This window comes from Neopsephotus bourkii, unplaced genomic scaffold (assembly GCF_033783945.1).
Source record: "Neopsephotus bourkii isolate Nb327-2 ecotype Australia unplaced genomic scaffold, CSIRO-AGI_Nbou_v1 NB_561, whole genome shotgun sequence".
Taxonomy (NCBI): Eukaryota; Metazoa; Chordata; class Aves; order Psittaciformes; family Psittacidae; genus Neopsephotus; species Neopsephotus bourkii.
This window is the reverse complement of record NW_026901062.1, coordinates 16,708-160,886: the sequence shown is the minus strand read 5'-3', so window position 1 is coordinate 160,886 and position 144,179 is coordinate 16,708. Positions and strand designations below refer to the sequence as shown.

At 39.9% G+C, this 144,179-nt stretch overlaps 2 protein-coding genes across 5 annotated transcripts in view; both read left to right on the top strand.

Moving 5' to 3' along the window:
* LINGO2 (leucine rich repeat and Ig domain containing 2) overlaps positions 1-5,485 on the top strand; it is an 8,625-nt gene extending 3,140 nt beyond the window's left edge. The window contains exon 1 of the mRNA XM_061351161.1: positions 1-5,485. This exon is cut by the window's left edge and continues 3,140 nt beyond it. Coding sequence (XP_061207145.1) covers positions 1-1,282 — 1,282 coding nt within the window. The 3' untranslated portion in view covers positions 1,283-5,485.
* A 24,975-nt stretch (positions 5,486-30,460) lies between these two features.
* C9orf72 (C9orf72-SMCR8 complex subunit) lies at positions 30,461-141,680 on the top strand. 4 transcript variants are annotated; one of them, XM_061351157.1, is made up of 12 exons: positions 30,461-30,470; positions 125,864-125,876; positions 127,075-127,560; positions 130,548-130,607; positions 131,491-131,586; positions 132,531-132,595; positions 134,690-134,762; positions 138,275-138,391; positions 139,103-139,338; positions 139,789-139,846; positions 140,373-140,482; positions 140,565-141,680. In XM_061351157.1, exons 3-12 carry the CDS (start codon positions 127,117-127,119, stop codon positions 140,749-140,751), a joined length of 1,446 nt encoding a protein of 481 aa, XP_061207141.1. In that variant the 5' UTR covers positions 30,461-30,470; positions 125,864-125,876; positions 127,075-127,116; the 3' UTR covers positions 140,752-141,680. The 4 variants fall into 4 exon arrangements, with proteins under 4 accessions (XP_061207141.1, XP_061207142.1, XP_061207143.1 ...); XM_061351158.1 differs by lacking the exon at positions 130,548-130,607; XM_061351159.1 differs by lacking the exon at positions 139,103-139,338 and having other exon boundaries at positions 140,565-140,679.
* Positions 141,681-144,179: the final 2,499 nt, after the last annotated feature.

Below are 144,179 nucleotides of genomic sequence, written 5' to 3'. Positions count from 1 at the left end.
GCAGCTCACCCTGGAAAGATGCAACCTCACAGCTGTACCAACAGAAGCTCTTTCTCACCTCCACAATCTCATCAGTCTGCATCTGAAACAGCTCAACATTAACGCTTTGCCGGCATATGCCTTTAAAAGACTTTTTCGCCTGAAAAACCTAGAGATAGAGGCCTGGCCCCTCCTGGACATGCTACCTGCCAACAGTCTGTATGGTCTCAACCTTACTTCTCTTTCTATCACCAACACCAACCTGTCTGCAGTACCTTACTCTGCTTTTAAACATCTGGTTTACCTGACGCATCTAAACCTCTCTTACAATCCTATCAGCACCATTGAAGCAGGCATGCTTTCAGATTTAGTGCGCCTGCAGGAACTCCACATGGTGGGGGCCCAGCTACGTACCATTGAATCACACGCTTTCCAAGGGCTCCGATTCTTACGCGTGCTTAATGTGTCCCAAAACCTGCTAGAAACCCTAGAAGAGAATGTATTCCATTCTCCTAAAAGCCTTGAGGTCCTCTGCATTAACAACAACCCTCTAGCCTGTGACTGCCGTCTCCTTTGGATTTTACAAAGGCAACCCACTTTGCAGTTTGGCAGCCAGCCACCAATGTGTGCTGGCCCAGACAGTGTCAAAGAGAGGTCATTCAAAGACTTTCACAGCACAGCTCTTTCCTTTTACTTCACCTGTAAGAAGCCCAAGATACAAGACAAGAAATTGCAGTACCTGGTAGTGGAAGAAGGGCAGACAGTGCAATTGATGTGCAACGCTGATGGGGATCCACAACCTACCATATCCTGGGTTACCCCACGTCGGAGGCTGATCACAGCTAAATCTAACGGAAGAGCCACTGTGCTAGGAGATGGCACCCTGGAGATTCGATTTGCTCAAGACCAGGACACTGGGATCTATGTTTGTATTGCAAGTAATGCAGCTGGGAACGACACCTATTCTGCTTCCCTTATGGTAAAGGGGTTTACCTCAGACCGTTTCCTTTACGCCAACAGGACCCCCATGTATATGACAGACTCCAATGACACAAGTTCCAATGGAACTAATGCAAACACCTTCTCTCTGGACCTTAAGACAATATTGGTGTCAACAGCTATGGGCTGTTTCACATTCCTTGGAGTGGTTTTATTTTGTTTCCTCCTTCTTTTTGTGTGGAGCCGAGGGAAAGGCAAACACAAAACCAGCATTGACCTTGAGTATGTCCCTCGCAAAAACAATGGTGCTGTGGTTGAAGGGGAGGTTACTGGACCACGGAGGTTCAATATGAAAATGATTTGATGGTATTTTGCTAGCAGTGCTTTTTCTGTGGCATTAAAACCAATTAAACCAGCCTGGCATGTGGAATTGCTAGGCAGATGCAGCTTAATGCAGCTGTCACTGTATCAAAAGGTTACATGAAAATGAAAAGACTATTTGTGGTTATACAGCAGAGCCTCCAGACCTTGAGGCAGATATGTCAGGGCCTTTCATAGAACTGGGAAATTGTACTAACTGTTTGCATTGCAAATATTGGCATTCTGGGGATATCAGCAATGAACCACTGGCTCATGCTCATGGACAATTGTTCAACATTTTCTACCACTACAAAAATAAAAGAAAAAAAAACAACAACAAAAAAAAAAAGCCTACAGTGTAGGATTTACATACTTAAGGAAAAAGACACATTTGTCTAAAACATACTCTACAGTGAAATTTGTATCTATAGATCTCATTTGGTAAAACCTTTCATCACCCCTTCTAGTTGGTTCAACACCACAAAAAATTGGTAGGCTTTTTGGGTTTTTTTTTGTGTTTGTTTTTTTTAATCTACATCTATACTGTGTACTTTTTAAAGCAATACAAATGAGAGGTTATGCTTTTAGGTGTCCACCAATACTGACCCAAGTGTGATGTCACCCTCCTTTTAAATACCATCTAATCCAAATTAGACACTTGCAGTTACCAATTAGAAATAACGTATTTTTTCTCCTCATGTAGAAGGCCAGAGATGAATAGTTAAGAGCAAAGATGTTCAGCTCTGTTGATCTTCTCTTCATATAAATATAAGGCATGTGCCTAGTTTTGATACAGAATGGAATATTTTTTATATCTGTGATATCACACTGGACCAGTTTACTGTAACAGAGCCCTGGATCTCACCCAGGGAAGGCAACCCACTAGACATTTCTGGCATAGAGGAGCTGAGTTCTACCTTGAAGAGAGAGAGCTGTTTTTGTTAGTCCTGATTTTAATGTCAAAGCCACTGCTAAAATGTTAACGTATACTGGGCAAAAAGAAAGAAAGCATTTTACATAATCCTTGGGAAATATGGTTGTATTACTATTTATAAAAGTAAACTAAAACATACAAATCCTCTGCTACTAGGAACGAACTCTTCTCCAATGCCAAGTAAACGACGGTTGTCCATGTATAATACGGGGATCGTAAAGCTAAAATAATGTTTTAAAACATGATAGCCTCAAAAAGGCTAGCATACTGCCAGATAAATGAACCTCTAGCCACAGTCATTCTCATCTTGTATATTTGTAGATAACAGATAAACACAAAGCTAATTTCCAAGAACAGATTACTTACTTAGCTCTTCTTGATGCCATTTTAATAACTATGTGGTTATGTTTCTTTCAGGGGCAGTATCTTAGAGGAAGAGGGGCAAGTTTTTCCAGGTTTTAGGAAGCTTTTTAATGGAGGGAAGACAGAAGTGGAATGTTAGTTCAGTAGAAGTAACCTTTTTTTGTTTTTTTTATGTCTCAAAACAAATCCTCAAAAGGCTCAGAACTGAAACTTTATTCTTTATCGTTGATACTACTGATCTTACTTTCAAATTCTCAGTAACAGGAAGATACAGAGTTATTCAGCCACCTCTCAATTTTCCAGCAATTATGAGCCATAGGTTTGTTGCTAAGTGACTGATAATAAATACAATTTATAGATGTTTGACATAACTTGGAACAAGGATAATAATGACTATGTACGTTTAACCAAAATTAATATGAAAATATTATAGACAGAATATTCAGATTAATGTGATTTCAGAACCTGTGTCCAATCTTAAAATTAAATTTCAGCACTTTAAAACCAAAGTGAGGCTGACCTGTAATGGGATGTAGACTTTTATAAAATCAGTATCCACAATCTTTGGCAGAGATTTTCTAAGCAGGATAAAAATCTCCCACTCCTATAAAGGGCAACGTGCCAAAAGTAAAATCCAGCTGCACTTCCCTGATGTACCCCTGACATAGCTGTAGGACCCAAGGCTAGGCAGTTTTGAGAATCTCTTTTCTTAGTGATTGATCCGTGGTTGCATCATTGCTCCATTTTAGGTCGCCAGACTAAGAAGGATGCAAGGGTTGTTAGAGTTGTTAGAATTTTCTTCACTTTAGCTGGTTTTAAATTTAGAAGTGAGTTTTCTTGCTGCTTTTTTTTTTTTTTTATTTAATGCTCTGAACTACTTAGTTGGAGATTTATGGAGATGCTTGAGACTAATCCTCTTTGTTCTGTGACAATTTGTAGAACATTAATAAAAAGGAATAACCCCTGACTAAATTCTAACACCAGGGAAATTATTTTTACTGATATAGTAACCACCGCACTGAAGTCCAAAATTCTAGTGTACCTTAATATGGGCAGTTAAAGAAACAAATGGGGATAAAACAAAATGTTTCTGAACTGCCCATTGAAGACATTTGCATGTGCCTTTCCCTTGTAATTGTCATTTTTTTTCTATCAGTAATTTATTGCCCCCACAGTCACTTCATGTTAAATGTTGAAATCAATGTTAGAAGCAAAAATTCTCCTAAATTCTAGACAGTTGCAGCTGACTGATTCATATTAAATGACACAATTAAACAGAATAAATCTCAAAAGAAATATCAAAAAATGTGCTTTTAGGATTAATTATGAATTGCTGAATTCCCCTGTTCCCTGAGAATGACTCTAAAAAGTGATTGCATCGTTAGTGCACTGCAAGGTTTTCTGAGCAGCTCTGTGCTTAGTTACTTCTGTGAAATGTGTGCTGGTGATGAAAATCAGTGCTTGCTCTTGCTGAGCACCACCTTGCAGAGCTGTCAGCATTGTGTGTATCGCCTTGAGTTCAGTCAGTATTCGGTTTTTAAGAATCAGTGTTTGCTTCCTGCCTCTAGCAATGTTCTACTTTTTGTAGCCTATTTATTTCACCATGGACTTGGCAAGGCATATGGCATCTCTTAACAGAAGGGAGAACAGCAAGACTCAGAGACAAGCTTTTATCTTGCTCCACATAGTCTTCGTTGCGTGTGTTTGCGGGACACATGCTTACTGTGGCTGTTTTGGATGAATAAGGAGTACAGCATCAGGGTCAGACCTATATAAGCACCTTTGTGACAGTTCTTTTAAGACCAGGATGGCTGAATGCCTACTCTGCCTCTTGAAGGAGTCATTTCTTTTCTGCTAGAGATCAAGGAGACACCACAGTTTATCTTACTGCAGAAGAAAAAAAGGGCTGGGCTGTGAAGAGGCATCTGACCCACATGGATGCCCTATCACACAATGAGACAGGTGGACAGTGCATATCTGCCACTAAAAAGGGAATGAAGTGTATTCCCTTACCTCTGACTTGCATATTGTCTGCCCCTCATGCTGTTACAAGACCGAGCCTGAACTCTCTGGGGAGTCAGTACAGTGAGAGTCTAAGGCACAGAAATAGTTCTGCAGAAAATGAAAAAAATGAAAATGTCAAAACCACCAGAGTGACTTGAGAAAGCAGGTACCATGGTAAACTAGTCAATAATTTCTGTAAAAGCAGTGCTGAGCCTCCCCCAAATACGTTTTGATGGTCACTTCCACAGGCTGGTACTCCTCTTTCATAATGAATGGATGTGCACATGCTCAGATTCCCCATCACTGAGCTGAAGAGGACCCTGCAACAACGTATTAAGAAAAGAGTTTGCAATAGTGTAAAATGGATTACGACTAAGCAGTGCCTAACCTCAGCCTTATTTTTAGGTTTTGAGCTGGTTCTCTTCCCCCCTCCCCGCCCTTCTTCCTTTGTTATTAATTGGCAGCATTCTTTTCAGAAATGCTTAGTCCACAACATCACCTCAGTTGGATTCAGACTAGGAGACTGTGTTTACCCTCTATTTCCCCTTCCCTTACCATTCATGAACCCTCTGTACCCTCCTGGTGCCAACAGGGTCAACAGGTACAACTGAGATCAGGCGGGAGACTTTGAGCCCCCTAGAGAATTGTGGATACAAGCTGATGCCACTAGATATTTCTTTAAACAATTTTTTTTTAAATTAAGTTCATGTTATTGTCAAGCATTCAAGGTTTCCTTTATTACTGTAGATAACTGTAGATATCTTTTTTTCCTTATTTCTTGCATCATGGTATTGCACCAAATATGATGGCAACAATTATATTATCAAAAAGAAAATTAAGAAAGAAAACCACATTACGTCCTCAACACCACAAATTGTAGTTGAAGCGTAAGGAGATAGTAAGAACTCAGCATGAATATTTAATGGAAAATCTTTTAAACCTTTGATAGGGGGGAAAAAAATGGTGTGGAGAAACTTTGGAATGTACGCCATGTTGTGACTGAATCACACCAAAGTTATGTTGAAATAGACTTTCCTACACCCTGCCTAGATGTCTGTCCTAGATACTGGACTTTTCCCAAAAAACATTCAGGATGTGTGAATGGCTGAAGCACACATTTAACCCATGAAAAGGCAAATTATTGTTCAAATCCTGTAGCAAAAGCAGCTTCTGGATGCCCAAGGACAACAGCAGCTTCTATCAAAGACAGCCAAGAAACTGCTGTCATACAGTTATTTTGCCTCATCTGCTACTGCATCCTGTGAAAAAAGGGTCCTTAGCCAGTAATAAAATGGAAAATCTTTATACATTTTTCTTTGAAGGGGGCAACATTGGTGCAATATGCTACAGTTTCACCTCCATCCCCAGCAATGAAACATCTAGGAAGAAGTGAGGAAGAGGAAACCTATTCTGGACAGTTTGCTAATTACCTTTTTCCCATGAATGATTGACGACTGCTGTCTATTCCTGTCCTTTCAGCTCCCAGTGTGGCTTGACATAGAGTAGCAGGGAAAGAAGCACATAGTCAGGCTGTCCCTCCTCCATGAACTGTAACTCTGGTCTTCTCAAATAAAATAACCAGTGCATCAGCAGTGTCTTACAAATGGCAGACTGCTGCAGCTCATTTGTAGTTTTGCCGTAAGACAACATGTGGGACACATTCTTTCTAACCCCATTTCAGTATCCTAGGTGACTGTGCTAAAATGAAGTAAGAAAACTTCCATCCAGTAATTTAAAAGTTAATTGTGCCCAAAGGAGTTTAAGGAGCACATTTGGAAAAGGTAAAGTGCCTGATTGCTGGAGAATCCCTGAAACAGTAAGATTTCTCAAGTTAGCTAAGCAATTTGGATGCCCTGTTTCTATCACCTGTAATAAGAATTACAAACTCAATTTCCCTTGGCAGCTTGGAAGAATCACAGCCAGTTGGTTCAGTGATACATTTTCCCTTTTTCTTTCTGCTAGCTCTGCCCTCTTCCCTTCTCAGTTTCAAATGACTGTGATGCTAAATGAAGATTTCTGGGTTCGGTTTAGTTTCACTGCATATTCACATGGCTTTTGGAATCTAGACCTCAAAGCAGGATCTTAAATCCTCTTCAAGCCAAAAACAGAAATAAAAAAAGAGACAAAGCTTGGGTAAACCTCCTCCTGCAAATGAAATAAACCAACTTCTGTGAGGTTGCTGCTACTGAGATAGCTACGTGCCAAAAGCAATCTGCAGGTTGAATGAGTCTTAGTCTTTTTTTCTTTTTTAACTAGAAGCAGGTGGTTGGATATAAGGCCAGCTGGAAACAAATATCTGTATTTATAGCCTCAGTGGAATAAGGAAAGAGCTGGAATAGTCAAGAAAAAGTTCCACATGATTTCAACTTAAAATTAAGAATATCCATATTCAAGTAGATCATAGAAGGGTACAAAAGAGTACAAAATGGAGCCATAATTACCATGAAGCAGAAGTCTTGAAGCTAGAGACTGAGAACAGTGGTCAGGCAATATACATTAGGAGAAATCCTCTTGACACCATTCTCTTACTCCCTGGTTACACTATAAATTTGATAAACAAATCTAGTTCTTTTGCTTTCTACTAAGTAAGGCTATAATGGAAAACAAGCAGAACTTACATTTTAATTATTTCTCACCTTGTGTCATACTTCCTACTCTAGATTGCTTTAATATTTACCGCTGCTTACTGAACTGGAGAATGTGAAAATGTAGATTCTGGGAAGAAGCAAAAAAGAAAAAAAAAAAGGGCAAAAAAAAAAATGTGTAACCTTAAAGAAGTCTGCCTAATTTTATGTGTGTCATTTGCAAGGCAACAACATCATCTCCTCACACATAAGCCAAGAAAAGTGGCTTGAAATTTCAAGGCAGATGTGAAGATGGTTGTCAACTTGTACACATGTTAATAATATCGATCTTTCAGAAAATAAAATATGATTATTTCATGAATAATTCATTTTGATACATAAAATTGAATGACACTTTGGCTTCATTACAGTGGGCACTGCGTAAGAAGAAAGTAAATGACAACCCTAATCTGGTGAGCTTACAGCCATACAGTAGGAAGCTGGCTTTTGGGCAAGTACATATGATAGCAAGTCTCTCATTGTTTAGGGAGGGAATGCCATAGTGCATATATATCAAAATATCATCACACTTACTGAAATCTATTTGCAAGCACATGTAGTTCATATGTATATGTTTGTGTGTGGAAAAAAATATATATTTGTTTTGTTCTTTTCTTATTTCGAGTATTAAGTGTATATTGTTTTTAAAAAGTGACAAGGTTAACCAGAAAAAATTGTGTTGTAATTTATTTTAATATATATGATCATAAGTATGGATGGGAAATGAAACAGTCTTGCTGTTATGATCCATGAAGCACATGACAAGTTGGGTTTGTCCATAAGTTTGCTTCATGTTTGAGTAAAATATGCTAATATAATGGGGGGAGGGGGAAGAAAAAAGAAAAAGAAAAAAAAAAAAAAAGCTTTGTTTGTCAAGACAGTTGTCCTGAATGTCATTTTAAAAGTTACTTTAGGGTTTATGTGTATCATACTTATCCAAAATGAAACATGAATAAATAATTCCATGGAGTGGCAAAATTTACTGCTAAAAGTGAAGAAAATGTACATTGTTTCACCTATTGTAGATGATTGCTCTTCTTCCAACGGGTAGTGGAAGAAGCTAAGATGACAAAAATACAGTTTTCTTAGCACCAGACCCAAGGTCTTTAGCACCAAGTCTTCAAAGCAGGAATCCGCTCAGACTCACAACTCTTGAGAAGGTTCCAGCAGGTATTTTTGATCTGTTCACTTTCATCCCCTTTCATTGCATGGAGCCAACAGACAGAGTAAAACTTAGGTCCCATTCAGATGTGGTTTGGGATTTATTCTCCATGCAAAGTATCAGTCAGCCTGGTCCCTCTCTTTCACTTGCACAGTGTATACAGGTAACTGATGGGGATAAGTTAATGCTGGAAGAAAAAAACCTGCCACTTGCTAGCACCATGGAGAGCACAGGAGAAAGTTAGATTTCACCAGCTGTGTGTCACTTGGAAAGCAACCAGTACTGAGAATCTATATCTGAAACATGATTCCTAAGGAAATCACCAGTATTCAAACTCTACTGTAACTGCACCAGAAAAATTAAGTAGTGGAAATTAGATTCTGTTGACCTTGAAAAGCTATTCCAAACCCCTGAGGCTTGCCACAACCCACTAAATCTATGGCAGAGATCAGTCTTGAAGGACATAGGCCATAAACTAAACTATTGCTACTCCCATTGTCCCCCAGCTAGGTACTTCCATCAGCAGAGGATTTTATGTTCTGGGATCGTCTGAAATAAGATTTATCAGCCATGAGCCCATTATCCTCTAAATCATGGTCCTGTTCACTAGAAGGGTAAAACAAAGTTGTTATTGCTACCTCAGGAAAGGAAGAAGCTGGATTCCCAGCTGGATTGCTGGGAGCAGTGGCAGACAGGGGCTGAATCCGAGCTCTTTTGTGCATGCCTCTGTCTGTCTGTCTTTTATGCTTCTGCATTTGCATCTGGCACCTCCAAAAGGTTTTGGCTAATATGCACCACTGTACCCTCTTCTGCAGCAGAACGTCAAATGCAATGAATCCATAGGTTAAAATCAACTCTTTATTATGTTAAGAATCCATTTTATTTTTATGTTCTTTTATTTTCCTTTTAATTTTGTAATTTGATTGTTGTATTCTACAGTACTGCCTTCAGTATGGCATGAAAAAGGAGCCATTGCTCCCACAACTGCATTGGGAGCATCAAGTTTGCACTGAGTTTGTTTTCTCTAAAGATTACTCCACCTTAAGTTTTAGATTTATTTTATGCAATTCTATTTTCTCTTTTGGACTACCTGTCACTCTCTCAAGAGGTGGAACCCGTTCCTAAATCACATCTAATATAGAAGAAACTACTAATCTTCTCTGTGATAACTGGGTGGAGAAAAACACCATCACATTAAGCAATCACTGCCAAATTCATTAAAATAATCCTGAATTTTCTAAAGCACATTCACAAATTTTTGAGAATATTTGTACTTTCACAGATCCATTCTAGATTTGTCTCACAGTCAGTAACCCTATATTGGATAAGACGGTAACCTTTAAATAAACAGATCTTGGCATCCAAAGTTTATTTTAAGAAATGCCTGGGTTAAATATTTTTGTATTTGAAAAAAAAAGTAGTGGGAAATGGGAAATAGCACTATTTACCAATAAATAAACTCAGTTCACAGAGAGTGAGTTATTCTCACATGGGGGAATGCTCACAGCGAATTTTCTGCACCATAAAACCTTCACACATACAGCAGTAGATAACATGCTATAAAAAAGGGCTTTATTAGTCTCCTGCACTATCTGGACTAGGGCAGAAGCTGGTAAATCATGCTGGGAAAGTGTGAATAAATCTGCAGCTACTGGTTTAAGAAACACAGTTATTGAACAGAACTGTACCTTGCTTTCTACAGACTCGTTAGTGGGCTGGGAGAATTGGTCTGAATTCCTTCTTTCCTAGATATAAGAGATCCCCCATGAAAGGCTCTTATTTTGCCTCTGTTCTTTGAAAGATAAGTTTCAACCTTAGTACTCAATGGGAAATGTAACGCAGTAAGAAGTCAGCAAAATAGAGGATTGCATAGTAGCAAAGAAAAGAAATCAAAGCTTGCATTAAAAATTACCTGATACTGGTACTTAGCACCTTGTCTAAGTAACTTTGAAATTATTTGGGTTAGCAGGAGCTGGTTTATTAATTAATAGCTAGGGAATACACTCAGCTAGTTAAAGCTGTAATCACCAGCTGGAAGATACTTACCTCATCAGTCCTTAAGTGGAAGTTATATTTTTCTGAGCTATTTTCCAATAACTTTCCTGTTTATATAACTCAAAAGCACAAGTGATGGAGAGCACACTTATTTTATTATAGGAAGACAATGATAAAAGAATTAATCTATTACTTTTACTATGAGAGCTCTTTGCTGTATTTGCAAAGACTAATAGATTACATCCATTACGTAAAGTATTACTATGACTGAAACCAAACATCTTGTCTTAAAAAACTGAAACCTTTGGTGCACCTGTGTAGTACATCAATTCTAATGCACTACAGATAATACTTTTCTTTCACATGCAAATGGATTAGAGACAAGACAGCCCTCTGACTTGTACAAAAGCTTGCCTTTCAATGGACCTTATGGAATCTCACATTGCCTTTCATGAGTTTGGCAGGCTGATGCATTTTGCTAAAGAATATCAGGTCAACGTTGTGGGGAAGGCACAGCTGTCAGCTAGTCATGCAAGCAGAAGGCTGTATGAGCTTCAGTTAAAACCCTGGGACTCTTAAGTCTCTGGAGAATACAGTAACAGTATTTACCTTTCAAAATGAGGATTCTGCCATTTCCCTGAGGATTATAAAGTCAATGAGCTATGGTTCACACGTACCTGTGTGAGGGAATAGCAATTTCATGTGTAGGTTCGTATGTGGCAAAATATATTGCTATCAAATAAAACCTTTTTTTGAAGAAATGCAATCCCTGCTGCCCAAAGTACTCCAGAAGCTGAAGGCAATGTGGTGACATCAGTGGACTGTCCTGTAGTCAGCAGTTCCAATGGCTGTAGAATAGATGCTCTTGCAGAGCAGCGATAGCGTATGAAAGAAGATTTTCATGAGATGCATACTAACTAGATTGTCACTTTTGCAGTTCAGTGGTATATTGCATGAAAGAACCTCTTCATGTCTCATTTAATTAGTGGCTTACAATGCTTGAAAAACATGATTCATCTCCTAAAGAATCTATGAAGATTTCTCTCTTTGCCTTTTATTATAGATGAGAGATGCCAAAATGAATGCAAGCCACACATCAATTGTCAGGTTGTCAAGTGTCATACCAAGCACTGAGACTACTACTACTACAAAAACATTTCCATTTGCTCCTTCTACAAGACTACCAAAAACAGGTCACATAGTTTCTCTGCTCTCTAATCCATGTTTATTGAAAGCAAGCAAGCATTCCCACAGATTTTCCAACTCTTTAATAGATAAAGTGTCCACTTTTCAAATTTCTTCTGCCAATGTTTATCATAGGGAATTTGTCCTGACACACTTTTAGTCTATTTGCCAGAATGCTGAATTGTGGCCAACTTCATCTTTTAATCAAGATTTGTTTGCTTATACATGAGCCAAACACTTGGAAATTTCCCATTCTCTGCTACTACTTTAGCACTGAGGTCAGATGAATTTGCCGTGTATTTCAGTGAAGCACATTTGATATTTGATTGGCAGTTACTGTCTCATATCCTGCAGTTACTGGGAACTACTTCTGAGGTATGGGCCTGTCTGACACAACTGAAAATAGCAACTGATCCTTGGGAAGAAGATTAGCAAACATATGTCCATTTTGCCATTCAAGACTGACATCAGCTCAAGACACTGGAAGTTGGAGCCAGTGAGAACGGAAAGGAATACTTGCTGAATGCACATGCCATCTTAAAGAACTGTGCATAAAAAGGCATGTGAGAGATCAGTTTGTCCTTTCAGGCTTAATATACTGAAGCAGAAACACAAAGCACTGCAGAAAGGAGGAGGGTATGCATTAACAGAAAGAAAAAAAATAAATGAATGAAACCAAACAAAACAAACAAAAAAAAAACCACCCCAAAAAGGCAACCACAAGTATTTTGCTGTGGTGAGCTTTACATCGTAAGAGTGAAAAGTTGATGGGAAAATTATTTTCTCAGTGTGATAAAATGCCCCCTCCAGATTTATAATACAAAGATTCTCTTCTCCCCCTGTTTGAAAAAAAGAAAGCTACAAATCACCTCATTTCATTACAAATACTTTCTTAAAATGCAGTTTGTTTCAAAAGATGAACCCTTCCTGGGTTTTCAACAGCTATTGTAACTGTTTTTCATAGAACTCAATTTTGATTGTAACACTGTTTTGCTACAGCCCTATTGTCTGTGTCCTTCATTGTCAGTTACTTAAGTGAAGAAATAAAAGCTCAAAAGCACATTGTTGTAATTGATTTCTATGTTTTAATTGTCTTATTTGAAACAAAGTTATGAATTTCATCTGTTGAGGCATAAAAATAAAATTCTTTCCTTAAAGAAAAAAAAAAATAAAGATAGAAATCCATTACTGTTTTGCTTGTGTTTTTTAAGGCAAAAGTTTGAGGCTGTCATTCCAGTCCTCTGTTACAGTTCTGGAAATATGTATAGCATTCCAGTGAGTGCATGAAAAGGAAAAAAAGGGGTTTTTTTTAATAGTCTTTAATGGTCTAATGCTTTTCCTGCATATATAAATCTAGTGTTCCCCTGTTAGGAAAGCACTTGCTATGTCACTGTGATCTCCCATCCTGCTCTCTCCCCACACTTTCTTATCAGTGTTCAGCTGCTAAGTTCAGCATGTGGTGTCCTCATCCAGTCCAAGGACCATCAAGTGTAATGATTTATTTCAGTGCCTTGTACCCAGGCAAGTGTGAGAGATTGGATCTCAGTGATGGGAAGCTGCTGATCCATGGACCTTTAACTGGTCCTCACCATGTTGCCAGCCTTTTTCCCACTGTCCACCCCTTCCTTTGCTGATCATCATTGCCAAAGAAGAGGCACATCTTCCCTCATAGAGGGAAATAACTTTGCTTTGCTTTGAAGACAGCAGATAGTAATCCAGCAAACAATACCCTTCTGCCCGGGTACATCAGTACCTTCTGCTCTGCTTTCTCTTCAATGCCTGGTTTCATCTATGGAAACCAACCTGTGGGGAGCGCTGCAAGGAGAGCACAAACAAGAGGCAGAAGCATCCAAGACAGACTCAGGCCTTGGGAAAACTGTATTTAGCAGTTACAGAGTGATTTTTAACAGCAAAATCCCTTACTGAGAGGAAGAAAATGCCTAAGTGACCTAATGTGGCTCCGGGACAACATGGCCAAGTCCCTGGTGACTAATGTAGAACACCAACACTGAGCAGAAGACAAAAAAGGGAAAGGGCTATTGTAGGAGACCCCAGAGGAGTGTGCAGAGGCATGGGTGTTGGCTCAGCATGACTCTCAGGGTGAGCACCACTGGTATGGCCCATTGCAATGGACCCAGATAATGAACTGTGATGGCACCAGGCTTGATACTTCTCCCCAGGCAATGGCGAAGTCTGGCCCAGCCTGGTTTGTGCCTGGAATCCTGCTGAGCATGTGCACAAGTCAAGTAGGACTTTGGCTGGTGCTAGGTCATGCTTTTGGGGCTGCTGGTGACAGCTCTTATGGCCCTTCCCAGAAGCTGTCATGTGTGTTTTCCACACCCTGCCTGGTTCAGGAAGCCAAAAACCACAGTATTTGCTGGGAGCAGCATGATACGGTGGCCAGTAGCAAACCAGAGTATCCCCTATAGGGGCGCTGTCCAGCTCATCAAGTTCTCAGTCTGACTGGAACATGAGAGTACAACCAAATGCCCACCACAGAGCCACTGCAGGGATGGTGCCCAGAGCTCCAGTAGGTGACTTCCAGCATGACATCTGCACAGCCTTTTTCCAGGGCCTCACTGATATCCTCAAGCTGGTGATGCAGGGGGAGCTCCAGGAGGTTTATGAAGGCAAAGAAGAGTTCAACTTTTGTATCTGGGGCCTGAGTACTTCTTATGGCAGCCATTGAAGGCTAATGCTCTTTCATTACTGAGAATTACTGCCTCAATTATCCCTTGTAGGGATGGTCTTCTGAGAAGTGATACCTTTGGGCCAAAATAAAGGAGTTGTGGCTCTGAATTTCCATGGAGGTAAAAGACAGTGATGTCATTCTCAAAAAAAGTACTACACAGGCCTATGAAATAAATCATTTTATAGCACAGAGGACCAGAACAAGTTGGAACACAAAGGCCAAGCTGGTGTGAGAACAACCAAAGCAAAGAGTATGTGCTCCAGAACAAGGGTTTGACTTATCAGCAATCGTAAAGAACATACTCTGTTGCTGCTATGAGCAGGCTGGAAGTTGCCAAGTAACTGCATCCATCTTTGATCTGTGTGCATCACAAATCTCTTTGAAGCTGGTAGGGGTTTATGCCAGGCAAATGAAAGAATTATTTGACTTCTCCTTTAGAAAAAGCAGAAGCAAAAGAGACATCACAACCCTGCATCCAGCACACAGCTAACACAGTTCAAGCCATTGTAGGCTGCAAATATTCACCTTGCTCTTCTGCTTGAGATAAGGCACACTTTTCTTTCAGAAAAGAAAAGGTATTTTTTAAAAGATCAGCACATAAAAATGAATACATTTTTAATACCAGAAACAGTCTGTGTGCTGCTGCAATACTGCAAGTTTTCTGTTACATCAGTGTATTGGATTTCTTAACTGTCACTTTTACTGACAGCTTGTATCCTTGTGGGGACATCTCAGCCAGGCCTTTCTTATCTGGAACAGAAACATAGTTATGCAGGAGGAACTTTGTTGGAGCTTTGTTATATATTTCACAACTTTTCCTGTATTTGATAGGTTTCATTGTTGTTATGTCTTCCCCGACTGAACTTGACAGACAAATTATGCATCAATACTCCACTTGTTTGTACATTTTTAGGTATAAACATACTTTGCATCAAATAAAGGCACTAACAGCCTTTAACTCTACAGTCCTTCTAAGTTCTTAACAGAATTGTCTTGTCTCCTAAATGTTTGGGGGGGGGGGGTGTTAATAAGGATGCACTCTCTTTTGATGAGAAGATTGTCACATACACCCTAAATGTACCTCCTTAGCTGGTGCATACAAAAAAGAATGTTTCAGCTTTTCTCAGGATGGTGTAACATGTGGCAAGGCAATTTGCAGTGACTGTACGTCACTCTCTTTTGCTATATGATTTAGAAGAGGAGCACCTGTGCACCACTTCTCAGTATTATCTAAGTTTCATCTGCAGTGTTAATCAATGTCATTGCCATGGCTCCCATTGCTGTTCTTCCTCCATCCAAAACACTCCTTCCTAAAGTACTCTTTTGTCCAAGCCAAACTCCAGCTTTCCTTTGCCTGCTGGTACTTTGGCATACTCCCATCATTGAGTGCAAATCACCCTTTGCCAATGCCAGTCTCATTTTCTGTCATGGTGACCCCTTTATGCAATTTTTTGCAGTTTTTATTCTTGGCACTTTTGTGTCTGTACATTGTGCTTCAAAGGAATTATATTTTTATATTTAGAAATTCATTAATATTCAGAGTCTGTGTACTGTACAACCTGCTTATTAAATAATGAGCACATAGCACGCAGAACTCCCACTCACTCTCTTGCATTAGTAAAAGCTGCTTGCTGCAAGCATTAGTAAATTTAATAAAATTGTTATTACATATTCACCACATATGCCTTTGAAGCCTGTGCATGTTGTGCTAAGAATGCATAATTAGCATAGGGAACACAGATCAGAACTCCACAACCTTCTCTTCGGGATTTTATGACACCACTGACTATAAGAAAAAGTTCACTCATTTCCAGTCAGCAAGAAATTCAATTGAATGTCAAATGTAAGTACATACAGCATACAAGGCTTGAGTATAATTGTGACTGTGAGATTTAGTTGCTGCCTTGAATTAATGTTTGTATACAGTGATTTAAATGTTAGCAGAAAATACCAGATTTTGAAATTAAGTTTAACTAATGAAAACTCTGAGTGCTATAAATTGAATCTGGGAACAGTATTAGCATATATGCATCTCACTCATAAAAAGGAGCGGACAGAAATTTCAGCTCCAAAGCTTGCTAAATGTTGACTGTATATATCAGCCAGGTTCCTGGATACTGTAGTCATTTGGAATAAATTCCAGGCAGATATTAGAAAGGACTGGATATGGAGGGAATAGCATCTTCTTTTTCCATGCTTCTGCCAGATAGCAAACAGAGAAAAAGAAAAACCAAAAAACGGGAGGGGGGGGTTGGGGCCCCCCCCCGGGAGGGTTACAGCGCTTACAGTTTCAGTGCTTACAGTTTTCTGGCTGAAAAGCACACACCACTTTCTCAGCTTTCTCCACCAGGCAGTTACCTGTTTCTCATGTATAAAAACTGCTCTGCCTGGCTGGATACATACTGTTTAACCTGTTTTTAAATTAGGATACTTGAAACGAACTGCTTCAGCTACTGAAACATCTATTGCTGTTTGATTGTTTTCCCTGAAAACAAGGAAAATTGGTCACTTTGTTGCAAGCAGGTTGGCTCCTCTGTTTGCTTCTCCAATGTCTCTGGCTTCTTAAGAGGAAGTTGCAGAGCACTTTTAGTTTCCCTGGGCTGTGAACCACTACCTCCAAAGCAAAATTACAGACCTCAAGGACAGCAGGTGTCCATCAATCTCAACATCTGTACCATCCATCAGCCCCCAGGGCTCTGGTATTGCAAGTATGTAAGACACAGCATTCTTCCAAAGACTTCATGTCATCACTACTTTACCAGAAGTCTGTCATGGCCTTGTGGGTATTAAGACCATATATGTGTCTAAATGTCAGATGGATCAGACTGTCATGTAATGTATGAAAATACATTACAAATACATACAAAAAATATATGAAATTACATATCAATGTAATCATACATCTGATTTTTTAGCATAGTGATGGGTTTTTATGGTTTGTTTGGTTTGACTTCTGTAGGTCTTTTTGATGGTAAAAGAAATTAAAAAGATGCTGCTTTTGAGAGCTTCTCCTTCAGAATGAATTTGCAGCAGAGGTTAGGGGACAGTAAGGCAATGTATCAGAAGATTGTTCTGAAGATGATGAAGAATTTACACATTAAGCCATACTACTGAAAATACTAAAATGTCAGCTTGACTGTCACCTTCTCTTTCAGTGTCCTATTTAGGAAGCGAGAAGCTCTATTAACATGTACTTGAGTGGCTACATCCTGGTGTCTTAGCACAAGCTTTTGGGTATAGAAGTAACTAATTGAGATGTTGTTTTTATCTTCTTTGTATGAGGACATTGAGACCTTTTGCTGTTTTTCTTTCCTTTGTGTCCTCTACTTTCCTGTGAATAAGCAAACAGATGACAATTTCTTCTACCACAAGTGATTTTATTTCCATAATGGCTACATTATTCTGACTACCTGGCAATTTACTCTGTCCTTTCCCAGCTAAGGTGATTCATCTTATTTTCAAAAAGCCCTGGTATTAGCCCTGGAAGAACCTACAACCTTGGGTCTGTAATTTCCGTGACTGTGTATTTTCTAATGCACAATCACATCAGTACATTTCACATGAAGTTTAATGTGATGCCATCTCCAAAGAATAAGGTTTGGTTTTGCCAATCTGCTGTAGACATTTTGTTGGTGAAGAATTCACCTAATGAACAACCGATTTTCTTCTTTCACCCAACATTCAATACTTTCGCCATCAGCGCTGTAGGTACCAAACTGTGGGGATTTTGCAAATGCAGCCATTAACAACAGCATCATGATGATATATTGAAGGCGATACCTAATAATGGGGAAGGGAGGTGAATCTTAAAGAAAAGCTTATCTATATCATTGAATAAAACTATTGGTTCTTCTATTAATCCTTCTGAAATTTAGTAACTATAAAAGAAGTAATCTTAATGCTACAGATGTAATTCCTAGAATACGTCTCCTTCAGGCAGTGAAAAATAGGAAAAATATGTGTCTGGGGAAAAAAAAAAAAAAATCTGTTTCTAAGGCAGAGCAGTTATTTCATGCTCCAAAGCTGCTGTAGAACAACCAGAAATATGTTTTGCAGTGTGTCCAACAACTTTTCCTCTGACATCAAACACATTCTAGAGTGCACATACGATTTCTTGCATTTCAGAGACCCCAAGTCTCTGGCAGATTACATCAGTTTTCTTAAACTTCATTCCTAACTTAGTTTCTCACAAGCCGAGTTTGTAATGTCTGTCACGTAACAATTACAGAAGGCTAATATTTTAAAATGTGACCTCTGGTAAAAGTTTTTTTTCCTACTTTCATAGCTCAAAAATGACCAAACCACCCTGATAAAGCCTAAAAAAAAAAAAAAAAGAAAAAAGAAAAAAGATAATCACCTATGACTGAGATGTACAGTGAAGCTGAAAGAGTTGTTTTTTTTTGTCTGAGATTGTCAGATCAGGCACCTGCACCCAAAACTCTAGCTCTTCTGCAAACCCAGGCTGCTAAATATATAGACAAAGGTGCAGTAAGTATATATGTAAATAAAAACCCTTTGAATGTTACCAAGATAATTTCCTTGTTTTAAAAGATGGTACTTGTTCCTATCCAGGTGTCTGATGACACCTTATGTCTATTTATATTGTATTTTTCAGGAATATAAACAAAAACAGAAAGCTTTCTTATTTAAGTAGCTCATGTTAAGTCCCCAGGAAGTAATAGAAGACTTTTCACTCAACAAACAGCCAGCAATTTCAAGCAGATGTCTGGCTGGGACCACAGTCTAGTTCTGTGGGTTTCTCTATAAAACATGCTTCTTCCCCACTCCCAAGTGAATTGTATAGTCATGGTGGAGTGAAAAATTAAATACAGTCTTCTACATCTCTGGAATGTTAAGATCTGCAATTTTTTAAAACCGTAGAGAGAAAAAAAAAAAAAACGAAAATGAAAATGTTAATTCTTTAAGATCCTACCCTTATGATTCTCTCTTAAAAATAATAGGTATTGACACCCTGCCCATTAACCAACATTGGCTTCACTAGGCACGATGCTTCCCACCTTCCCTATAATGTATGATTCTCTCAAATCACACTACCATCAGGGGAGCCAAAGGGTAGCACAATTCTTACCTGCATTCAAGAGATATTTGCATGTTTGGCCGCTGCTGCCAGATGACCTGGATGCTAAGTATCCCTGACAGTCTCCCAGAGCCATAGCACCACTTATGATACTGCGTTTGCTGTTGGTGATTGGGTAAGTTGCTCTATGGGCATGTTGTTACTCATCTTTCCTACTGGCTTATTAAAGATTTGTTTTATAATGTGTTGTCAGACTCCATTAATGTTCAGACAATAGGCATGTAACTGGCTGAGAGTTATGGATCAGTTAGACCAGTGCTCAATGCAGAGCTATTTGCCATTAGATCCATGATTATTGGGATGCACAGAGGTGTGGAATTACATTAGGAACAACCTTCCCAATCTGTGCATACTTCAATGCCTCTTTCTGTAATTTCTCTCCTGAGGCTCCACCACGAACACCACCACCATCCTTAGGGATCTAAGGTGAGCCTTCACCTGAGTCCTGCTCAAAATTAAATTATCTGGAGTCTAAAGAAGTGAGTCAGTTTGTTAATAAATATTAGCCTGAATTGACACTATGAAATCATCTAATTTACTAGAAACAAGATTCAGAGCCAAGGAGCTGAAATATCCAAAGCAAGAGCCAGAGTGAGAAGACAGTGCTTATCACCAACTTTTTCCACAAAATTGCCTAAGAAAGGCCTGATACAAAGTTTTGTTTGAAGCTTCCCTTGCTTCCAGCTTGGGCCAACCCACCACACTTACTACAGCAAGTATTGTGTTCCTTACCACGTACACATACAAGGCATAAAGGCAGATTTCTATGTTTCCATCAAGTTAGGCTCCTGAGTTCCATCCTGGTGTTTTCTATATTACACCTTGAGGCTACATTTAAGATTAACTAAAAATCATTGCTTTCCAAATGAGCTCTGACCTCATAGTCTGTTTAGGCGTTAATGGAGCTCAGGGGAAAACAGAAAACTCAGTTGTATGGGGGGCAGAATAGCCAATCCGAGTGTCCTGGGTTTAGCAGTGGCAGTCGTTTTTCTCCTTCTTGGTAGCTGGTGCAGTGCTGTGTTTTGACTTTCAGCTGGGAACAGAGCTGATAAAAATGATGTTTTGGTTTGGCCAAGGACTTTGTGAGCCTCATGCTCTGCCAGGGAGGAGGGAAGCCGGGAGGAAGCAGAGACAGGACACCTCACCCAAACTGACCAAAGAGGTATTCCATACCACAGCACATCATGCCCAGGATGTAACTGGGAGTTACCCGGAAGGGGAGAGGGGACTGCAGGGTTGGAGGAGGTATCGGTCGGTGCTTGGTTGGACTGGGGGGAGTGAGTGCACAAGCTGTCTGGGTGGGGTTAAACCACAACACCGAGTTTAGGAGAAAAAAAAACACAACAAAACAGGAGTTCCTATGAGCGTCTGCTAGGATGCACAAGAGATTGCCAAATGTAGGGAAGGAAAATGTCCTAGCTGCTTCTCTGTAGAAGAAATGGTCTAGACCCTTAATTAGCAAAGTCTGGAGGACATCCGGTTTTGATATAAGTTCTAGCTCTTAATGCACCACTCATTTTCCCTCTCACCTTCACTTAAAATGGACAATTCAAAATTATCAAGGAATAAGCAGTACGTGCACTGTGACACTGTTATTGTCCTCCAGATTGTCTTCTAGCTAGTAACTTACATTTGAAGTTGGTAAGAGTATATGTTAGTTCCATCCATCCTGAATGACTGTGTTCACCTGTCTAGCCCACATCACAGCCATGACTCACAGCAACGGATAATTTCATCTGCTTTTTCTCATCTGCAGTGACTGGAGTGGCAAGCCGGGAGCATATGGTGACCTCCAGGATGAGGCCACTTGAGAATGCCTTCCAGGGACATGCTGAATTTATGCTTCTAATGCAGCTGAGCAGCTGTTGAAGTGGCACTCAGAAGACCTGATCCAAGGGACAAAGGTTGGAGGCTAATAATGGCAAATCAACATTTTTTAAATCTCAGACATGATTATTTAAACACCAACTAAAGGCTTTGCTGTGGTTGCAAGTAAGGAAGTTTGCTTGGTGAGTCTTCTTCCAGTGTAAGAGAGTAGGCCTGAGAAAGGGTCAAGAGGCATCTTAAAGAAAGTCTGCTCAGAGAAGGGCTAGGACTTAATGGAGCATCTAAGCAGAGACCTCTATAGGGTTCCAGAGTGAAAAAAAAAAAAAAAAAGTGGAATGCTAATTTATCCCCAAATGCAGCCTGACAAAATGGAAGTAAAAAAAAGGGATTTCAGTAAAAGAAAAGGCACAGCCTATTACATGAAGTCCAGTCCACTGTCAGGCTTTCTCACAGCATGTTGTAGAAGAGGTACAGTCTTGTGGCTAATGCAAATCCACAGAACTTCATCAAAATCAGTAGGGTTCCTGTAATTTAAACCAGCTGAGGATCATGTCTCAAATCTCTGTCATAACAGCATGCTGTATACCAAGAGAAAATTAGTAGAGGAAATAACACATAAAATTGGTGCTGTGCTGATTTTCTCTGATAAACAACTTATCATAAATATTTAAAATCCATTATAACTTTTTATTTATTTATTCTTAAATACAGTATGCTAATTTCATAATGCTAAAATTGTTCAGTCCACTTATTTGCATAATTGCTGCACTGCAGTTTGGTGGAAGTTTTGATTCAAGATACTTACAAGTGATAGCACGATTGTGTGTTCAGTCAAATTAAGAAAAAAAAAAATCCACACAAAACCCCAAAATCTTTCAATGCAAAATGCATTATAATGACTAACATAGATAAGACGAAAGAAATATTGCAATTTGGTTGAGGGCAGAGAAAAACAGTCCATAAATTAAAAGTTGTCTGCTTGGGGCTAAGACATCAGAATAGTCTGAGCAAATGTTGAGTGAGATACTCTGAGTAAAATGAATAGTGTTGCAGTGATTAAGATATTAACTGATGGTTAGCTGTAACTGGCAGAAATTCAGCAAAAGTGATTTTTCTTAGAGATGGGCATAATGCTGTCAGCCATTCCAAAAAGAAAAAAAAAAAGTGAAGATGTAATCTGGGGAAAGAAGTGAGTGCTGCAGGTTTTCTGTCCAATTCATCTGTTGAGTGCATTCTCCTACACAGTTACACCTGGCCACAGGTCTGTTGACATAGTCCCTCCAAACTTCTGGGCTCTTAGAGGAAGCAAGCTGCAAACACAAGCACCTGCCAGCCAATTGGGCAGAATCAAATGAAGCGATGGTTCATAGTCTGGTATGTAATAGGCTGCATCAGAGCTTCATCCTTCTGTGCTGTCATACATACAAATGAATTGTAAATCCAAGGGGAAAACTGAGTCCACAAATGAGTCTAACTCAGACCATACAGTCCCTAGCTCCATCTTTCCAAGGGCTGGAGGTAGCTCAGCCCTGGAGAATTGTAGAATCACAGAATCATAGAACAGTTAGGGTTGGAAAGGACATTAAGATCATCTACTTCCAACCCCCCCGTCATGGGCAGGGACGCCTCACACTAAACTATCTCACCCAAGGCTCTGTCCAATCTGGCCTTGAACACCGTCAGCGATGGAGCATTCACAACTTCCTTGGGCAACCTATTCCAGTACCTCACCACCCTAACAGGAAAGAACTTCTTCCTTATATCTAATCTAAACTTCCCCTGTTTAAGTTTTAATCCATTATGCCTTATCCCTACTGTTACTACAGTCCCTAATGAAGAGTCCCTCCCCAGCACCCTATAGGCCCCCTTCAGATACTGGAAGGCTGCTATGAGGTCTCCACGCAGCATTCTCTTCTCCAGGCTGAACAGCCCCAACTTTCTCAGCCTGTCTTCATACAGGAGGTGCTCCAGTCCCCTGATCATCCTTGTAGCCCTTCTCTGGACTTGTTCCAACAGTTCCATGTCCTTTTTATGTTGAGGACACCAGAAATGTACACAGTGCTCTCAGTGGGGTCTCACAGGAGCAGAGTAAAGGGGCAGGATCACCTCCTTCGACCTGCTGGTCACGCTCTTTTTGATGCCGCCTAGCATACAGTTGCCTTTCTGGGCTGCAAGTGCACACTAAAGCCAGCTCATGTTCAGTTTCTCGTTGACCAACACCCCAAGTCCTTCTGGGTAAGGCTGCTCTGAATCTCTTCTTTTTCCAGCCTGTAGCTGTGCCTGAGATTGCTCCGACCCAGGTGTAAGACCTTGCACTTGGCATGGTTTAACTTCATAAGGCTGGCATCAGCCCACCTTACAAGCGTGTCAAGGTCCCTCCAGCATACCTACTGAACCACACAGCTTGGTGTTACCAGCAGACTTGCTGAGGGTGCACGTAATCCCAGTATCCATGTCACAGACGAAGATGTTCAACAAGTACAGAAGTACAGGTACCAGCCCTTCTCTGCAGCCTTTACAGCCCTACCACTGGAAGCATGACATGTCCAAGACTACCAGAAGGCAACATTTCAGGGTGCCCATTTCAGCCCTGCTAAGAACCCTTTACTGTATAGTCCAGTAGCTCAGAATGGCACAGAATACAGTGCCATTCTGTTAGCTGCTGCAGAAGATTATGAGAGGTGAAGAAGGAGAAATGGGAAGTTGAAGCTTTCATGGTGAATGTCTTCCAGGGGGAAGCGTATCTCTTGCTGAACATGAAGGATCAGCAGAACTTGAAATAATTTCAGATTTTCATAAACAGAAATGGCACATCTACTTCCAAAGGTCAGTACCAGGCAATATACGTGTCCCTGGAAACTGCAGTAGTTAATGCACAGGGAGTAGGTTCCATGACCTGTAATGGTTTGAACGTTATGGGGTTGGAGATGTGCAGGTAGCTCTGCTCAGTCTGCAGTCTGGCAGTCAAGCCCAGGTTGGGATCCACCACAGCAGGGCTGGCCATGTAGCACAGAGATAATTGGAGAGCTTTAAGAGATCTCTAGTCTATAGTACAATGTTTAAGATTATGCCTAATTCCAAATACAAATTAAATCCATACCTGTTCACTAGTGCTTTCAAGAGTGTGTCGCTTAGGTTTCAGTTTGAAACATGATCAGAAAAGAAAAAAGGTGCATTTCCTGTGAGGAAAGGCTGAAAGAGTTGGGGTTGTTCTGCATGGAGAAAACTTTGGGGAGACTTTATTGGGGCCTTTTAGTACTTAAAAGAGGCCCGTAGTAAAAGATAGGGAAAGACTTTTTAGCAGTACCTGTTGTGGTAGGATGAGAGGTAATGGCTTTAGACTAAAAGAAGGGAGATGCAGGTTGGATGTGAGGAAGAAATTGTTTACAATGAGGGTGGTAAAATACTGCCACAGGTTGCCCAGGTGGTGGATATGCCATCCCTGGAGACATTCAAGACTAGGCTGGATGTGGTTCTGGGCAACCTGATCTGGTTGAAGATGTCCCTATTGATTGCAGGGGTGTTGGACTAGGTGACCTTTGAAGGGTCCCTTCCAACCCAAACTATTCTATGATTCTAAGGTGGGAAGCATCTCACCATTGAGAGGTAAAAAAATAGTTTCTGTGCTTTCTCACATTTAGCTAGAGTATTGCCTTTGAATTCACTCTTTCTTATATGTTTGTACAGCATCTGCTGCAGATAAACCTTGGACCGTGACAAATCCAGCACAAATAAACAGATATTAGCACAAATCTAATTATAATCTGCAAAAACGGTGTTTACAGAGTATGTAGGGGCAACAAAACAAAACAGTCAGTGATACTGTTGGGTTTAGTGCTACTATTCATTTTACAATTAAGCAAAGAATATTTCAAGGTAATATTTGAACATACTAAAATCACAGCTATGAAGACTGTGATGACAGCTACGTAGTTTGAGCTTCTTCCTCACAAACGCCAGAAACAGCCTTGACCTGCTGCAAGGACGAGAGAAAACACTGCCTTTCAGAAACTTTAATTAGTGTTTGCCTGACCCATTTCTAGTGCTGAAAATATCTTACTTTTAAACTACCACTGCATGGCAGCTGAGATTCTGTACCTGAGGTACTAAAATCACATGCCTAGAATGTCACATACTAAAGCCGTCTTCCCAGTCACATAATCTCTCTCCAATTCTACTGCCTTTCACACAAGGAAAGGAAAGCTTTCACACACAGGTGGAGTACTTGGGTACCCTGTCAACTGATTTCAGTGAAGCAATGACATTTCTAGACTGGTTAGACCCTCTCAGCCCAGCAGCCATCAGTGTTCTATTTGATGATGACAGGATCAAGAAAAAGTTCTATATCTAAGTCAGTCATCTGAGTCCTTTTCATCAGCCCTTACTTACTGCCTCCCCTTTTCCTGAAAGATGCTTTGAAATACAGAGACTTTGCAGAGAAACTGACATAAAAAAAATGGGAGCTAGAAAGCAAGCCAGATGTTCTTGGGCTTTGTTTGTTCTACAAGCATCAGGTTCTTGTGTGCCTGAACTACTAATTCTAATTTCAATATTCTTGTTTTTTTATTATCAGACATTGCTTCTGGCATAAGACTTGCAGTGCTTGCTTGAAGCAGTCTTTATTGGTTGCTGTCTGCTACAGTCACTGGAAGTTGCTGTTGCCTGACTTTGCTCAGTGGCACCTGGCACATGTCTTTATTTCTCAGCGAAAGAAAAATTCCCGACTCTTCACAGTTGTCTTCTTATTGAACTTAATTATCCTCATTTGTTTTGAATATGAACGGCATCATTCCTCCTGGATTTCAGTCTGAATTTATTTTTTGAATGGCTAAATATTGTATGAAACACATCAGTAGGGTCTATAGTCAATTCTTATAAGAAGCAAAAACCAACATATAAAACCAATTTATTACAATTTTGTAAGTATTTTAGTTGAGCAAAGAACCATAATCTGGCACCAAGGAAAATATATTCTAGATCCAAACAAGTGGTGCTCTGTGGGTGCCTCACACAGCAGTTGTCTCAGAGAACTGAGACTATCTCCTGCTTCTGTGGAGAAAAAATGAAGCTTTAAAACAAGTAGCATCCACTGCACTTGCTAATTATGGTTTAACCACCATAACATTACAGTTAGACAGAGGAGAACATAATGCAGCAGATGTAAAAGTCAGCTCAAATCTCAGCCATACAACAATACAGACTTTTATTTATTGCCTGTGAATTGTGTTTGACGGAGGGAGTTGTTAAGAGAACACAGTATTTTTGAATGCTGGAATAAAAGTATTTATCTAACACTGCAAATGAAGGTAGATCAAATTCCTCTACACCTGCCAACCAGGAAAGTGCATTGTTAAAACTTATGGACCACCTACAGAAACACTCTTAGACAAAGGATTAAACAGAGTGAGGAGAGTTTATTTCCTTTTCACTGTCCTAAGAGAAAAGGCTGTAGAAACGGGGGGGGGCGGGGGGGGAGTGGGGGGGAGAGACAGATGGTGGGAACAGGGACTGGTTTTAAAAGGAAAACAGCTAAATAAATGAAGATACATCTGAATTTCAGCAGTAAATAAGGGTACAACATAAAGAATATGGGGTTTGGTCTTGGTTATTTTAGGTTCTTTGTTCTCTTACACTGCTTTCAGACAGAATTGGAGTACCCTGGAGAGGAAATAAATCGGCTGTGGGAAAGAGCCATGAAGCAGCATAAATCAGGGAGAATTGCTGCTGCATATTTCTGAGAGGTTTTGGTGCATGCAGAGAAACAGCTGAGAGCAGGAGGAAGTAGGTAAGTCTCAAAGGGGAAGGAAAAGGCACTTTCTAGGTTGCAGAAAGGCTCAGAAAGAGTCTGTGCCAGCTGGAACAAAGCCTGAAAGCAAGTGATTTCCTCTGAAGGGACATGACAAGTTTAAAAAGAGGTGCATCTGAAACCCTCCTAGTTCTAGTCTATCACAACATATTAGCTACACTTTTATCCACTAAACAGGTTGAGAATCCTAGCTTGCATTCTAATAATACTGCTTCCACATAGTGGTGTTTTCATTTAAAAGCCTTTTGGTCTCTGTAAGGTTACAAATGTTTAGGCAGAAATGACTGACAGTCCTAGCAGATTTGAACAGCTATGACAAAAGGACAAATGGTTGGGCAAAGTTGGGTGTAAACAGAAGGGTCCATTAAGGGCACCTGTCATGTAGAAAATGGGCCACGGCTACGGGAGGAAGAGCTGGACTAGCTCTAGTACATATTTATCTGCAGTCCAGTCCAATTCCATGTTGACTAGCTCCTGGGGAATCAGCCTGGCCTTGGGGTTCGGACATCCACGACTTCTCAGGGCAACCACTTTCAGTATCTCATCGCCCATTTTCCTAATATCCAATCTAAATCTATCCTCTTTCACCTCAAAGCCATTCCCCCTTGTCCTGATACCATATGCCCTTGTAAAAGTCCCATTCCAGGTTTCTTCTGCGCCCTCTCTAGGCACTGGAAGCTGTTCTAAGGTCTTCCTGGAGTCTTCTCCAGGTTGAGCAAACCCAACTGTCTCAGCCTGTTTTTCATAAGAGGTGTTCCAGCCCTCAGATCATCCTCATGGCCCTTCCCCGAACTATGATCTATGATTGTACATCTACTGGATGTGTGTCCGTCAACTGTGGTAACTCCTCCTATGAAAGTCTGCATAGGCTCCTGGTGAACCTAGCACTTAGAGCAAGTTTCCAGTTGCAAGCAATGTGATTATTCGACTATATGAATAAACTCCTAAATTTTTGTCCTTCAAGAATGTGAAAGGCACTTTAAACGATGCTTGGAAAATCGTGTACAGTTTTTGTGTGAATATAAGTCTGTGATCTTGTACTACTTTGAGACCAAGGTCTTTAGAATCTCTGCAGATAAGCAGATAAGATTTTGTGGGGCTTTCACTAAACTTAATCTGTGAAAGCTGTGTGAGTGCAGGAGTTGGGGCTGTTCAGCCTGGAGAATAGAAGGCTCTGAGGAAACCTTATTCAGGCCTTTCAATGCTTAAAGGGGGCTTGCTTTTCAATGCTTAAAGGGGGCTTATAAGAAAGATGACAGACTTTTTAGTGAGGCCTGTAGCAATAGGACAAGGGGTAGATTCAGACTAGACATAAAGAGGAAATTTTATACCATGAAGGTGGTAAAATACCAGATCAGGTTGCCTAGAGAGGTTGTAGATAGCCCATCCCTGGAAACAGTTAAGGTCGGGTTAGAAGGAGCTTTGAGCTACCTGGTCTGGTTGAAGATGTCATGTACAGGGAGGTTGGACAAGATGACCTTTAAAGGTCCTTCCAACTCAAACCAGTTTTTGATTTACGATTAAATTTGCCAGTGCTCAAAGGGTTCAATTGCCCTGCAGAGCTGCTCTTCAAGTGTTGTGGGGCACTCGCCTCTATATCACTCCTATTAACAAGGAACTTCTGTAATGATTTCTTAGTTTGTTAACTTAGAGCCTACATTTGTTCTTCCTAATCTGAGAAACGTCAGCTTATGATAACTTCAAGAATGTGTTTTAATATGTTACGGATCCTTCTGTTCCATCAAAATAAGGTAATTCATCAATATTTGAGTAGTGAAAGACATAACAATGACCATAAAATGATGGGACTATTTTAAACAGATATTCTGTACAGCAGACTGCCCCACAGTTTTCAAGTCTTTTGTTGGTTTTGGATGGGTTTCTTTTTTCTTTTTACCTTTTTTTTTCTTTTTCTGAAAAGAACATCTACTTTCTCCCTATGCTGAACAAGAAATTCCTGCTAATGAAAAAGGAGTGGTTTGTGAAACTTCTAATGCTTTGACTAAGCTTCATGCTTTGATCTGAAGATACATGTTACTTGTGGCACAGGTTGTCCAAATCAGGTCCACTGGATAGATAAAGCTGTTGTTTATTTTCTGTTAATTTCTGTAAGAGTCCTGCGTTCTTAAAGAAGATCTAAAGCAATCTGGCTGTGTGCAGTGAAAAAATCCTCAGCAGCCTTTCCCAGTAGTCACCAACTTTAACATGATTATGCGAGTAGAACCCTTCAACTGATTGCTTTGTAAAAGCGGATAAACATTCGTCCTCTTTAACCACTCTAAAATCAGTAACTGCAACTTTATCTTGTCAAAGGAGATCTACAGAAAATAATTCAGTCTCCTCCTTTGTCATGGTCTCCCTGTGTACCCTGCTGAGCTAAACTAACAAGTAGGCATGTACATTGGCACAACCATGTAATGTGGCAGCCTTAGATGTGTTAGAAAACAAGACCTGGACAGTGAAGATATGAACTCCCCATGGAAAAGTTAAAAGCTTTTTTTTAAAACATTCCTGTTACAGTCTTGTAAAGGGAACTCAGAAGGCTTCAGATGTTTCCTTTACACCCTTAGCAATTCTTTGTGAAACGAGTCTGAAAACCTGTTTACCAAGTAAAGCTATCAGTCCTCCTCAAGTCATAAATACCAATCCACACTCCCATGCAGGACTGTGCTTGTTCATGATGTGTTTCTCAAATTTAGAAGAATCACTGAGTTGAAAAATAACATTCAGGCTTTAAAAATCTAAACCATTTCTGAAAAGCATTCAGACGAACACTTTCTAGGTTGATTTCTTCTCTGTAAGTGCAATGATCATTGACCTTGTAGGCAAAATGCACCACAGATGTTTAACTGCTCATAAATTATAGTAATTTCAAACTTCTGGGTTATATGAATATTTTTTTCTTGAAAAAGGCCATGCATTCTACTTTTGTAGAATGGCATGCCTTAGTCACACTATTCAATACTCCCTTCGTCTCAGATCTTCTACCTTAACAGCTTATTTACATATTAACAACATGTATTATCCCTGTAACCTATATGCTTACAGAGTGATATCATCAGGTGTAAGTTAGCACCATGATTTCTTTACATGGAATCTGATGAACTGATGTGTGGATTTGAAAGCCAGAGGAAGATTCTTTGACAAGTTTCTCTGACCTTATGAGTAACATAAGCTTTTATATTCCAGGAGAATGGAGTACGTCAAGTAACTGGCCCGGTTTCTTATCATTTTCATAAAAAAAAAAAAGAATCAGTAAGATTTTGCTAGATTTAGTGGTTGAAAGAGTCTGGTGTAATAAACACCTGAAGAAAAGTACAAAGGTCAGTGTCTACAGAGCCATTGTATTGTCTATTCTTTTATATGGTCTGAATCATGGGTCATCTACTGTCATCACCTGCGACTCCTGGAACTCTTTCATCAGCGCTGCCTCCGTACAATTCTAAACATCCACTGGACTGACTATGTGTCTAATGTCACTGTCCTCGAAAAGGCAGGGGTCACCAGCATCGAGGCCATATTGCTGAAATTGCAGCTGTGCTGGGCAGGGCACATCTCTAGAATGAAGGATCACCGCCTCCCCAAGATCGTGTTTTATGGTGAACTTGCCAACAGTAGCCGCAAGAGAGGTGCCCCAAAGAAGAGATATAAGGACTCCGTGAAACAATACCTTAGCCTTGGCCATATTGACTACCATCAGTGGTCCACCTTGGCCTCCAATCGGGAGACTTGGAGGCACACCATACGTAATGCCGCTGACTCCTTTGAGTGCTCACGAAGAACTAGTCTCGAGGAGAAAAGACAACGCAGGAAGAATCGTGTCCCACTTGTTCCACCCAAGGAGACCTTCTGCTGTGCTTTTTGTAGCTGGATTTGCCTATCCTACGTTGGCCTTCTTAGTCATCAGTGCGCTTGTAGTAAGCGTGGGTAAAAGCCCTTCCCAAATCTTCGTTCGCGAAGTCAAGCCATGATGATGATGAATACCCTGTGCAGTGCAACACATCCCCTTCTAAGAAAAACAGCTATTTTCTAAACTGTCATGTGTCCAAGCCCATGATAAGGTTGCTGCTTATATACCCAGAAATACCTGAATCCCAAAACTGTTTAGTCATGGTCCAAAATAAATGTCATTTAATCCAGTGTCACTGCATTCCACAAAACATGTTTCACTTTCTTCTTCAGATAATACATTTCTGCCTTCTGACTGGACACAAATCACTTTCAGTCACATGGCAATATGTCATAGAGAAGATAAAACTGAACAGAAATTAAATATTTACCTCCTAGGAACATTCTTCTTAGGTGAAACTCATATATGTCTATTCAAGAGGTAAAAAATTAAAATTTGAAAATGGCCATGATTTTCCTCCAGTGAATTCTGATTTACAGAGAAGTCAATGAGATGATGTTAGTTTAGCAGAGCCATCAGATTTAAGTTTTTGGCTTTTTTTTTTAAATACTGCTTCTATTTCTGACATGAATGCAACTGAGGAAACTACAAAATGGAGTCTGGATATATTGAGTGCAGACTGTTATGCAAGAGTCTCTAAATCACGCAGATGGCAAAGCAATACCAACCTCCAAGAGCGTCTTTCTCAAAATGCAACTTTCTAAACACAACCCAAAGGAATCAAGCCAATTTTCTTTCTCATGCTCCTTTACCTCCCTCCCAGCACCTTTTCTGCATACTGCAGGTTTGTTATAGGTACAAACTGCACATCTGCCTGAGAATAAAAATTCAGCTGTATGCTAAGAGAAAAGATGGATAAAAAATCAGTCCCTCTCAAAATGTACCCTGATACGTATCTTTTAACACACTGCAAAATCATATCTTTGGTATTATACTCTTTATTGGCAATTTAAACTATACACAAAAAGCAATGTTTAAGTATGTCAGTAAATTTAATTCCCAAGTAATCAAAGTTGTATGCTGCTACTGGAGATGAGAATCACTGTGAAGAGAACATAGCACTCAACATGTATCTGCAAGTTAGTCAAATCTCTGTGTGGGAGGAAGGCACAGAAATTTATTCAGGCTCCTGTTTGAATTCAGAGCACCAGTGTGAATTACACCAGAAGGCGAAATACAGTGTGGATAGAGAAACTTGGCAGCTGTCTCGTATAATAATAGGGAGGATATTGAAGCATTTAGAAGACAGGTGTACAGATGTCATTGGAACATTTTGTGTTTTTTTTTTTTTCATTTTAGGCACATCCTTTTATTTTCTTTTTTTTTCCAGCAAAGGTGTGGTTTCCTTGCAATAACCTCTTTCAAGGGTGTGCTGAGACAAATGCTAACATTATGACATATTCTGGCCAAATCCTCAGCTTCTTTGCCTTTTGATCTTCCCCTAGTGACTGGATATTTCAACTATAGTTCCCTTCATCCCAGAGACACTGAACTGCCTTGTTGCAGGAAACCAAGAATATTGAGTTTCAAAGGAATGAAAAAAGAAAGTTTCAGGAAAGAGTGGAACCACTTAAAAATGAGGTAAGGTTACAGAGAAAAGAGGTAAAGAAGTCAAGGTCATAAAGTCGAGGGTCCAGATCAGCCATATTTGCTGCAGAATGTTATTCAAGATGCCACTTTACAGTCCTAACTGCTGATGTTGCAATACCCCTGCATAAAGCCTCATACAATGTGCTCTACTGATTTTTTTTCTCTAGAGTAATGGATCAGTAGTTAAAGCAGCAGTGGGGAGCTCTCCAAATAAACACAGTGTCTTGAACAAATAATTTACAGCTATATCAGTAACAAAACTACAAGCCACTGGAGTAGTTTAAGGCTTGAAGACAGGGGCATGAGGAGGACCACTGAAAAAATATTAAACATGTTATTTCATCTGTAAGTTAGCAGTTTTTTCTTTGACATGTACCTTACACAAATCCTCAAGAGAAAAAAGAAAAAAAGAAAGTACATTTTTCCAGAAGTTCATAAAATAAGCATAATCAATGGACATAATTTGAAAGAGCTGCTCTTGGAAATAATATAGCATTATCAAACATACAAGCCCACTTATTTACTAGCCTAGTTAACCTAGCTATAGAAGTATGTAAGTATGTGGAGAGAAGCATACTTCATTAATTCTGAAGTCCTAGATAGCACACAGTCAAAACCTATGTCAATCCCAAAACTTCGAATGCATGCTTTGTTTGAGAAATTGAATGACCAAATCAATACAAAGCAGTAATACATAAAACTATATTGTTTTATTAAAAATACAAATATATATAAAGTAATACATAAAACTGATATTGACAGTACAGAAGCACAAATAGTTGGCACATCTGTAGTGTCTTTCTAATTATTAGTTTATTTTAAAATTTCACAGTTCTGTAAAACAATTTAACATGTTGTTTCCTTCTTGCAAGACAGAAAAGCACTTCTCTAAAATAAAAATTAGATAGAGTGCTTATAGAGATCTCATAACATGGCAGAGCTTCTATCCTGTACTTCCCCTAAAATTTGGAGTCCAGGTAAGATGATATAACAGAAAGTGGCCATAACACACTAAGAGTAGTCTTATATTGTACTTTAGTTATTGGACTGTTCTTATCTCAACCCATGGGGTTTACATTCTTTTGATTCTCTTTCCCATCTGTCGTGGTTTAACCCCAGCCATACAGCTTGTGCACCCACTCCTCCCCCCTTCTTGCCCTCACCCTACTCGCGGAGCGACGGAGAGGAGAACCGAAAAGAAAACGACTCCCACGGGTTGAGATAAGAACAGTTCAGTAACTAAGGTATAACACAAATCACTACTGCTACCACCAATAATAGTAATGATAAAGGAAATAACAAGGGAAGAGAATACAACACCTCATCACCAGGTGACTGATAACTCGCCCCCCCAGCCTGACCAAGCACCAACCGATACCTCCTCCAACCCTGCAGTCTGCCTAGCCCTTCCGGGTAACTCCCAGTTACCTCCTGGGCATGACGTGCTGTGGTATGGAATACCTCTTTGGTCAGTTTGGGTCAGGTGTCCTGTCTCTTGCTTCCTCCCGGCTTCCCTCCTCCCTGGCAGAGCAGGAGGCTCACAAAGTCCTTGGTCAAACCAAAACATCATTTTTATCAGCTCTGTTCCCAGCCCAAAAGTCAAAACACAGCACTGCACCAGCTACCAAGAAAGAGAAAAATGACTGCTACTGCTAAACCCAGGACATTATCCACCCCTTATTCCATACCATTCACGTCATGCTCAGATCCCACATTTTCAATATACCATCACTCTTATCTAAGTGCACTCTCATCGTAGTGCATGGACCAGTCCCTATAAAGCTGCTGAGTCCATCTGGTCCATGATGTCAGGCTCCATCTCTTGTAACAATCTTTCAGAGCACGAGAGGCTATGTGCAGTGCTCACACACATGAATAACATGGGCAATAGTGTCCATTGCTAAGTCCACCCCTCGATCATGAGTCCATCTCGATGTTGCATCTCTGCTCTGTTGGCCTTAAGGGTCATGGGCCCACCAGGCTCAAAATAATTCACTGTCCCCTCCAGCAGTTTCTGCAGCTTGTTGCTGGGGACTCCATACAGCTGCCTTCCATCTCCAATGTTTCCAAAGCACTGGAGGGGCCCAGTGGACTAGATACTTGCCCATACTGTCCCACATGCCCTGCCACTCATGGCTGTCCAGCCTTGGGGGAAACCTCTTGGTCCTCCCATATTGTTGTCTAACCCCAGACAAGACCCAAACCTGACTCTGCTTAACTTTTGAGATCAGACAAAATGGTGGTGGGTAAAACACACTCTGTGTGTGTGCCAACATGCTGATCCCCATCACAATCAGCAGGCAGGTCCCAAGGGTACCCAAAGGCCATTCAAAACCTTCAGAACTCTCAAGCGATGCTGCTGTACTTGTCACTGGGGCTGGTGTAGCTGCTGTGCTTGCCGGCTCTCCCACCACCAGCTTCTCTTTTCCTGAGCCCAGCTCTTCCTCCTCTGCCTTGCTGGGAAATGCTGCGGGGTCTCCTGCGTCCTCCTGGGGCTCGGTGGGCGGCTTCCGGGGAATGCTCTCGGCCGTCGCGGGGCTGGGCTCGGCGGCGGGGCTCGGCTCCTCCGCCGCCTTCTCCCGCTGCTCGGCAGCCGCCTCCTCCCACTCCTCGACCGCCCCGACCTCCTCCACCGGCAGCCGTCCCCTTGTGGCCTCCGGCACCGCTCCCGCCGCCGCTTGGTCCGCGGGCCCGCTCTTCCGGGCCGCTTCAGCAGACGCCGGCTCCCGGGGCCGCTCCCCCTTGGCTCCCCGCGGCCTCACGCAGACGGAGGCGAGGGCGAGGGCCAGGAGGGAGAGGAGCAGCCGGACGGCCAGGGGCCAGTCTACGGCCACGTCCATCCCGTCCTGCTTCTGGAGGCCGCCCGTATTACAAGTCATTGCCATAAAGTACAGTGAGACAGGAACCTTAGCCCAAGCCCCACACTTGATAAACACTAACACAGAAAATACCCGCTCTAAGTAAGTTGCAACATTCTGAAGCTGTGAGATCAAGAGGAACAACTCTGAGAGCCAATAAATCAGCATTGTGACAAGTGACTATTAATCCGGTCAGATCTGTCGTTATCTCAACCCCTTGTGCCCCATGTTGGGTGCCAAAAAGAACTGTCAGGGTTTAACCCCAGCCAGACAGCTTGTTCACCCACTCCCCCTGCCCCTTCTTGCCCTCACCCTACTCCCGGAGTGACGGGGAGGAGAATCAAAAGAATGCAACTCTCACTGGCTGAGATAAGAACAGTTTAGTAACTAAGGTATAACACAAATCACTACTGCTACCACCAATAATAGCAATGATAAAGTAAATAACAAGGGAGGAGAATACAACACCTCATCACCAGGTGACCAATAACTCGCCCCCCCAGCCCGACCAAGCACCGACCGATACCTCCTCCAACCCTGCAGTCCGCCTAGCCCTTCCGGGTAACTCCCAGTTACATCCTGGGCATGACGTGCTGTGGTATGGAATACCTCTTTGGTCAGTTTGGGTCAGGTGTCCTGTCTCTGCTTCCTCCCAGCTTCCCCTCCTCCCTGGCAGAGCATGAGGCTCACAAAGTCCTTGGTCAAACCAAAGCATCATTGTTATCAGCTTTGTTCCCAGCCCGAAAGTCAAAACACAGCACTGCACCAGCTACCAAGAAAGAGAAAAATGACTGCTACCGCTAAACCCAGGACACCATCCCACCCCGCATGGATGGGGAGTGAATGGTGCTGAGTTACTAGCAGGGCTTGAACCACGACAATTATCAAAGTTTAAGCATTCAGATAATGACATCACATGTTGTTCCCTGGTATAGAAAGAGGCTGATCAGAATGTCATGATCTAGTTTACCTCAGGAAGAGAAGCGATGATCATAGCTTACAAAGGACAAAACAGATGGGAATCAGACTCAAATTGCACTGGCACAAAGGGTGTCTAATGCGTCTATACACAACACACCTCTTTATTGACTTTGCTTTCAAACAAAGGACTCGTATAAATGTAACATTTAACAGAAGAATGAAAAGAGAGCTGGTCTTTAAAAATACAATAATACTTAATAGATATTTGGCAAAGGATCCCCAGATGGTTTCTCCTGTCTTCTTCAGACTTCCCTGATTTATTATGCTGAAGATGTGATCCTCAGCTTCAGTAGTAAAACATCATTTGCTTCTTTTCAGGAAAACAAATAATCCCCATAATGTAGGTTTTGTTACTAGCAAAAATTCATTCAGCAAATTATACAGTATTTGGTGTTCCATTTTTTTGTCCATGAGCTCTATTCAAACCTTGGTAAGATGCACTCATGTCTTCTCTAAAAATAGAATAAACAATTCTGGAATCCTCCTTCACAAAACTGCAGATTAATTTGGTGTGTCCTGAATTATTTCTTTAGATTGCATTGCTGTGTTTCAGTTTACTCTAATTACAGGAATAATTTGTAATCCTCTGTGAGGAGGTTTTCCATGGAAGATAAAATCTTTTATCTAAGCAACTGATATCACTGGTGAAAAAAGACAATCTTTCAAACAAGCAAGCCCTGTAAGTTTCCATGCATATGTTTTTCTAGTAAAAACCAAGGAAGATTCAACTCTAACAGTTCTGCTCTGACAGAATATTCACTTGAGTTGGGAATGCTGCTCACAACTGATACTGATATGTGCATTTCCTAAAGAGTTACAGGTCATGAATTTAGCGTTTTCTGAGGCAGCATAATCAATATCAGTCTTCCAATAAAGACTATAATAACTCATTTAAATTCATCTTGCAAACAGTAACAATTCAGGTATTCAAATTGGGAGGTTTGGGAACTGTTTTATCACATGGCACCTTCTTTTCCTATTCTGCAGTCAGCAGGCCTATTTATTAGAAACTAGAGCCCGGTGGTCAGTGTCATCCAAAAGACGTCTATCCAACACTGTCCCCAAATATAATTCCAGGATTGGTGTAAACTCTTTCTGGTATGTCTTCTTTTTCTTCAAATCCCCTTTCCCCACAGTGTTATTATAACTAGTTTGGCGGTTTTTGTTTTACTCTATACCACAGGGTACATAGCTAATTTTGGTAGAGGTATTGCCAGTGAAGATTATGCTGGCCTGTAGACTGGAGCATTTGGCTCAGTACTATTTGCCTGTGGCGCTTCCCATTATGCTGAGCAGGAACAATGGCTGTAAGACCTCATAGATCCATGATCTGGCTCTGTATCAGAAAAATATAATTAATGTGCTTCTAGATGTGCCCTTCTTACCTATGTTGATTTGCTTTTTTTGGTGCAACTGTATAAAGAACAGTTATGCTAGCACTCTGAAATAAGGATGAATACAAACTAGATAGTCCTAGAGATGTTGCTGGTGCTACAGCGGGAAATAGTTTTTTATAGATCATGGCCAAGTCAAGGATCTCATTGTGTTGAATCAGCATGCAGCACTAATGATAGTTCTAATTATAGGGTATTGTAGACTGAGAATATATGATCTGTCGTAAAACCTGCTGGGACAATGTTACCTTTTCTCTCCCCAAAAAAGCATATTTTTGTAATATATCTGAACTCAAATTAAGCATTTGTTCACATTCAACATTTCAGATTCTGTAGTCAAGCATTTTCACTCTAGTATTAGGCTTCTAATCCCAGATTTATTAGAAGATAGAATGAGGGCCCTGGAAAAGGACTAAAAGGGCAGCAATCTGAGGAGCAATTCATAGTGCTTTTTTGGGCTGGAAGGGAAATGTCTGCACAAATGCATTGTGTAAGGACCACTACATCTGTGTTTAGTAAAACTCTGTTGTTTACACAATTGGAACAAGTCACTGAAAGCAGAGAGTCCAATGGTAGACAAAGGTGATATAATGATACTATTCCATGATTTGAAGTAAAGTAAATGCATCAGTGGGCGTTTATATAAATGGTTCTTTATTTGAGGTTAAATTTAGCTGCTTGGTGCCCTATATTTTGTTTTTCTTTTTTTTCAGATTGAAAAGCTTTTATAATTGGGAGTACAACATCACTCACTTAATTGTTGAAAACCAGAGTGAAGTACTAGCTACCAAAAATTTTGGTAGCATATGCAACAACGCAGGCATGATGGGTGTCTCCAAAGGACACCATATTTTGTCATTTTAGTAAGAGTGCTATGAAATATGATGAAAGCAAAGCAATGAGAAAACCCGACAGGATAAACAAATATGAACCAGAGAAGGGGAATTTAGCATGCAAGCCTAATATTCAGAGGTAGATGTAAGAATTAGACATGTGGGAGTCAATGCAATAAGTGATGGGATTTTTCACTGTTTTAATCATTCTATAATTTCTTAAGTATTTGAGATAATGATCAGGGCTAGTCTATGAGTGATTGCCTGTTAACTGCAAGGTACTTACAACCTGTCCAGAGGTGGCTGCCTGACAGATATGAAAGTCTTCCTTTTGCAGAGTTGGGTTGATTAATAATATTCTGAGTCTGTGCGGGCATAGATTATCTGAGATCAAATGCTGATAACATTCTCTCTCCTGTTTATAACATTTACAATCAGATTAGCTGCTTCCCATTTTCTGTGAGGTATATTCCTTTGGAATAATATAGCTACGTATCTATATCTCTCCCCCAGACACTGATGTTTTCTTCTGATATGATGAAGGACGAAAACCTGTAACTCATGAAACAAACTCAGATTCTGGATTTGCCTTTTGGGGTCTACAGAATGCTTTTACAAGGAAGTTCAAACAGGGATTGATATCTTGAATTTTTGTTCTTTAGAAATGCAATGGTGAGGATAACAAACTATTTGCACAATGCAACAAGTATTACACTTGTGAGTCTGTGTTTGGGCAAGTTTACTTGAGTTCTGGGGATGTAATGATGAGAAGCAGTATGCAGGGGATTACAGAAGACAACGTATGCATCTTTGCATGTGTTCTGGGTTGGGGTGCTCTGATTCAGTTCCTGCTAACTGGGAAAAACATGCTTTCCATCTAGATAGAGGAGTGAAAATTGCAGGAAGGAAGCCAGAGGTATATTTGCCATAAAAGTGGCTTGGTCTTTGTTTACACTACAAAATGAGGAGTTCATCTGCTGAATTTATGTGAAATTCATGAAGCATGAATTGTGTGCCTAGGCGAAACACTGACTGAAATAACTGCCCGTAACTTTGAAAGAATTTTTATGTGCAAAAGAGAAGAAAGCTTGAAATGCAGTAAGAACAGTGAATAAGGAAGACCTTTTCCTTTTAAGGGATCCGAAATCTTTTGAGAAGGATAATTAAAATAGTAGTATTATTTTTTATTTTCTTGGATATGAGGAATGTGTTTCTTTCTGGGGTTTCTGGGGAATATATATTAAGAGCTTCTTTTTGCACCCCTACAGAAGAGGAACAGCAAAGATTCTCAATGATAGTAAAAGTAATGAATACTTAACCTGGGTTACCCCACTCTGGGCGAAGAGTATATCAAAGCTCCCATACATTCACTAATGTAATAAAACTGAATATTCTGAGCATTAAATGAAGTAAAAAGTCCTCAGGAATTTTCTGAAAAATAAAGGAGTCATAGTATGTCCTTTATCAACAACATAAAGACAGGGGGTTTTCTACCCTGAGTTATCTTTTAAAACTATCTAGAAAAGAGCATCAGACTACTAAAGTCTATTTTATGCCACCTGCCCTGATTCTCAGCTGGTTAGCTAGGAGTGCCCAAGCCTTGCTGACGTAAATTTTGTTGACTCCTTCATCAGGGATCCTTATGGGGATGTGCTATTTTCTTCCCTTCTTCCACAGTCTTCTTAAACAAGATAGCCTTTGCTACTCATGACAGTGGTGGGTTCTTCTCTTCAGTGTGCAACCCCCCCCAGTGCAGCTAAATCAACCCGTGAGTTACATGTATGGTTTCTGTTGTCACTAAGAGCCACATGTGCACTCAGAGAAAGTGCAAAACTGAATCTGATTTGGGGAAATTAAATCAAATGGTAGCTATACAGTACGATCTCTAGGGTAAAGGGCAGCAAGTGCATACACTGAAGTCCACATTACCTATGAGACACAGAGCAGATCATAATATTCGTAAGTTCAGCATCTACTTTGTCAGGAAATAAAACACAGAAACACCAGAGGAGAATTGTGCTGGAAGGAGAATTGCATGATAATGCATTGTCTCCACACAGTCATCAGAATAGGGTGATCCTTGAGCTGGCATCAGAGTGTCCCATTAACACAGAATCATCTGAGATTTATAATGAAGCCCATCTGATCCTTATTGCTAACATATCCTGCCCAGCTCACCCTTTAGGCACGGCTGGGCAAACCTTCCTGTTTAGCTCATGTAGTTTTGGATCTGCTTCAGCCAGCAAGGCTGTGAGTCGACCCATTGAAAACAAGTGGGAGCTCTGCATTGCAGCCTGAGGAATCAAGTATGCTCTCATTAAGGCAAGCTGATGTCCTTTACAAGGCTTTGATTATCCCTACATCTTTTTGGTTGCAAGTTCAGGCACAGATATGTAGAAAGAACTTCTTGTTCACACTTTGGTTATTGACCACTGATTCAAGTCCTGTTAAAAATAACTAAGGGAAGAAAAGAATCCTTAAAAGAGCTGGCTTCTTTCTACTCTGGATTATTCCCACACAGAGTACAGTGGGGGACTGAGGGAAGGTGATGGATCTAAGGGAAATAAGGGCAGCTGGTGAAATTTTAAGCAGTCATTCTTAGATTTTCACTGGATGCAGAAATAACAGTAATTGCATGCTGCTTCTGTATTGTTAGCAGCTGCTTTGTGGTAGTTCTACTCTGTAATCTTTTTTCACAAAACACTGTGACCAGCAAAAATAATGACTGATACATGGGCACTAGTTCTGAACAGTGAAACCCAGCTTGCAAATTAAGGTTGCTTTGAGTTTAGCAGTTCCAGCCTTTCTATTCTTTCCTATTATTTTTTCAGTCTTGAGCACTGAGTAAACACTAGAGTCAGAATTTAGAGTGATTCTCATCCGTGATCCTCAAGGGAATTCAAATTCTGTCTGTGTAGCAGTAAGCAGGGCAAACCAAGTGTATTTAAAACTCTAGTCTGTTCATTTATTTTAGTGTGGGTCTCGTGATTGCAAGCAGCTGAAAAAAAGAAAGTTCAATTCTTGTATCATTAATATTTTATCCTACAAATGCCTATCATCCATGCTGGTTTGGTATGTTAACTTTTTTTCCCTTTCACAAATGGATTCTGTCTGTCTAAATACAATGGATATTGTTTGTCTGTTCTGAAAAAAATTACAGCAGGATTTCTCAACAGCGGGTGGAAAAAAAGTGAGTGCTGACATAAAATCGAGTGATATGCAAAAGAAAATGCTTTTTCAGAAGCATTCTTATAGCAATATTAATTAAGATATATTAATTGATAAACGGATCTCTTTAAATGTTGTTTTCCCACAACATTTTTCTCAACCTGTATTTTCTGTTGAAGAAATAGCTGTAAATACCAATTTTTTCCCAAAGAGGAGAACATTAAACAAATACGGTGCTATTCTGCTTCCTTATAAGATTTTTGGAAGTGTAGTCTCTGCTCTGGATTTGTGTAAACATTGAAATGGAAAGTAAGACCAATGTGATTACGCAACTACCTGGAACAGAACAGCTTCCTCCTATACAGATGGACTCAAAACATTGGGACTGTGTCAAGGCTTTTAGGTCTCTGTGCATCTTTCCCTTATCTAAAAATGAGATAGAAACTTTTTCTCACCTTGCATACAACAGGTACATTCTAAGCTACCAAATCCTCTTCAGATACTTTTAGATTTGCAATTTTGGTGGCACTTGATGTATTGTGTTGAGATTACTATTGACACTGTCTTTGCCTAATTTAAGCAGAGGCTGGTTTGCTTTATGTACATAGCATAATGTTTGCCTTAATGTAACCAAGGCTATACCAGTGATGGCTTTTCTGTCAAGAAAAAGATCACTATGTTATAAAGCATATAGACTTTTTAATCTTTTCCTGCAATTTCTTTCTCAGCCTTTAAGCAGTAATGAAAGAAGGGTGGGTAATTCCAGAAGACGGAGTGCAATATTCAAGCCATTATACCAAATCACACCCAGAATATGATATCCAATTCATGTTATCTGCATTCAGAAAAGACCTGTTAAAATCAAGAAAGTTGTGGAAAGTGATGATTAGGCTAATCATAGGTCTTACCAGAAAAATGCAGATAGTTATAGAAACAATATAACAGATACTTTGAAGTCACTAGTATTGGGATCCCCCAAAATTTCTTCTGGCTCAATTCTGATAATTTCTGATCATTTAATTCTTACTTTCATGTTCCATCCTACTTTTCTATAAAGACAAAGCTGATATGATTAGACTGGTCTGCCAGTTGCCTAAAACCTTACAGTTGTACAGATTTCAATTGCCCAAGACAGAAAAAGATATCAGAGAAAGAGCTCCAACAGATCTTGAGAAAATGAGTGGCCATGTAGAGAAGAAAAATTCATGTGCATTATCTACAAATGTTGCAGGGTAAGGTCAGCACACTGATCATCCAGCATGTGTGCAGCTTGAAACTAGCACCGATATATTCTGCATGCTTCACAGCTGGCAGGTAAAGCATAGTACTTAGCTGAGGATATTGCTTAACAGTGAAGAACAGCAGAGCAAGAGTGGGACTTGAAGGCACTGGAGTGTCTGGCTGGATGACAGGAAATATGAGAAGGAGATTGGGGGGAATGAAAAGTGCATAGCGACAGTGGACCCAAATTCATGGGAAAAGAGGACACATGCATTTTGCTGTACTGAAAAAAAAAAAAATAAACTGTCTTTTGGGGAAGAAGACTGTATATCAACCAGTCTTTCAAATTCCCACTTTCCAAATGTTCAGGTATGTGGTAGAGAAACTGTACTTCAACCGTAATTTGCCTATTTGCCTTTAGGATTTCTCTTTTTTTTTTTTTTTTGTATTCAACTTTACACAATTCTCCCAGGGAATCCCCCCATAAATCTTTTATTCTCTATCTGACACCTTGCTTTTACATCTCTCTAGGAATGTAAAAAAAATCGGAAATAAATTTAAGATTCTATGACTGCATTACTGCTTCTCTGCACACAGATGGCTTGTACAGGAAGATTAAAATGCTATATAACTCATATTCCAAAGAAGCCTTATTTTCAGCCTGTGACAGAGAAAGGAAGTTAACTTCAACCTGTTATAAAGAAATTCTGTCTCCACTGGTAAAATTTTTGAAGATGTCAGAATATGACAAAATCTCTACCAGATGCCCATTTAAGCACCTTTATCCTGGTCTTTTTTGGGTAACATAAGTGAATGATTGAAGAGGAGGGAGTATTATATGGAGTCTATAGTACATGAGATTTGTCACAATAGACCAAACATAAAGTTTTAGATTTTTTTAATTTTGGTATGCTCTGATCTTCAGTAACTTTTTGGACAGTGTCTTCCATGATCTGATGACATAGTAAACACTTGGACAACATAGAACTCTTTTGATATTATTTTCCTTCAAGTTTAGGAGGCTGTGACACAAACATTAACATTAAGGTGTTAGCAAAGGTAAAAGAGGCTCTGAACTTTATGGAAAGAGCAGGAAATATTTATAACAATAGAGATGGGGAATGACTTTCAGAAAGAATATAAAACCAAAGTTACAAGGTAGAATTGTGCTGCTAGGGTATGTATCTTCAGTTCTCCTACACAGGAGCATGTCATGGCTTTCTGTATCATTCTCTGAGGTAAGCCCTTGCGAGAGTCCCACTGAACCTATCTCTTTACAGCAATTGTCTATGACTTGCAGCTGGAGTGTCAGATTTGCACCTGAGTACACTCCTAGTGAAAGCAACCAACTTAGCAATACTATCACACAGAAGGCTCTCCTTTCATATGCTTTCAAACTGCCAAGTAAGGAAATATTTCCTGAAATGTCAAAAAGTGAAAGGAGCTATATATAGGCTATCCTAAACTGTAAGTTATAGGCAGAATGAAATGAGATGGCATTTTCACATCTGCTTCCTTCTTGCGCTCCTTTGTTGAGATTTGTGGAAGCAAAAGTGTCCAGAGCAGAACTCTGTTTCAAATTCTGAAAATAAGTGGGAAAAATACACATGGAAAGCAAAAGTACAGATCAAGCAAACCAGTCTGCAAGCTGACATCATCTTCCAGGCTCACAGGGAGCTCTGCACCAACCAGATTTTGCTGAAATTTTTGCTCTGTGTATGCATTATTACCTCATGTTCTCTGTGATTTTTTCTCAGTTCTCCATGCAGAAACCTTGACATACATCATATTGCTGATTTCATTGCAAAATGGAGACATCTTGAGGTTATAAAAAGGATGTGAAATGTGAGACAGAACATTTTAAATAATCTGTATTAAAAATTCACATAGTTTCTCATACACTGAATCATTTAAGACTTTGTTCTTTGTTCAGCAGTATCAAACTAAGGTTATTGAAGAGCTGGGACTATAATTCTGCTGCCTGGCCATTCTGCCACTAACTTTTGTCTTATTTTGCATTCATAGCTCCAGTTACGGCTTTAGTATTTATAGAAGTGTTTCTTCAAGGAATTCCTGTTAAGAAAGCTTCATTTCTCGTTCAATAACATCCTGTTGAAGATTTGTTCTACTTCCAATTCAGTCTTTGATTTCCCCTAAAACCAAAACATATTGCAAAATGTAATTGGACGGAAAAATCAACATGGTAATAGCAGGTATTCACTGAACACTTACATAACTAATAAATAAGAATGACAGATTTTCAGCATGGTTTGCTATTTTCACTCCTTTAATTGTTTTTAATATTTTTTTAATATTCCTTCAGAAGTAATAGTTCATAATTATTCTATGTTAAGGCAGTGATTAAAGCAAAGAATTTTTGATTTACAGATCAGACATTCCAGGTTTACAGGGTGCTTTGGGCACAATATATAATACATATAACACAGGTCTTTCATTTAACCTCCAAGTTGTTTTACTGCGGATTAGTGCTACACTATCCTACATACCCTTTACTGTAAGACTAGTTGATTTTCTGGTTCTGGAATAGTCAGATGGGCAGCTTTTATACATTTCATTACCATGTGGAAATTCATTAGTCAGTGGCTACTGAAACACCACGCCTTAAATTCAATTGTCATCCACTTTCTTCAGCTGTTAGTTCTTGCTTTTGATTTGTATACTTCCTTGTGGGAAGATATCTGATGTGTGAATAGGCCTTTTCATGGTTTGGTGGGTTGTTTTTTCATTTAGAACTATCATTTGGGACAAAATTTCTCCTGCCAGCTTTCATTTTTACCCCTTTTCACCCTACTGAATTGTTATTATTTTTACTCAAACCCTATTCTTCACTCTTTCCTTGCAATTGACCTTGACCATAGCATTTCAACATTTTGTCATTTATTCACTACTCTGGTTTTTTGTTGGTTTGGTTTGGGGTTTTTTCATCCTAACAAATATATTTTAACAGCCTAGAAGGACAAAGGGAGAGACAACTGAGTACCTCAGGAAGACCAGGATGAGAGCTACTTGGTCTCAGATATCATAGAATCACGGAATGGTTTGGGTTAGAAGGGACCTTAAAGATCATCTAGTTCCACTGCCCCTGCCATAGGAAGGAGCACTTTCCACTAGACCAGGTTGCTCAGAGCCCCATTCATCCTGGCCTTGACCACTTCCAGGGATGGGGCAGCCAAAACTTCTCTATAGTACTTTATCTAGTTCTGCTGCACTTGTTCATAAGGAGCTTTTAGGTGGTGCTGTAAGTAATTCCAGTCAAAGAAGATCTTCCTTATTCAGGAAGACATTTTAAGATAATGTTTAGTAACAGGTCATCCACACAACGCTTTGTAGGACTAAGAGTGCTACTGAGAGGACATGGCCACTTGAAAAACAAACAAAACAAAAACCAGACCAAAAAAGTAAAACCAAAAACAAAACAAAAACCCTCACAAAAAAACCCAGAAAACAAAAATCACACACACAAAAAAACTGTGTGTCACACACACACCCACACAAAAAAAAAAAAAAAAAGGAAAAAGGCACAAAACAAAAATTCCATAAGGTCAGAGTGTTTTGGGGTTTTTTTTTTTTTGCTTTTTTTGGATACAAAGTTGTTCCAGTATGATATTGGATTGTAACTGCCATGGTGAGCTGCCAGAGAGTCCATCAGTGTTCTGGGAAAAGTGCTTTGGGCTCATGCTTTAGCTGTAATGAAGCTTACTCTTGTATTGTATTGCATCACATCTTGCAGATAATCCTACCAGGTAAGTTTCCATGATGTCTCTTTGATCCCACAACTGAGTCTTTTGAATATAGTCATGTTAATTTGGCTTTATTCTCTATAATGAGTTAGAACAAGCACAAAACAAAACAAGACTACAGCTGGTATCCTGTCTACTGTAAATCACTGAAGTAAATTATGTACAAAACCCCCACTGGGATCTATAAACAGTAGATTAAAATGTATTATGTTACATTTAAACCCTAGTACTATAGATGTCACGTATACTGCTGGAGCCCATGCACAATCAAATGTTTTAGTTTTATTTTGCAGCAAATACACTTTTTTCTCTGTGTCACAGAAAAAAATGAATTCTGTGGCAAATGGTACATTCACAGGGAATTTGCAACATCGTTATGAAAATCCCAGAGGGCCATTTGTAAAATGTCCGTTAAGAACCTTCACTCTTGAATTTCTCTTGCTGCTTAAATATTTCCCTGTTTAATTCTACTATGCACGTTTTCCAAATTCAGAAGTTTGGCTATGGCACTTTATATAATCCTCCTAATTGGAACATCAGTCTGTATAATTTTTGTTGCTTGGAGACAGTAAATATTGAAAAGCTAAATAAATATATATATATATATATATATAAGAGGACTACAGGAAAGAAGAGTCTCTTGTTACTTTTCCTTTGGGAATCAATAATCTCATAGCTCCTTTGCCATAATTTCACAGCTCCTTCACCATAATTTCATACCTATTTTTCCATCCTTCACTAGTCTTTTCTGTTTAGTAGCCATCACAGCCATGTATGGGGAAGAGATGTAAGGTGTAGGATTCAAGTTCTCCAAACATAACCCTATGTACTCATTCCCCATGGCCAGTGATGCCAGTGGTTTTGCTGGAGGTACAGCATCAATAGCAACAAATTGCCCAATGCATTAGTGGCACCAGGGTAATTCTCTGGCTCACCTTTTCCAGGTCAATACACACAGGGTCTTCCCTTCACCAAAAAGGCTTTTAAAAGCTTTCCTCAGGACTGCCCTCCCTGTGTTTTCTTTCCGTGCGGCAGTGGAGATGTGCAGTCTTACACTGACCCCTGGGGTGCTGCACATACACTTTTACATTTCTTGAACACCTACAGAAAATTATACCTCTGCCACCATCCAAGACATGCAGCAGCCGATCAGTGACAGTGAAACAGAAACTGCTAAGGGGTCATTCACATCTGATTTTCAGATTTTTTCACAAAGTCCTTTACTTACCGTATGAAAAAGGAATAGAACAACCTAACTGGGAAAAAAAAAAAAGCGAAAAAAAGCAACCACCAGAATATGTAGCTAATAATGCAAGCTGTTTTTCTGTTGGCTTTTTTTCAGGGAAAAATAAGGAAGTTTAGCTCACACTAAGCTTTCTCACTATCACAGTGTAATCTGTTGTGCTGCATAGTATAACACAATGGCAGGTTTCTACTCATCAGAGTTCAGCTCAACTTCTCACTTCCATCAATTCATCCTGAACACTAAAGAGTAGGTAGGTGTCTCATCATCTGAAATAAAACTATTGTGAATTAAAGTTTCATTTATATTTGATTTTAGAGTTTATCAGCAAATTCCTCTCTACAGTAGTGTCCCATGTCTATATCAGTGCCTTTGCTGCAAGAGATTTTTCAGTCAAGCAAACCATATTTATGACCCTGTGTTTGCTCACCATGTATGATGGATTTGTTGGTCCAATTGCCACACAATTGTATACAGCACTCATTCAAAAACTTGAGCCTGTATGCACGGACTATATGCATTTTCACTGTGTAGAATGGCATGGTAACCTTTCAGTTATGGAATAAACTATTGGGGCGTTTATCATCATTGAATGGCTTCTGCCTTTTTTGTCATTAGCACATTCCTACACACAGTGTTATTGGTTGTTGTCTGAAATAAGAGGATTAGTGTATCCAGTCACCATTTCTCACTTGTGCTCACTGTGATGCCTGTGAACATCATCCTTTCCTCAGAGCAGCTCAGGTTTAGTGAGAACTGTCCATACAGTTTCATAAGATACCATATTCCTGTAAGAGGTGTCAGGTAAGATTTTTTGATCTGTTCAGTCACAACTGACTGACTATGTACTTCTCAGTGCCTGTGACAAATAAGAAGGCTTACAAGTAAGTCTAGGATTTCCTAACCTGTTCCGTCCCAAATCACTCCATATGGATCTAATACAGACACACCACAGACCCTTGAAGAGTTTCAGCTTGTGCTCTCCATGCACAAGCTTTGCCACTGAAGCTATCTAGGAGCATGGGAAGTTGTGGAATGTTACATTACAGCTTCCTCTTTCCTCTGTGATATTCAGAAAGGCTTTTCTCTCTTACTGCTCAATCCTGTCTTGCCTGGAGGGGAAACTCCATTTTGGATGAAGCTGGTTTAATCCTCATTGTTACCATTTTAATACAAGCACTTTTCACAGCAGAGCTATAAATCTAAATGTATGGCTAGATTCCAACAAACCTAGCTTCTTAACAGCTTCAAATGAATACCACGTTTTTCTGAGCCTTTTGGCCCATCCTGAACTTCAGCATTTTGACAGCTATCTACTCCCTCCCTCAACCCAAAACATCTGCAGCTTCCATGATGCTATTCCATAGCTGACTAATGAAAAAGAGCATCGATATGAGAAATGGTATTCAAACTTTTGGCATTTAGGTCACCACTGATGCTGCTGTAAAGTGCTATCAGCTATATAGATTTGCTTTCACAGAAGCAGATGCTTGGTTTCTTTCTTCCTTGCATGAGCATGGAGGCCTCTTTATTCTCTTTCTGGTATGATCAAGGGCTCTGAATAGGTATACATAGAGCTACCATAAGCCACTGAGAGAGTTATTAGGCTGATAGCCTAGACTGGCTGGCAAGCACAGAACAAAACCGTGTCCCTCTGTACAGTAGTCAGCTGCCAGTCTTCAAGGGGCTTTCATAGTGTTCTTCCAACTATGTGAAAATTATCTGTTCTGGAAAGTGGACTGTTCTCCTGAAGGATCAGGCAACTTATCATTACCACATAATTTCCTTTAAAAAGAGCTGTCTCATTGTCCCTTTTCATGCCATTAATGAGTTACTTGAGCCAAAAAGCACAGCTTGTAACTATGATTATATTAAAGGCACTTTGTGTAGATTTCTCTGATCTTCTGTAAAGGCAAAATAGACAAACCTTGACCTGGAAGAATGTTTTTGACAGTTGCCTAGTAAGTCTGCCTAATTCAGAGTGACTTTGCCTCAGCCATTCTTAAGACAGATTTCTGTGGCATGATGTTATGTTAGGCATGAGGTGTGCAATCATATCTTCTTGATGTCCATAAACACATAGATACTGACTTGTGCTGAAGGGTGAATTATGCCTATTGGTCATTTCTGAGCCTGTTACCATTTACCTTTCTGAGGCAATAGTATACATATGCATATGTATATGTATACTGTTGCCTCAGAAATATATATAACATATATTATACATGTATCATACATATACATGTATATAATACATGTATTATTTACGTATACATATATGTATGTGTGTATACATATAATACATATATATATTTATATATATGTGAATATATATATGCCTATATAGATTCATAGAATGGTTAGGGTTGGAAGGGACCTTAAAGATCATCTGCTTCCAACACCCGTGCCATGGGGAGGAGCAGATGATCAGGTTGCTTAATGCCTTGTCCAGCCTGGCCTTGAACACTGCCAGGAACGGGACAGCCACAGTTTCCCGGGCAACCCATTCCACTGTCTCACCACTCTAATAGTAAAGAATTTCTTCCTAATGTCTAATCTAATTCTCCCTTCTTTCAGTTTAAAACCATTTCCCCTTGTCCTGTCACTACATGCACTTGTAAAAAGTCCCTCTCCAGATTTCCTGTAGGCTCCTAGAAGACTCTTACAAGAACCTTCTCTTGTCCAGGCTGAACAAGCCCAATTCTTTCAGCCTGTCTTCACATGAGATGTGCTCCAGCCCTCAGATCATCTTTGTGGCCTCCTCTGGTTCATGGCAACAGCTCCACATCCATCCTGCGTTGGGGGCCCTAGAGTTGAACACAGTGCTGCAGGTGGGGTCTCATGAGAGCAGAGTAGAGGGGCAGAATCATCTCCTTTGATCTGCTGGCCATGCTCCTGTTGATGCAGCCCAGGATGTGGTTGGTTTCTGGTCCGCGAGTGCACACTGAAACTGGTTCATTTTGAGCTTCTCATCAACCAACACCCCCAAGACTTTTTCCTCAGGGCTGCCCTAAATCCAGTCTCTGCCCAGCCTCTATTTGTGGTGGAGGTTGCCCTGACCCAGGTGCAGAACTTTGCACTTGACCTTGTTAAACTTTGGGAGGCTTGCACTGAACCACCTCTGAAACATGTTAAGGTCCCTGAAAGAATGTTAAGACATCCCTTCCCTCCAGCATGTTGACTGCACCACACAGCTTGGTGTCACTTGTAAACTTTCTGAGGGTGCACTGTCCATGTCACCAACAAAGATGTTGATTAAGATCAGTCCCAAGACCAACCCCCAGCGAACACCACTTGTCACTGGTCTCCATCTGGGCATCGAGCTGCTGACCACAACTCTGAATGTCACCATCCAGCCAATTCCTTATCCACTCCAATTTAGAGATAATGATATAGAATCATAGAACAGTTAGGGTTGGAAAGAACATTAAGATCATTTAGTTCCACCCGCCGTGCCAAGGGCAGGGACACCTCACTCTAAACCATGTCACCCAAGGCTCTGTCCAACCTGGCCTTGAAGACTGCCAGCAATGGGGCATTCACAACTTCCCTGGGCAACCCATTCCAGTGCTTCACCACCTTCACAGTAAAGAACTTCTTCCTTATCTCCAATCTGAACTTCCCCTGTTTAAGTTTGAACCCATTACCCCTTGTCCTATCACTACAGTCTCTAAGGAAGAATCCCTTCCCAGCATCCTTGTAGGACCCCTTCAGATACTGGAAGGCTGCTGTGAGGTCTCCATGCAGCCTTCTCTTCTCCAGGCTGAACAGCACCAACTTGCTCAGCCTGTCTTCATATGGGAGGTGCTCCAGTCCCCTGATCATCCTCTTGGCCCTCCTCTGGACTTGTTCCAACAGTTCCATGTCCTTTTTATGTTGAGGACACCAGAACTGCACACAATACTCCAAGTGAGGTCTCACAAAAGCAGAGTAAAGGGGCAGGATCACCTCCTTCCGTTTGATGCAGCCCAGGATACGGTTGGCTTTCTGGGCTGCGAACGCACATTGAAGCTGGCTCATATTCATTTTCTCATCAACCACCACCCCCAGTCCTTCTCCACAGGGCTGCTCTGTATCCTTTCTCTGCCCAGCCTGTAGCTGTGCCTGGGATGGCTCCCACCCAGATGTAGGACCTTGCACTTGGCATGGTTAAACTTCATACAGTGTCAAATGCCTTGCACAAGGCCAGGTAGTTGATGTCAGATCCTCTTCCCATACCCAGCAATGCCATGGTCCCACCATAGAAGGCCACTAGATTCATTAGGCATGATTTACCCCTAGGGAGGACATGTTGGCTACAGTAAATCATCCCCTTTTTGCCCATGTGCCTTAATATAATTTCTAGCAGGGATTCTATCAATCCAATGCTATCGATACTGTCCCAGGCAAATACTGACAAAAATAACAGGGCAGAATCTGTTAATATTTGTGAATAACGACCTATTTATATTCTTTTTCAAAGAATACATGTATGTGTAGCAACATTCAGTTGTTATAAAAAGACTTGGACAAAGTTATAAGACTGTAAGTTTGATTTCTCCTAAACTGCAGTGTTTTGTAATCTCCATATTTATTAATGTTGTGTTATCCATCACCATAAAAGCCATACCAAAACTTGTATTATGGAATAAAAACCTGGACGATTGTCTTAGACACTTTCACATTAATACTTCAGAGAAAATTTAAGTATGGAAGAATGAATATAAGAACCTTAAATAAATTTAGAAGCAAACTGCAGCAGTATTTCAACTGCAGAATTACAAAAACAAGGCTTTTGACGACTTCAGGCATCACTTTAAACAGATGAATTTTCTCGATTTTTGATGAAATTTAGTCCTAGTGGGAGCCTAAATTTCAGGCACTGGTGACCTAAACTATGAAGAATCATAAACCGTTGTCAATGTCTTAATCTTAACATCCTAAGGAAAACAACTTTGATGTTCATTACTCCACCTGATTCACATTTATGACCTGTTCCTGAAGCTTTGGTACAGTAGCCACTTTTCCGACTGGCAGACTATTTTAAGCCTTCATCATCTATCTAACCAGAGGTGGAGTGCATAATGATTTTGTTCTTTCCTTCTTCATAAAAGCACAAGAATCCAAAGCAAAAACAGGTGCAGTTTTGCTGGCATCAGGCACTGAGCTATATTTTTTTACTAAGCTTCTGATTTTGCAAGGACAGATCATGAAATATTAGAACAAATGAATCACTTTCCATTGCATGTATGAGAAAATCCTTCCATATTTAGGTACCCTATAATTCTGAGAGATCAAAATAGAGTGGCAGTAACAAGGAGTCATAGAATCAGTTGAATCAAAGCTACATGAGCAAGCATTTGGGAAGTGAGATTCAGCCAAAGAACAACTGAGATCCTTTGCTGTTTAAAACATGAACAAAAGTCTTAAAGTAGTTTTTGTTTAAATACAAATTGATCTACCTGTTACTATTGAAAAGTTCTTTCTAAGCTGTGTAGATGTTTGTTTCTCAAGAATATTCACAGGACAGTGAGTGTTAGTACTATTTTTGCCTTCTTTCTGAATGCATTTCCATGAAAACAATATCATTTTTGTCGCAGACACTCATCTGCTGCTGTCATTTGAACCCATTCTAAGGCCAGAACCTCTGTAACATCACAGGTTCCTTGAGTGGATGAGTATACATCAGATATCAGGAGTTGAGGAATGAAAGGTGTTCACAGCAACAACTTTCAGGCTTGTGCAGCTGTACACAGAAATAATTTCACATTGCTTAGCCATCAAACACTGATCTTGAGCCTGGAAATAAAACGGAGTGGTAGAGGTGATGGTCTCTGTTGCACTCATCCATATTTTAGGTTTAATCATCCAGGTGAGATGGCACTACTTTGACCTTCTTTATATTTAACAGTCCTCCATATTTCCCTCTTCTTTCCCTTTCCTTCCCCTCAAACACCAGATAGGAGTAGAAGCCTGACTCCTCTGAAGAAGATTTAGACAGTGTTAGGTCCCTGATTCTCACCCTCACACATTGGTTCAAGCACATAGAAATCAACACGCTGATTAACATTCAGACAAAATCTGACATTCCTACATTTGGCACAAAGCTGCCTGTGGAGTTTCTAAATTCTTTGATATTGCATTTATATAAGCATTATGGGGGAAAAGAAGAGGTCCAATCAAGTTCCAAGTGGTGCAGCAAAACTTCTATTGCAGCATTCACTGAACTTTCCACAACTCAAAGACAAATTCTCACAACCAGCCCTCCATTATGGACAAAAAGCAGCCACAAAACACACTCTTTGATGCTAAGTATCATAGTCTCACTGCAGGTGCACTGAGAAGTTTACCAGTAATGGCCTATTAATGACCAATTCATATTTAAAAAAGCAACACAGAAAAAAAAAAACACAGTGATTTGGTAAGCATTGGCTATGTCACAAAACGACTTCTTCAGTATTGTCAGCTAAAAGGATTTATGCAGGACTCATGCTCAGACTTTCACAATTCCTTTTGCTTGATTGTTTTCACAGCTCTCTGCTGGACTCAATACTGCAGAAGTTCTGTTCTCTCTCTTATGATTTTCAAGTTCTTTGGTTGTCCTGTCTCAGAAGTAAAACTTGAAAAAAGGCAGAGTTCTATCCTGCAGGCTCAAAATCCTCTCAAGCCAAACAGAAGGGATCCCAGTTGAAGTTTCAGAAGAGTTTCAAATCCGTCAATAATTTACATGAAGCCATGAAATTGAGCTCTGCTCAAGGAAACTGATGTGGTAGTTCATTGTCCACTGAAGCCTCTTGGGTGAGATAAAACCAGACCTCTTTTGAAGACGTTTCAGGAGTCCTTCCTACAATGACAGTAGTTCTTTAGGTTGAACTTTCAGCACTTCCATATGCCCTGCTAATGTCATTGAACTTGATAGAAAACTATCAAACTATTGTTTCAGAGGACCAGAGCTAAAATGATGTAGAAAACATTTGAAAACAGACTCTCAATTCTTCTTCAAAGCCAGAATTTTTGCAAGATGCCAGTGAAATGAAAGTTTCTTGCATACATTTGCACATTATTGATTTAAATGACTGCCTGTTGCATGAATGCTGCTCTTTACACTAGATGTGCATATCTGATATATGTTCTCCTGTGCATTCTTGATTATAATTTACACCTGTACATCAAAGACGTAAAACAAACCATCTGATAAGATATTTTGGGTGGGCTAGGTGAAGCTAAACTCAACAGAAGTGTGACTTACTGGGTTACATCAGTAGCAAAGGTGGATATCAGCTAAATTGAGTGACAAACTGTTGGCCATCCAGGCTGGAGTGAAAAGCAGATTCCTGATTTTCTTGTCAGCAGTTCACAAATCATTCTGTGAGCAAGGGAAATAATGAAGTATGATTCTTGTCACGTTATTCTAAACTCACCAAGTTTGACTGAAATTGCATAATAGATTAAAAGGTTTTGGGCCTGGGAGTTCAGGGTACTTAGCAGTAGACAAACACAATGAGAATATGTAAGTAATTGTCTACTTAGGAACTTTGGCTAAGAACACTTGGTACAACAGTGTTTGCTGTTCAAACACAAAAACACTTTTTTAACTCAAGGCGTTACTGATAGCTTCTCAATGCACTGTTTCACTAAGTATTGAAATATCTGTGTTCAGTAAACCATGAAACAAAATATCGTCCAATCTACTCACACATGAGAGCTTCTGAAAGTAGATCTGTCCTAGTGCAAGTCTGATTTTCTTTTAGCAAATATCTTCTATTATTAGCCACAAGTTAATTTTTCTGTAAGAAAACTTTCTGCCTTTTTTTCTTTTTGTTAGGAATATTGAGATCTGATTTTCTTCTTTTTTCCTTTTCCTTTTCTTTTTCTTTTTCCTTTCCACTTTCCCTGTTCCTTTTCCTTTTCTTCTCCTTTTTCCTTTTTTTCTCTTTTCCTTTTCCTTTTTCTTTCTTATTTTTCCTTTTTTCTTATTTTTCTTGTGAACAAATTCAAAAAAGGTAGGCAATTTCTATGTTTGCATTCCCCTTCAGTAATTTCCTGACATGTTTTTGTAGAGCAGTGCTTATAGGGAATCAGGACTTGTTAAAGTGTGTGAAAATATGAGACACTGTGAAACTTTGCATTCAACTATCACGATTTTACTTTGAATATTTTCATGTCCAGAGATTATATTTTATGCTTACTGGAGAAAGAACTGACAGAAAGAGGAGTGGAATAATGCTTTCAAAAATGTAATTAGTCCAAATATGTACACTTTTTCCTACTATTAGTCAACAGTAGACTAACAAGTACCACTAAAAGAAGTACCTAGATGCAATTGTTAGAATTGCATTTTGTTGTAGAATTAAAAATAGACCTGTTTGAATACTGTTATAATGTTTTTTGTAGTCCTGTCAAAAATTAAGCAATTACTGTCACATAGGAGCTAAGCATACTAACATATTTTGAGAGATGAAATTGACAGAAATGGAGAAACTATTTCATATACTTACAAAATACATTGCATGCCACAGGAGAAAATGTCTTCTAGCTAGATCTGCAAAATGCTGTCCCATGGAGACTCTCTCCAAATTTTCAGCACTTGTTTTTCTCCAGAAAAACTGGAATTACAGACCTGCTATGGGTTTCCATATCCTGCTGTGTGTGCTTCCAGTCCCATTTCTGACTTTCAAAGAGGTAACTGTGCCTCTGCTCTGGGGCAGTCATGTCCCAGCCTAGCCCTGAGCTGGGCACAGGTCTTCAGTTTCAGGCTTTAGCAAGGTTTAACTAGATTGGTCACAGGGAGGTTGCTTAAGTGACTTCTCAACTTTTACCTTTCATTTAGTGCTCTTTCTGTGATCTAAGGGCATGTTTTCAAAGCTACTGAGGTACCTTCACTTGAGTTGCAAGTATCTGCTCACTAAAGTGCCTGTTTCTTAGCTCAGCTGAGATACTTTCCTCAAAATCTTCATTCACTGATTCTGCAAGATGCTATGTTTCCTCTGTATTAGAATAATAGATAAGCACATGAGCAATTGTCTGCTGATGTAGGAGTGCAGTAGGAAAGAAAATGCTGCTATAAATCACTCTAATGAATACACACAAATGTTACACATATAGAAGGCACATTTTCACCAGGAAAACAATGCCTATTAAATGAGGCTATTTGCTTATGTTTACTTTGCAAACGGAATGCCATATAAATCATTTTACCCTGCACTGGTCTTCCTCCATCTTCTTCCTCTGTCCCCATCCTTCTTCCAAAGTAAAATCTATTTTGCTGTCAAATCAGCTTCTTTGATTGTGTCCAGGAAACTTAGTGGCCAGCTGATGAACTGAGGACCCATCCTGCTAACATTTGGGAACTATGGGCATCTCTAACACACCTAAGCATTTAAAGGTATCTACAGATTCCCATGTACCTGCACTTAGACAGCGTGAAAGCAATGGTCACTCAGTGCTGTTTTTTGAATTAAACTCAGCAACTATATATGCAAGATGTAAGCACTGCATAATATAAGCACAAAACACCCAAAGGGCATTCATAATTACATAAACTGGAAAAGTTTTTGTTTGAGAAATATACAGAAAACTGAAATCATACAAAGTCTAATCTACTCTTCCAAATATAATATGGTTTTGTGTCATCTTAAACAATCTCATGGAGTTTACTTTGATTTTAATATAAACTAAGATAACCAATTTATGAGAGAAGTGGCAAAGTTTATCAAGGTAAGACTCAGGTGACTCAGTGAGTGTGTGAGTAACGGCTGGATACAAAAGGCAGTACTTTCCTCTGGCAGATTGGCCTTCACAGCAAGCAAGTTATCAAAGTAAATTTCTACTACATTCAGAAACTGAAAACTATCATTGTATCTTCCATGAGTTTCATGCATTTATATTAATACCGAGTTTACCTCTTTCTTTCTCTTTTTAAAAGAGATGAGTTATTTTTCTATCCAGAAAGTGCAACTGCACAGATGGACAGTTCTCAAGTCATTGAAATGCCTTCATTTCTTTGCAGCTGTATCTCTACATCTGCTCAAAAATTTGAGGTTTGCTGACTTGGATACAGTCCTGCAGCAGAGCAATGAACCTCAAATAAATTCATTAGCCATTATATCATCTTCCTCCTTCCAGCATTTATAAACACATGTCCTGACTTCTTCATTTATTTACCGAGTCTGTGGATTTCAATCAGCGTATCTCTGATGTGTGGAAGAAACAGACAAAGAGATTCTCAGAAAGTAGCTAAGGAAAATCAGCCTGCTGCTGGTCTGCCTGTTCACTATACATGGATGCAAATCCCCACTGGAAGGCTGTAAAAGACTAAAAACTACTAATCTAAGTTCATAAAATTTCATTATTGAAAATAAAGTGGCACTGGTGCTCTTTAAGCATGAGAAATGCTCCACAGAATGAACCATCCCATTCTTTTCTCAGTTGGTTTTTGGTGGGTGCATCTCAGTGAGTTCGTTACAGAAATCCTGATAATAGCTGGAAAAGGCAAACACGGTTAACTGAAGATTGTACTGTGCTGGTCTCACCAGCAAGAGGTCACTGAACTTTGAACAGACAGGATTTTTGAGGAGATGCAATTAAGAAACCAATTACACGCAATGAATGATAGCACAGGAGTAACAACTTAAATGTAAAACGTGGCTTTTTATTACTGGCAAAGCTCCTATCCTCCTTCATTTCAGAAAGATGGACTTGGCTTAGACACAATATGGATGCAAGTATTCATTACAATTTTTGATGCATTTGAAAAGCATCAGCTGAAAGTCCTCCACTCTCACACAGCAATATTAATTGGATTCAACTGAGAGCTTCAGAATAGATAATATTAAACTATTTGAGAAGTGTTCCTTCTAGGGCCCTACTATTGCATTTGTCTTAATTATTAATGCAAAAACCATACAGAAGTAGAATATATCTTTTATTAAGACTAACTATAAGGAAACTGGGAATTCATCAGTAGTTTCATATTAACTTCAGAAAGGAAATAATGAACAGAAAATAATTTTAAAGCAAAATCTACCTTTCCTCATACAATTCCTCCATCACCAGAACTGTTCATGTTTTTTCTCTGTAATGCAAAGAAAGAGGTTTGTATCTGTTATGAAAAGACAGGTGTACATGGGTTGTGGATGACAAAGAAACTGTACACAACCCAGCACTAACAAAAAGCATATTTTTTTCAAGAACAGTTCAATATAGCCCATAAACAGTCAGCTGCATTTTCTTGTTACATATCTGGGGAGAGAAAACAGTTTTAACACAATGAAAAGGACTATGCTTAGGAAATGCAAAATATTTTCCAGTAACACCGTTCACAAGACTCAGTTGTGTTTCCCGTGTTTTTCAGATTTTCATCCTTCAGAGCATCAATGCTACAGAACAGAAGAATTTCACAGTTCCTTTAACCATTATGTGTCCCCAGTGTTTAGACAGGCTCCTCAGTTTCCTACTATGCAAGCAGAAAATTAAATACTTCAGAAATCAGCTGTTAGAAAGAGTGGTTTAAATGGGGCAAGAGAAAAAGCCCGTGCAAAGCAACTGTGAGATGAGAAGAGACAGAACTCACTGTGGCATACTGAAACATTTTAATTTGTGACAGCATTAGCTCCTCAGAAGGGGCTTTGCAAATTCATATGCTGAAATCTTTCATAAGTTGCAGACACAAACGAAACATCAGGAACAGATGAAAGCGATCCAACCCACAGCACAAGTTTAAACTAGGTAAAAAGTGTTAATTTCCATATTTAGAAGAATAGCCCCAAGAATTTTAAATTAAGAAAATAGAATAGTAATAATTGGTTTTCCTTAGAAAATATTTGCTAGCTGCCTTTCGGGCTAGTGTTGATTCCAGGCTTTTAGTGAGATGGGCGTATACCTTTCAAAAAGGGCCTAAGTTGTTTTGTAATTCTACAGAAAAACCTTCTGGCTAGGGCCTTTTTGGATTAGTTGTTTTCTTGGATAAGATTAATCTCTTGCAAAATTGATTCTAATGAATGACTTGCCATATGCCAATTTGTGTATCTATCTGTTACCATAAAAAGAGGTTTTGAGATGCCAGAGAAATAGAGAAAAAAGCAAAGCCAATACAGACTTACTGGATCTTGTAATCATGTACTTTCAGCTTTCCAAGGAGAAACTGCTCATTTTATACCATTGTAGCCTAAGGCAAAAACTTGCAAACCCAGATGTGTTAGGCTAAGCTGCTAAATATGTATTCATTCTCCTGCACAAAAGAAGTTTCATCTTCACCTTCACCTTCCAGCTTTAGAAGGTCATTTATTGTTCTATTTAGCTCATACTTTTTCAGGGTGGATTCACAATTTATGATACTTAGCATACCTTTTTTAATATAAGCGAGGCTATGCTAAATTTCAGTGCTTAAAACAGGTTACTAAATATACATTTAAGGTTAGACTCAACCTATCAAAACATATCTTAGCCTTAAAAAATAGTATTTTCTTTTTCAGGCTTTTTATGCTGGGTTGTTTTTTTTTCAGTGGAATGCATCTTTGGGTCAGGTACAACTTCTCTTTCAGCAAATTTACATTCATCCAAATGAACATCTGGCTAGCTTGTAAAGTCTATATATAAGTGTAATTTATGTTACATTTCTGCCACATATACTGTAGTCGTACTAAAAATATATTTTTCTTTCAAAAAAAAAAAGAAGAAATCTGATAATCTGGTAATGGTAAAACTTGCTGCAACAAAGAAATGAAGCACAGACCTGTTTACAGATTTGGTACAAAGTGACAAAGAAATCTCACAGGGTCATTGAAATTATATTTGCATGAATCAAACAGGAGTTTTTCATAGATAAACACAGATGAATACATCCCCTTAACCTTGTATACTTCCAGAAGTGTTCCCCTTGATTATGCTTCGATAATATTTCCACTATAATTACCACTTGTGGAGTAAAAGTGACCTGTTCTTGATTAGTTTGAAAATCTGGAATTCACAACTGAATTTAATCCATCTTATACAAAATGTAGAGAAATCCAACACAGTGTTAAACATCAAAGGTACTGAATTAACACAGTTTCATCATGCTAAACTCTTCCCCTTTGGTATATACAATATGTGATAACTCCTTCAGCTGTGACTCAAGCTACCTGTAACTACTGGTAGGTTGCACGTGGAAGTTTTCAAAACTAAAGTCACAACTCATAAATGACCCTTTTCTGATATAAATAGATTTCAGGTAACCTCATTTAACATCCTGACCCTTCTGCCACTTAAAGCAGCTTTGAAAGTCTTTGCACACACCAGCAATGTGCAAGGGTGTTTGGCCTGTGCATTGCTCCAAGAATAGCTGTGGTTATGGGATGAGTTACTCATTTCCTAAGGTCTCTGGAAGTGGAAGAGCTTATTTACTCGGATGATGTCTTGATTGCTTCAGAGTCATAAGCGTACCCCAAACTGCCTATTTCTGCCACAGTCCATCTGTTTAGGACTCTAAGGAGTTTATTAAGTACAGAAAAATCTATATGACCCTTTCCTCTAGCTCTGCACACAGCGGATGTGTGAATGATCACTTCTCAGAGAGAGAAGCCATTAGCAGTGCATGCTGTTCCACTGCTTCACACACCAAGGCTGTTTCCATATTTAGGAGAGCTCATGGGGTTGCCAGAAACCCTGCTCCCTTCTGCTGTTATGACCCTACTTGTTTTACCAGTTGAGAGGGACGAGGAGAACTGAGAGAGCAACTCTCATCACAGGCATCTTTACCAGAAGAGAGGGAAATCCATCACTGTCTTGCATGCCCCAGAGATCGAGCATCAGCCTCAGGTGGCAAAATTTACATTTCTTACCAAGCAGGTTTTGCAGTTTTGTAGGGCTGCATTGTCCCAGCTCATGAGAAAAGTGTGACCAATCTGCATTGCCATAAAAATATATCTGAAGTAGCATGCCTGTGTATTTATACTAACTGGAGATTTAGCTAAACCCTATTTAAGCACTTTTTTCCCCTGTTCTTGTAACACCTGAGCTATGTTAAACTGAAGGAGGTACCTGCAGCTACCCCTGTGGGATACAGAGTATCCAAACACCAAGGAACTGAGTACCTCAAACAGCAGGGCTGATACCATTCTTTGTCTTTGGAGAGTAAAGGTTAATCTATTCCTGAAGATCAGGAAAAAATCGGCACTGTGAAATTGTTTCTCCCTCTCTTTTCAGTTAATTGGGAAAACTATTATAGAGTCACACCTAAGACTGCGTGTATTCTAGTATACAAGCAAGTTAATGTGGAGAATACCATTAGTAATTACATTTTCCTCATTTCCAAGTCTTATTAAAGCACAAGCATGTATTAGCCTCTGAATAACAAGAGCTGTGCATTTGCACTAAGAAATGAAATTGTGAACCTTGCATAATGGAGGAAAGCAATGGTATGTGTAAGTAACATAAACAGTGTTCATTTAAATCCTCAATAATTGTAATATTAAACCTGAATGGAATTCTTATTTAAAAACCAAGAACACAACAACAACAGAAAGCACCAGCTCTGTTTCACAACTTTATTAGAGGCAGAAGTCACTCTAAGTTTAGACACACCACAATGGATACTAAGCATGATACTACTGACTTTAACTGGAGAAATTAAAGTTGTTGAATGAGCAGTGTGCCTCAATGGTTCACAGTTTTGGTAGGCAAGAGCAGTGAAGGCACAGTAATGCAACACAGAAGCCTAACAATGCTGCCTCACTGGAGGGTTCACTAACCAGCACCTGTCTCATGTCAGTGTTTCCTGCAATGCCATTGCCACTACAGTCAGCTTACTGGTCAGGTTAATTCTAGCTCTAATATGACCAAATGCTTATGTCATCTTATTTCCAAGATCCAGCCTGTTATGAGCATTTAGTTTAATGGCATAGCGTATTGTCATTTATCTCACAGTTTGAAAGAGTGTGCTTCAGCAGAAACAATGTACCTGATCACCTCCTTGCCTTCAGTCCATGGCAAACCAGAGATTAAAAAGGACAAGTTAAACCCCAAGTGCTCTTTATTATAGAAGATCTTTATTTCTCAGCAGTTTAACAGGTCTGGTAAATGTGAGTGGTTACTCAATGGATGCCTACAGATGTGCAGTGTCTCTGACATTACACAGTTTCCTGTGAATGCAGAAAGCTTTTCCAAGTTTCTATCGTACTGTATTTCAGTTTGCAGTATTGCTTTACAGTAAGTTCCCATTTAGTGCTGGATTGTTTTTTTTTAAGACTAAAAAATGTTACAGGGTGTGAAGTTCTGGTAATCAGCACGCTTGCTGTGGAAAAAAGATGCTGTAATTTTCTGGTCATGGTCAACCATTCAAAAATGAGAGAAACATATTGCATAACACCATAAAGCAGTTTAATAACTTAAATAAACAGGGCTTTTTCCACAGCAAAAAAATCTGTACAGAGTCCCACCTGAATAGAGACTTTTAGGTCATTAATTTAAATGTCACAGGGAGAGTAAGCTTCATAAACCAGTACAGTAACAATCCTTCAGCAAGTAATGCTCCCCACACACAAGTGTGTGAATGTAGCATGTTAAGGGCAGATCCTGTCTTGTTGAATAGAAGCTGGCAACTGACCAGTTACTCTGGAGATGGTTTTGTGGCCCACAGTGGCTTTTCTTTGATTCACACAAATCTTCAGAGCAGTAACAGTGACAGATCTGTAAGAAGAATTGGGATATGCCTCTAGAGTTTTTCTAACTAACACAATACGTTGTAATTCTTTTCAAATAAAGAGGTTTTCACTGGGGATGGCATTTTCCCCTCTCTTTCCTATCAGGACAGGTAGTAATGGCCTTTTGTCATCTGGTGTAATGACAATATGAGGAGAACTGAAACTCAATATTTGCCAATGCTTTTTCCTCCTGCACCACCTCTTCAGCCTTCTTATCTGAAGATGTACAGATCTTTGTTGGTGAATTGATTTGTTCAGTTACACTAAGAGTAGCTTTTTCTTTTTCTTTTTTTTTTTTTTTTGAGATGTTGTCTTAAGCAAGACATTTTGTTACTCAGTTGAACTGTGCAAGACAGAGATCTGACAGCAGCGTTATTAGCCCAGCTTCCAGACTTGAATTTCCTGTACCAAGAATTACCTTGGGCTTCAGCAGGAACAATTTCACACTCCAGTCATAATACAGACACTTCAGTTCTTTCAAAAGACACCAGTGCCAGGAAACAATGTCTCCTTTTCTGTCTTTCCTAAGTGTCCCAATTCAAAAGGAAAACATCGACAATTTATGCATATGCCAGTGCATAAAGGTGATTTATGAGATCCATTTATCGTACCATAAACTACGTAAGTGTACCCTCAGGACTAGGATGCAGGTTGCTTGTATTTGGTGTGTACCCAGCAATGCCTTGAATAGTTGGTGCCTATTCACAGTAAAATGCTTTGACTTATGCTAACAAATCTTGAAAATGTGCATTCTTAACTATAAGAGTGGTCATATGGTAATTTAAGAGAAGGATGTGGCACTAGTCTACTGTGTTGGATAGTTTACAACTGAAACATCCTTCAGATACATATATCCTTAATTGTAAGCAGAAGTCAGTGGAGTGCCTATGTGCATACACGTTTGTGGAAATTCGAATAAGAACTAGAGAAATACAATATTTGTCAAACACCTGTTTTCTGTGGATTGGGAAAGAAGTCATCTGTTTCTTTATTGCCCACTGGTTCAGTGTTGGGCAACCATATGAAATTATCTGCCCCACCAAGGACCTACCCAGACATTCCTAGTGAAAGAAGCTGCAAACATGGTTTTGATGAAGACAGGCTCCTTCAGCAGATCCTGAAACTAGGGATGGGAGACCAGCCCCTGCAACACTTTGGAAGTAGTCCCTCAACATCCAACAGCTGATGAAAGAGCTGGCCTAGAACTATGGCTCAGTTTTGTTACACCAAATAAATTCCAGACAGGAATTGCACTTGTAGGAAAAAACAACAGAGAAAATGTACCAGTCACCTTCTGTGCAAGCAGAGGCAGCTGAGTCCAGATATGTTTCTAAAGTATCACATACACACAGAGAAGCCACCTATCAACACCTTATCAAGGTGGATCAGCACTTCAGTGAAAGCTGACTTACCTTTTACTTGCATGCAAATCAGCAAAACTGTGGCAGATCACAGCAGATGCTAACCCAATTCAAAAAAATGCGCCTTTGCCTGAGGATTTTCTTGGGTTTTGAGCTGTCAGATGTCATACCTCATGCTTGGGACTCCCTGTTACTATGCTGTTACCAGACAAGCAAATAATCCATCTCCAGCGTAGTCCCTGTCTTCTCTCCAGCTCCACAATCCTAGGATAAATTTTTTATTTCCCTCCTAATCTGACAACTAGGGTTGCAAGATCAGGAGGAGGCCAAAGCTTGGGCATGATGGTTTTGGGGGAATTGCATAAGTCCCATATTGTTGACAATTCCACCACTGCAGAACCAGATGAATGGAAATATGGAGGAGGAGTAGCCAACCAAAAGAAGACTGGCAAAAAAGGTCCTATTAAACCTTTTCTGACAATGCTTTCTACCAAGAAGCTTCCTTTTAGTGCATGAAAGGTAAGCCCTGGCCTCAATAAAAGCTGCCTGTGTACTCTGTTAATCCAGTAGCCATATAAGATCATTAAGACAAGGTACTCCAAAGCTTTATGACATTTTAATTTTGAAAGAATTACTGAACTCAAGTTCAGTCCATTAATCTTTTAAAACATTAGTATCTCAGTCATTTTTCTGCAAAATGGGGACTCATGAGTTACATTCAGCTGTTTTTACGGCTTTTATAAAGAAGGACCAAAAAAGCTTCAATAATAACTGAGAGGAGACAATGAAGAATAGTGACCTCTTGGTCTCATGGAATGGTCCTGTAGGGCAGGTTACAGTGATTTTTTATGGTCGTGTGAGCCTCATAAACCCTATAAAGGTAGTTTATAAAAGAAATGCTGGCAACACCTTAACTCTGATGACAGTTACATGGTATAAATTTTCTTTGCCAGTTAATCTCCTGGTACAGTAACCTGAGCTGCCCTAGGAAATTTTAAATCTCTTGGAGAAAAGGAAGTGATGGGGTAGGGTGATGTTTTCTCTCATGCGTATAGAAGGATAGTAAACTGAATTCATATTGGGAGTGATTTCATGAGCTCTTTAGAGTATGTTGAAACAATTGTGCACATGCGCTAAGATATGTGACTTTAGTATGCCTTATTCCATTCTTTAGAATGGTTTGGGTCAACCAGAACCCACTCTCAGGGAAGTCTGATGGCTGTCTGGGGCCTAAGTAAGGGATATTACCAAAAAACTCACTTGTTTGGTACAGGCTAATTATTACTACCCCTTAGTGGTCTTTCAAGGGGGCAATGAGGAAGTACTCTCTACAGAAAGCCTGAGGGGACTCAAGAAGGACTTCAGGGCCTTGGGATGACCGGTTCAGGGCTCAGGAGCCCCAGTAGTTTGCTCATCTCTCCTGACAGTCACAAGCAATGATGATGAAAGCATCAGAAAAATCATGCAGATCAACTGCTGGCTCTGGGACTGGTGTCACAGTCAGAATTCTGGGGGTTTCCCATTCTTCCTTTTTGTACTTTTTGGGCTGCTTTTAACTTTTGCGTATTATGCACTCATTTATTTCATGCTTCCATGCCAACTGTCTCCTGACACACTGCACTCATTTTTCCTCTTCCATGCTTACGAGCTCTCTTCTTGAGAGCTTCAAAGGTGAAATGTAAGCTCAGATCTGCATCTTCCCTCCAGGCTTCTGTATTTTGGTTCCAATGATCTTCACAGTGAGGACATTGATGAAGACATTGCACTGTGCAAGTCCAAAGCTAGAATGGGGAAGAAAAGTTGAGTGTGAGTGCATGAGTACTTTAGGAGTTCAGACTTAGAGACAAGGAGATATGGAGGCAGAGCTGCACTTTGTAAAGTCAAACGACTTTTACAGTCTTAGCCTGTCTTTATAGTTAACTTTGATGTGTGATGCGCTGGTGGGAAGTGGTCTTATTTGTATTCTAGGGAATCACCCATGGGCACAAAAGCATATGGCTGGCTCCTGTGTACACTGCATGGCATGCAAAATTCACTGAACATGTGGAGAGCGTTTCTGCACGCAGAAGTCATTTATTTCTGTAACATAACAGAGGAAAACAGTATAATGGACACATGGTCATCTTCAAAGAGGTCACAAAGCTGAAAGATATACCTGGGCTTCAGCTGGTCTACCAACCGGTGCTTAGTGAGGGACCTTTGAGAAAGCAGCTAAAGCTCATACAGAGGGTCCCTGTTGAATGCTTATGTGCAGGAGGTTTTGTTAAAGCAATATTGGCATTCTGCTTCAGCAGAGAAGTTCAGGGTTTGGGGTTCTTTTTTTTTTTTTTTTGGTTGTTATTTCCTGCATTGTTCCACAAAGTGTAAATCTATTCAGCCTCCTTCTAACTTCATTATGACAAAGCCCCAGGGTTTTTTTAGCAATAGGTTAGTGAGGCTTGGTACAGTTTCTTATGTAAGCAGGAAGAATCTCAAGGCTTGCATATACTTCCCTGAGGTAAATATCTTCACCATGGTTTCAAGTGAGAACTAGTCATGGTTGTTGTTGTGCATTGTGCTCTTTGAACCCAATTTTCTTGATTTTCTTCTCAGCAATGATTCGCTTTAAAAGAAGAGTTGTTCCTTTGCAGAGGGAAAGCTATGCTGTGCTCATGCACAAAGTGACTTGTTCCTCTCAACGTAAACTGCAACCAACCATCTGATGCAAACTGGCAGAATCACATTCAGTCTGATAGAAATTCTCTCTCTCTCCACTGCCCCAGCCAGATTAAAGGGGAAGGGCAGAAGGTTTGCATTCACCTTGAAATTCTTCACCTGCAGTGTGTACAGAGAAGCCAACTCAGAAAAACACTGTACGGTGTACTTCCATTTACCCTAAATAGTATAGGCCAATGCTCTCCCTCAATAGCTGCCTGTATTCTCTTTCCCTAGCCACCATTCCTAAAGTACAGAGCAAGCTAGTCTCCTTTCTCAAATGTATATTTCTGCTTGCTGGCTTCACAAGTGGGAATGATAAATAAGATTTATTTACAGTACTGAAAGTACTACAAACTATTAGGGTTTTTTTCTTACAATTCACGGGTGGGGAGAAGGTGCCTTATTAAGACCTACAAACCCAGCCTGCTTTTCATTAAATGCAGAAGGAGAGGAATGTACATTGTTTTATTAGTGGTTGCAAGGAGCTAAGGAACAGGCTGGTTTGTAGGTAGGAGGACCTAGCATGATTAAAAGGACAAAACAGTCTTACAAGGCACCACTGTAGCAAGCTTTTGTGCCTGGAAATCCCTTCACCACAAACACAGAATCATGTCTGCAGCAGAAGGCAATACAAGGAGTAAGCTGCATTAGCTCATCTCCAGCAGGGGACAGCGGGGGAAGCAGGGAGGACAGCAGAGATGCAAGAAGCTGGTCCATGCTGCTGAGGTTCATGGGAAAGGTGTGTGTTCTGTCTCACCTTTTGGAATAATCACCAAGCACCTCTGAACCAACTGAGATGCAATTCATAAAACTTCAGAAGGCAATTCAAGACAGTATTTTGCTACTTTTGCATGCCAAGGCTCTGGGATTGGTTAACATCATGTAGGCCTAGACTAAAACAGAAGATAGCCCTGAAACCTGCTTGTGTGCGGTGGATGCTGGACCCTGGAGAGGTGAACAAGATGAGGACAGAGGACCTTTCATATAATAGAGACATTTCCTGATTAACTCCCAGTACCAACATATTCATTTGCCCTTCCACTAAGGCTAGATTTGGTGTTATTTCAGTCAGTACACCTCCTGGGCATGTTTTCAGTTCAGGAAAGAAAAAGACAGCCTCTATCATAACATAGTATTTCTATGGTAAATCACAACAATAAAACTATTAGGAATTGGGGTGGAGAGAGCAGAATCCTTCTGGAAGCTCTTTTTCTGCCAGATGCTTAGTTGCGGTGTCAAGGATTCATATGTACAAAATGTCCTATAATATTTTATTGCCTCATGTTTTGTTGGGGGTGTGGCAAAAAGTTATGTGACAGGGAGTATCTGCCAAGGGCATAATGTGGTTTGCAAAGCCCAACCTGACACTGGTGCTCTCAAAACAAAACCTTTTTCTCTGCCACTGACAGAGCAAAATAAACCTAGCCTTGGCATCTGCACTTTCTGCAGTGTTTTGGCTGAGAAATGGAGGATTTTCTTCAGCACAATAAGAGTGCACCAGTTTTCATCTCCTGTGACTTTGCTGTTTATTATTCACTGGGTTATTGGAGTGGGTGAAGGATGAGGGCCTGAATTTTTAATTTCTTCATCTTGCTTTGATCCCTCTTGGACTAGAAAAGGCCTTACTTGGACATCTTTTCCGTTGTTTCCAATAAGCCTATAGTCTTGCAGAGGATGCCTGCCTCCTACTTGGGCTTTCTGAGCCTCCAGGGTGCTGAAGGCCATAGAACATCATTGTGCTATATAATGGGTATGTTCAAAAAAAGTCAGTATTCCCCTGAAATAGCAATTTGTGTCCATACAGGCATACTATTCACAAATATATTCTGCAATATCAGGTAGAAATATCGATGTAAACCGTTTCCTGTAACTGGACTGGAATACGAGGTTCAGCATTGCCACAAACGCTTGGTTGTAATTCAGAAAGAAAACCAAGGACTAAATACCCCAAGGGTGTGGCAAGGGTTGTAAGTGTATGAAACTGGTTAGTGATAGTGGGTGGTACAACAAAGTTGAAATGTGAGGAAGCCAGGAAGTGTAGTATTTCTAGCTTTCTCCATGCAGGCTAGGACAGATTTTGACCTAGGGTGGGTTTTCACTCAAGACATCTGTTTCTAAAACTTCCAGCAACTGAGTTTATCACATAATATAATGTTCCATGTCCTGATTATTGAACTGAGGATATCTATTGTTTCTCGTTTAGGTATGTTGAAATTATTTGAAGAGATTAAATCTCTCACGGTATTGCCAACTTAAACCTTTCTTATCCCATGAACCAAAGGGAGTGTGTAACATTGTAAGTCCGTAGAACCACCCCTTGATCCCACAGCCCTCCAAAAGTGACCTAACAAAGTGAGTCTGCTTTGGGTGCTTGCTGCACTTAGAGCCTGGAGCTTCAGCTCCAGAACAGCTTTCCAGCATTGTCATAATGCAGCAGTCAGGGCTAGTAAAAAGAAATGGCCTGCTATTCCCTCTGTAATTGTCACTCTCTGCTAAAGTGGTGTCTCATGCAGAATTTCAGGTATGAGAAAATAAATCTTGCCAGCTTTACCGAACAAAGGACATAACCTCAGTGAAACTTTCGTTTTTTTCAGGGGGAGAGAGCTGAAAATATTCCTTACTGAATATTGAGACTGTATGGTCAGGCTTACAAAACATTCTGATTAAGGAAAAAATGCTGATTCATTTCCATTATCTGTCAGTGTTATTATTTCCAGGGAGTGGTTTATGACACAGATGGCACCAATACTCACAACCATACACAGCACATCAACACAATGGTTGTATCATTTTGACTGGCCCTTGCTTGAGTTATAGTAATGCCTGCTGGCATTGTCTTGTTACAGGAGCTTGTGTCAGCAGTTCTGCTTCTGCATAAACCCATTTGTTTAGGGGATTATAATAGCTCAGCTGTAAACATTTTTCTGGGTTTGAATTATTATCATTAGCAAAAGTAATAATAATATCTTAAATTTATATCGTGCCTTTCGACCGCAAAGATCCCCAGGCACTCCAGTGGAAACACAGAAAATATCATAACTTTACCAATCCCCCAGCATAGGTACTTTTCAGGATAAAACAAAAGAGTCACAGAGTCACTCTTAACTAAATCCAGGAGTTTTTCAGGGGAAAGAAACATGTTCCACACTTACTTTCTTATGAGCAAGAAGCCAACTGTATTTATCTGTATGCCCATCCTGACTAAATATGCCATGAGACCAAGACTGCATACAATGAATTCCTAATCATGAGCACTTAATTTAACTTTCATATTAATGTTAAAAAAGTTATATTTTATGTGGTGCACTACAATTTATGTGCTTAACAAAATCTGTATTCCCAATATTACTTATTTACGGATAGGTGAAAATCAAACTGCTTGGAAATTAAACAAGAAATACTCATTTGCCTACCCAAACGGATACCCAGGGGAGATTTGTGAAGGGGGCTTAAGCCAATCCGTCTAAGGGAGCAAAAGAATTGAGATTCAAAGAAGCATCTATTCTTCTGCTGTGAACTCTCCTTAAGGAGACAAGTCAGATAGCCCAGATATGTAAAACACTTTCTCTATACATTATCGGACTTGTGCCATTAAGATAAATTAAGTCATTCCTACAAAAGCCCACAGGACTGAAAGTCTCAGATGAAAAACTGGCTGCCTGGAAAAGCTGTGAACCATTTAATGCTATGGAGAATGTTTGGCATCCATAAACACACAACTCTCAGTAAGCTGAGAAGACAAGACTGGCAGTGGAGAAGATTTTGTGAGAGAAGATTGTTGCAGCATATTGTTGCAGGAGTTTTCCCATCTTCTCCAGGCATGACAGCCTGCCTGGGATCTACAGCAGGGCAAAGCTGACTGAATGACTACAGTGGTTCATTCTTCTGCAGTGATCCTGGAGCTGGGGCAGGGATGGGCAGGGATAAGCAAAGTAAGGCTCTTCTTAGAAGCAGAGGTCTAACAAGGAAGGGTCACACTATATATTGGTCTACAAGAACCTACTATCATTCTAGTTTTTGCACATGTAAGCCTATTAAACCTTGTAACACAGAAAGTTTACTTCAGTCTACTAGAGAATAAAATGTGAGAAACTAAGGTCATATATTTCCAGTACAGATGTGTGCAACAATGTCCTTTTAAAGTGCCTAAAGAAAGAAGAATGACTTTGGACACATGCTGTCCCTGGACCTGCAGCACATTGAATTGCAGCCTGTGATGAAGACATGACCTCATAAGACCACAGAATGATTCATGAATGTTTTCTCTGGGAAATCAGGAGCTGTGTGAATCTCCATCTACTGGAGTGGTAGAGTCTGCCTAAGATACCATAAGGAACACTTCATCAAAACAGTACTCCTTTGGGATCCAAGACAGACATCCCATCTGTACAGACTCCCTGAGGGAGGTATCTCGCTCCTTAATACCCCCACAATGAGAGCTATATAGATCCAGATTTAAAATGTTTAGACTCATATCAAATCATATCCATTAAGGAAACCAGATGATAAAACAATTATAAATTTGCCACTAAAAGAAGATCACTGGGCTAATATCTTCCTTTGCACTATTAAAATAAAGAAAGGAGATGGAGATTTAGAAGATAGAATTGATATCCATCTATAGTCTAACTTGACTGCTTGATGATAAAAACCTCTGTGCAAAAATTCATGATAGTCAAGAGATTAAACTAGATAACCCTATTGAATCTTTGTGGTCTTGAGCTGTATTATTTAATTTAAAAGCATACAGAATTTCTCTGAATACAGCACGCAGTGCTGAAATATTTGCTGCACATACACAAGTTCTTTGCTGCAATCTAACCAGCATTTGAACCCACTGTTAACAAATCATTCCCGGCTACAAAAGGTTGTGTGGTTTCAGATGCAAATTTAAATCATTCTTAGCAGAATAATAAAATGAAAGATGGAAGCAAAGACATTTGATAGTGTAGCTGTCACATTTCCATATCACACTCATTGATATTGGCTTGATAGAGCTTTCTGAACACACAACAACTTAAAAAAAATTAACACCCTCATACGTTCTCGGGAGGAATGACAAAGTTATGATCTTTACTAAACGAGAGTCATGTTTGCTGAAGAAGAAATAATCTTCTACAGCTGCCTGGTTATTGGCAGCATCTTGCCTGAGCTGACATTTCCTAGCCTTGTTTTTTTTTTTAAAAACATAGTCAGAATGACTTCAGTTTAGAAGCATGTATTATAATTATGAATATCGCAGCCACACTGAGGATGGTATTTTATTATACAAGATATTCTATCCCTGTTATGAACAACCAGTGGTCCTTACCTCTTGGCTAATACTCCAGACCTTTAGAAATGTCCAAGAAACTAGCCAGCAAAACTTCATTAAATCTCTGTGTGGATCGGTTGTCATTCCCACTATCTATTATCCCAGTTATCCCTTATTATTCTGTTACCAACCTGTCTGTCTTCAAATATCACTTCAAAACCTACAGATGAGAAGCTTAGCCACGGATATGTAACCATGGGAGCTGCTGCCCTTTGCATTCCAGATCAAATACACGCCACGGGTAACCCCAGCTTAACAGCAGCCAATACTCTCTTTTATAGTATAAAATGTTTGAGACAGTCCATCATGCAAATACACATCTTTATTTAATATTCTTATGTCACCTACTGTTAAGTCGAAGGTGTTCTCAAAACAAGACAAAAGAAGGAAGCCTAATCCTTACAAAGGCATACTCCTTACTGAGCTCAGCATTGCACGATCAGAACTTAGAGAGTAGACCATTAGGAAGTCAGATTTAAGGGTCTTTAAAAATACAAGAAATGCAAATGACACAATTTCTACTGAGATACCATAAGCCCAGTTTTATGAGTCCGTGAATATGCAGGAATACGTTAATAGCCTTATGTAGAGGACTAGAAGAAGGTAGGTCAAATGTTGGTAACTGTATTTTTAATTTATTTGGACTACTAAGAAACACATGTTAGTGTTTGGCCATCTGTTTTGCATCAGTATATTTTCCCAGCTTCACAGCAATTATCTCTTGTAACCAGGAATGCTCTTTTTCTTCAGAATCGCAAATATAAAGTTTCTATAAAATAGAAGCATGTCTGAAATACGTTTCAGACCAGAAATCTGATAAATGAAAACTGAATTTTGTGTGTCTTTTCTAATAAGTTTCCTGAGATAGTCCAAAGTCATCAGACATTTAAGTATTCATTGCATAATTCCTGTTCCATGCAATAAACTTGTCCCAGGTTTTACAACAGGCTCATCTTAAACATCTATTTCAGTGAAATTACTAGCTGCCAATTTGAAAGTAGTGCTCAGGATCTCCTACCAACAGAAGACAAGAAAGCTTATTATATGCTCTCGGACAGACCAACACATTGGTTTTGTTTTCTCAAGGCACACATTAGTGTCGCCAGGTCACCACCAAATCCCAATTTCACTGCATGTCCAGTCACTCAGACTAATGGACGTGCCTTGCCAAGTACTGCAATGCTTCTGTCATCACCAGCATATGGCTGGTGGCAAATAACCTAGCTATTATTTGCACATCTGCTGAGTAATATTACATTAAAACATTACATGCACAATTATGTTCAATTATATTAAACAAATCTATTTCACATAATGCTGAAGATGCATAGGGGGAAAGGCTCCCACATCTTTAGTTACAGGAAGCTTAGTGCATGGTAGCAGATGTTGCTGATTTTTTTTAATCTGATAATATATTTAAAATGTCAAGTGCACAATAATAATTTCATAATTGGAGAATGAAGTTGCTAAGCCGCTGACCATCATATTTGAAAAATCATGGCAGTCAGGTGAAGTTCCCAATGACTGGAAAAAGGGAAATATAACCCCCATTTTCAAGAAGGGGAAAATGGATGACCCAGGCAATTACAGACCAGTCAGTCTCACCTCTGTGCCTGGCAAAATCTTGGAGCAGATTCTCCTGGAAGGCATGCTAAGGCACATGAAAAACAACAAGGTGCTTGGTGACAGCCAGCATGGCTTCACTAAGGGGAAATCCTGCCTGACCAATTTGGTGGCCTTCTATGATGGGGCTACAGAACTGATGGACAGCAGTAAAGCAGTTGATGTCGTCTACCTGGACTTGTGTAAAGCGTTCGACACTGTCCTGCACAACATCCTTGTCTCTAAATTGGAGAGACATCAATTTGATGAATGGACCACAAGGTGGATAAAGAACTGGCTGGAGGGCCGCAAACAAAGAGTTGTGGTCAATGGCTCAATGTCCAGCTGGAGACCACTTACAAGTGGTGTTCCTCAGGGATCAGTGTTGGGACCGGTCTTGTTTAACATCTTCGTCACTGACATGGACAGTGGGATTGAGTGCACCCTCAGCAAGTTTGCCGATGACACGAAGCTGTGTGGTTTGGTTGGTACCCTGGAGGGAAGGAATACCATCCAGAGGGACCTTGACACGCTTGTGAGGTGGGATGATGCCAATCTCATGAAGTTTAACCATGCCAAGTGCAAGGTCCTACACCTGGGTCGGAGCAATCCCAGGCACAGCTACAGGCTGGGCAGAGAAGAGATTCAGAGCAGCCCTGCGGAGAAGGACTTGGGGGTGCTGGTCGATGAGAAAATGAACATGAGCCAGCAGTGTGCGTTTGCAGCCCAGAAAGCCAACCGTATCCTGGGCTTCATCAAAAGGAGCATGACCAGCAGGTCGAAGGAGGTGATCCTGCCCCTTTATTCTGCTCTCGTGAGACCTCACTTGGAGTACTGTGTACAGTTCTGGTGTCCTCAACATAAAAAGGACATGGAACTGTTGGAACAAGTCCAGAGGAGGGCCATGAGCATAATCAGGGGACTGGAGCACCTCCCATATGAAGATTGGCTGAGAAAGCTGGGGCTGTTCAGCCTAGAGAAGGCTGTGTGGAGACCTCATAGCAGCCTTCCAGTATCTGAAGGGGGCATATAGGGATGCTGGGGGTGGAGTCTTCATTAGGGACTGTAGTGGTAGGGCAAGGGGTAATGGGTTAAAACTTAAACAGGGGAAGTTTAAGTTGGATATAAGGAGGAAATTCTTTCCTGTTAGGGTAGTGAAGCACTGGAATAGGTTGCCCAAGGAGGTTGTGAATGCTCCATCCCTGGCAGTGTTGAAGGCTAGGTTGGATGAGGCCTTGGGTAATATGGTTTAGGGCGAGGTGTCTCTGCCCATGGCAGGGGGGTTGGAACTTGATGATCTTAAGGTCCTTTCCAACCTTAACTATTCTATGATTCTATTCTATTCTATGATTCATAACAGATATTCATTTTAGGCAAATAAATAAAAGTAAATTTTTTTTACTTTTAAAGGCATCAGAGGAGTTGAACATAATTTTTCACACTAGCGTCTGGTTTTGTACACCTCTAAGCAACCACGGCATTTTCCAGGCTACAGACAAGTAAGCAGGGATTCACTTTTCATTTTGGAGTTGTAACCAAGCTCATTTGCAACGTGAATTGAATGTACTAGGTTCTTTTCTTCCCTTTCCCTTCTAATGTTGTCTTATCTGCTAATTGCTAAGACTGCTATTTTTGGGGTTTACAAAAATTCATGTTTTATAAATAAGCTATTCTGGAAACTGATCTTAAAACTGGTTTTCATTAGATGATCTCTCCATAAACTTTAGATTTTTGTGCTACCTGGAAAAGTTCATTTGTCTCTTTTTTTTCAAACCTCACATCGCCTTGCAAGGTTAAAAGTACACATCAATACATTTACCAAGATTTTGGAAGAAAACAGAAGGTCTTTTTCTGTCATACTCATGGACAACATGACCTTTGACAATTTATGAAAAAGTCTTTCATTAGAAAGACAATTAATTTTTAGTTTCATCATATATTTCTTCCTGGTTTTTCCTCAGCATGTCTATCAAATATACCTCTCAAAGCCTCCCTAGTGTTTGAAAATTATATTGGTTTTTGTACATGTGGGAAAAGTCAAATTTTCAGTTAGAGATAAATTATACCAAATTAATTTCATCTCCAGCATGCATTACCATGTGCCAGAAGAGCTAAGTTTTCAAAATACAAGGTCTGCCTTAGAGGTAGTATTTGTTTCTTTCCAATAGGTACAGGTAGAATAAACACCGAACCTTCAGACTCAGAAAAGTCATTCTTCATTTTAGTATATGGGCACTGTGTTAGTCAAGTAATAAGATTAGAATTTCTTAGCATCATACATCTGCTTTTAAGAATTACATTTGAGCCAGCTGTCCTTGGATAGATCAATTGGAAGCATGCAAAGACAGGGCTGTCATCAAAAGTGACCTGTTCAAGAGCTGTGGCATGAGTTATGGGCACAAAGTTGTTACTTCTTGGTTAGAATGTCCCTTCTAAAGGAAGCGTGATGTGAGACTCTCCCAGCAGAATCTATTAGAAAGCTCTTAATGAAAATTTAGGAGTGTAGCATTAGAAAAGTCTTATGATAAATAACTCAGAAACACACACATGAGAGGTCCAGATTTAAGTATTATCAGACCAGTTAGTAATAAACACAACCTCAAAAATAACTTAAAAACCAAGACAGTGGGAAAGGGCAAAGTGAAATTAAGTACATTTTTATTCCTATCAGTACAATACATGTGAACAAGAAGTAACTGTTGTGCTACTCCGTACACCCAATACAAAAAGAAGTTGCTATAAACCCATTTGGGCACAAGACACGGGAAAGGTTGGCAAGGTTTGTAAGTTCTCACACAGCTAGGGTGTACATACATGTGTGCAGATTCATGTGTAAAACCAATTTGTATGACTGACTTTGAGATGGAAGTTAAAGCAAGATTGAAAGTCCAACTGAGGTCCAACTGAGGAAATGGTGTGATCATAGATTGTCTTGTCTTCGCATCTTCTGCAAGCATCCTTCTGACTCTGCTGTCTCATGTACGAAAGTAAAGAGGCTGCTTGTTAGAACAATATGAGATGTAGTTTCTTTTTTAAAATCTTCCAAAGTGTGATTTCTTCTCTTTTAAATCTTCCACACACAGAAATCCCTCTACCTGCCCTTACTTTCCAAACAGAAAATGTTATGGCAATTTTTGCCTACACCTCAAATTTCTCCTCTTATAACCCTTTTGTAATGGAAGCTAAGGTAGAAAACCTGACAAATAAGCTGTGTTGTCCTCCCCTTAGTTTGCTGTAAATGCAAAGCCATTATAGTTTTCCTGTTATCTCAGCAATGTTTCCTTTCTATACCTTATAAAAGCTGTGTATTTGGCTTACACTGTGGGAGATAAGGCAAAAAAAAAAGTACCTTTTACAGGGTATATTTTCTGTATGGGCAGGCCAAGCTGCTGTGATAGTAGATGAACCAGTTCAGTGTTTCCTTGGTCTCTGCCCATTGCAAAGTTCAAAATCTAACTGGCAGTCCTCTCCTGATTCCCTGTGGAAGGTGATACCCATCCGGAAGATCTGGCTCTGGACAGTAAGAGAGTTCATAAAGTTCACATTAAATAAAGATCTGACTTGGTGTTTAAATTGACTTGATGGTATGACCTACTCCGTTTTCAGCTTGAGTTTTGCTTCAGGGGTGATAATTATTTTCAGAATAATTTCAAACAGCATCTAATATTGATATAGGTAGCTATTTAAATTTTGTTCATCCTTCAGCTCCTACTCCATTTTAGCCTGTGATATAAAAAAATAGCAGGTAAGGGTGAGCATGAGCTAATCAAAGATGTGTAGGGAGAATTAGGCTGTCTGTGTTACAACTCATTTATTAAAATTAATAGAAGTGTTGCTCAAATGGTCATCCCAAGAGTTCAACAACAAAGTTAGCCTGGTAGCACTGTCAGTGCCGATGCTCCAAAGCATGGCCATGGAACCGTAACATCAGTTCAGCCTTTGACAGTTGACATTCTTCTTTACAAAATGTCACAGCAGTGAGACAACAGTGACATTTAGAGTTGAGAAATTGAGGCATGTAAATGAAGACCAAGCGAACTGCTCCAACTCATAAACAGGTGAAACTTCTTGGCCACAGAGCAGCTTAACAGGGACAGCTTCATAACCACAAGGTCCTTTGCCTTTCTCTCACACTCCAAAACACAAAAGGTACTTTTTCTTGACATTAGGTACTGAAGCTGTCATGAGTATTGGCCCTGCTTCTCCAACACCAGTTCTTGCTCCAGATCTGATGCCCACACCACGACACTGCAAATTCAGTACTATTGAAGCCACAAGCACAGATCAGACGCAAAATCCTAATTTCCTTCCTTTTCCCCTGCATAAAGTCCCATATTGTACCTACTTAGAAACCTCTGCATACTTTATGAGATTATATTCTGCCCTGGGCATCAGGTGGACTTACTCTGATCTTTTTGCTCTCTAAGTTGCCTGACCTCATGCTAAGGATGGTTTATGCTCTTTGACACCATGTGTTTTCATTAAACCCAAACTCAATCCCAACGTCTTCTTAAATTCATTTCTATATATTGGACACAAGAACAACTTTCAAGACACATCATCTTGGACAAGGAGAAGAGGCAAAAGGGAGGAACCCAGATGACTGAGGTCTATTAGAATAATTTGTAGCAGAGTGACAGTGAATCTCCTTCTGCACTTTCTGTACCTTTTGGGGAGGCTCATTCTGTGATCAAAACAGGACAGACACAGGTCAGTAGTTTTTAGGAACGGAAGCCCTGCTTTTATAAATGATCATCCCTATAAGCAATCTCCTGTGCTTAAATAGAACAACTTGTAGCCAGAGGGAGATTTATAACATACTCTAGGCCAAACAGTGACCCGTGAAGGATGCTCTGTCTCGCTTTAATTTGGCATCCAACCAAGCTGTGTCTGCACTGTTACAGAGGACCCTGCAATCCAGTCTTTGTGTGCATACTTAAATGTGTGTGAGCACATGCTGAGCTAATTGCTAGTGCTAAGCAGCACTTGAGACAGAAATATCTATGTATGATGATACATGAGTGTCTGAAAGATGTCAGATCCCTAATCAAATGTCTTTTGCCCTAGCTGCTACCAGTAACCTCTGCGCACTATTACTCATTCTGGCAGGTAGTTTTCTAGAAACGCACAAATGCAAGATACTCTGAAAAATCAGGAGATGAAGAAACACCTATTTTAGCCAAAGAAGCAGTATCTGGATCACTATTGCTCTAGCATGCTTTGGACCAGCTTTCAGCAAATACCCCCACAAGAAGGCTAGACCCTCAGCTGCTGAATATCAGTAAGGATCATCCTCTTTCCACCAGGGCATGACACTGTGCTTGTTACAATGAAAAACAATGCTCCTCTATGTAGAAGGAAGTCTCTTTATGTTCTGAGAAGTAAAACGTGCCTTAACACTGCAGGCAGTGTTTAGGCAAAAAAATTTCTGAAGTAAAACCACAGGGTTTATATATATATGCCCTTGAATAATTTTTCTTTGTAGCCTGTGCTACCACACCATGCTTTTATACTGCAGCTTAATATACACACAAGAAATTTCAGGGCTGTTGAGCATGCAGATTTTCCTAGGGGATGAGTGCAAGGTTATTTAGCACAGGTGTTTCTGTAATTGTACAACACTCCCTATTCATATGCCCACAAACTCTTATTCCCTTGTGAATGATGCTGTTGTCTAGCACTAGAGCACCAGGCTCTAATAAAAACCACAAATAATATTGCTTTACAGTGACCCCTTCTGTGAGTCATCTTTCATTTCACGAATGCATGCATCTTAGGGAGTGGGTGCTTTTGTGATATATATTATTCATTTAAGGAAGTGTGTATGCACGGTTTTCCCTTCAGATAGTGTTTTATACAATAGCATAGTTCACATGCCAGGTTGGATGTACTGTGCAGAGCATGAGAGAAAGAGCAAGAAAGAGAATCCCTTCAATTCGTATGCTTCAGTTTATTTCTGAAATCAGGAGGTTGCTCCCCATACTTGGCTACCACAAACTACACTGGGCATATCTCCACTGAAATGAATAATGTTGTGCTCAAGATACTTAAACCTCTATTGTTGCCATGCAGATTCCATTCCAGAAAGGCTGTGTGCCCTGCTACTCACCTCATTCAGTACATACATCCACCATGTATGGAAACCTGACCCTTTTATGTGTAAATGAGCCTGTCTGACTCTTGCCACCCTCTGAAACTCTACTGTATCCTTCTACATTTTCACTTGCACATCTGCTAAATCTCTTGACTACTCTAGCACAGAGACTGTAGCAAATGGGACACAAAAATTACTGGTTTGTGTTAGTCTGGCTTTTATTTTATTTTACAAAATCACATGTTTGTAGAAATCATTGCTTTAGGGGCTGTTATTAAACAAGACAATATGAAATATTCTGATTTTTTTCCCCTTTAACTTATGCCAAGCACATGGAAACACATGAGACATCAACAGATGCTGGCTGTGCTTAGCCTTTCTGATAGTAAGCCCAAGAAGCTGGAGTTACAGTTACTGAGCCGGTCAGTGCTCTGGTACTTGCTGCACCTTGGTACCTATTTTTATAGAATGGTATCATCTGTTGTTCATTTCAGATTTAAAAATACACACAAATGCAGCAGAGCTGCCTTCATTGCTCTTAGATTCTTTAATGTTGTTTCTACATACCTTGGATTCAGTTGTTCAAGTAAACACCAGGTTCTGCAATGAAAAGATTGGTTCTCTCCTGTTCTGCTACAGAGGGTTCCCCCTGATTTTAGATGCCAGCTGCCCTGGTTAATTACTAATTAGTGTTCTTTCCTTTCTTCCTGTGTCAGTTATGTCTGATAGTGAAGACTGCTTAAGAGGTTGACAGCACCTTTGTTAGTTGTTCAATAGTGCTGTGCTTTGATTTATTTATTATCTTCCAGGGCTTTTGAAACACATTAACTTCAATAATACTTTCAGATGCACTGCTTCTATTATTGATAATATACTTAGTTGCAAGAGAAAGAAGTGTGCACCCTTTGTTTTGCAGTATAAAGCAAAATGTGCATTTTTTTTTTGCTGTGCACTGAAAGAGAGTGAGATAACAACCGAGACTGCAAGCTGGAAAGGAAAAGTGAAAGGGCCATAGCTACACAAGATGGCAGGGGTTCGCAGTGGAGGGCAAAAAGCAGCCAAGAGTGTGACTTGAGAATGCAGAATCGAAGGTGACCTTCCTTTAAGTAAGAATTTGCAATTTCGCTCCATAGCTGTACTAGAAAGCTTTCTAATCCAGCTGCAGGTTGATGGCAGCAGCATTTTAAAAACATATTGTCTGGGTCACAATTCCCTAAGGCCCTCCTGATGTTCCCTGAGATCTTGCACAGAAAGAGGTAAGTCAGGTTTAATGCAGACTGGTTTGGTAATCGTGACATTTACATGAGTGAGTTCCTCTTGCCATTACCCATCCTACTCCAAACACCAATGGAAAAAAAAAAAAACAAACTTGTAACTGTGCTAGCAAATATTGGAAAGAATAAAAATCTGAAAGAAAACTTTAAAATCTAGATCTGAAAGAGTATAGAAAGGTATGGTGAAAGCCCATAAAAATTGTTTGTCTTGCTACCCTGCTGTGGCTGTTATTACATTGCCTCATGTGCATATGCCTTTCAAGATGCTAGCTGCTGCTCTTCTGGGATCCACAAACTTCCAACTGCTGCTGCCACAGCTGTGGGCCTCACTTGTATCCTCCACTATGTTTTTTTAGTTAGTAAGAAGAGCTCAGAGCAGCAGGAATTTTACAGCTATTGATGTCGATAATGGAGGAGGAATGATAGAAGGAGGAAAATGTCGCACATTGTTTTCACCCAAAAAAAAAAGAAGAAAATCCTTTTCAAGTCGTTTTCCTCCACACAAGAAGAACCAGTGCTTTGCCACTTTCTTACTCACTCCTGAATCCATTGCTGACCTGCAGGTCCCACCTTTTTGCAGGCAGAAGTCTAAGTGGGGGAAAGCAGCAGGGTCAGAGGCAACAACTCCCTGGCTGCCCTGCCGGCAGGAAGAGCACTATCTTCCCTGCTGTGCCTGAGCAGTCAGGAGGAGCCAGGCACAGTCTATACAGAGCTGCAGCTAGGATGGTTAACAGCTCTGCTTGAAGACCCCTGCCCTTCTTCAAGGTGAGTGGCCAGCAGACAAGGGTGACCGAGCCAGCTCAGTTACTACCTCACTCTCCTCAGGCTTTGCATCTTGCAGGGTTGCACTCGTTAAGTTTTCTGATGGCTGATTTTTGTCACAGTTTTGGGTGAAAGGTAGAGCTTTCCTCCATGCAAAGCCTCGCTGGATAAAGGGGTGAGGGCACTTCATTCCAGTCAGTGATATTCTGAGTTAGCAAAGAGGCAAGCTCTGAAGGGAATGAGGCATTGCATCTCCCCAGGTAATGAAAGTAGCTGTGGAAGAGAAATTACAGAAGGCCATACCACTGCCTAGGGTTGAACTGGGGGAGGAAGACAGAAAGGTGTGCTTATAATGGTCTGAAATTTAGTGGATCAGTTTGCAAGATGAGGCGAGGTGGGGGTAAAAAAATGAGAAGTCAAAAATTGTCACTGGAACACAAAGGAAAGAAATCTATGTTCAGAAACAAAATGATAGTCTGGAAAATGGAAAAAGTTTTAACAGAAGGTTTTGTAATGTCAGGGGAAGTTACATTTGAAAGCAATTTCTCAAAACTGATCAGAACTCTTTGAATTTGCAGAGCTGTCACCTTCAGAAGAGCTCAATTCGCTGCAATTAAATGACCTGAAGAATAGAGTAGTACTTTAAGTCAATTGCATTTCTGAAGAGCGATGCTGACATGAGGAGCCCAGAATCTGCCAGCAAGTATAGAATAAAATGAATGAGACCTGAAGATGTACAACAAGAAGGTGAATTTGTGAAAGTAACTAAACCAGAAAGCCTCAGCTGAAAAGGCTTGGGTAAGACAATACTCTGCCTCCTAATCAGAAGTGTCTTTGGTATGATTATGCAAATTAAAGAGCTCTTCTGTTAAGTATGCCTTTATCAAAATATCCATCAGAAATATTGTCCTGTAATTTTTAAGCTCTGAGGAAGTGCTGAAATGGTAAGCTTGAAAGTACTTCAAGAGAACAAAGCAAAGTGCTTCTAGACACAGGATGACAGCCAGGCATTTCACGTGCAGTGGAAAGCTCTCCTGCAGTCTGTAGCACTTTCTTTCACAGCCTGCAAGAGCAGTCAGGATAGACAGATACCACATATGGCTGGCTACCCTGCATATATGAATATGGGCACAATCAACACACTCAACACACCTCATCTGTTATTTTGGTCTTCAGCTTATACTTAGGATTCTGTAGAGCTGCAGAGTTCTATGAACCAGGCATTCAAAGCAAATCAATTTTTAAAGTGCGCAGCAATCCCAGGTGATCAGAATAGGTCACTTATCTGTTACTGCGAATACAGAAGGGTGTCCCTCTTTTCAACTGCCATTTCAGCATTATCACAAAGGGAAGGAAACCAGGAGATGAAAGAGACTTCCATTTCTCTTTGCAGTGATGGTGCCTCAGATCCATGGGATTCAGGTGCATGCAGGGTGGGCTGCCTCTCCATTCCTCCCTTGATGCTGGGGTTTTTGTTGTTTTGTTTTGTTTTCTGGGGAAGGACAGAGAAGGAATTACAGTTTATCAGACCAGAAAGTGAGTGGGCAGGAGAAGTCTCAAGGCTACCTCCTAACTAGGGAAAGTACCAGGATACCCAGCTCTGCTTACCCTGCTGTACCAGCATTTGCCCTGCGTAGGTCTCTAATACTATGGGGCTGGACTATACCTGAGCAGGGTATCAGGCAGATATTCTTGTGGCAGTGTGTGAAAGGGAATGCAGAACAACAGCACCATGGCCTCTGTCTCTGTCTTTGCATTTTCCTAATCTAAAATCCTCCCATGTGTTTCCATCACAGGAACTTCCTTATGGAGCTGAGATGCTGCAGGGGAGTAAGCTTTGCTAATCCATCAGTGTATTGTTTTATTGTGGTGAGGGTGAACATAAAAGGACATTTGGGGATTGCTGGCTGGATGCTCTGTGACTGAGAGTTAACAGGAAGTGCTGCTTGGAGAAGACTTCGGATGGGTTTTGGAAATGTGTGGTTATGCAAACTGATAGACACAGTGCAAGAAAAATCAAAGGTGTTCTTTTGAAACTGTAGCTCACTAACAAGGTCATCATATCCCTACACTCAACAGACCTGTGGTGGTTTTTTTCACTTTTCCGTCCCCACTACAGATTTGACACACTTAGCTTTTTTTACAATTATTATGCCACATTCAGTCTCTATCTTCATTTGCTCAAACGTCAGCCATTCATTTCCAATTACTTGGGTAATATGCAGATTGGTGTTTTCTGAGAACATATAACTTCTTATTTTTCTGAAACCATTGGGGTTTGACCATGAACTATTGAACAATACATGATTTCAGTGAATTGGCACTGAGTTACTTTTCCAATAGCCTGTATCAGTCAGGCTTACAAGGAGCACTTCTACAACTGCTTCCACAACTTAGAGCTCAGGAGCCAGATGTTTAAGTGGCAATGCTACTTTCAAGTATGTTTCCTGCTGCCTCTCATGTTTGGCATAGCTAAGTTCAGATATTCACTTGGGAGACTACTAATGTGAATGAAAAGTGAGAGAGTGAATTCCTAATATTTAGCATGCTTCAGAAACACAACCCATCTATTCTGAGGGGTTGTGCAGATCTTGTTACACTGGACCACAAAGCTTAGACTTGCACAAGTGATCTGAAAGGACACCAGGCTGAGATTAAGTAGTGCATTTGGTGTGTTGTTGCTATATATTTTAGCAGTCTTCAAGGGGTGCTAATATTCCACAAATCTTACCTGTTATAAATGTCTCCACCATCTTCTAGCATCAACTTCAAAACCTTCAACAACATAGCTTCCATACCTGCTTCAGTAAGACACCACCTGCCTAAATGCCTGTCTCATCACTTTAATCATTAGTCTCCTTTCTGACACATTGGTAGTCTTACTAGATCTCTGACTTGATCATCTGAGACTTGTTCTCCTTTCAACTAGTATAAAACCACTCCAACAGAATCTCTGGGTGCAAGGCATTTGGTACATCTTTCATGTAATTCTTTCATTTTAGTGGTTAAATAAATGTGCCTGCATGTGCTGGAAAGCTTTTATAATTTATGGTGAGTAGAATGGAAGATGGAGTTTGATGGGATTCTTTTACCCCTGCTCCTCCCTTCCGTTGTTTCTATGTGCAAAAGGCTTTCAGACCATCTAAAAAATCAAATTCAATTTCACACATGCAGACATGGAATAGCAAGATTTGATGTACCTACGCTGTACACTTAGTCTAACTTAAAAGACAAAAATCAAAACATCTCTGAGATGCAGGCAGCAGTTCAGTTATATTATACTAAAAAGCAATCTTACAGTTCTGACCACAGATATGTAAAGGTCTCACCCTGATGGAAATAATCTGGGTTTATGTTTTACATCTTTTTTTCCTTTTTTTTTATCTTCCTCTTTGCTTTTTTGCATGACTAGAATGAACACATAGAAGATAACAAAGATAACTGTCTAATTTATTGTCCCAGAGATTATTTTACATCATATGATGCTTTCCCACTGTAACCACACGGTCCTTCACACTGGTGCTGTCAACATCTGAATGGCAAGAACAGAGGTAACCAAAATACTGACAGTCAGTCTCTCCCCATAGCTGGGTTTGCTTTTGTCACTATCATTGTCGTGAGATCACTCATCTCTTTCTAGAGTTCAGAGTTCAATTTCCCTGGCCTTAGTAGCTATTGCTTCTTGATAATCCTTTGCTGATTTTCTTTCTTTTAAAAGTTCACCTAATTTCATATAGTCATATCTCATATTAAATTCCCATCCCACTTTATCATAACTTAAATATTTACATCCTTGCAATTTCTTTACATTTTATTCAGAATTTTTGCCTTTTTTTCAGAAGACAGATATTTAGTTTTTTTAATTATATCTGAGAACTCTCCCCTAGCTTATCCACGCTCTAGACATGAGGCCAACTACATGACAATTCTAGGATATGCCCATCTAATCCCTACACTATGTCACTAACTACATTGTTCAAATCTAATGTGCTGTCCCTATTGTTTTAAGTGCATACTATTCTAAAACAGGGCAACAGTATTCCTGAACAACCTGACCTAACTCTGAAGCTAGCCTTGCTTGAGTAACACACTGGACTACAGGATCTCCACAGGTCCCCTTCCAAACTAAGTATCATATTACAGTATTGACAATCAGAGAAAAGGGTCTCTAACTGAACAAAATGTGTCTAAGGCATAAAACCAGTTTTTGACAAGTCAAATATTGCATTTATTCATTGCTTTCAGAGTCCCGGGGGGGGGGAGGGGGGGGGGAATGCATTTAAGATACGAAGTTTTGTGGAGTTATTTACAGCATAACAAGCAGAGATCATTTACTAAATAAAGAAACAGCCATCATGCCTTTTTCAGTCTTGAAGCAGTGCTTGCTGTGACTCTGAGATAGATTAAATTCAACGTTGGGAACTCCTGAAACTAATTATAGCAGATGATTGTAACACTGCATCCTCAGATATGCCTAATTTGCTCTTACTGGTGTAACTAATGAGATAGGTAAGAAAATAACGTCCATATGCACATGTTTTTATTTCGTAGCAACAGCAGAATTCATGATACTAGCTAAAAAAAATAAAAGGTGTACCTGATAACTATGATGCCATGAAGAACACGAAAGTGTGAAACAACTCTTTCCCAGCAAGTAGAAAGAGTCCAGGAAAAGGTAGTACAAAATCTCTAAGGAACAAGAGGGTTCATATAGGGGAAAAAAATCTCTGGTAAATGCAAATGCTGGTGGTTCCCCATGTCCAGTCAACTGTGGCAGTCCATCACTGGCCTATGTTTGGTTTTATTTTAAACTCAATTCAAGATAATTTTAAGTGGTTTCTGAAATCTGATGCAGTCCAACTCCTCCAGCTACAAACTTTCCCTCCATCCATTGCATTGTGCCTCCATACATACAACTGGAAAATGAACTGTTGCAGCAAGATGACCCACTGGAAAATGTTTAATGCTTTAAATATGAAAGCTAGTTATTTGGGGTGGATTTATTTTCCATCAGGTCAGATATGTTGGAGTTGAACATACAGCAATTTGTTTTCTGGATCTGGCAAAACAGGTGGTATGAGTGCATGGAGAGCTAGACTTGCCCATTTGACAAGCTGCTGTTTCACCATCGTGATGTGAGACAGGACTGTTGGTGCAACTGTGAGATAAACCCATACACACTTCATGTTGACAACGATGAATGTTTGGACTCTATCTCATGATCGATATCTGTCAAACTTAAATTTGAAAGCAGATTTTTTGCTCTTTTTCTGTCAGTCAGCCATTTCCAGTTCTTCCTGTACTGCTGTTTTAGTATGAAATACTTGATTATGCTATGGTGTTGGGACGCTCATAGTATACAAAGCATGAAACCTCCATAAGCACCCTGTAGAACCAGCATGAGCACTGAACTCATGCCAGGTAACTCTGTTGATTGCATGTCTTCCGTTGGCCATTCCTCCAAAATTTTCTTACGTCTTGTTTTTCTATACCTGTTTATAATTAGTTAGGATTTGTCCTTAACTTGTACTCCCAAACAGATCAAGGTCTCCTACCCTTTTTAGAAAGGTCTGCTCAGCAGCAGATGGCATCTACAAACAAGTTGCATCCTCAATTTCATGTGGCATGCCCTAACACCTCTACTTTTCTGCCTTTTATGAACTGGCAAGTAAAGCTACTTTTGCAGAAAAAAGCTGGTACCTTCAGTCATCTTCCTCAACTCCTTGTTTGACGTTTGGTGGAAAGTGAACATGGGTAATTTATTTCCATTCTTATGTGCTCCCACTGTTTTCCCTCTGTTCTTTCTGCCCATTCTAGCAAGACCACTGTGCACCATACGGATGTCAGCTGAGTTGCTGCTGAGCATAACACATCACAGGTTTTATGGGCTGTGCTCCATATCACAGTGGTGGAAAACACAGAAAACCAGGGCTATTTATACTTCCTTGCTCTCTGCCAAGAGACTGCTTTGCAAGTATGTGGGCTTGTTGGGAGGAATAAACTAGATTTTGGTAGCTTTTTGCACTGTTAAATCTATCATCTATTACAGACTCCATCTCCTTTGTATGCATAGGTCCAGATCATGAATGTGGACAGTCACTCAAATGCCTCATAAACCTGCCTAGAATTTTTCATCCTGAGTGTTATAAAAGGTGCATTAGGAAGAGTTTTGCATGAGTGAGGCTCATTTATACAAGTCTTCCATGTTTTATTAAATTGCTTCCTTTTTTTGTGAAATAATATAGCACGGTTAAAGAGGGAAAAAGAAAAAAATGAAAGGGCAAAAATTACAGCCTTGGTTTAACTGTAAAGACCACAGATATTAGGCATTGCTTGAAACTACCTGTGTACATGTAACGGCTTACATAGATAATTACAAGGTACTCTGGCAGAGCAAGTACTAATTCTTTACCACTGAATTCCTGAACTAGGAATTACCCAGAGCAGAAATGAGTTCTCTGCATACCTTAGGTGAGGAGATGTTTGGCTATTCTTTGACAAGCAGATCTTGAGAGTTTTAAGTATAGGGTTGATAAGGTTGGCTGACACTTAGCTCTCTAATTGCGTCTTAAATTGAGCTTGATTCTGCCTGAATTTCAGGTATGTAACATAGTATAAAGTACAGAATTGGCAGGACTATGTGCAAAAAGGTAGGGTTATTTTTTCTGTTGGGAACTTCTTCCATTGCCATGTTTATAGTAAGATTACAGATCCAGCTATAAACACTTACCTAACTGGAAGAAAACATATTTTTAGCATCCAGGTTTTTGTCCATTTTGAAAGAGTTTCTCTCTGCAACTCTTTTCAGAAAGCTCAAATAAAGATTTTTGCAGTGAAGGATGCAACTATACCACATTGCCATTGAAAATGGCAAATCATGGTATTCTCTCATTCAATAATACACACAGAATATGAACTAAATTTGTTAAAGCAGTGACTCACTTTTTAGCATGGATAGAAAGAACAAACATGACAGAAGAGTGATTTCATAGAGCAAGCCTGCATGTTTCCTTCAAAGGTATTATTTTGGGTGGTGGAAAAAGAAGTTATTGCTTGCCTTTACTGACATAAATCTGCTGTGAAAATGAAAAGTGAATCTTTTTCTGCCCACAGGCAGGAATAGTTAGCTACCAAGTTGGTGTATGTTTCTTTCAGTGATGTTGAGTACTTTCAGATGGGCTGAATATTTTTCTATAACAAAGAAAATATCAAATCTTCATCTTAAATAGAGGTGAAAGTCTATCTCTGAGAGAAGATCAGAGCATACTAATGTACAGTGCCCCTAGCACATCTAAATTCCAAACAAGGATGTATGATGCTGTATTTGCATCTATGTCTAAGTGTCATTTGTATCATTGCCCATAGGGAAAAAGGACAGACTGGCTGTTCAGGAACTGGAGTGGGTGTGAAGACCTCTTACCTTCATACCTAGTTCTACATTTTTGCTGGTTTAATTACAGCAGTTCATTCAATATCTCTGTCTCTTAACTCCTAGCTATAAAGTGAATGACACTTCACATACAATGCCCTCTGTGAAGTAGGTTTAAGCGCACATACAATTTAGAAATCCTCAAATATTCTGCTCATTGGACCACTCACACGACAGAAAACTTATGTGGGGCAGAAGGCTTGCTTTGAAAGAGTCCTAAAATGATTTTGGATTTGATAAATAAAATAAGTAGCATTTTCTTTTAAGCTGCCAGGAGGGTGTAAGAGATCACCGTGACTAATTTACCCACAGACACCTATGCTGGACAGCAGATGTGTCCATAGCACAATGAAATCTGCTTGGGTTTGATCAGATTTGATGGTCATTTGAATAGTACAACCCAAAATTATGTTTTGGAATGACCACATTTGAATGGGTAAGTCTGTCCTATAAACTTCAGAGAGTACAATGTCCTTATACTTGCTAGAGGCAAAATGTCTCTCAGCAAAGCTCTGCGGTCTAAGAAGTCAAACTGGTAAATCTGCTTTTGTTGAGCGCAGTTGGCTGGACATGGAGAAATGCAAAAGTATTTTCCATCTCAGATGCCCTTTTCCCATTGGAGGCCTGTCCAAGGAAGCAGAAATAGTGGGTGCCTTTTATCTGCACTTGTAGAGAGCTGCAGCTTTATCTGGGTTGGAATAAGAAGACATGTTGGACTGTCACCATTTAGCTCTGTTAAAACATATGATATTGATGCAGGATGAATGCATAGAGTCATGGAATGATCATCTAATGGTTTGGGTTTGAAAGAGACCTTAAAGGTCAGCTAGTTCCAACCCCTCTGCCCTGGGCACGAAAGAAAGAAACCTTCCCAACACCATAACCATGTTAGTAGCTTTGCAGCAAAATAAAATATTCCTCCCGAAGAGGAATTTTCCTTCAAGTAGTCCTGCAAAGCAAAGGAGTCCTAGCATATTCCTGACCCCTGTGAGAGGAGTTTTGCTTCTGATGGTCATCATTCTCTCTGTGATATCAACCAAGCACACAGCATGCCACTGTTGCAGCACATACTTAGTTCGTGTGTGCCAGAACAGGGAAGGTGGTGTGTTTCTTGCAGGTGCCTGTCTGATGCCATCTCCTGCAATGCCATCACAGACAGGAGCAACAAGCCTCTTGCCAAAATGACCTAAGGTCAGACCAGGTTAGCATGCTGACATGGGTACTGACATGTAAGAATGTTTCTTGTGTTCCTAATTTCTTTCAGGAAGAGAGCAAAAGCTAATAACTGGAACTTCACTGTATTATTTCAATTATTGGAAAACAGTGGCAAAAATTTCCAAAGACAAACTGAAGGAATCTGCAAATAAATTTTCCATTATTATTTGGATAATGAGGCAATTTTTCTCTATAAATGTGTATATATGCACATAAGCACCTGTACACATGTATCTATGTAAGTATGATATGCACAAAAAACATATGCTGAATTATAGGTGAAAACTGACAAGAGTTGAGAATGCATCATAATGAAAGCATGCTTTTTGCAATCCAGACATTTGGTTGTATTTAGTATTATGTTTTGTCAGCTACACATACAAAATCTGAGAGAGAACAGAATGCAGTGACAGATTCACTTTATGAAACAGGCCAGTTTTGCAACATATAGGATTTCAAGCACTAATAATTTTTTTCAAATCCTATCCAGAGTAATCATGCAGCAGCTATGCTATAGCAGTTACACCTATGCTATAGTACGCATTTTGAAATAAGTAGGGCTGTTTTGTTCAGAAAGACACATAGAGTATTAACTTCGATACTTGTTTCCTGAGCATCTTCGAGAGTATTTACTTGTTCTCATTTTAGAAGCATCGCCTTGGCCCCCAACTATAGTCAGGTCACAGTGGTTTGAATAAAAAAGCAAGCAGTTTGTACAGAACAACTGCAGTGGCTTAGAGGGCTACTAGGGAATCACAGACCTTATAGTGCTCTGCAGGTGGAGGTATGGTTTGTTGTCAGTTTCCCTCTAAAATTTAATCAGCCTCTCCTTTGCTATACTTCTAGGGCCTTTTGGAGGTAATTTTGATAAATTTTAAGGCAAGTGGGGATTCACATAGTGTGCCCTTCCAGCTAACACAGATCAAAGCTTTTTACCTCATAATTTCTGCACCAAACTCGTAACCTTTGTTTATGCTGCAGCATCGATCTGGGAGACACGATCTTGATTTCAAAATGTCAAATGATATGCAATTATTTGCTAAGTACTATCATGAGTATGATATGAATTGTGAAATGAACCCTGCTCTTTTAAGTAGGGAACTTGGCATATCTTAGCATCAGCTGAACATATTGTAACGATCTATTTTTGTATCTGAAAAGTCCAAGGGAAACAACTGGATTGATCAAGCTAGCACACGAGAACTGGAGAAACAGACTGTGCACAAGATGCTATTTTTTGCTGCCAGTTACAAGGTCCTGGAAATGGTTGCGTGTATAAACACGTCTGCTTGTCATAGATCACTCCTGTGTAATGAGGCAAGCAGCACATGGTGCTGTAGAAATTTGAAATGTGCCAAGATGAAGGAACCTGCACCAACGCACAAGCACAAAACTAGTCATGCAGATTACTGAACAATATGAATATGAACCCTTTTTATAAAAAAAAAAAAAAAAAAAAAAAAACCCTGTTTTCTGTTTACTTCATTGTAGACATTTCCTACTTTATGAACACCGAATCATCTCAATTAAGGTGAATGCTGAAGTGATTCCTAAGGGCAGGCTCTTTTTACAGCGACTACACTTACTCGGTGTCACACACAGAACAAGACAAGTGCTATCACAGACAGAATTAGCATAATTGGTAATAATGATGCAATAAAAACAGGCAAATTGGGTAAACTTTCTTGCTCTGTATTTGAGATAAACTCCAGGTGATGTCGCCATGTCAGAAGATGTGACTAGCAATATTCCTATTCAACAAACAATTCATGAAGGTGTTAAACAATCAACCAACATAGCTATACTTTTTTATTTGGACAAACAGACAGCTTGCATCATAAAATTCGGGCCATCTTCTCAAAAAGAGAAACAATATGAAGAAAAGCTCACCAAGCACTTATGCTGGTATTTCTCTTTCCCTCCAAATTAACTTGTCCTTCTAAAACTTATTTTTTCTTTCTCCAAATAATAGAGTTTCTGCCTGTAACTCTATTATTTCAAACTGGAAGTCTTTCTGTCCCAACATCCCATTTCACTACCTCTAGCCAAGAAAAAGTTGTGCTCCTCCTCCAGCCAGAGCCTAGCACAGATGTTCCTTGTCATGTTCCTACACACGTGGGACAAGCCCACAGCAAGGCATCACATTCCCCTGTATCTCTGTTGGCCTCAGACTACTTGCTGCTCATTCCACAAGACCAAAATGTCATAAAACTGTCCACATTTTCTTAACTGTTCCTCGAGGAATGACCTACTAGACTAGACTGTGTGGGACTTTCAATCACTGCAATGTAATTCATGTCTTAAAGGTTTTTTCCCACTGCAATATACTATGTTCAGTGGAAAGATAATTCAGGAGTCTGAATTTATAATCTCTGGGGAAATTCTTTAATATTTTTGGAGCTTTCTATTTGACCACTGATTTTTGAACATTCTCATCAGATTGCTGCCAAAGTCATTGATGTCAAGTAACTGACAACTAAAGGGAAACTAAAATACGCAAAGTACAGTTTCCAATGAAACCGCATTTAATAAGTTACATCACTTTAAGGATCTTTGTCTTTCCTCCTTTCCAAACTCTTGCTTAAATATATGCTGATGTAAATTCAAAAGGTGTTTCCCAGAGTGAAACTATTGTGTTTTCTTTGTTCTGGGGTACAGGAATAACCTCCCAGAACTGCCTGACCACTTTGCAAACAAGAATCATATACATCTTCATGTACAAAAGGCTGCAATATTGATGCATGTGTTTAATGTCTAAGCATTTAGCATGTCTATAGATTCAGCATTTCTAAGCTCTGTACAAATATTTTCTAACCATTATGCAACCATTCCAGATCTGGGCAGTGCTATGGCAGTTTTTCATCGGGAGTTCTTACACATACACTTATTCCTCTTAAAACCAGAAACATAAGTTTTAGTTAAGACTGGACATTTTAGAGCTATTTCATTATACACTGGGAAGCTGGAGAAAAGCAGTTATGTGTATTTTTATTACTCTGTAGGTACCGGCTTAGGTAGCTGTACTTTCTGAATGCAGATTTAGTGAAGATGATTTAGCTTTCAACAGTGACCCCTTCTGGTGTGAGCGTGAAGATTCTCCGCACTGCACACACCGTGCTGAAGCTGCTGTCATTTCTAATAGGAAATATTTCGCTTGTAAAACTTATTACATTTCAGTCGTGGTCTGAAATACATAAGCGGAAAAAAAGAAGTCTGCCATAAAGGCCTCGCTTCTTTCCTGACCTTGCTTTATTAAGACATCTCTGAGTACTCTTGATTTTTTGAACACTAAATGTCATTTAACCAAGATCAATGCTTCTTAGCAGGGCTGCATTACTTAGAGAATATGAATCGATATTCAGTTCTGTGCTAAACATAGAAAAGGGTATAAGTAGGGGTCCTGGGCAATAATACCTGCCAAACAACTCATTATTTTCTTTCTGAAGGTGAAATACTGAAATTTCCACTCTTGTGAATCTGTTCCTCCCATCCTCATTTTACTTCTTTCTTTCTTAATTAAAAGCCCTAATGCCATTTAAAGGTCTAACGGCTCCTTTCAGGACCATTTGATTGTAATGATTTCTGTTGTAGAGCTTGCATTCTCTACTCCTGCTCTGAAATAGTCTCAATTAAATTATTGAGCAGGAGACTGTAATTTTTAAGCAGAGGGGCTATAATTCTAGTACTGCAGTGAAGTTCCAAATAAATATAATATTCAGCATAGCCAGAAATTAAAATCCTGAGTCAATTCATTGTTGCTGTTGCCTTAATTTTTGCAGACTGCTAGCTAGCAAACCACCATTTCATCTCACTTGATAAGCCTTTGAAATCTGTGCCTTTCTAGATGAAAAATTTGCTGTTTCTTCTGGAGTGCAGTGAAACATTGTGTCACACTCCTCTCCAAAGTGACAACATTTCTTCATCAGTTCTTCAGCTTTCCTTCCTTGGTGCTGTTCTAGAATTTGGTTTGACTTTTTGCTAGTTTTTTTAGAGTGGGTTTCTTCAAAGGGGGTGGAATTAGACATGGTTCCAGAGGGAACACTTTATAATCTGTGATATTGCAGAGCCTCTTTTTCTTCTATGCATGGCAATACCCTTGTAAAATCATACAACCTAGCAGGAGCTGCAATCAAATTAATTGTTCTCTTGCTCTGAAGCTGAAGCAGCATTATCACAGTCACTCCAGGCAGCTGCATATCCAACCTGCTTCCACAGACCCCAGGGCAGAGTCCGCAGCATTCTCAGGTGGTTTACTTCAGGGCTTGGATAACATTAGAAACTACACCTGATGTCCACGCAGATTCTCCTTACTGCTACTTAATGCTGCCACCCTGCTGGCCTGCCCTTCATGGATGTAGAGAACAGGTGTTTCCATGGTGATACCTACCTCTAAGTGACTTGGTTTCACTCTCCTCAGCTGACTGTAGTCTTCTTCTTGTCAAAAATGCATCTCAGGCTTGATCTCGGGGACTGACTACTAAGACATCTCTGACTGGGAGACAAGAGAGCCAGCCAACAGACACAGTAAGCACCTCACTGAAGGGATGGCTGGAGCCACTGCCTCCTGTCAGCTAAGGTAGGTTGGTCATTACAGAAAGAGCTGTGATAGTCCTTCCCACACAGAAGATGAGCATTTAAGAAGATGAACTGTCCTTGAACTCTTCTCCTTTCATATTTGTGTCTCTGCCGCTCCTGAGCTGCTGTGGCAAGGCAGAGATACAATGAAAGATATTTTTGCTTGCTTTTTTCCCCCATTTCTGCTGTGGATGTCAGACCCTGCCTCTGAGCTCTCAAGGGTTCCTCTTCTTTGACAGCTACAAGCAAAGACTACAAACACAGCCAAGTGTTTTCAGCAGGAACTGAAAGTTATTGCAGCTTTGTGGGAGGACAGGACAGTCAGGGAAGCAGTAGGAACATCCCTGACAGACATCCTTTAACCGAGGCTAGGGAGGAAGGTGCTAGTGGGGAACATTCCGCAAGACCCTCAACAGAAGGTGATGTCATGGCTGAACCTAAGAGAGGACAGGAGAACTGGGAAAACTACGACTGGGCCAGAATAGCCTGAAATGATGCTCCTTGAGACAGGAGACTGGACTGGATGAGATAGGTGAGAAAGGAAGAGCTCTTAACAGTCCTCACCCACATCCACTGTGCAAACTGACTGTTCAGGACCCCATTAAGAGAAACTGGTCTTAAACAAACTAGATTGAAACAAACTTTCCTATTTTCTTGCAGTTTTACCAGTATTGGGACGGTTGCTTATTGATCATATTTGTTGTGAAAAAGTGGTTATGAATATGAGAATGACTTGTTCCCTGTTTTTTAAATATGGCAGGATTAGCTTTTCCTCTGACTCTTTAAGGACATAATTCCTCTGCTGGAAAAGTGGAAGAGCAATATCTCTTGAGGATCCTGTTAAGAATAACACATACCCTTACGGGCTTTTTGTCATCCACTTAAGCTTATTTCATGACAAAAGGCCTGTGGGATGGTACGTATTTCAAATAGTGGGAAACCCTCCTGATACATACTTATTTTAATATTATTAGGCCATATTACCTCTGCCACAACTTTTCCAGATGATGAAATATGCTGAGGTTTGAAAAGGATGCCAGTGCTCTTTAGAGGATTATTGACAATGCTTACAGTATTTCCAGAGCACCATGAGATCTGTTTTGAAGTGTGCTTGTTTGTTTTCAAAGTCCACTGGCTTCTAGGGTTAGGATCTCATTATTATTCTGTTTTCCTTCACAGGTGCAACAGAACACTTTTTAAAATTATTATTGGAAAAAAAAAGGCATAAAACCAGTCTGAATACAGTCAGAAAATAGAAACAGTCAAAAATTACAAACTGAAAAGGACTTGTAATATTTTTGTCTGGTTTGAATTGCTAACTATGTGGACTTCCTTGTTCTGTTTGCTTCTCGAAGTCATTGCATTAGATGTGGAGCATAAAAACTTTTAATGGAAAATCTCTACAGAACAACCACTGCCAGAGAATTTTGTACTGCAATATCCTCACAAGGAAAACACAAAGAGGGGTGAACCCAATCATGCCAGTCTGGCTCCAGAGTTATTTTAAATATAACATATATGTAGAATATATTTATATATATATCTAAATTAAAAACCAAACAGCATTAATATTGTACAGATTTTTTTCTACTGTTACATTTCAGTGTCCTGATCCTGCAGCACGACATAGGTACCCAGCTGCATACAACATCTAGCAGCTTAAGGTGAACTGTAAACATGAAAACATGCTTCTTAAAAGTACAGACCCCAAAACCTCCAGTGCCCAGTTCCAAGATGCTCATCTAAATGAGAGCTGAAACAGAGGTGACATGGTAAAACTGTATTTTACCAGCTCTTTGTCACTCTTCACTCTATAAAGTAAGCACTGAAACTGTTAGGCAGTGAAAGGTTCATAAGTGCTTCCACTTAAAAGAACCCCTCCAAGGGAGATTTAGGTTTAAGATACTACAAGTTAAGGTCTTTTCATGTTATCAGATGTATTATACTTCTTGCTCTTTGATTCTCTTGTCTGCATCAGTCTGCAGCAGAACATAATGAACCTGTCAGGAATCCTTCTAGCTAACTGACCAGTCAAAGCAACCAGCAATTTCACAAATGAATCTGTTTAATCAAGGTATCTAAGCTGAAGAAGATACTTAGGGAGCTTTGCAAGAAAAGGATGCTGACTTGTTACAGCTTCTTACGCTATTCTTCGGTTCATAACAGCAAAGTAATTCAACTCAAGGAGGGAAATCACTGAACAAGAAATAAGCCACTGAAGTGCTTTGCTGTATCAGGTGTTAAGTGTGTACTCTGATACAGTGGGAATTGTGCATTAGCTGAAGTTTGGGCAGAATAGAAACCTTTTTCAAAGTCACCACACTACCTTGACATCCTGAACAAGGAATCTTGTTCAAGGGATCTCATTTGCTGATTTAGATCCTGGTCTGCAAGCTGTCATACTCCCACATAAATATCCTTTAGAGATGTTTAAAGGAGTTGGGGTGGAGTTTTTTCCCCAACAAAAGGTATCTGGCAAGTTACTAATTTTGTTGCTCTCCCTTAATAACAGCGTTGTCAGTGCTGTTGCAAGATGGCATGTTTCTTTGCTATAACCCTTATGCAAGCAGTCTTCTGAATGTTCTCCAGCCAAAAAAGCCCTTTGTCCCCACCCCTGCCTGACATCAGCACTCCAGAGTGCACAAAGGCATGGGTTCCTATAGCATTCCATCCACACTCTTGACACTGCTCCACTGAACCTTGTCAGCCCCACTTCGATCAACTTGTGTAGCTCAGCAGGGGTCACAGTAGAAACTGATAGCATAATACCCATACCTTGAAGATTAGTTCAGATTTAATGAGATGCATAGGTAAAACTGAACCTGTCTTCCTGCTTCTATAAACACAAAAACTTTCTGATAGGACTGTGCCAGAACTTGTAGAGGGGGACCATGCTGCTTGTCGACAAATGCTGTCACTTGGAGCCCTTTGGAAAAGAAATCTATTCCTTTCAAAAATTCTGACAGACTGTTATCAAATCCAGCACTTTTGAAACCATTCCTTTTCTCCACTATTTGGCTATGTATTTTCATCTTCAAACCTCTCCCTTGCACTTCTGTAATTTGTATTAACCCCTCCTAAGCTTGGTGGTGGAGAACTAACTTTATGCAAGAGGACTGAAGAAGTTCAGCTTGTTTCAACCAGCAGAAAAGGGCTTCAAGCAAGGGTGTAATTCACTCTGAATACAGCAGAATAAACACTGGGGAAGGATAAGGACTATTTACACTAATGGATAATGTTAAGAGCTACTACAGCAGTGTGTTTGCAGACTTCTGGGAAAACACCCCTTTAGTTCTTCATAGTCCCTTCACTTTTAATAACAGCTCTTTGTCAACATGGGTTTAGAAATCATCTTCTCTCATTTTATTTCTCTCCTCTATAGTTCAGTCCTCTATACAGCTTTGCAGGAGGTGGGCAATACAGAAAATAGAACAACTGTGGAATTAAGAGAATGATTACATCAAGTATGATGTAAATTAGATGTGAAGATCTTTTTAACCCATGAAATTTTGCAACATACTGGCCAGTGCGTAGGATCCTACTGCTGTCATGCCTCTTGGAAGCCATACTGACCTTGTGCTCCATACCAAAATCTTTGTATGACATAGAGCTACAAGCTGTGCTGTAGCTTCCAGAAGGAAGTGAACTCCAGAATAACTCATGGGCAGGAGGCAACAGCTGTTTGTGGTGGCTCCCAGCACTCCACTGTTGTACAGCAGTGAGTGGGGCGCACAGAGACACTAAAGTGAGCTGGGTCTGGCTGCACCAGTGGCTCTATTTGTCCACCTTTCCCTGATGCTCAGGGGTGAAGGCTGCTCAGCTGCCCTGCCGCCAGCAGAGTTCCCCTTTTGCATGTGATGTTACAGGAAGGGCACCACATTTCTCCCCAGAAATTTATAGTGTTTAGAAAAGGCTGTGTTATTCGTATAGCTTCCCACTACCACTATCATACCAGCCTATCATAGATCTTTTTAATGTACTCATGCACAGTAGGATTGCAAGATGAGTAGTGCTTAACTTATAGCTGAACTGAGCAGCAGCCCTCACAGCAATGTTGCCATACACAGTAACTCTGGTTCTGGCTGACTGCTGGTGCTACCAAGTGGTCCTTCATTCTACAGGGTGGTTTGTCCAGCACTATATCAAAGCAGAGCCATGAGCAGAGCAGTTCCTAGCTCCCTGAAGTGCTGGTAACGTCATACCACATTCATTGCTTTCTGTGGTGATGGTAAGCATGGCTCCTGTGTAACACTACTATGCAGAACAAACACTAAGAACACAAGTATAGATTTACACAATAGTGCACAATATGTGTCTTAAAGGAGAAAAATGGCACTCTCCTGCTAAGTACTGAAAAATAAACCACTTAACTGCTAACAATCTCATAGGAACAGTCCTTAAAGCAAATCAAATCTACCACCTCCATCAGTGTCTAATTTTTGGACAAGAACTTGTCTTCTTTTCATACTGTTCCTCTGCAAATGTCCCTTGTCCTTACCTGCTTGCTGATTCTTGCTACAGATAATACACTAATACCTAATTTACATATAGATTAAAAATTACCTTGAAGCTGATTCGGAGAAATCTCCAGGAACTTATTTATCCCTTGATGAGGAAAGACATCAAGGAGTGGAACACCAGATATATAGGTTCTATTAAACCCATGTTGGATTAAATATTAGAACTAAAAATTTGGGGTTCAGTTTCACAGAATCAGTATAAAAAAATGGACTTTGGAAAACTGCTGGGTTTATAGTAGTTCAGGTAGAAAGTATTATTCTGCATACACTAATAGCCACTGCTGAACTGTTGCTATTTACTTCAGAATTTAAAAATCATTATGCTTGTCCTGGTTACCAAAAAGTACTCGGCTTGTTCTTGAGCCTCGTTTCGTCAGCCTCAGTGCATATTATGAAATTTTCATATTTTCATATGAAAATTGCCCTCCCTCTCCCTGTTTCTCTCTCAGCTTTTCTCCTGACACCAGTTTCTGTATCAAGACACTTCAGGTTGATCCCCAGGGGACATTAGTCACTGAGGAGAGCTGCAAAAGCCTGCCACAGCCAGTCTCCCAGTGTAATTCAGTAATAACAGCAAATGCTTTTTTTCCAGAGACATGCATCTGGTTGAACACGCAGCTATCACCATGTCTTCAATAATTTTCTGCATAATAAACAAGAACTAAAGGTGGAAAAATAACATGCAACAGTATAAATTAATAAAATCTTACAAAATTATTAAACTTTTCTGTATTAATTTACTGAGGTCTTCATTTCTTCTACCATGCATTAAGCTTCTGTATTACAAAACATTATGGATCTTTTATCATCTCTGACTCCTTGTTTTCAGTTTAGCAAGAATAATAAAGGGAGCAATTGCTGAGAATAAGGCATTCCTAAGCTTACTAATTTTGTTTATGCTCTATGTATTATTGCAACTTCACAGTCAGCTAAAATATGTCTTAATTAATATTTTTCCATCCTTCATCAGAAAAGGATGGTGCATACTTTCCCTCCCTGAAGAACCTTGCAAATGGAGCATGTGCTTAGTCTTTGTAAAATAATTTCAGGTATTCAAAAGACTGCCAACATGCTGCTGAGCAGTGGCTCTGCCAGAAAGGGAGCTCAAGGCCCCAACTGGGGCATGTGGCATCAACCTCCTCCTGAAAAGAGCCAGCCCTGCTGTCCCCAGGCACAGGCATCTGCACCATTTTATGGCTGATATTTAGTGACACTAAGAGTATGGGTTATGCTCAGTTTTATTGTACAGGCAAGGTGCATGTCTGTGAAATTTTGTAATTTTCATTCCCTGTACCTTTGGGTCTAGGCTGTGATGACTACTGAAAGAAGGATACTCATAATGTTCACAAAACCAAAAACTCAGATTGGAGACATGTATATCATTGCATAGCCCTATAACCATGGCTGACCACCCACAGCTCAACACATAAACCGGTATTCATTCTTTCAATGAAATTATACCTCCTTCACTGCTAGATTAGGTGCAGGGTATTGGGTTAAAAAAAAGAAAAAAACAAAAACAAGATTTTGATGAGAAAAGATGCAGTGCTAACCTAAGTGCTCGTTATTTTGTTAAAAAGGAGTCCTAACCTAAAACTTCAGGACAAATCAGTTTTAACGATTGGTACATGTGTTTTGACAAGAATGCCTTTTAGGAGGATAATACAATACGTACTCTAGTATGTTTCAAAAGGGAAGTTTCGAGCATCTTTAAACCCCAACGCATTGACTGAGTCTGTAAGCTTGAAGCCCTAGTGCTGGTGCTCACTTGAAGGAGTTCACCTCCAATGGCACCATTTGAAACCACTGGACTAAATCAAATAAGAAGAAAGAGGATGTGAAAAGGCACATCAGCATCATGAAATGACGACGTAGAGGCCTCTCCAAGAACCCAGAATGGCTGCACTTAATGCTGACGCAGTACTACTGGGATGCCTGAAGTAGGGTGAATTTTCTGGGAAGCAGGAGCAATGGCAGCATAGCACCATCCCTTCCCAGCCCTGAAGACACATGCTGGTGGAGCAGCTCTCGCTCATGCTCTCTCCCCTGCTTCTCAGTCAGCAATAACCTTTCCTGCCTTGTCCTCCCCCTGCCACAGCCCATCCAGGCCTCTGAAATACAGCACCATGCTTGCTGCCAGGGAACTAGAGGCACCACAGTGGAGAGAAGGGGAAAGTTATTAAACAGCTTTCATTTAAGAAAAAAATTGCTGCTCCTTGTTATGCTTCACAAACTTTGCTGAATAAAAGAGCAAATATCTAACACAGAGGACAGGTGCCCAGAAGGGCAGGGCACATAAATTTTTCTTCCTTCTCCGTAAAATGGAAGGTATAAATAAAATAATTTCACCTTGCCCCTTCAACACAGTATTGAAACCCGAAGTCGTGTCAAAAAGACATGTGCAAAGCTGTCATGGATGGAGTGGCACACTTCACTTGTAACAGAGAAGCAGCAATGTTTCATGATGCAAAATAGTGAAATAACAAGGCTGGTGGTAAATGAAACAGTGGTTTAACAAGATTCAGTGACAAGGTACGCTTGATTATTTACTACACAGACATGTTCAGACCAAACTGTCAGGGAGACCCTCCTGTTGACTTATGAGGTTCAGAAAGGACCCACTTGCATTTTAAACTCCTTCTCAGAGAACAGTCTAGATGCAGCTGGATACACTCATAGTCCCAGACTTGGTCAGTGGTTTATGTCTAAATATTTAGATGTGCACAATCAATCCTTTATACTTCATGGCTAAAATGTCAAAGTTGCAGCATGCTTATTCCCAACTCACTTGCTAAGAACCTGATGTGATAAGGAATCTCCCAATCTTGAGAAGTAACCTTCGAGAGGTGTCCCTACTCAAGGAGCAATCCTGGCATGCAGCCCACTGGTATGCAGGAGAGCTCAATGGGCCCTGGGATATTCACTATTTCTGGAGTAAGACACTTGATATATTGTTATATGTGCATACTGACCACAGAAGTTAGTTTTCTCCAAATTTAGCTACAGCTGCACCTTGACTAGCAGCACTACGGTTAGGGAAGCACATGTTGCTCAAATTAGCCCTTGGTTACTGGGTTTTTTTCTGTCTCCACTGAAGCCACTATCAATCACAATCAAATCACTAGCCATCTCAATTGAGTCGAGCCATTTCAGCCATCACTAGTGGCTATCACTTGAGCAGGGTAATGTGTCTGTTTGGCCATGGGGTGAAGCACACCATCATAAAGGGAAAATTACTAGATTCATTAAAATCCTTCCACAGGATAGCCTTTTAAAAAATTAATACAGCCCCCTCACCATTATCTCTTCAGTCCTGTGTTCATTTTGATGATTTAACTTTTTAAGACTGTTCACCATGGATTCACTGTGAGAGACATGAGGCACAGATTCCCTGTAGAAATCACCATTTTTTGCTGCAGTATTTTTTCTCAGTTCTCTGATCTCTTTGATTTCAAAAGAAAGGCCACTGACTAATTTTTGCTAAGCTTCTCTTTACAGTGATTGCAGTTTCATTACAGCTTCTTCCTGTGTATTGCACAACTTGTTGGACGTTGTAAGTACAGGAAGGCTATGTTTAGTAAAGAAACCAAAAACAAAATGCACAAAAATTAATAAAGTATATCTTGAGTTAGATTTTTTTCATAAGGAAACCTCCAAATGCTTATGTTGCAAAATGATTCCTTGTTGTTAATGCACAGCCCTTGCTTTCCTAAGCTAAATTCCTGTTAAGAATTCATGATGACCATACCTACCCGTTTATCCATGATAGCTGGCTGGTGTTTTTCCCATCCTGATAGCCTTGATATAATTCTGAATATTGGTTTAATCCTCCTACAATCTTTTCCCAGATAAAACCCCTCCTTTCAACTGGGCTGACATTCTATTTTTTTTTTTTTTTTTTTTATTGTAAGTATCAGTTTTCTCCCCAAATTATATGACCATTCCCATACTTACCCTATAACCACACAGGAAAAAAAATGTAATTGGAGGTAAGTGTGCATCCTATGAAAAATATGTGTTTTACTCTGGGCATGTATTTATATACGCCTATATCTTGGTACATCCCCACTGCACTCATAACACTGTCATCCTGATATCCTTTAAGTATTACATGCAGTGCTCTATTACGACTCTGACAAGTCTACTTGGAGTTACCCTCTGATGGGCTACATAGGGTGATTTGGTGCACATTTTGTCTAAACTTTAGATAATCGATACAAATGCTGGTCTTAACCAGAACAAAGATATTTAAAAGGTCTGCAGAAAAGAACCCCAAACATCTGTGGGCTATGTGTAGAAGCAGAGAGGATATTGTGTGCCTGGTGGGATGAAAAATACAGAAATGAATTCAGGGATGTTGCTTTACCTTTGTGTTTCATGACTGGGTTGCTGCTGTTTACTGCTAGGCACATACTCACCAAATTTAAGAAAAAGGTCAGATAGGTCAGCAAGCTGAAGAAGCTCCTAACTCATAGCCCTTATGTGCAAGCAGTTAAGGAATAAGGACTATAAACAAGGAATAACAAGCTTTGAATTCACCTGAACAGCTGCTAGATGGAAATAAAAGAAGCACTCCAATGCTGATCACTTAGAGACAGACTTATTGGCTGACCTGGGTGTCTATTGACTGAGTAGGATAATCTCCTGTGTATGACCATGCAGCTCTCCAAGCACAACCTTTGCTCCCCAAAACCCTCTGCTTCCCACATGGGTGATTATTGCCTCCTCCATCCTGAAGCCTCTAACTGACAGTGTCATGAGGACAGCACAGGTTTCACTACTGATGCGTGCATATTTTGTAGATCAGACAATACTATGATTTTCTTATGCTAGTGTCCCTGTAGCTTTTCCTTTAAATGGGTAACATGATTTTTCCCTCCTCAGAGTAAATTAGGCATTAATTTACAATACAAAACCTCATCTTTCAAAAGCTGTCTTAGAATTGTTCTGTTTATCTGTACAACTACTAAGGGATTTCTCCTACAGACCTCTTCCTCCCCTTTGAGAGAGGGGATGATGAGAGTTAATGCAACAGCTGCAAGAGCCTTTGAAAGGGAGACTTTTGGTGTAACTTGGGCTCTGAACTACTGTTGTCTTGGAGAATGTTTCTTTTAATGACATGATTTGGCATCTGTTTTAATTTTGGTTGAGCTGACACAGCAGAGTGGATTTTGTTTCCCTTCATTATTGTTTTCTCTAAGGAGTTTCCACAGAATATATATAACAGTCATATCTTTCTCTTACAATACCTGCGAGATGGATAATACTAGCAGCTCCTGCATTCTTTCTACACCTCTAGTCAGAGCTATTCAGAATACCTTTGTTTAGTCTTTGAGAAAATATATTTTTTTTACTGCTATCCTGAGGAACAGGTTATGTCTCTGCATCGTGCTGCAATATTGCCTTCAGTCACATCATTCTGGAAAGTGCTCATGTTTTTTCTCTATTTTATTAAGACATAAAAAGACTAAAGTTATCTATTTCTTTTAAGGTGATGTTTAATTTCAAATGTTCCTAATCCAGAGGTTTTATTTCCAATTAGATACTCAGGAGGGCTTATCGTTTAAAGTACTTTAAGAAGAGTAATGTTCATTTTTCAGAACTAGCTAAAATAAAAGCCTAAGTCATTGCAAGCCATTTGAACTTTGAATCACAGTCTCCATGACTGGAAGTTTCCAGATGTACAAGAACTGAGTTATCCTTCGGAGTTTTCTGAAAGGAAGGGACGTTCATTTTGTACCTATATACAAGTCTGCATTAAAACCAGTCTGAAGTATAGAGGTGGTACCAGATGGCACTAGCATTCAGTGCCATGCCTTTGGTCTAAATATACCCAAATAAATAAGCCATGCATCCAGATCTTGCCTAAATTAAGCACACAACTGGTGCAACTGCATAGTAACAGTATGGTCTCAGCTGGTCTTTTGTGATGTAAGGCAGGATCTTAAAACAATATCTAAGGATGAGTGAGTTGCAATGAATCCTAATACCTTTTAAAAAAATACAAATTTTCACCCACACTTCCTTTTTTTTTTCCTCCTTTCATTCTCTTCACTGTTCTGGGGACTATTGATCTGAACTTGGATTCATGTCTGTATACCTTTTGTGCCCTCTTTCAGATGTCTGTCTTCTTCAAGTATTTCAGTCACACCAGGGACTGAACATATGAGAACAATGCTATACTTTTAGCCCCCATCACCTTGCTTCAACAAGATTCTCTCTCATCACAAACAAAACCAGGATATGGTCTCAAGGCAGGTACTAAAACCCCCTGGATTCCAAAATACCATTTCAAGAGCATTGCTTTTTATCCCTGCTTCCTCCTGTAGCATAAGCATGAGGTAAAGTTATCTTTCCTTACACCCAAATGGATGGGCATGTTGCATTACCCCTGTTTTAGACAAAGATTAAGTTCATTGTTGTCAAAGCAGAGATTTGTGACACCTGAAAACTGAGATTTCACGACTTCGGGTATAATTAACATTAGATTGCCTTGAACCCAATATAAGTGTACTAAAAAGTGTAAGCAACAGCAGCATGTAAGTATTTTGTGCTATTGCAATATCATAGCCATACACAATGCATAAGCATTTTACATACATGTCTGAGTAATCTGACCACCAACAGGGTAAACAAGTGTTCATATAGCTTCACACAGCAAGCATCCAACCAAGAAGTTGCCAAAGGACACGATAAACACAAAAGTACCCAGGACATCCTGCTGCATACAAGGATGACTGACAAAACCAGACCAGAGATATGATGTAAGAGAAACAGATAAGATCCCTCTCTCAGAGGTGGGCAAGCTGCATATACATCAGGCAGGGAGGAGAAAGACAGAGAAAGATGAGTACAGGCCTGTTTATGATCAGACTCACTTGTCAAAGAGCTCTCAAGCTTGATCACCTCCAGCTCCATGACCAACGCCACCAAGGACTCACCCAGCAGCCCTGACTTCATGGCATAAGACTTGTGGTACCACATACACAGAGGTGATTTAGGATACCGATGTTAAGAAAGAAAGTTTTAGATCTCTAGCGGAGATGATTAATATTGTGTAAGTACTAACCATTAGCACAAAATGAGTTGCTAATGAATGAATTTAATAAAGGCTTTTGAGTTTAAAATTGGCCTGCTTTATCAGTTTGCTAAAAAATCCAATCTCAATGATCTCTAATTCCCGATATGTAAACATATAATCTTGTATAGTTGCAAGATTACCCTTTGTTAGCTTTAATGATCACAAATTAAAAATGTGAACAATTATCTTTTACAGGTGCCAAGGTCCTCGATTATAAAGTTTAACTCATCCTTGCTGCGAGGGTAGTGTCTGACTCCTGCCAGGACATGTGCCTCTTCCTCAGTGAAAAGAGTTAAATAGAAGCAATCCATATAGCAGTGGGAGCAGAAAGTGCTAAGCTGACTGAAGCCTGTGCTACGAGCTTCTACTACAGATAAGTAAACATGTAACTTTTCACTGTAATCTGACTGCAGAAATGCTGTTTGCAAGATGTCCCTCTCTGGTGTAAATTGGCCAAGTTCCATGACAGTCCACCAGACCCAGCTGAAATACTGGTGCTTACTATCCATGAAAGCTAATGATTTGCAATTTAATCATCTCTCAAATACCTGCTAGTAAAACATACTTGCTGAAAACTTTAGCAACTAATCTTCTGCCTGTCTAACTTTTAAGGTGTCACTGATTATGTATCTAGTATGGAATCTCCTACTGCCTTCAACACATGCTCTGTGTGATTTTTAATCACCTCTAAGTTTGCAAAAGCACATTCTTCAACTACTGGAGATGCGTGCATCTTGCTGTCCTTCACTTCACAAAGGTATAAATAAAAAAATCACCTTTTCCTCCCAATCCACTGTCATTTTTCTGAAGACCATTTTATCATCTGTTCATAAACTTCAAATAGAAATAGTATTGACTACTTACAGCAGCTTTGTGTTTTAATCAGCAGCACTGCCCATTTGCCCAAAGCATTTGGTTTGCATATTCTTTAGTTTGATGCCACACCTTCTTCAGTTTGATATCAGGATATAAACTTGCTAGACGTCATTGTTACTACATCTCTGCAGCTAATGCCGTAACTGAAAGCTCCCTTTTTCTGAATGCTGTGCTTACAATTTTTATCTAAAACATTGCTCAAGCATGCCTCTAACACTGCATACAATTGACAGGTTTTGTCATTTTCATTTTAAAACATATACAAAATAAAGTTATACTCAACTAGGTATTAGAAAATTGATGCCAAAATATTTAATAACACACTCAAAGTTCAATGAAAAGTACCCCTGTAACTTTGCAGGCTAAAATACAACAATGCTACGAAGGATCCCAAAATTAGGCTTCTGTGAAGTAGAGATTAGAACCAGTTACGTAAGACTAGGCAAGAGAGCTCATTTGAGTTTTTAAGCTGATTACACTGCTCACTTGCTCTGACTAAAGTGCTTTTGTTGTCCTATTTCAGGCTCCACTGATAGGGCAGGCAATTTCCAGTTCCTAAAATACATATTAGTACATGTAATGCCATTAGGAACGCATTTCTCTGAGCATGAATTAATCATAATTTCTGAAAGCTTTGGTAGGTGCTTGTGGATCATACGAACTTGTGAGACACACACCGTTTTGTCTGGTCTTTGGTACCAGTGGGAGTTAGGGGTGGGATAGGATTCCTCCCTGCTGGCTTGTTAAAGCTTCTTCTGCTCTTTCCTACAATCCTGTGCAATATAATGTACAAGAGAAAGCCTAGGCAATAACAGTAACTCATTTAAATCCCTGAGGATTCACATATGCTCTCTCATATCATATGTCAGAGACCCAACCAAGTCCCTACAAGGTACTTCTTTCCCTGATCCCAGGGACAGCAGATCTCACACCAGCCTGTTTCACTACCGACTACATTTTCTGAGGCTTATACACGCTGACAAGATGGCTCATTTTTTTCAGTTTACCGATTTACCACACCACTCCTCCATATATTGTTAAGCAGCTAATTTAAAATCACCCTTAAAACAAGCCAGCTTGAAGTGAAAGTCAATATAGCATCGTAACTGTTAACACAGCATCATTACAAATGTTCTTAATAAAATAACAAGTGAAGCTGGGGAAGGGGGCTGTTGAAGAAGATACTGACTATGTTTGCATAATGATCACACTTAGATTTCTTATGTTTCAGTCTGCATGCGTTAGAGAAAGCCTGCTGATGGTAGATCTTCCTGCTTACATCCAGCTATATTAGCTTCTTTGGGAAGTGTTCTGTGATTGGACCACACCACCTCCACTCTGCCTGTTTACGCAACTTTTTGTCTCCTTGAGGTCATGTAAAACTTCTTCCTCCCACCTGGGTGACTAAGAGTGCTGCTTTTGCAGAGTGAGGTGTCTTCATCTCTTGAGCATAATATTTAACACCACTTGCACACTGACAAAATGCTCAACAGAAATATCCGAATGGGAAAAGGAAAGTGGCCCTTTACCAGCTCTTGACTGAGATTAGACATGACCATAATTAATCACTGCAGGATGACATTAAGCTTCATGTGGCTGACCTCCTCCATAACTGAGAAAGCATAACAATTACAAAATGTAGGTAACAACATGGTGGGCTTCCTGTCTTAACTCATTCATGTTCTGCACCTTTAGCGTAGTTTACAATCTCATATTGTTTCTTCTATCAACAAAATAACTGTCTTTTATGTGTCCTGTTTGTACAAGGTATTTTTTCTTCAGATATGCATCTTAAGTCTGGATTCATGCTTTACATGAAAATACCTGGAAAATCTCTAATTAATATGGCTGTAGGACTTACGGAGCATGGGGTTGTCAGAATCAGGACAGTCAAGGCTAAGTCAGAGTATATGCCACCCCTCACCATGAGAGATCAAATACAGCAATCTTCAGATCTATAGCACACAAAATTCAATTACATCTGAAGCTGTAAGTGGCAATCAAAGAACCGGTGAGTTCACACCATCCACAAAGATGTTGTTAACAGACTGCAGCTGTAACACTCTGGAAACAGGTCAAGAGGGAACTATCTCACTTTATTCAATAACTATCTAAAGGTTATTATGTTGCAGGAATTCTTGGATTTTTGAAGAAACTGAAATAACTCTATTCCCTGTCAGTTATGTGGAAATCCAGTAATCTGGGGCTGGGGGTGGAGGGAAGGGGTTGGTCTTTGTTTTGAACATGCATTCTGAAAGATGCTCTGGAAACTGAACTTTTACTTTCGGAAGAGGTTTAGCAGTAAGCGTGTCTTAACGTTGCTTGAAAAGTCATCTCAAGAGTAAAAGCACATAGCTTGTGCAGAGTAATGCATCTTCAGGTTGTTGGCAGTGCCCTCCAGTGGCCATGAATGCTGGTGTTTGACACCTAGCCATTGGAAAATCAGGCTAGGCCACAAGCTAGGTCACCAAACCCGCTTCAGACAGCACCAAAAGAGTAGATGAGAGCAAATCAAACACTCCTGACCTTTTTGATGAGAGCCCTTAAGGTTGGTAGCACTCATCCTACTCCACTGGAGACTGGAAATCTTCTCTACACATCAAATTAGTAACCCTTGTACCGAGAGCCTGGCACTGGCATCCTGCACTGTGAAGAGGATATCAAATGAAACCACTGTGTTTCTTCTAAATGACCTTCTTGCCATAGGCAATTCAAACATATGAGAGTTGCTGAAGTACAAGGGCACTTCATTTAATGACATCAGCATGTCCCAAGCATTTGGCTCACAGATGAACTTCACTGGCAGAGATGCTAGCTCTCTGCTGTCTTGTTCTGCTGTGTATAAGCTCCCATGGCATCTGCACAGTAATTACAAACACGGATTCAAACAACTGATAGTGCCAATGTTACTGAACATATCTTTGTACCAGATAAGCATCTAGATTTCTGTGTATTCAAAAAAGACAACGTGCTTAAAAAGTGCCTGCTTATTGTAAGAGACTTTGAGCAGCTAGGAAAAATTTGAGTCCTGGAAGCTCTATGGGGCTTGCTAGCAAAACAAGAATCAAAAAGAATGGGGTTTCTTTTTCCCTAGGTGAATAGAATGCTGCAGTCAAAAGGTCAAAACATACTGTTACCTGCTTTTTTTTTTTTTTTTTTTTGCACTGCAACAACAGTACAAATTTCCCAAGCCTTGAAACAAGGCCTTAGGTCTCAGGTACTGTGGGGGGGGTTGACCCTGGCGGGACACCAAAGCTGCTCTACCACCACTGTCCTGGGCTGGACACGGACAAGAAAACATAAAGAAAGCCTCATCGGTTGAGGTAAGGACAGGGAGAGATCGCTCACCACCAATTACCATCTTGGCCAACACAGTCCTGACTTAGGGAAATTAGTTTAATTTAGAACTAATCAGATCAGAGTTGGCTAAATAAAACCAAATCTTAAAGAAACTTTCTCCCACCCCTCCCTTCTTCCAGGGCTCAACTTCACGCACAATTTTCTCTACTTTCCCTCCCTCCCCCAGCACTGCAGGACAGGAAATGGGGGTTGTGGTCAGTTCATCACATGTTGTCTCCGCTGCTCCTTCCTCCTCACACTCTTTCCCTGCTCTAGTGTGGGGTCCCTCCCACAGGAGACAGTCCTCCATGAACTTCTCTGAGCCCTTCCCATAGGCTGCAATTATTCACAAACTGCTCCAGTGTTGGGCCCTTCCACAGGGCACATCCTTTAGGAATAGGCTGCTACCGTGTGCTTCCCTTTCCTGGGGTGCATCCTTCAGGAACAGACTGCTCCAGCATGGGTCCCTGCAGGGTCACAAGTCCTGCAGCAAACCTGCTCCAGTGCGGGCTCCTCTCTCCATGCGGCCAAGCTCCTGCCAGGACCCTGCCCCAGCTTGGGCAGCCCATTGAGGCCACAACCTCCTTCAGGCATCCCCCTGCTCTGGTGTGGGGTCCTTCATGGTCTGCAGGTGGAATCTGCTCCACCATGGACCTCCATGGGCTGCAGGGACACAGCTGTCTCACCATGGTCTGCACCATGGGCTTCAAGGGAAATTCTGCTCTGGCACCTAGACCACCTCCTCCTCTCCTTCTGCACTGACCTTGGTGTCTGTAGGGCTGTTCTCTCAGATTCTCTCTTTGGCTGCAATTGCTCCAGCACAGTAACTTTCCCCCTTCTTAACATTACCCCAGAGGCACTACCACCACCACTGGTGGGCTCAGTCTTGGCCAGCGGCTGGTCCGTCTCAGATCTGCTTGGCATTGTCTTTATTGGACATGGTGGAAGCTTCTTGCAGCTTCTTACAAAAGCCACCTCCGTAGCCCCTCTGATATGAAAACGTCACTACGCAAACCTAATGCAAACTGCCATAAAGAGCTGTCACTTACATATTTCTTTTACGTATCTCTCAGCAGCAGAGTTGCTTTGAACTCATTAGTGAGAGGCATGTTATTTGCAAAGACTGTTAACTCCTACTACAGATTCTGACCTCAAATATTTATTTTGGTAACAGATGAGCTTGTTCCTTGCCATTTTTTACATTTCCTTATAGAACACAGTAAATATAAGAAGAGGTGTCTCTCATAAGTATTCGACTAGCATGTGGAGTGCAGATTTAGCCTTGCAGTGTGTTAAGTTTCTTGTAAAGTGCATTATTAGAACAGGACAAAACCCACAATTTTCTCCTGTCCTTGTTTCAATAGCCATGGAAATTCTCCTGTCCTGCTTCAGTAGTCATGATGGCTGATGTATTACTTATATCTGTTCGTGAAAAGGAAAATAACTTTCAAGGTATTCTTTTTCTTTTTTTTTAGCAGAATTTCTGATCTTACATGCTGACTGATTCTGAGTAACAACTAGAAATGATGGCCTTTTAATCCTTGCTTCCAACATCAGTTTACTGCCTCTGTCATTAACAACTCCTGAAAAAAATGAACCAGTAGTAGCAAAAAAAAAAAAAAAAAAAAAAAACCTGTTGCATTTTCCTCATTAAATTCAACATTTCTTTTAGTATTTTTTTTGTGTTATGACAACAAAAACCACTCCATATTCACTTACTATTTCTCTGGAAAGAGTTTATTCATCAGCCTGATGATGAAGCCCAGTTTATTCACCTGAACTTTAACTTCTCATGCTCTAACATCTCACATTACTATTATTCATTTCTGCCCAGGATATCAGCTACTTTGCTCGACATTTTGGAGAGAAAAGAATTCTTAATCTCATCAGTGAGGGTCTACAGGTCTTACACTTTGCTTGAAAATTTTAGAGACAACCTGGACAACTTCCTGTGAATATAAGTGTTGCAGAAATTATAAATTCTTGACACAAAGTGGCAAAGAAGACTGCTCTTAGATCTATATTGCTAAGCCACCAATTTTATTGCACCCTGGCTGTATTACTATTTTTAGATATTCATCCATGCTACTTAGTCAGGCAAAACTCCCTTTTGAAGTTTCACCCTTCTACCAAAGTGGAAAGAATTAAGACAGACCATAGTTTTGAGTCATGTTTCTCTTTGCTTATGAAGAGGAAACAGAATACCATGGATTTTTTTGTTGTTTCTGTCTATCTGAATATTTTCTTCCATTTCCTACATATAAGCAGGTTTGCTATTGCTAGCTACAACCTGCATGGGCTTTTTGGAAAATGTAGCAACACAGAGACTAAACAGAAGTGACATACACCAAATCCACCGATGAATAAAAAGACACATGCCATAACATGAGGCAAACCCCTCAATTAAGAGACAGATCACATGTTTCTATATGCACAAAATCTAGATAGTGAAAAGCAGGTTTGTAAAATTAGAAAAGTCCTGGAAATGGGGGGTTTCTTGGAAATGCACCTAAAATAGCCCAGGGATGCTTGGCAACTTGGCCACTGACACCCAAGATCAGCAACTGCAAGCATCAGAAAAGCACAAAATCAACATTTTTTCCCTAGGTCTCTGGACCACCTGAAATCTCCCCAGTCAAGAAGTCAAGACTGAGTGAATGTGACTTTGGAAATGACAGTCTGTGTGTGCAATTATCAAGCAGGATAATAATGCAAACACTACTAGTTCTTAAAACCCTAGTATCAAAACACAGCATGTGATGTGAAAATAATGCAGAAATAAAACATCTAATAAAAATGCATTACCTGGATATGTAGACAGAAGCTTCTGTAAGACATAAACCTACCATAACCTGCTGCAAGCTTAGCTAGGCAACCAACCACTAAAACAAATACTTCAATGAACCATAACCCATTTTTTTCCAGTACCACTTAGAAAGATTCTCTAATATTTTAACATACCAAACAAGATAATCAAGACTGAAAGATAAGGACAGAGAAAATAACTATTTAAGTCACCAAGCTTTGTATGCAATACTTCAGAGCAGGATCAAATGAAGGAGGTGCTGAGCTACTGAATCTTTTCTCTAGCAAAAATAATCACACATGTTACAAGGTAATGTTGAATTGCACCCACATTTTTGTTCTAAGATGAAGCTGTCATTGACAGTTGGAGTAAATAACATCCTGTACTGCTACAGGCTACATTCTCCTCTTCTGTAAATCTAAAGGAATACTTTGCCACTGATCCCAGTGGAAGTAAAATCAAATGCAGAGACAAGAAAAACATACAGCAAAGTAAGAACATCTTCAACATAGATTAGTTCCTGCAGACCTCACTCATACACATGGTTTGCCTGTGTAACATGTCAGCTTTTGGCTTAACTGTAAGAGATAAATGACCAACTGTAACAATTTTAAGTACCACAAAATCCTATTTGTATTTCTAAACTGACATCATTTGCTGATCAGAATTAGTCACATATAACTCAGAGGACCTGCGAAATACATTTGACATGACTGCTAGCCAGCTGTGTGGCTGCTTAAAGAAACCTAGTCACCTTCAACAGTCTTAAATCTATGCAGCCAACACCCACTTCATCCTGGAGGTACATACTTGGCTTGCACCTAACTATACTGAAACATACACTCACGTGTGGCTCCTTTCAGCTGATGATAAAGTGCTGAGCTGTATCCAAATTTTAAGTACTTTCCAGTATGGAAAGTATATGGGACTTGGCAACAACCTTGATCCTAAGAAACAATAATTTTTCTTTGCTGCTCAGTCCAATTGTCTGTAGGACTGACTGCTGAGTCACATACAGCTCTAGGAAGTTTAAAAGTGCAGTATTTGTGCTGGAATTACAGCCAGTGATGGCAGCAAGGTGACAGGAGGACAGGACAGATGGATAATGAAGTGTCTATGAGAGCACACAAACTAGCAGGGAATGCCAAAGGTGCCAGTTACTCACTGTCTTCCTGTCTAGCTGAATATCCAGCTAGCCCTCAATGCAGAGCTACTGACATTTTCTGCTTGCAAATTACTCCAGGGCCTCTGCTTGGAGGTAGGTGCCATATGTCCTGAGGCTCTGCAAAAACTTGGATATGCATTTTTAGTCTGGCTAATTGGGGTGAAATGTATTTCTTTGGCCCTGGAGCTGTAGGAAAACAGTTGTAATAATTTTGTTTAGCACAAGAGAAAGAACAAAGTTTATGCACCTACAAGCTCATGAGAATGCTCTGTACAAATTACAGCTGAGGTATCTTCTTCTACACTGGGGTGGAAAAGGAGCGGAGAAATAAGCATGCTGCTCCAACAACACATGATTTTTGGGTACCACAGTATTTTCATTGGAAGAAAAAATCAGATTCTTCAGTACCTGCAAATGCCTTAATAATGGCAAAAGAGTTGTAATGTAGGGATTAAAATGACTTGCAGTGAGACTGAAACCCACTGAACAGCTTGGTAGGCTAGCTCAACATTCGTTAACTCCGTGAATGTGTAATAACCCTTCAGCTAGTGCCATTTCAGGTACAGAATGCACGAGTATCACTAAGACTCTTTTTGAGTACTTTAACCAAAGGACTACATGTATAAAACACTACCTCAACCCCCAAAATACATTATCTAGCTTGTGGGAAATTGACACCTAAGCCCTTTGAACACAGTTCCGATTACAGCTTGTTTTCCTCTAGAATTAGGAGCACTTAAATCAGTGACAGAAAGAGACAACCTGGCCTGGCCATGTAGTACAAGTAACAGCGAAGCTATCCCAAATTAGTTGTTGGATGTTTAATATAGAATGCTATGCCATGCACCTAGAAGGGAGGAGTGATCAGCACCGTAAGTATGTGTTCAAGTGTTTTCTCAAAATCACAGCATGTTTTATCCAAAGTGCATGCCTATCCTGGTTCTAAAGTTCCATGCACTTAAGATTTAAATGCATGGCAAGTTACAAATAAGCAAGCAGACAGAACAGAATCTGGCTCTTCCAACTCCTCATCCTTTCCTTTCAGCCACAAAACCATTCTTCTATGGTTAATTCCCTGATCAGATTTCTGATAGCTGGAATATGAGACTGATTGTTAAGATGGCTGTCAGGCCCCTCTTCTTGTTAAACAGATAACAAGAGCACATCAGATAGGGACATCAGTGTAACAGTGAATAAGATATCCAGAACTATCTCATTTGTCCAACACTGATAATGTTAAAGACGAAGACTAGTATCAGATGGATTAAACAGTAATCAGGCAATTAAGAGAGTGTTTGGGAACAAAGGGGTCAGCCTGAAGCAGTGTAAAAGCAGCAGAAACATTTGCAGTAGTGGAGAAGACAGCAGAGTGCAGGTCAGCCCCAGGACATCCCAAGAGCTGCTGGTGCTGGGTAGGACAGAGCAGCCTTGCTGCAGGGCACCGCTGGGCAGCTGCACCTCATCTCCATGAAGGACACAGAATGGGGGCCCCCACTGTCATCTGCCATTGTGACCTTGCAGGAGGCTTCCTCAGTGGCACATGGGCTAAGGTTGCAGGAGTGGCAAAGCTGCAGGCACAGCTGAAGCACCCTGTCACACACTGCAGTGCTCAGAAGAGGGGCCTTGAGACTATGACTGAAATACCAAACCGTTCACCTAACTGGAGAGGGAACGCAGCAAACATGGATGTCATAATAACTTTTGGGGATTACAGACCGGGAAGTCATGCTTGACCAATCTCATAGCCTTTTATGAGGAAATAACACGGTGGATGGATGATGGCAGAGCGGTGGATGTGGTCTACCTTGACTTCAGCAAAGCCTTTGACACAGTCTCCCACAGCATCCTCGCAGCTAAATTGAGGAAGTGTGGTCTGGATGATCGGGTAGTGAGGTGGACTGTGAACTGGCTGAAGGAGAGAAGCCAGAGAGTTGTAGTCTATGGGGCGGAGTCTAGTTGGAGGCCTGTATCTAGTGGAGTGCCTCAAGGGTCAGTACTGGGACCAGTATTATTTAATATATTCATCAATGATTTAGATGAGGGAATTGAGTGTACTATCAGCAAGTTTGCTGATGACACTAAGCTGGGAGGGGTGGCTGACACGCCAGAAGGCTGTGCTGCCATTGAGCGAGACCTGGACAGGCTGGAGAGTTGGGCGGGGAATAACTTGATGAAATATAACAAGGGAAAGTGTAGAGTCCTGCATCTGGGCAGGAACAACCCCAGGTTCCAGTATAGGCTGGGGAACGACCTGTTAGAGAGCAGTGTAGGGGAGAGGGACCTGGGGGTCCTGGTGGACGACAGGGTGACCATGAGCCGACACTGTGCCCTTGTGGCCAAGAAGGCCAATGGCATCCTGGGGTGTATTAGAAGGGGGGTGGTTAGTAGGTCGAGAGAGGTCCTCCTTCCCCTCTACTCTGCCCTGGTGAGACCGCATCTGGAATATTGTGTCCAGTTCTGGGCCCCTCAGTTTAAGAAGGACAGGGACCTGCTGGAGAGAGTCCAGCGCAGGGCAACTAAGATGATCAAGGGAGTGGAGCATCTCCCTTATGAGGAGAGACTGAGGGAGCTGGGTCTCTATAGTTTGGAGGAGAGGAGATTGAGGGGTGACCTTATTAGTGCATATAAATATATAAAGGGGGAGTGTCACGAGGATGGAGCCAGGCTCTTCTCAGTGGCAAACAATGATAGGACAAGGGGCAATGGGTACAAACTGGCACACAAGAGGTTCCACTTAAACTTGAGAAGAAACTTCTTCTCAGTGAGGGTGACAGAACACTGGAACAGGCTGCCCAGGGAGGTTGTGGAATCTCCTTCTCTGGAGACATTCAAAACCTGCCTGGACACGTTCCTGTGTAACCTTATCTAGGTGTTCCTGCTCCGGCAGGGGATTGGACTAGATGATCTTTTGAGGTCCCTTCCAATCTCTAACATACTGTGATACTGTGATACCGTGATACTGTAACTTGTAAGTGGTCATTAGTGTTTTGCAAGGATTTAGTATCAGTTTATCTATTATATTGCTGACACTGATCCTGAATGCATAGTTCATTGACTGGCACTTAATTTCATGTCACTAAATATGTTGGAACACTTAGATCATGGTTTGACAATGAGGATTTGAACATTTCTACAGTTCTGGAGCCACAGTAATACAAGTCCAGCAACCTATGCTCAGAAGAGCATTTGGGAATAACTGAACATCAAAATTACTCTTCTAGTGAGGTAAGTCCCACTTGCATTAGTAGGTTTTTCCAACTCTTACATGAACATCTGCCTTCTGCCACATTCCTACACACCCCAAATCCCCTGTAGCTCCTCACTGTAATCCTGCTTTGTAATGATGAACAAGGAACCTGTGTTGCATCCTCATGGCTGATCAGGTTAGTAAGAAATCTGCCAGGAGCTGCTGTGATATAGGTGATCCTTGCCTCTTACCTGCAGCCTTGTTTGCTATGTTTCAACTGAAGCCACACCCTAGGACTCATTATTTCATGAGTGCAGTCATTTTGTGTGAAGGACATATCACACTATCAAAGGTTATCACACCAGCTTTGTACCTTGCTTTAGTGTTAGTACTAAGGAAATATAGATGTAGCCAAGTAACAAGTGAAAACATTAAAAAGCAGAAGCCTAACACACAGCAATTCAATCAGACTGACTGACTACAGAAAATTGCATACACAGTCAATTTAGCAGGGAGACTTACAGTTTCTGATTTTAGTGGCAGTTGCAGCCTTGGCTGACCTCTGAGCAAATTTTAGTACTGGGTCTCAAATTGGACAACACTAAAAAGGAACCTACAGGCTGCTTTTCAGTTTGGGTCTGACCTTGGATGACTGCTGAGGAAATTTGCTTGTCCCCAGTGACCTTTAGTTTACATGAAGTCTTACAGAAACTGCTTCTGCTTATGAAGCATTGTCTTTTGGTGACACCGTCAGACCAGGTAAAGCTGGGACAAAACAGAATCAGAATAACCCAGCTGCTTTCCCTTAACAGCCCTTGACTTCAGAAAGCACCTACCTTTTATCCTGGAGAATCTTGCACCAAAGCTATGAGCAATGACTTCAGACGACATTACAGGAAAATATCTTTCTTACCCATCTTGGGGTTGTTACCCACACTCCGACCAGTTTATGCTGAATTTTCCATCTCATTCCTACACTGAAATAGAAACTGAACGTCGCCATGCTACTTAAGAGTTTACCTTAATGCAATGTAAGAGAACATGATGGTAATTTTATAACTTACATCAGAAACAATAAGCACTCCCTACATCTAGCATGGTATGGCAACGCTTCTGACAGCAGTGACCCCTTTTCAAGAGGAAATGACATTGGAAATAATGAAGTAGAAAATCAATGGTTTTAAGAACTGTATACTTCAATATGCTGCTAAAAGTGGTAAAAGAAAGATCTTTAAGTACAGAAACACTGTGTCTCAGAAGTTTTTATGTCAGGGCTCATGAAAATGCTCTGTATCCATGAAAACAGATGGGCAAACTAATGCAAAATGTGTGATGGTTCGGATTCAAAACTTGAACAAACTGAAGTCTCTCTTTGCAGTTTTAGTATGAAAATCATTGGACTGGAAAAAGAAAAGTCAAAAGGATCATAAATTGTCTGCAGTCTTTCTCCAATGAATGTCTCTTCTCCAATGAACAAAATACTAGTACGAGAACAAACAGGAAGGTACAAAAGTCCTTCAGATTGTCCATCAAACATCACACTTCGTGACAATCCTGTTCAGCCTTAGCTGACTGTGAAGGGAATGCAATTCCTTAGCACCGACTGCTTGGTCATGGCAAGTACCTCGCCTGTTTTGCTATCCAAACTTCAAGAGTGGCTTTCATGGCAGCTGGAAGGTCCGTAAGAGGACTTTACATTCTTTTGCCCATTAACAGATAAAGACTAATGGGCAGAAGATTTTAAAGAAGATTCATATGGCAGATTTAAAACAATTCCCAAACCTCCCTGTCTTATTAACAGTAGTACCAGGCCACTTCCATAAGCCTTGCAGGAAAGGACAACACCCTCTCTGAAACTCCTTTAAGATGTCTTGATTATCTTGCTATCAAGCATGACCGTGGCAAACTGCCGGAGCTATCTACAGCTTTTAAAAACAGCATATTGACACAAGTTTTAATCAGTACATCTCAAAATCTTCCCCAGTAAGAGAAATAAAAGTTGACAAAAGTGAAACTGAGGAAGAAGTGGTTTATGTAATGGTCCTTCCCAGAGGTGCTGCTATAGTTTCTCCTGCTTTTTTCATTTGTAATATGTGTTGAAGAAAGCTTTCTGCTGAAGTTTCTCCAGCATCTTTCAGACTTGAAAATTTTCCAACATACACAGCTCCTATTTTAATATATGGTCTTGGGTTATGACTAGTTTTGTTCTATAAAGCTTAACATGACATGATACATACTTGCAATATCACTTCCAAAGATAGGTTTGCCTGCCTACCTACCATAAAAAATAAAAAAATTGGTTTTCAGACAGATGAGCCTGATTTGTTCTACAGCCATGCTGTACCATCACACAAACATTACATACACACAAGCAGAAAAAGGGAAGTGGAACACTCATCTGCAGCTGGGAAGAGAGGAGAGACCAGATCAGACCAGCTGTTTAACAGCTTTGTGACTTCAGATTTTACTTGGGTCAGCTGCATAACTGCACCTCAACACTCAGAAGGACACCAGACAAATGCAGCCAGCATAGTAACTTGATTGTAGATGGAAACTAGCCTTAACTAAGCTCAGGCATATGAGAAACTTGGTTTTACAAAGCATATCAGAGGCATACACAGATCACAGGACATTATCTGTTATATATTCAAAGTGACACATCTATCTCCACACTTCAGCTAAACTCTATATAGATTATTATATATTTGCTTTAATATAATTTATTATCTTATTGATACAGTATCCTTCAGTGGCATTAGAATTAAATAACAGAGCTGGGTATACCTCAGTGGTGAATTCTCCTTTTCTTGAGTTTTCTAAGTTACTTATTTCTAATTGACCCTACAGCAATATGGTGTGGACTCCACATTAATACCTTTTTGCCAAAACAAAACTACTCAGGTGCTTATTATAGTAGATCCTGCCTTTTTGAGTTTGGGAAAAACACTGGAATCAACAAAAAAAATCACAGTGCACATGAGCACTGCACCATCATAAATAAAACAGCATCACCTTCGGATTTTTTTATTCTAAATATTTCTAATCAACCAATGCTTGCCATTGTATATCCTGCCTCCCACTATATATTTACATAGAACTTTTGCTGCAATTTTGCCATTGTCACGTGGGCTTGAAGAGATAGAATACTCTTCTTTAAGAGATCAAATTACCCTTTCCATGTGTAAAAGGATCATGAAAAAAAAGCCATGAGGGTCCTCTTAGGATAAAATTCCTCAGCACTTCAAAACTCTGGATCCTTAACTTCCATTTGAAAATTGTTAACTTCCATGGAGTGGCTCTAGAATTGCAGGCTACTTTCTGTCACAGTAATTAGAGGGTTCCTACTGCCATGTCTGTGCATTTAGTGATCTGTAAAGTATTAACTTGATAATGACAGCAGCTTGGGACAGCACCACTCAGATACAACTGGTGGGATGCAGTTATATCAATACTAGAAACTGTGTGAAATCAATTTATATTCACAGGTCAAGCTCAGATTTACATGGGCTCTAGCACCTACTAAAGCCAGTGTTTGTAAGAAGATAAAACCAGTAACAGGAGACTCCATAAACATGACAGAGACAGTGACAGTGCAAGCATTACTTCACTGCTTTTAACATGGAGATGACACACAGATGTGACCTTAAAACCATCAACCATGTGCACTGTGCAAAGTCTCATCTTTCCCCTGTTACAGGAATCAATAGCTGGGAACAGGGGAGAGCGAGCTGTGTTTTTATTAGAGCTGTGTCTGCCTTCATGTTGCTTCCATGTGCGTAAAGCTTAATCTCAGCACTGATTTCTGTACCACCACCAAGCATTCCTGCTTCTTGCAACCTCAACCAACCTTTTCCATTTGTTCTCTTTTACTTTGCACACTAATTTTGCTGTAATCTAATCTGTCTGGAAAACAACAATGCTATGACTGTGAGATTAACTTTCTTCAAGATCATCTTTCTGCAGCGGTGCAAACTCGCGCTGGTCTGAGCGCATGTATGACTTCAGTGCAGCAGTGTAGCTAAGCATTGCCTTTCTCCACCAGGCTGAGCAGTTGAATTTTGTTTCATCCCTCTCCATTTTGCCTATGTACTTCCTCATTTTATAGCATGACATCAGTCATAATGATGATTCAGGATGCCACGCTAAAAACATAAATAAACCAAACTGAAATGTGATTTTGCTTGAGCTCAGAGCCCGAGCTCATTTTCATCTTCTCTGTGTTTCACACTCTCCAATTAATTTTTTGCAGCACCAGGCTTCATAGACAGATGTATTCTCCGTCACAGGAAAAAATCTGCTTACACTGCAGCCTGCCACCAATTCTTTTGATGTGTCCACAAAAGGCACCTGCAGGTATATTGCTGTCTCTTCAAATCATATGCAATGGGATTGTGAAGTGTGAAAAACTGAAGGAAAAAAGAATAAAGACAACAATCAATATTGCTACAACAGACAGAAGTTTCCCTCTGCCTATAATACCACTGTGACACCTACAGACTCATCTATTACCTCAAGAAAAAATAAAGGATTTGTAGTTTGTGCTAGTATTTCCTTGCATATAAAATGGTGATTTGTTTTTAAATGTAGAATTCTCAAAGCAGTTTCTAATAGGAAAACTGATGCAACAATACCAAGTGACTTATGCAAGGCTACATGACAACTCAGTGACAAAACAAACCCCACACCTGAAGCCCACCGTTCCTACTATACCATTACCTATCTAATACCAAAGCACTTTTCTCACTGTAGAGATTGGTGTCTACACCCATATATGAAGCAGTTTATATTCATTTATCTTCACTGTTCAAATGTAAACTAAATGTGCAAAACCTGCTGGGTTTTTTTATAAACTGCATGGATTTACATTTAAACAATAAGTAGTGAAATTCCACTGAGTTTGAAGCCTAAGCTTTGAATGCAGCAAATTAAATACCAGCAACTTTTAAAACTAGGTTTAATTCCACTGTTACTCCAAGCTCTTGTATAATCATTACACAGTGGTCATTTACTGGAGCTGTGGTTCTGAGAAGCTAGAACTACAATCCAATACACAGACACAAGACGTTCTATGCTCAGTGTTTGCTTTAAAAATCATTAATAAAAACAATCTAAATGGCATATTTTAGCTGCCTGAAGAGTACATTTTTTTTTTATGTGAAGCTATTCAACTACTTACATTAAAGGCAGGAGGAAAGTGACTTTTGTGGTTAAATTGGGAGAGTGTGACACATAAAAAAAGATCATACTTCAGGCATGCTGTGCCCAGTTAAGCCTTTGTGTATGGGTCAGCTGCTTAGCCTATAGCAGAGCTGAGACTTGTGATAAACACACAAATGATTGGCTTTCGCAAATCATAGGTGTGGTTATGTGGATGTGACTGTTCCAGTTTACAATAACAGAAACAAAGCTCCCTAAAGACACAAGATTAGACAACAAGTTAAAGAGGGCCAGAACTCTTGAGCAAACTGGAGTCACATAGCAAAAGAATTTGTAAAGGTGAAAGAGGTGATATAAGAAAAGCTATTGCCTGAAAAACACAGACTTAAAGTACTTTTTAGCTTACCTTAGGTTGTAGAAAGAGAACAATGTTTATGTTATAAGTCTGTGGAATGTAGTGGCTTCATTAAACATGAGCGAATTGTTTCACACTGGTCTTCTAAAGTATCTTTAGTTTTAAAGAACAATGTTTGTGTTGTAAGTCTGTGGTGAGATAACAGGATTTAGTGGCCCCACTAAACATGAATGAGTTATTTCACACCATCCTTCTACTTATCAGTTAGTTTAGAGACAGAGCGTCCCAAACATCTGCTAGCTTGGGATACTCCTGGTCTGCCTATCCTGCAATAAATTTTGCAGGAAGATCACACTGTTTTAAATCTTTGCTAGTTATCAGAAGAATTACAGATATAGCTGGTTTCAGCTAGTGGTGTGATTGCTGGGGGCGTCGAACTGTGCCAAAGGTGAAAAGTACACTGTGAGGAAGACTGCTTACTTCATCTTGAAGACCCCTACTCACAAGAAGACTGCTTACGTCATGCTCAAGACCCTGCCCACGATCACCAGAGAGCAGTGCGCAGACACCAAGAGGAGGGAACTTATGACAATAAGTTCTGGGAGTTAGTTATAATATTCCCCACCTATATGTGGGAATTATGCATATGCATGTAACTAATGTAATAGTGAAAGTATATAAACCTGTAACAAATGCTAATCACTCGCAGCTCTGGCTACTGTCATGCGCCCAGCACTGTTGCTTTTGCTTTATTGACTTGTCCCTCAATAAAACTTTGTTACCTTGTTTAGCGGAGTGAGATCTAGAGCCGCCTCACCACATCAGAAGGGTATTTTTCCTTTATAGGCTTGAAGTAAAATACCTCTTACATGTGACTATGGTGATTTTCATCCAGACAGGACTGCAGAAGCAACAGGATGTGAAGGTACTCAGGTGAAAATAAACTCAAATAATAGCATCTCGCCTGTTCAGCGTACACTATGTTTGGATACTAAACTATTTGTTTCAGCACTTCCTTCTTTAAGCCTCAAAGCTCCTCCATAAGATGATGCACTTGGCACAACGCAGTTTTCCCAGCTAGTGCAGACAGGGCTTCTCCTGGCTTCCTCCACAAACTGATCTTGGCTCCCGTGCCAGCCCGGGCCTGGAATGGGGTTGCTCACTCCTCACAGACTGCCCTGCCGTGCGCTCCACTCCCAGAGCACACCAGCACTGCTTTTCCTGCCGCGGCGACGAAGGCAGCTCCCGCAGCTCCCCATCGCTGCTGGCCGCCACCTTCACCCCCCCTCCCCTGTGGTAACACCTCAGCCACCACTGCCGTCAGCACCCGCACCGCGGACAGACCCCCGGACGGCACCACCACCTCCCGCCTCCCTGCCACAGGGGGCGGTGCCGCGCCTGCGCGGCAGCGGTGCTGAGGCCCCGGGCTGTGCTGGCAGGGTCGTGCGCAGGCGCGGGGCGGTGTTTGGTGCGCAGGTGAGGTGGGTGCGGGCCGCGGCGGCGGGGCTGGGGGGAGTAGTGCTGTGCACCCCGGGGGCTGTCACCATCCCTTCTGTCGCGGGAGGAAAGAGCTGCGCCCTCTGGTAGCGCGGTTCCCAGCCCGGTCCCGAGGAGGTGTGTCCTTCCCGAAGTTCAGAGCAGACCTGGGGGGTGGGAACGGGCCTTACGGAGGCTGACAGCGGCGGTGGTCGTGTGCCGCGGTCGCTGTTGGCGGCGGCTCGTCAGCCCGTGGGCGAGAGGAAGCGGGGGTGGCTGATGCTGGTCGTCGTCCTCCCTGGAAACCGTGGAGTCACACTTACAAGCTCGAACGGCCTCAGCTTCCTGCTAGCGTCCGGGCTGGCACCGGCTCGCGGGGACAGACTGGTGTTTTCACCCAGACCCGGGAAGCAGCCGGAGGGAAAGGTGCTTTACCCGGTGCTGTGTAGAAATGCGCCTGGCCCTAGGGAACAAACAGGTGAAACGAAACAGTGCCAGGGTAGAGCGAGCTACAGCCCCTTCAGTAAGGTGGGTGTTAGTGCTCCCTTGGTACTGGAAAGGGAATGAAGAGGTTCCCCTTTAGTGTGTAGTGATGCAGGTGAAGAGGAAAGCTCTGGTCGTATGAGGTTTCATCAAGATAAATGCATTTTACGTATTCCAGTTTTTCATACCGTGTTCAATTTGTTACTAAAACTTCCTTTAATGTGTTCCTGTGACTCTAGCATAACTTCTAGGGGAGGTGACACTTCCTGTTACCTTCTGCAGCCCTGTCAAAATGGGGAAGCTGTAGACTTGTCCTAAACTGTCAGGGAAAATGTTTTAAGCATTTGCATCTATGCAATTTGAAGAGTTTTCCATCAGTACATTCCGAAAAGTAGTGAGCATTTGTCTTGCATTGCAACACCCTGCACATCACCGTGATGTGAAGGATGTATTTATCATATGTCAGTTTTCTTACACAAGTTGAATGTTGTGCAGGCTTGTGGTACTTGTAGAGTGAGTAAAGGGTATTTGAGGTCTGACTGACTAATGTTTGTAAAGCATACCACTTCGTTATGTGGAAGGTATGCGTATACATTTCCTTCTTGAATGAAGTGTGCAATGAGATCGCAGGATTGTCTCCTGAAGCCTTATTTGGAAACAAAAGTTGAGGCAATAATGAGTGCTGCCGTAACACTTTTTTCTGTGAAATTCCCTTTGCAGGTAATGTAAGGGTTTCAGCTACAAGCAAGAGAGAAAGCAGGCATGTCAGCTCTTTGTCCACCACCATCTCCTGCAGTTGCTAAAACAGAGATCTCCTTGAATGGCGAGTCACCTTTACTAGCTGCCACTTTTGCTTACTGGGACAATATTCTTGGCCCCCGAGTACGGCATATCTGGGCCCCAAAGACAGAACAGGTACTTCTCAGTGATGGTGAAATAACTTTCCTTGCAAACCACACCCTGAATGGCGAAATACTTCGGAATGCAGAAAGCGGCGCAATAGATGTGAAATTCTTCGTCTTGGCAGAAAAAAGGGTAATCATTGTGTCACTAATCTTTGATGGAAACTGGAATGGAGACAGAAGCACATATGGACTATCAATTATACTTCCACAAAGTGAACTCGGCTTCTACCTGCCACTTCACAGAGTGTGCGTGGATAGGTTAACACATATTATACGGAAAGGAAGAATATGGATGCATAAGGTAGGTGTATTGTTCATTACTAAAAGCTGTTGTTCAGGTTGTCTTGAGCAAAAGCAAGACCTAAAAGTCTGTGCCACCTACTGTATAGCAGTCCAGACACAAAAACTCAAGAGGAGGCTGACCTCTCTACAAGTACACAATTTTGAAGGCTGAAAGATAGTAACGTCAGCAAATTCAAGGCTGGGGTTTTTAGCCACCAGTACTTTTTCTAGTAAATTATGTAACTTGCACCAGACTGTTGAAGTGCAATAGGCATCCTGTACAGTTTTTCATCTCACTAATTAGTTATAAATTGTTGCTTTTAAGTGTGTTAGCATATTTAAACCAGATTGAATTGTAAATTTCCTGTGTAATTGTTTCCAGTGTTGAGGTCCAGAAAAGGGAACTGATGCAGTTAATGTTGTCATTGCTATAGTTCTGTTTAAAAAAAAACAAAACAGCGTATCAGTGATCAGTTTGGCAAGATTGCTAAATTGTGTTAAAACTAATGAGAGAACCACAAAAATACATCTGTTTTAGCCCAAATATTTATACTTCTGAAATTCATAGAACATGCTAAGTTTTTCTGAACAATTACAAGTCTTACCTTTAGATACATTATGGATATTTTCTAAGTGAAAATTATTATGTATTTTTGTTTAAGTAATGTTCAGACAATAAAAATTATAATACTAAAATCTGTCATCTTTATGGAGTACAAGTTGTCTTACAGCAGTGCATTGTATGTCAGCTGTAATGTGTATTGTGATACATGTTTGGTAGAGTTTTTGTTCCTCTCCTAAGACTTCTAGTCAACATACTTTAAACTTCCTTTCTGAGTACTCTTATCTGAGCTAACTAAGTTTCCAGAAACACTAAGCAGGTTCCTTTTTGCTACAGTAACTCCAGTGATACATGCTGTCTTCCCTGATGATGGCTGGCAGTGTTTTCCACTACGCTGGGTCTTGATACATCTGGGCTTTATTTTTCAGAGGAAGGATAGGACATATAGTTCATTTTCACTACGGTAGAAACACAAATATGGTATTCTTGGTCTAGTCTTCTAAAAGCATGCTGGATGTTAGTGCTTTTGACTTAAGTGAATTCTATCATGTGTCCTTGATTACATTGCTTCTCTATCATTTAGTGTCCTCTGCACTTAACATTTAATATGAGTAGCAAATAAGAATTGTCCATCGTTCTTAACGACAGTAATCTTAGCTCTTTTTGGACATTCACCCATATCAGTTTTTTTCTACAGCAGAAGTAGCCTCCAATTGGTGTTGAGAATCTTTTCTACTAGTTTCCTCAGAAATTAGTCATTAAGTTCTTCATTCTTTTTCAGATGTACTTGAGGCAGATATGTCAACTGGCTTAGCTGAGACAGTGATGCATTCCAAGGTAGATGTTTATTGTCTGTCAGGGTATTTTGGTTCGGGGTTTTCTTTTTTTGAGGAAGATCAAAGATCCCTGCATATCTCTGCAGTTCTGCAGCCTTACATAGGAGAGAGGAAACTGCTTTGAAAATGTACATTAAAATTTAGGCATGAGTTGTAAGATGATAATTAAATGAGGCTTATTTTGTAGTTTGAGTTTTGGGACAGTTTAGCAGCTATGGCTAAACAGAACAAAAAATACTAAAGTTGTATCTGAAAGGAACTATGTATCTCTTCTGGAATTTATAATGCTTATGGTTATTGCCTCTCAGGAGTTCTGTGTAGAGCCAGACAAGAGTTCCAGATAGACTTTAGAAGAGAAGCTTTTCTAAACTGAAGAACTAGGAGAAACATGGAACAGTGTTCAGACTGGCAAAGAGAGACAAGCAACTCCAAGCAGGTCATCTATATGGGAATTAGAAAACCCTTTTATCTACTTCAGTTTTATTACCAGATGTTTGTTTAATAATTTTGAGCAGTTATATTTCTAAAAAGAAGTGGCTTACACCATTTGTTCAGCCTTACCTTCATAAAGACTGACTTCTTTTAAAACAAAGGATCTTCACTGTCAAGGATGTCTTACTTCACTGATACTGAACTCAAGGATGGAGGTTCCCTGAAGGAATCTGCCTTATTCCAATATTGTTTTTTGCGGGTGCCTCTTTTAGATGGTTTGACAAGATATATTCCTGGTTTAGGGCAAGTTAGCTTGTTCCCTATCCAGCCATTCAGAAAAGTTTCCCACTTGAAGCTGTTGAACTCTGAGTAGTTGATCCGTGGGAAACTAATGAGCAACCAATAAAAATTCAATAACCTGTCAGCGTCTAGCAATAGATATCATTAATTTTCCCAGCATCTTCCTTTCTTTTTTTTTTGCGTGTTGTATTGATCTTCTCAGTGATTAATGCCGATTCTTTTCAAGAAGAACTTTATTCTGTTGTAAGTTGAATTTTGAATGCAGTCTGCTACTCAGCTACTGCTGAGTCTATTTTGAGAACTTTGTCCATCCCTTGTACATTGTGTTTTGTGTATTTTGAGATTTCATGCCTCCTGTACTTGGTTATAAAACAATGTTTCGAATACTTGTGTCTCAAGATGTGGGGAAAAAAAAAAAAGTCCTGTTTTTCCTATCCTTTCCAGACAATTTTTTTTTCTCATTTTGGAAATCTCTTTTTTTTCTTGCTGCATCAGAAACCATCAGTCTGTACCTTAACCATTTTAACATAAAAATCCATACAGAAAGTGCAATTCTGTACCATAATCTGAGCATTTGGCATTTGTTGATTGTAATGAACAATGTTTTGTCATTATTGTCACACCCTCCCTTTCCTGCTGCTCCTACCCAAGCATGTGAGAAGTTTGGTGGGGGCCAGAGCAGGGAGCATTGATCTGTATAAAATGACACCACTTCCCACTGATGTCAATTCTGTAAAAGAAAAAAGGCTTGAGCATCAAAATTTGAATCTAAGAAGCATGACTCCACAGGGAAGAAACTGTACCATTTGACTGTTGTGTGCATACATACATAAACAAATACCAGAGCGTTTATATTTAACTGCTTCTCTTGCTCAGGAGAGGCAAGAACATTTCCAGAAGATTGTCTTGGAAGGCACAGAGAGAATGGAGGATCAGGTAAGGGACCTGGTTGATGAGTATGGCACACCATCACAAAACTATTTGCCTGGATCTGGTGACTGTAGAAGTCGGTGCTGCTTCTTATTTTTGGGATCCAAGAAGATACTTTGGAGTGGCTGATGACCTGCCATGCACAGGAGGTGAAATTTCTGAAGACAGGATGATGGAAGCTGTGAACAAGTTGAAGGAAAATATGTTTCATCATTTTATGGGTAAAGTGGAAATCTATGAAGAATAATTACCTTTCAGAAAAGGAAAATCATTTACTTGAAGCTCTGTAAAGGTAGTAGCTTCCATAGATTCATGCTCGCCTCCTGTCAAGGATGGTTTTTCACTAGGTCGTTACCTTTTCAAGTTACAGACATGTACAGAGTCTGTCACACTGGAATGTGGTTGGAGACCTTATGGATAAGGCTGTGAAAAGAATTCCATTTCTGAAACTGTAAATATAAAGTTGTGGCTCTGGCTTTTTGTGATAGATAAATCAGATAAGAAGTTTTGTATGTTAATGAATATGCCTGAGTTTGGTTTCCTGTCATTGTTAAAACATCAGACTTGGACCTAAAATGCTTAACAATAATTGCACGTAATACAGTAGGATGAAATTATCCCACTTTGAATAATTCTTGTCTAGACCAATCAAACTGATTGTGAAAATTACATAGGACCTTGGAAATACATTTTAGAGATGATATTGAGTAGCAAAATCTGTTTCCACTTCATAATTATTGATGAGCAAAGCCCAAGAAGTCTATGCATCCATTTTCCAAACAATTGGAAGTTAAAGATGTTTTGCATGAAATATTGCAAGCTCATGTTCGTAGTAACTTCTAATGCTGCACAATGTGCTTTTACTTTAAACATTTTATTTATTGCACAGGGCCAGAGCATCATTCCGATGCTGACAGGAGAAGTCATTCCTGTAATGGAACTCCTTTCATCTATGAAATCACACAGCGTTCCAGAAGAAATTGATGTAAGTCCTTATGTTCTTTGCATTCTGAATAAAAAAGTGGCTTTGGCACTAAGGTTTAGTACATTCTTTAGCACACAAAAGCCGACAGTTGTCATAAGTTCTTGTAAACTTTGGTTGGTTTACATCAAGTTATCCTAAATGGTATAGGGAATGGTTTAACATAACTCTTTCAGTTTGGTAAATGTAATAGTGCTAGCAGTGGCTTTTATGATCAACAGTTAGCAAAACTGACTGCTTAGGTTGATCAAAGGCTATTTGATGCAAAACAAAATGAATTGGGTAAGTGGTTTTAATGTTGATACCTTATCACCATGTTCCAGTATTTAAAGGGTGGGTAAAAGAAGATGGAGACTTCCTTTCTACAAGGAGTCACATGGAAAAGACAAGGAGTAATGGGCACAAGTTACCCCCTGGGAGATTCTGACCAGATAGTAGTGGAAAATACTTCTCAATGAGAACAGTCAGCCATTGGAATAACCTCCCCAGGGAAGTGGTGGACTCCCCAGTGCTGAAAACATTTATGATTCAGCTGGACAGGGTAGTGGAACATCTAGTCTAGGTTATGCTTTGCCTAGAAAGGTTGGACCAGATGATCCTTGAGGTAATTTTCTGGTATTCTGTGATTGATTCTATGATACCTGTTTCAGTGTGGTTTAGTGTTCTCATGGAAGAAGTGAAAGTGATTTCACTAAGATTATAGAAAAAAAAACCCAAAACACTGGGAAGAATCTGACTTGTGACTGGTAAAGAACATTTAATAATTGAGCGACTTTCTCATTTTCAAAATAACTTTGGCTGAAATCAGAAGGTCTTTTTAATGTTGCCCTTTTGGGGGCAGTCTTACAACATAGTTTAAGTAGCTCCCACCTATCATTAAAAATCAGTTAATTGGAAGGTGGTGTAGATCCTTGTCTAACCTTTGTTTGTATTTACTTGCATTTCAGATAAGTGACACAGTGCTAAATGATGATGACATCGGGGATAGTTGCCATGAAGGCTTTCTTCTCAAGTATGAATTTTAGTTTTGATTTATGCTGTAATAAAACAATTTAAACTTGTGTGTGCATACACATGCGTGTACATGTACATATAAAAACTGCATGTGCATGTGAACGTGCACTAGACTAGTTTTCTTTATAGGAGGAGGAGAATAACATGTATTTGGCTTTTTGAATTTTTGTCTATAAAATGCTGTAGAAGTTCCTGTCACTTTAGAAGAATGTCTTTGGGCTAATAGCTACATGTCTGTAGACTGTGTTGTCATGTTTGCTTGATAATAGAATTCCTGTAAAATACAGTTTTTCTTTGATATATTTGTTTTTACGAGGATATAAGTCAAAGTTTTACATTTTTATGAAATGCCCAAAACTTGCATAAACTATAAATAGGAGCCATTAATGGTATGGCATATAGAATGCTTGTTAAATTGTATTATTAAATTACTGTGTTTCTCTTTTTTTTCTCCTGTCTTTAATGTATAAGTGGAAGTATTTGCCCGTGAGAGCAGTTTGGTTTCTTCCTGTGGGAAAACTTATTTCATATATTTTAGTTTGTTCTGTTGCCTTTCAGAACACCTCCAATGTAACTGCATTCATTTATGTAGTGTTTAGTGCCTATTTATAGTGTTTCATACACTTTCCAGTGCTACAGAAAATTAGCTATTTCTTCATAATAATGTTATACTTAGTTCCATAGAAAATTTGGAAAATATAGAAGTGAATATCATGGAATGGGTTATTGTAAACAACTAGAGCCATTGATCCTACTGTAGATTTATTGGGCAGGTAGACTATAGGGTATCATTTTTCTCTTTTTGCTGCTACTTCTCTGTGGAAGTTTTGTTCTGAAATTAAATAATAACTTGGCCATTTGTGTGAAGGGTCCAGATGTCTGCTTTTTAGCTTATCTGCAAAGCTTATCAGCTCATTTAGGTTCAGATGTCAAAAATATAGTTTTGTATGGATTTATACATGTCATTAAATTAAAATTGGCTTAAACCTGAATAAACTGGTGTAACACACCACCAGCCTCTAAAATAGGCTGTCATGTTTTCTTAGTAACTTCTAGATGAAACTGAGCACCCATTTCTGCCTCAAAGGAAGAATTTTTAAGTATTCAGGTAGCCTTAAATTTAACTCCTAGAATACACTTGATAAAGTAAATAGTAGCAGGTCCACTAGAGTGCACCTGCAGGATTTTAGAGTCTGAGCATAACTACTATAGTCCTTGTCTTTTAAAGGTGTTCAACAGAACTGGTTAATCACACAATGCAGTAAGATAACATAAATGTACTTTTGTATAACTACAGATAGTGGAGAAGATTTTTTTAATAGTACTTACACGTTCCAGGATATCTAAACTTTTTGAAGCTGTGGGCCAGGTGTTGCTTTGAGAAAGTGCAGGGGGAAAGGGAGCATGAGGATAAGAAACCTCAACAGAAGTTTGCTAAGAACAAGTTAATAGTTGTGAAGGTTAGTCCAGGTATGTTTACTCTAGCCTTCAGACTTAAGATAAACTAAATCAGATCTGTGCTGCTGGCAACTCGTAAGACAAGATCATTCAACTTCCAACATGCCTGTGTGTATTCTAAAGGACTCAAGCTTGTGTCGTGGTCTTGCCCATGTACTTACCAAGAGCTAGAACAGTTTACCTGCCAAATCTCCCCAAACTGGTTTCTGATCCACAGGATCAAAAAATGAGGACAAGCATGAAATTGATCTTCTGTCAAGAAGCTTTCAAATCCATCATTATTAATATATTTTCTGTTACTCTAAGGTAATTCTTTTATATAGATTCTGTAATTAAACTAGATCGTAGCAGTAGATAGTTTTTGTTTGCTCTATAACTGGTGTTGGGAGATTGAGTGACAGTCTTCTTATTTACCAAAATGAAAATGCAGATACTGCCGAACCACTGGATTTCATCAGTAGCTTACACAGGTGTGTGAGGTCCTATGGTTATGGGACTGTAAGTGTGGGCCTATATTTATACTAGCAGCTTCATTCTTCACATCTTCACACTTCATTCTTCTTGTGAAGATGGTAATTGTTTTATTTCAAAAGTTTGATTAAATGTATTAACCCGTGTTTGGTTTTATTTGCAGTGCAATTAGTTCACACCTGCAGACCTGTGGTTGTTCTGTAGTTGTAGGAAGCAGCGCAGAAAAAGTCAACAAGGTAATGCATTTTCTAATTAACCAAACTGAAATTCTGACTATTAGGAGTGTTAGTGTGTTATTTGGAACAAGGTTTATAAACACACCTGAGGTGAAGGAGGAAGGAATAATGTTGTGTGGTTATCTTACTTCTGCTGATTTATCTAGCAGTTGATAATTCTGCCTGAAAATTGCCTTAGCAGTTGTATTCTGGCAACTATAAGAAAAGTGATGTATTTAATTGTTAGTGATATAAACAAGTAGCAAATGAGTTTGAGCTTTTAAAATCAGGTTTGTTAGCTAAAATACACAAACTGAAGAGGTCTGAACTGGCTTGCCCAGTTCAGCTGTGTCAATGGCTACTGTCTGTGTACTCTTAAGAAATAAGTGTCTGCATAATTTTCCTTACATGGGTGAATAAATCTGCATCTTGAACTGCTGGTGTTTTATGGAACCGCAGAGCTGCTGAGTCTGTAGTCACACACACATGATGATACATGGCAAGCTTACTGGGAGTTGAAGCCATTCTAGTAATTCCAGAATTTATTTCTTCATAGCTATACTGTGCTGACTTCGTCTTCTGTCTTTTTAAAACTTAATTGATAAATGAGTGTACAGTTTAACTGGAAGATCTTAAATCAGAATTGACTTAGCTTTCCAGGTGAACCAGAAAGAGGCAAAGTAGAGATGGAAGTCCCTAAAACTGAGTCCTCTAACAACAAAACACTTAGTGTGTCATACTTGCTGGAGTACATCAGTAGAGATGATGTTTGATGTTTAGAAGCTTTCAGTTCTAGAAACAATAAGCAGCATTAACTGTACCTTTTAATAGAGGAAAGAGTATATGTATCATTATGGTCTATTTGGGAGGAAAAAAGATCACTCTTGGAAGCTGTCATTTCGGAACAAGAAAATAATTGCATTTTTGTGGTAGGCATTTTTTCCCATTCTGTTATTATTTTTAACACTCTTGTAAGCTTTCCATGAGATATTTAATTTGAACTAATATGAAACTATCACCTGTTTTTCCCCTAACATTTGGGTGTAAATGGAGAGTTTATTGACGCTTATTTTAAGCTTGCTCAGTATGTGAAGGAAAAATCAAATGGAGATGTCTTTTTCATTCAGAATTCTCCAACTACTTTTTTGTATACAGCTTGCTTATTATATCAAAATGCTAGTTTCAGATAAATTGAAAACTATTCCTGAGATAAAGTGCTTACAGCCAATTGAAGTACTTCTTACAGTGTATTTCTTTTTAGTGTAGTGCAATTTTGTTGAGAGATGTTTCTCATTGACTTGCATTTAATTTGGGTATTACTTCATCCTTTCTAATAGAAACACTGAAGTTAATTTTCTGTATTCTAATTCTAAAATTCAGAGACAAATGATGAAGAAAATGTTGTTTCCTTTGTGAGAAAGTGTATTTCACTAAATCACTTGCCTCTCTTATATTCATGGCTGAGTCCTTTAATAAGCTTCTTTGATTCAGAATATCTTGCAACTGGGAACAAAAGGAATGATTTCATAAATGTGTGTGTGCAGTCCTAGAGCCTTTAAGTATTAGGTGCCACTGCACATGATATGTACCAGTATTGCTGTGACGGTAAGGTTCATACATAGTTATGTAGCACTGTATGTTTTCAGTTGTCTTGAGGCCATGACAAATACCCTGCAGTAGTACATGTGGAGAAGCAGTATAATTGGATAACTGAAACCTTCCTTTGAGGAAAAACTCATTTTAATTCTGGAAGTTGATGCCCTTTTTGATACATGTATCTGTGTGTATTGCTTCGGTATTAAATAAAAATCAAGAACAGTGAGCCTGCTGTGAATATGTTAATTGTAGACTCTTCATCTTACATACTATGTATTTTATAGCATGTAGGGCTCCTTGCTGCAGTGAAATATAGCAGTCTTCTTTTTAAAAAAGTCAAGGCAACTTTAGGAAACCTGGTTTGAAATAAGCAGTTTGCAATATATAAAAATGGGGGGGGGGACGACACATTGTTTTGTGTATATTGGCAGTGATGGTAAAGCACCTCTGGTCAAGTGAACAGCAAATGCTGATACTCAAACTAAAAATAATGACGAGCAAAAGGGAAACCAGAGAAAAGAAAATTCCCAGTTCTTAATTTAAATAATCTAACTACAGTTAATACATTTTGTTTCAGGGATGTAAGATTTGTGCATGATTAAGTTATCATAATAGAGGAAAGAGTGTAAATGGTTATAAAAAGCTTATAGTTCATAAAATAATTAATTAAAGTCTTTAATGTCTAACAGTTATGAGAATATATGAGAATGTCTTGATAAGCTAGACACTGTAGGAAAAAAAAGAGCAGTCTAGAAGAATGTGAGTCTCAAAATATATCCAGGGTGCATTTCTTAAATCCTACACTGGTTCTTATCAGCAGTGTGCTCCTTGTGTCACAGTGAAACTGTTCTGAAGTAATTGCTTTCTTTATTGCATATTTTAGCTTCCCTTAAAGTAAAAAAAAAGCACCTATTGCATCTTCCTGAAGAGGCAAAAAGCATTAGTCAGAAACTAGGTTGTTGTTACTTTAGTTACCGCATGAACACATTTTACAAGGACAAAGCCTTCCCAAACACCTTACAGACACAGGTAGGACACTTCGGGTTAAGACTGAAAGATTAGCAAAATGGAATTATCTTTGTATTTGGAGATGATTACTTGTAGCTCTTGCAGGACAGGAGTTTGAAAATGGCTAATGAAGTACCTTTGTTGCTTTTAATGGAGAATTTGAAGAAATTACTGAGGAAGTAAGCATGGATACTTATTTAGGAAATTGTGCTAATTGGAGACAAAAGATGTTAATTCAAGATGGAATGAATAAAATAAAAGGCTTAAAAGGGAGGGAAAGTAATCAGAGTAACTCATGTATAGGGATGCCGGGCATGGACTCTTCATTAGGGACTGTAGTGGTAGGACAAGTGGTAATGGGTTAAAACTTAAACAGGGGAAGTTTAGATTCGATATAAGGAGGAAATTCTTTCCTGTGAGGGTGGTGAGGCACTGGAATAGGTTGTCCTGGGAGGTTGTGAATGCTCCATCCCTGGCAGTGTTCAAGGCCAGGTTGGACAAGGCCTTGGGTAATATGGTTTAGAGTGAGGTGTCCCTGCCCATGGCAGGGGGGTTAGAACTTGATGATCTTAAGGTCCTTTCCAACCCTAACTATTCTGTGATTCTATGATTCTATGTTTATATAATAGGAAAAGGTAGCAGAAGGCAAAAGTGAGTTCTTCTACATAATTGGCTAAAAACGAAACTTTGCCAAAAAGTGTTGGATCTTTTCTTCATTTGACAAAAAGTTGAAGTAATATGGCTTACAACTCAATAATGTGAGCATGTATCCTGTGACTTTGGTAAAGTTTTGGCTTTCCTAATAAGCATGATGAATGAACTTTTTTGTTCCTTTGACATGACTAATACATTTTAGTCAGAAAATGCATTTGAAGATCAGTTCATTCCTTACATTTCCACTTTTTTCAAAACTGTTCTTTTTAACACAGATTGTGAGGACATTATGTCTGTTTCTTACACCGTCAGAGAGGAAGTGCTCCAGACTCTGTAGAAATGAGTCTTCTTTCAAGTACGAGTCAGGACTTTTTGTTCAAGGCTTGCTCAAAGTAAGTATGCTTAGGAAAGTTCTATTCTTCTGTAGTCTGAGCACTTTCTTCGGTGGATGTGTGTGCATATGATTTGCGTGCAAATGATATCTTCAGAGAAATAGTCATCTTCCTTTGATTCCTTTCTGGCACCATAGCTTTCCTCATAACTAGTTGCATGTTAAAATTCCAAGCCAGTCTTTCTTCTGACACATCTGTTTCTTGAGTATTGTCCAGAATTGTTCCTATGCTTCGAGGTACAATAATAATACTTTTTTTGCCTACTTGGGGCTAGAATCCCAAAAGGCCCCAAGTTTTTGTGTTGTACCAGAAGAAAAAAAAAGAACAGTTCATCGGTTGTACAGTTTCCAAGCATTTTAAATGGGTGCAGTGGGTGAAGATGAGTAGAAAAATAATGCTGCTTGCCCTAGCGAGCTGTCTAAACTTACCAGCTAAATATAACACTGTAACATTAATGGGGCCACAAACCAGGTGACGCAGTACTGTAATATGCAGGTTACCTCAGTACCTGTTTTCACTGTTAATATAAGGGAGTCATCCAGTATCAAGGATTTTTTTACTGGGCTGCAACTAGTTCTCGCAAACAAAACTTGTCTAAATAAATAGGATTTAAAACTTAGGCATGATGCTTTAATATTGTTTTGTTTCGATATGATTGTTTTGGGTTTTTTTTTAAAGTAACTAGAAGAATAATTTTTTTCACTAAAACAGGATGCAACAGGAAGCTTTGTGTTGCCCTTCCGTCAAGTAATGTATGCCCCATATCCTACTACACATATAGATGTAGATGTCAATACAGTGAAGCAGATGCCCCCTTGTCATGAACATATCTATAACCAACGACGATATATGAGATCTGAGCTGACAGCATTTTGGAGAGCTAATTCAGATGAAGAAATGTCTCAAGATTATATTATCCACACAGATGAGAGTTTCACACCTGATTTGTATGTACTCCTCTCTTACATCTCTCAATGTTACTTGATTTGCTTTTAGGAAGCTCCTTGAGCAATGGTAGTTGCATTCGTTTTGGAGGGATTTACCAGTTCTGTCAGTAGTTTTGTTGCAGTAAATATTGCTGAAATTCATTTTCAGTGATATTTCTGACCATGTTGTGTTGATTTTGTTGCCTGTTTTAATTGGGGATGAAACAGAGCTAAGTGTATTTGACCAGGTGAAATGGCTTTCCTGGGTTTACTTCCTTTCACTCAAAAGTTTTTCCATACAATTCTGTATTAGCTTTAAAATTAGCAGGATAATACTTCACTTAAATTTTGCGTTCAGTTTGCATTTCTGCCAGATTGTAAACAGTAGTGTTACTGCTGTGCACAGCTACTGGGCGGGTAGTGGCCCTTCATGGCATTAGCTCACATGCTTCTTTGCTTTCTTGTCTATAGAAATGTCTTTCAAGATATCCTGCATCGAGATACATTAGTAAAAGCCTTCCTGGACCAGGTAATTGTTGCTTTTTCAGAAAGAACGAGAGCAAAAGTTCAGTACTTTGAGCCCTAGAAACGTACAATTCAACATGAACAGATAATTGGCTGGCTTGGTAGCTCTTCTTCTTACTAGCTCTGTGATTCTTCTCTGCATAGCTAGAGAGAAGAATACTCCTGTTAGTTGTAGTATAATACTGAAACTTGTTCTTACATATGAAAAACAATGCACATTTTCTCTTGCTGTGCAACAGTGTCTACAGTTACAGTATTGAGAGAGCTACCTGACTGGAATTAATTTCAGATAATTTTAAGAAGGAAAATAATGCTTTATCCAAACAGAATTGTGAAACAGCTTAATTTATTGTATTAGAGCATCTAGAAAACTACAAAACAATGTTGAGTGTATCTACAAATCTGCTGTTCCTGTGCCTGATCTGCTGTAATTAAGGATATGTGTATGGAGTGTTTGTTTATATTGTACATTCTTAAAATTATTCTTGAATTTCCATGTGTACTTAATTTTCTGGTATAATTTTTAACAGATCTTCCATCTGAAGCCTGGCTTGTCTCTGAGGAGTACTTTCCTTGCACAATTTCTGCTAGTCCTCCACAGAAAAGCCTTGACTTTGATAAAATACATTGAGGATGATACGTAAGTGAACAGATAATAGAAAGTAGGCTTTGAGAAAATTGCTCTATTCTTTTTAACAACACCCTTCTTTATTTTCTTGCAGACAAAGAGGAAAGAAGCCTTTTAGGTCTCTTCGTAGCTTAAAAATAGATCTTGACTTAACAGCAGAGGGCGATCTTAACATAATAATGGCTTTGGCTGAGAAGATTAAACCAGGTCTACATTCCTTTATTTTTGGGAGGCCATTCTACACTAGTGTACAGGAACGTGATATGCTCATGACGTTTTAAAGTTCTCCACTACTAACGTGCAATATTGCAGTCCTGCATGGTGCGAGAAGACATCTGTTAGTGTGACCACCACACATGTGACAATCAGTGACTGAACTGGGGATGAAGCATTAGGCAGATACACTACAGTCTGTCTGAAGCAGGAGAGGGACATCTTAGAGAGACTGTTAGCTTAGCTAGACAATCATGATTGTAATGAATCCATCTCTTCAGGTGTTTTTTTTAACAGTAAATGTTGCCAGAGGTTCCTTTGCCATATGGGTTTAGTAGGTAAATTCTAACATACGTACAATAAAGGGAAGCATTTTAATTTTCTTTCTCCAGAGACTTCAGGTGTGAGTCAGTTTTTCTCTGTTCTGCTGTGTCAGTAATTTTAGTGTTTCTGCAGAACACTGCATACATCCTCTCTGATCATGGAGACTGTGGAATAGGGGCCTTCTAGGAGTTTCAGAGAGCTTTTTAAAGTGTTTGTTCTTATGTATGTGGTACAATCTGAAATAGACCTTCCCTCATCCCCCTTTTTAACATTACTGGCTCCTTCATTCAGAGCATTTTAAGGTGTTTGAGATTTTTAATATACTGCAAAGTGCTGTTTGGTGTGCGAACTGTTGACTGTTAGCATCTTAAAGAGCAGCACTCTGCACGTGGGAACTGGGTCATTATTTAAGCGGCTTTGTGAATGTAAGTGCCAACCGGGACACTGTGACACCTCCTGCAGTGTAGTGTCAGTAATCCAGCATAATTGAGCTCTTTTAAAACACAAAACAGAAAAACGTGTCATTCAGCAGCAGTTGTCAGTCTTTCTCTCTGTAAACTGCTGCTGTTCTTTCCCTTTAAATTAGAATAAAGTTCAGATTAAAGTATTAGACCTTCCCAAAAAACACCAAAGTGACTGCCAAATTAAAGGAGGAAACAGTGTTTTTCTGGTTTGGTTTGGTTTTTTTTTCCAGTGCCATTAATGTATATGGTAACCCTTAATTTGGAGATGAGCACAGCTATGGACTAACATTATTAGCATTTTACTACATGAATGCTAGTCAATAATCTTGCCAGTCTTCTTAGATCATCTTAACACATCTCTGGCTTTGCTTTACTTGAAAAGAAATCCCTGTTTTCTGTTTGCATGCCTAAACCTCTCTTTCTCAGTAGCAGTTAGAGGGGTATGGTGTCAGGGTAATCCAGACCCATTGTATTGGGTTTTGACACGTTTGGTTTACGACATTGAAATCCGCAGTACACCTGTACTGCGTGTTGCTGTATCTCTGCTCTGTTGGGACAAATGCAGGAAATAAGTGTCATGTTTTAGCATAACCTCATAACTCAGTATTCATTGTGAAAGAGCTGCATGTGTGTTTGAGAAGCCACAGCTGCTTTACTGCTTACAGTAACACTCCTTGGTGATCAGGCTGCTGTTTTTAGTGTCTCTTGCATGCAGAGAGGCAAAGAAGGTAACAAAAGGCAGATTCCCAAATTTTCCTGAAATGCGCAGTACTCTGATTTTAAAAGGAATATTGTCCTTCATTTGGGTGTCCATAATTCCCTTACATTTTCTGAAAGACAAAGATTCTCAATTAAATATTTAGAGCTTATGAGAGACATGGAATTAAGCACCAGCTGCACACCATTTTTGTGAATGAACATCATCAGCGTTACCTGGTTGAATTAGTAACGTTTTGTGGAGCTGTTTTGTTGCTGTGTATGTATGTAGGACTCTCAATAAGTTCAGTGCTTCATCAGGCTTGTCAGAATTACACTGATGTATGTTACTTGTGCCAATATTGTGTTTGTGTTCCTACCATTTTATTTCCTTCTGTGTTTTTTATCAATTGATCCATTAGAGAAGAGCCTGATTGTGCTGGTTTTACTCTCATGTCTAAGATTGTGAAGAAAAAAAAAAGGATGTAATAAACACTGCTGAAACTGCCAGTGTAGAAGTTGTGTTGGAAGTCTAAAGAGCTTTAAATGTGCTGCTGAAATTAATCACTTCAGCTTGATAACACTGACTCTGCTAACAGCAAAGGTCTGTTTACAGAAGATGTCACTTTTTGAAATTACTAAAAGCTGGAACTTTATCAGTTGCTATTTTTGTTGCACAACCATCACAAGTGCAGAATGTATAGTGAAGTAAGTTATTAAATGCATCCGCGTGTTGTGTTGTAAATCTTGATCAGGAAATAAAGTATTTGAATAAAATTCATGCACAATTTTTGACTTCAGTTGCTGCTGATTTTTTTTCATAGAATTCCTGTTCTGTATCTGATAGAATCATTATCTTCTATCCTTTGAAATGAAGAAGAAACCTTTTCTGTTAAATTAAAAATTATGGCAAGATGGTTAATCACAGACTCGTGGATAGAAAGACATTTGTAACTCCATTTCTGTTAAGGACCTGCATTTCAAGCTGAGATCAGTGTGGCTTGCTATGTCTCTGATGTACTCAGGTAAGAATTTAGTCTCTTTACAAAGTTTTAATCCCATAAGGTAGAGTTCAGAAATGTTTTAAGGAGTTCACTTGTGTCTCGCAGTCAGTGAATACCTTTCCTCAGGATTTTAGTTCCTGACCCGGAATATATAAAGCCAGGATGGAAAGGCATCCACTGGAGTGTCGTATTTGATGGGACTGCCGAGAATACTCCCAGTCTATATATCAGTATGTCCTAATGCCAGTTTTATTTCAGAGCAACATGGGTGTTTTGGTAGTGTTTTTCTGTCTGAACCACCAATATAATACGGCAGTACAGAGGGCTAGGCATCCCACACTCCACTCTACTTGAAAAAGGCATTAGAAAGATTTCTCTTCCTCTTCTCAGATCAGTGAAGACAAAGGGAAGTGGTCCAAAAATTTAGGGATACCATACCGGCATATGGGTCCCCTCTAGTGTCTAAGTGGGAGCCTGAAGAATGTTCATTGTCTTTCCTTCAGTGGTAAAGAGTTGTAAAAACATATGCATTAAGTGTGCAGAATAGAACATGGTTGTGTTTACCTCTGAGCTGGCATAGAGCTCTGTTAGAGCTCCCACTTCAGCAAAGCACCAAGGAAAGTCCATGGCAGCGTGTCCTTATTTACAAGGTTGTTCATGTGAGACTTCGATTAAAGGAAGTAATTATCTTGCTTCTCAAAGCCATGCTGTTCATGCACATGTCAAGAGGTTTGAAACACAGAGACTTCAATTAAAGTTCAAATGTATGAAAAAAAGTACAGTCCTGACAATGACCGTCAAGTAAGTCTGACTTAAGTTCTGTCCTGCAAGAACTTTCAACATACCATAAGGCATGGAGATCAGTGGAAAAAAGAACTTGCTGCTTAAACAGTATGGAATGGCAACTGGTAATTATTCCATTCTCTTAAATGTTCCTGTCTCTATCGTCAGATAGATGGGGGAGGTCCCCAACACCTGGAAAAGAGCCAAAAGACGATCTGGGGAGCT

Coding starts and splice junctions, on each gene's coding strand:
- C9orf72 (XM_061351157.1), top strand. CDS start 127,117: ATGTCAGCTCTTTGTCCACCACCATCTCCTGCAGTTGCTAAAACAGAG. Junction 134,763..138,274: donor GCGCAGAAAAAGTCAACAAG/GTAATGCATTTT, acceptor TTTTTAACACAG/ATTGTGAGGACATTATGTCT. Junction 138,392..139,102: donor TTGTTCAAGGCTTGCTCAAA/GTAAGTATGCTT, acceptor TCACTAAAACAG/GATGCAACAGGAAGCTTTGT.